This window comes from Pungitius pungitius, chromosome 16, assembly GCF_949316345.1.
Source record: "Pungitius pungitius chromosome 16, fPunPun2.1, whole genome shotgun sequence".
In the NCBI taxonomy this organism is placed as follows: Eukaryota; Metazoa; Chordata; class Actinopteri; order Perciformes; family Gasterosteidae; genus Pungitius; species Pungitius pungitius.
The window spans coordinates 7,838,081-7,959,976 of record NC_084915.1 but is presented as its reverse complement, the minus strand read 5'-3'; the positions used below and the strand labels follow the sequence as shown (position 1 = coordinate 7,959,976).

Here is a 121,896-nt window from a genome sequence, read left to right as displayed (position 1 = left end):
TCTTCATTGGCTCTCTGCAGCGTATAGGTTACACGTTTAAATTCTCACTCTCGCTTACAGAGCACCACCGGGTCAGACTCTTCCATATGCGGCTGAACTATTTCGCCCATATTTACAAGCCATCTCGTCAGGTCAAACATGTTAAATTCTCTGTCCATCCCACGAACCGGCCTGATGACCCGTGGTGACCGAGCGTCTGAGGCAGCAGCAGCAAAGCTGTAGATGGCTCTGCTTGACCGCTCAAGGTTTGCCCTGTGATTCGGTTTCACATTCAGGTCTAGAATCTTCCATGTGGAGACTGGCGTTAAACTCAAGGCTCCAAGACTGTTTAAATCTAGGTTTTCTTTGTGGCGTTAGAAATATACTAAATTTGCCCACATGGTCATATTGTGTTATTTATTTTTTCTCTGTTTCTCTTGTTAAGCACCATGTGAATTTGTTATTTTAATGAATTCTGACAACAGTCTGTCATCCATCCATATTTATTATGCAATAAAATACAGCATTTTTACCTATAGTATATGCATATAGACAAATATAAAAAAGCATTATTTACTGATGGATACTGATGGACCCTGACAGGCAAAAAAACAATTAACAAGTACAAATTAACATTTCATGAATCCAATTTGAATCACTGTAGGCGTGTGCAGATTAAGGTGCTCCAGGAATAAAATCATATTATTCATAGAATCATTATTCTTTATTTTGATCCCCTTTGATGGATGAAAAAAAACAAAGAAAACAAAAACATAATCTGTGCTTCATATAGTTTGCAAAACAAGCTCTCATTCCAAAGCTACAGGCCATACAAGCTGTAGACCACACTTGTTTCATCATATATGAATGCAGGAGCATTGTCCATGTCTGCTGTACACACTCTGCCCTGCAGACCTCCACCTATAGCATCTCAAGATATGTTGTGTCTGAACTACTATTAAACATTTCTTCACTTAACCTTTGTAAGATGCCTAATCCTTAAGATATTATTACATAAATCAGGCAGAGTAATACGCACTTAACTGAGATAAAAAGCTCAGAACCCTTAGACAAAGACACACAGTCTTTGATTAAATGTTTTAATCTGCATTTTAGAATAAGTAATAAATCAGAGAAGTTACAAATGCAGCACAAAACTGCCTGCGAAGTTGTACTGAAATGATTGGATGAATATTGTTTAATTAGTGATGCCGTTTTGAAAGTATGCCGCGGTTTCATTATGGCTTCATGTACTGGACTGACATCACAGACGGCGCTTTGGACCAAAGCAGCAATGACAGGGTGTATTTTGATATCAAAATACACCCTGTCATTGCTGCTTTGGTCCATATATACAGTATATATATATATATATATTTTACATTAGCTATGTAAACAGTGGCAGCAGTGTGTTTTCAAAAAGTATGTACAACTCACTCTTACAATCAGATTGATCCTTCAAGCCTAATGAAAAACAAAACCACTAAATGTTACCAGCAGATGGCAAAACGATCAAAATTAACGACACAGACAATTGCACTTGCACTTTTAGAGCTCCTAAAAACACTGTTTCTGACCGACAGGCAGAGGCGGCGCTCTGAATCTGGCCCACCGAGACCACGAGCTGCAGCTGAAGCGGTCACAACCCTTTTTGGAATCCAACGCTCCGAGATTTGGCCGAGGTACAGGCTTTATCAATAACGGGAGAATCTCAAACCCTTGTGCAGAAGATTCACTGAGAAAGAAGCCAAAAAGCTAAGCAGCAGCAAATGAGCAGATAAAAAGGATTTGGCTTTCTGTGGTGGGCAGTTATAGTGGCTGTTCTATGCTACACTACATTTAAATCTTACATTTATATTACTATTTGTAACTCTGTTATATATTTAATATATTACAGATCTCAAAAAATATCCCTTACACCCCTTTTTTTTTACACAAATTGCACCCTGAGATATGATAAAATAAAATGTCCTTCGAAGGGTTTAAGTTGCTCATATCTTACATTGCCTCGTAAATACAATAATCAAGCGACTGTTGAACTGACCTATATGTACGGAGCACACACACATCTAGACGAAAACGAGCGTACAGCACACCGTCCGATCGCCCTCTGAAGCTAGCGGTGCAGAAGATTTTCCCTCCAGCAGCAGCAGCAGCAGCAGCACTGTGGCGTTCTAATGGTTTCGCCTTACTGGCCGTAGCTTCCAGTGCGACATGCTTGAAGTCATGCTGCGGTACTATCGGAGCGTGTGCTGTGGTTAAAGGAAGCAGACAGTTGACTGTGGCGGTGCAGCGTCCTCTCTTGTGCATTATTGCAACGGTATACTCCCATGATTGAATGTACTGAATCAAATGCATCAGACATCCTCAAGGAGACGGTGTCGGGGACGTACAGGGACAACGCTGCTGGTCCTTACTCAGTGTACTGGCTTTTATTCTGTCCCTCTTTGACACGAACGCCGTCGTTTCTCACAATAGGTTGACGTTTACACAAGATTAACAACAGCAGACACTTAAGTCACACGGCACACTAGTTTCTTTTAGCAGAGACCAGGTGTCTTTAAGAGAATATCTATTAAACTATATCAAGATATCCACAGGATGAATCGTTAGACATGGATTCGAACTTTAGCTTCATGACATCAGAGAGTGGGCAGGACCACATGCTGTCATGTTTCTTAATACAAGGAACAGGACCAAATGCCCCTTTAACAAAATACACAACTATACTGTGGATGCTCCATGATGCATAGAGGGAAAACTATAGTCTGAGGCTACATGAGAGGATGACCTTCATCACAGAGCTTGAGAATGCATAATCAGATTTGAGGAGAGAGCCTACAATATGCGACGGGGTCTAACATGGAAATGCACTGACGGTGTTGGTCAGTGGACTGTAACAGCAGTGGCTATACGGTTTTGTGACTTAATTAGTTTCATAAGCTGTGATTGCTCAAAGCCAAACACAGATTTTTTTCCTCTTCATTTATGACACCACAGTCTTCCACCCAAAAACAAAAAACAACAGCAGCCCGCTGTCCTTTCCAGGCGGAGAAGGGAAATTCATAGTGACTTGAATGAGAAGCAAAGCGTCAATTCCCTTATGTACCCTTTCACTTATTGGCCTTCAGCTTCAGCTGGGCGACCCTCGCTTGTCCCAGTTTAGTGTGAACATCAACAGGCCTTTCGAAGAAGCGGACTATGGTCGGCTCGTTGAGCAGAGAGGCCAGGACCTGCTCGAACGAAAAGGACCACTGCATCTCTGTGAGGTCGGCCCCAGCATCCTGACTGTTGCGGGAGCCGGAGCTCTCCGGGGTGGTAGAAGCTTCTCCCGCCGAAGGCTCCTCCTCCTCCTCCTCCGCAGCGCCGGCAGTGTCGGCGGATTTCGTGGACTCTGACGGGCTGCTGGGCTCCTGCAGCCTGCGTCCCACCTCCTCCATCCTCAGGAGGAGACTGGTCACATGAGCCACGGCTCGGTATAGAGACTCCTCCTCTGGATCGCCGTGAAAGATGTTGTACAGAGTCTTGGAGAACTGGATGAACTGAGTCTGGGACACAAAAAGATATACACATATACATATGTATGATTTGTGCTTCACAGGCAGGTAATTGGCCATATCACGGAAGAAAGTGGTGCCCTCACTTAATAAAACCACATGGAAAAGTTACCTGATTGATGCGGGGTAGGTCTTTAATTGTTTCCTCTTTCCTAAGTATTTCGTTCTGCCATTGTTTCAGGTAGGCCTGTAGGTCCACTTTTCCTCTACCTGTCAATTGCACATACAAACCATAAACCATCCTACACAACCAAAAAGATATGCACAGCTTTTTTTTTTTGCTACAGCCAGTAACAATGTTCTGAGGGATCGGATTTGTTTAAATAGTACCTCTTTCAGGGCTTTTCTTAATCACGCCATCTTCTGGTAGATCAAACGCTGAGAAATAGAAGCAGCATATGACCAAATGGCATCGCAGAATGCTACTGCAACAATCAATATATTTGTGGAAATTAGGCAAGCATTAAGGCAAAATTATAACAGACGTAAGGAGGAAAGGGTAAGGGTGAAATTTTAGTTTTATTAGAAAGAGTAAAGAGGCTGACCAGAGAGTCTACTCAAGTGAGAAGAGTCTTCAGCCACGGGAATAATTCTTTGTTCCTTTAAGTGCAAAGGACTCCCTGTAAAAGCTAAAAGATACCGAATGTGAGAGCAGAGAGGAAAGATGAAGCACATCAGCAAAGTGGATCCAATTTGATCAAGAAAACAAAAATATTTATACACACCGAGTTACCGCTGGATTACACACAGTGTAATGCAACCAGATGTGACACTCCTGAAGTAGGTTGCGTCTTTGAAAATCTGCCTACAAAGTCTGAGGTCAGGCTGAATGAGATGTGCTATACTTTTCGGCTCCAACCCCCACCAATGTCTGTGTGTGCATGCATGTCAGTTTGCATTGCTGAATTAAACAATTACCCACACAAGCCAGCAGTGTTATATTTGGCAGATAGCTTGGTGCTGCGTCAGCGGCACAGCCAGATGATCCTCTTGTTGGTCGCTCTGTGTGTCTGACGGGACATTTGTTTCTGATATGCAGGATCTAAACTGAATCATTGACGTGACTTTTTTCCTCTTTGGGGAGCCTGAAATCTTTGGAATCTTAAAACCACCAGGTCAACAACCTATAAAATCCCCACTGTCGTACACAGATAACTAATGATACATTAACACCATGTTTCCATTCACTCACAGCATACGGCTTAATATTTGCTCACGCTGCAAAATTGTACATCTCTTAACAGCAAGTGCACTCCTGACATTTTGTCATCCTCACAACCAATCCTGACACAGATGTGTAGTCCACCGCTCTGTGATTGAAGCTGTCAAGTGAACACAGCTGCGGTACTTTGTGTTTGGACTAAAATAAAAACAGCAGAAAACTCATCATTTTATTTCTTTGATTAATGATGTGTTTGGCCCAGGGACCACGGCTGTCTCACTGTGAAACTCACAACGCATAGCATTTAGTCCTCAAAAGCGTTGACGATTACGCTTTTCTGCATCATAAAAAAACCCCAAAACACTGAACGTGGGTAATTCTTTGTCTTACATTGCTCGATTGCTTCTATGCAAGGACCAAACAACAGATCGTCGGCTTTCTTTCTGGAATACAAGCCTCACACCACTGTACATAGAAACACACTGTGTATGTAAAATGAGATCTCAGAAATGCTGTTCCACTTATCAGACAGCGTTTGAAGCACTCAGGCTGATTAAAATCTGGAAGAGTTCAGTACTGGGGACCTGTCCTTGGTGCTGAACGAATGAGCGCTCCACAGGAGATAAAACGTCACGGACGGTGACTCAGTGCTTGTCTGCTGTTAAGCTGTCAGTTGTTATTTGAGCACTTCTTCCTCATCGTAAACCATAGACCACTGCAAAATGCCCTTACAGCTCCTCGCACCCATCGTTGCCATGGCAAAGTTCTTTCACCCAATATAGGCTATTTTTACTTGTGCCGTCAGGCCCACACTAACACGTTACGCAGTCAAGAGTCACGCGTTCAAGGACATTTCATAGCCCCAGGCCATATGCTCGCTCATCAAGTGCTGAGTTATGGACAAACCCCACATTTTTAAGCCTTTGAGCAAAAAGACTGATGTCCATCTGACCTTGTGTTTTACTGCGGGCTTCTCCTGTCGGCAGCAGTTATGTTATTGCTGTTATGTTATGCAGAGTCCAGGGAATGATATGGACTCTGTGTTTGAACTTTGAACGCTGAATGTATGTGTAATCACTGTAGACATTTTGTGAGTGAAATGGGTCAGAGGTTGAAGCTGAGGGTGCACTAATAGGAATCTATCTTGCAGTTTGCCATAGACAGGGTTAGGCACCACAGTTGTCACATGAGACTTTATCTTTTTGTCATCAAGATTCAATGCTACAAATGATCAACACTCACCTGGTGGCAGGTGCAGCTTGAAGAGGAATTTCAGCTTATTTGTGAACGAGCCACTGTACAAGGTATCTGCGGGAGGAGCATCGGGAAATTATAGCAGCGGAGATACTAAGAATAATGGCTCCGTTAGTGGAGAGCAGAGAGCGAGCGAGCTCACCGAGGGCAAAGCAGAACTCTTTAAAGTTGACGAGGCCGTCTTGGTTTTCGTCGATCAGGCGGAAGACCCAGAGGGAGAGGGGGCTCTTGGAGTTGCAGAAAGCCCAGGGCTCCAGCAGAGAGAAGAGGGTGCTGAACTGCTGGAAACCCAACTGGTACTGCTCCAAATAGGCCAGGCTGGGGTCATGATGGAGCAGCGCTGGACTCTTCATTGTCCAATAGCAGCACAGGAAATGCTGCCTCTGAAAAGTAGAAAACAAAGTAAAACGTCAATTAATGACCGTTGACATATTTCGTATGATGACACTCAAGATCCTGTGTCGTGTAATTGACTCACTTTGAACAAGTTATAAAGGCTGTCGAGATGTGAGGCACTGAATTGGACTTCTTGGGTCACCACACGAATCTGAAAAGAAATAATGAAATTCATGCTTAATGCCACAGAAACAATGCAGGTACACCAACTACTGTAAACTCAACAGCCACTCACCACATTTTGTTTGGTTGTGTCCTCCAGTGTCTGGATCACGTGCAGTTTGTTTCTTTTGCGTGAACTCTCGACTTCCTCCGTACGGATATTTCCATATTTCTAAAAACCAAGCACGATTGGTTTACTCAATCCCAAAACTGACATCACTGAATAAAACCGACACAGAGGAACACGGTACCTCGTAGGCCTCTCGGATCAGTTCACTGATATCCACCTTCAGGTGCGAGGCTCTATCGTTATTACCCACTGAAGCTTGCTGCACCGTTGATGGAAGGGGGCTGTCTTTGTTTGTCACGCTGTCAAAGAATCTGGAATAACATCGTTGAGAGAAAGTAGGACAGTGGTTTACACAGTGATCACGCTTAAAAAGCCCAGCTGGCCAGCTTGCTCTGTAGTCCCACTAACTTGTTGAGGATGGTGACGGCCTCTGCATCGTCCTGGCAGCTGATCAGAGCCCCCAAGTTGTAGTCCAGCACTGCCAGGCCCAGCTGCAAGATGGCTTTTATGCCGTCGTAGAAAAAACAGTCCACCACGTTCACAGCACTCTCTATCGGGAGGACACTGATGAAAAGCGTGAGGAACCAGGACAAGGACACGGACGAGAAGAAACTCAGGTCTGTCATGTGCTCCACCAGCTGGGGGAGGTTTTCTCTGATCAGATCCTCGAACACCGCTTGGTCGACCAAAGCACCTGAAGAAAAGGGATATCGGCGCGTGTCAGAGAGCGTCTTCCCTTGAGTCTGAACATCAGCAGCAGAAGCATGAGGGGAATTAATTGTACTCTTACCAATTATTCGGCGGTTGAAGTAATCTGGCAACATCCTCTCGCAGACGGCTACCAAGAGCCAGAAAGCCTCCTCTTCTTTGGCGTAGAGCAGAAGAACTGAGGTGAGAATGTTCATGGCCTGAACAAGCAGAAAAAAGTAGGTTAGGTAAGAAGGTAACTGGGGCGAGATGCCAAGGTACTGAATCTCCAGAAATTAAGGTTTATCAAAGCTTCTGTGCCTTTAAAATAAATGTATTCAAAGTTTTTTTGGCATTCTGAGCTCTACAGGCTTTTCCTAAGGCACTTGGCCTTTTAAAATCCCCTCTGCTTTTCAGAGTACCTACACAAAAAAGACACAGATTTAAAGCCAAAAGAGTCTCCTGGTCTTTGCCGTCACTAAAATCTCACGCTGTTAAAGATAACTATGGAAGCCCATTTCCGCCACAAAAAAAAAAAAAGAAAGTCGAAATTATGACTTAAAAAGTAGAAATTATGACTTAAGAAAGTCGAAATTATGACTTAAGAAAGTCGAAATTATTAAGTCGATTATTAAGTCCGAACAACCTGACGACCAGGTGGTGGTGGGTGGGACCCTTCTGCGTCCAACGATCCTTCATCGTGGCAAGACTGTCTTGCCACGATGAAGGATCATCACATATTTTGTGATAAATTAACGCGTGCAGACAAGAAGCCTGCACCGCAACGCCGCGTTAGCGTGCAAAGACCAGTACACGTCACTCGTTCAGACACCAGAATGAACGAGTTCACAGTAACGTTCATCGGGCATTAATACAGTACGTTCAGTTCACGTTCGCCCAAAATATGAACGAGTTCATGAACTATCGTTCAATGACACAACACTGCACGTACATATATATATATATATATGTATATGTTTCCCCTACCATTATATAGAGCTTGTGACAGTTACAATCAGGGCTTTTCTGCCTGTTAAAGAAAATAAATCAAAGCACCTGGCAGTAGCCAATTTTGGGGTTCCTGTATGCGTAGGCGGTAAGGACTCTGCGTAGAGCTGAGATTCCTGTGTCGCTCTGAAAGGCCGGGTGCTCTGGCAGAGAGCGGTGCAGGTCTCTCTCAATCTCATCTGTAGCCAAAGTGCTTGTGCCCAAGGACTGTTCTACCAGATCGGAGTAATAGCCGGGATGAGTGGCCATGTCGTTGACAGCCCCTGCAGAGGAAGAACCGAGTGAGTCCAGAAAACAGATGCTGCACAGATCCCACACCAACCATGTTTTATTTAATGATTCATGTTGAGTAAGCACTCAGGAAATAACACTCTCGATCACGCACGACTTCGCTAACTAATCACTGAGCCGGCATGTTCCTTAGTATAAATGACGCGGCCAGAGTGAAGTCTGCCGTATAAATACCTGAAAAAAGCATCCACAACTCTCCTCTCAAGGCCTCGGGCACACCACGAACAATCAAGTCCCGCGTCTTCCTGGTGAAGAACATACTTGTGCCTCGTCCGTATTCAGAGAAATGGATGTTCCACGACTGTTCCTTCATCTTCTCTTTAAGCTGCCGAATGCACACACTGGGTTATTTAACAAGCCCCCGCCACACTTTTAAAGGTGGTTGTATTTCTAAACGGAGGCATTTTTATTTATTTCCACCCCTGAATTAATTTCACACCCACTAAAACAACCCCGTACTGTGGATTATGACAAGATCCTAGTGAATTAGAAGGACCTGCAGGGTAATTCAGTCACATTTTGGAGGCATTCAAAACAAAAACTCATATTTACCATTTTGGGTTCAAGGTTTTCGACATCCTGCGGGTGGAAAACGGTCATGAGAGCCTCGGTGCTTACAGCCTTGCTGCTGTCTTTCTGTCCCACCATCAGTGTTACGTCCTCTGGGTTGTCCTCAAAGTGGTTGATGAGCGACTGGCACTCGCCCCGTATGGCCTTGGTCATAAATACATATCATTGTCATGTCGGAGAGCACTTCGAGCTGCTGAAAGGGTAAAAATAAAGCAATAAACATGTTACCTCTGATGATGCCGAGTGCTGAGGGCTCGCACTAATCCCGCACCTGCTCCGGATCGTGTTGGCGAGCAGCTGGTAGCCTCGCACCTCGGAGAAACGCAGCGCCCTCTTGCCACGCATGCACACTGTTAGAGCCCTGCTGCTGGCGTCGGACTTCTCAACATTGATTACCTGGAGGAGGGCAATGTTCACTTTTAGGTTGTCTGCCCTTCATCCAGGATTTTGTTTTGAGTCGTTATTGTTTACGTCCCTCCCATTTCACTCTACCTCTCTCATTGGGATGATGACATGACATTGGCTTCCATCTTGGCTGGCGAAACACAGGTAGTTCTCAGACAGACAGATTTTGCCAAGTGTGTTAAAATGGCTGAAGGGCACCCACAGGAAGCTTTCATGCACCTCCAACAGGTTTTCCTCTTTGGGGAGCCTGAAAAATGTCCGGAACTGCTCACTCTTTGCATGGGCTTCTAGACCTCTGGCAGAGGGGTGGGGGGTGGGAGTAAAGCAGAAAATAATGCCATCAGCGCAATATCACATTTCTATCACATTATTTCAGATTTAAAAAAAGATGGTTCTAGCAGATCGTCACCCAATGAAATGCTTGAATAGGTTCTCAAAATCGTGTATCAAACCACAGTATGTTGATTTTAGTATGTATGGCCTACATGCCACTGCAGCCAGGCTAACAGCATGCGTTTTGACTTAAATCAGACTTTATGTTTCCTTCCTTCTTAAAACAGGCAGCCAGCACAAACAGGATCGCGTGGCGCCGTGCACCGCAGCGGGCGGACAGTTACCTCTTGGTAATTTGCAAGGGGTCGGAGAGCGCTGGCTCTCTCTGGAAGGACTCTTTATCAAAAAGCCGCTTGACGGAGTAGTCTGCCAGCTGTTCCATGATAACAAATGTTTCGTTTAGGTGCATCAGCATGGAGAAGTAATGATCCTCCCCATGGGCCAAGACGTGGATGCTCTCCGTCAGGATAACGTTGGAGGTTTTCTCCAGCCTCCAGATCTCATCCCAGGAGATGATGAGTTTCACTGCAGTCATCACAATGAGTGAAAATTAGACCAGTGACTAACGCACACAGCTGCAAGGATAAGGATTTTCAAGTACTGGGTAAATTATAATCAAGCAATTGACAGAAATGAAGTACAGAAATTGTCTAAACTTCATTAATTAAAATATAAGGAATGCATGCACTAACATGATGCATACTAGTGCCTTTGTAAAGAATTGCTGATGCCAAACAATGAACATTTCAAAGCATTTTTGTGATTATTCTTAAAATGTCACTTGGCTTCATTAATATTCAGTGTGATCCATCATCCAGATTGCTTTTATAGGCTACCTGCACTATGAGGTCTGCCACCGTATAATGGCCTTCATAATAATGGAAGCTAGAATTACGTGGAGAAAAAAATATTGTTGCTTTCAGACCATGAAAGCCAGCTAAAGTTAGCATTAGTAGCTGCCACGTTCTTTGTTTCCACCCATCAAAATTGGCAGGAGAAATGGCAGCTGTTAATAAATGAAACAGAAATGGGCTTACCCTCAGCTCCCAGCAGGTAGGAGTAGAAGCAAAGGAAGTTTGTGCTGAGGTAGAGCCAGCCCTGGCAGGGCACTTTGCCTCTCCAATAGCTGCATGAGTAATATGTGACCAGCTTTTCCTTCGGTGGCAGCTCAAACCACTTCTCAAACCTCAAAAGGGCTTCCCGAAACTTCTCAGGGTCTTCCTCCAGCACCAGGGATGTCTTCCCTTCCTCAGCAATAAGACCCTGACACATCCAACATCAAAATGGTTAGGGGGCAGTTTGAGGGGGACAATAATATAATGCACCATCTTCCTTTATGCTGCTCAAATAAAAATATTTACATCGATAATGAAAGAAAATAACTGTGTGAAGCTGTTTGTGTTAAACCCACACCTTCAGAATGGTCGAAATAATCAAGGATGAGAACAGTATTACAAGAATCAAGAGCCCTTTATACAGTATTGTATAGTATTACAATTCCATCACTGCTGAGGGATTAATATGTAGACATATTAGCCATGTGGGATAAGAGGTTCTTACTCTAATCTTGCCCTGTACAAAGCTGGTGATGTCCTCGCTGGAGTCAAACACAGAGAGCGTCCTCATGATGTTCTGCTGCAGCCACTCCCAGTGCTGAACAATTTCCTCCTTGGTGACACCTGATCCCAAGTCAAGAGCAAAGTTAAAGGGGTATTGGCTTCATTGTGACTCAAATAGAACTTGGTTGGACTTTGATACCTGTACAGCTGTCCACATGTGACTTAATATGCAATCAATGAAACATTTTGTCACTAGAAATGTTGAAAACAAAATGTTTGGACAGCCAGAATAAAATTGAAATACAGGGACATACCACATGCTATGGACCAATACACCTGAGAGTCAGGTGTGTGGTGCAGAATGCGGTAGGGAGCGACTTTGGATGTGGAGTCCAACACGGTATCCAGAGTTCCCACAAGGAGGCCTGTAACATACAGTACTGATATTTTAACCACCTGTGTGACCTTCAAACATGCAATGCCTTTGAAACATATTGGACATATATGAATAAAAAAAATTATAAATGATGAATCACTGTTAATTGATCACAGTGTTAAATTGTATTTGGTGATACATGACCATTTGACAGTAACCTGTGCATTGATGAAAATAGAAATGAGAGATCCCTCACTCCCCCGTCAGAACCCCAAGTGAAATGAGCTAAATCTGTTCCCTCTAATAACACCTCTCTCACACGCGCTCCATGAATTATTAACAAGGCAGCAGTGAAACCACACTCATGCACTGAATCAGCATTATACCTCCCTGCCTGCCGAGCATCGACCAGCTCTCCACATGCTCTGCTTTAAAGGATTTAAAGGATCAAACATGATTCATATAATCTATGTTCTCATCAGTGTGGAACAACTTCACACAGTAGAGCAGGGACTTAAACACATGAAAGATCGATAGATAATTTGGACACAAAAGGTCTCGTGCTGCAGAGTGAAATCAAGTGCATCAGGCCTGGTACCATCAGGTAGTATTTAACCTCCGCAGCCGTTAAAAATCCCTCAAAGGACACCTTTTGTCTTGAGTCAGAACAACATTAATTATCACTATTAATTACTTTGCGTCTGTCACACATAATGCATGTGATTAGAAGCTGTGGGTTACAACCACTGGCGGTATTCCAGGCACCACGTTTATACCGGCCTGTGACAATGGTTTACTTGGTTTACTGGTTACTTGGGAAAATGCTCCATTTTTCCCTAAAACTATTTTTAGGGGACTTGTGTGGTTTTGTCAGGTATTTATGCCACAAGTTCATCGCAAAAAACAGGGAAAGCTCGACAAAAGATCCATAGGAGGGATGAAATGATTAGTTAGAAAATGAGGAAATTCATCAACAACGTCTTTAATAATTATGATAAGGAGAAATACAAAAACATCCACTTGTTGTTTTAGAATTCCTGCCTGGGTTCATGTCATTGTAAATATAATAGTTTTAGCATTTTAAATGTTGTAGTTATTGACTGTAATCAATATGCCTAATGAAAACACCAGTAGTTGTCAAAGCGCTGACGTAAACTACATTAAACAACTCAACTAAGCATCAATGTCTCAACAAAGTTGCTGACACATGTATTGTCCAGGAAGTGGCAGCTGGCTCCTGACATCCAAAAAAAGAAGAAGGTATAATTCCCTCATATGTCTAACCTCATGGAGAAAGTGGTGCACATCTGCACAAACTGACTAAACTTGGGTGAAACAACTGAATGAAACAGCTCAAATATCCCTTCAGAGGGGACTGGTCAAACATCTGTACATTCTCATGACGTACTTTAGCTACTCCAGAATCCACGATTGAGTTTTCGTCACCCTGGAATATGCCTCGAGTCCCAATCTCACAACAACAGCACAAAGTTCATCCCGACCTCACCTCTTTTTACGATGTTACCACCTTGTCATCGCTGTAACAAACCCAAATATGCCAAAGCGCCGGCACGTACACTCCACAACCACAACAAAAAAGGGTTTAAAAAAAAAAAAGAAAGAAAGAGAGAAGTCACGCATGGCTGCCATGACAACACGGGAAAGCAGCTGTCTCGTTTGGCTCGTACCTGTTGCCATGAGGACCTTATTCCGCACGCAGCAGCATCCGCCCCGCGCGGTGCGGGCGGCACGTGAGCTATGCCAACGTATGGCGAGGTTAACCCGTTCACACCTTGTTTTGTTGAGACGTTTGTCCGCGACGAATGTGTACCTACGCACGCGAGGAGGTCGAGGACATAACCGCTGACGTTACCTGTCAAACCGCCTCCGCCGTCTCCGTAACCTCGTCTCCTTTGCAGTACGAAGTACTCGTTGTCGTCTTCCGTGACCCACAGTTTGAACGCATTCTTCAGCAGAATCTCATCGGGTTTGAGCCACATGTTTCAACTGTCATGGAGTTACGAATCCACCTGGCATGCCCCAGTTGTCTGTAACGTTGCCCCACATCAAACCCCTGGACATTTGTTTGTGTCCGAATCCCTCCCTTCCCACGTCGACAAGAAATGCTGCCAGAGCTGCAATGCATTCTGGGATTGTAGTTTCTGAGGAGAAGGCGGTTCTCCAGGAAGCGAAAAAAACCCTATTATTGATTAGTTTATTAATGCAGTTATTATATTATTATTATATTATAATAATAATATATTATTAAAATATATTACTTATTATATGTATATATATAATAACATGATTATTTTAGGTAATTATATATTTATCTCATGATTAATTACCTAAAATAATGAACATTATTGAATTGAAAAAAAATTATCCGATTTACACAGATCACTTTATAGTCGGTTGCAGGAGACAACATAATGCAATCATAATTGCATCACTTTTTTGTAAGCAACAATCAGAGGGCGAGACAATGGTTAGTTTTATTTATAGTATCATCTGAAAAATGTCATATTTGTCAATTTGGACTCAGTGAAAAACAAATCAACATTTTTAATCCAATTTAAACCCATTCACATTAACATTAACATACATATACAAACCATTACCATGCATTTGCCCTACACCTACACAAATTCATCTTTGTATAAAAACCATTTTATTCAATTATCTCAGGCATTTTGAATGAAATATATTTAAGGTAAACCCTTATTGCGTTGCCATGTGTTTTACACAAATTATGTATTTACCGTATTCTTTCTCTCTTCTCCAAAACATACGGCACCATAAAACGTGCTGTATGTAAAATGCACGGTAGAGGGCAGCAGTAGTACGTTGTGGCCGTTTTTAATCTGTAAAAATTCGAGAAGAAGAATTGGACTCGCGACACTAACCAAAGACCCTTCAATAAAAGATGTGTCATATCTGAGACTCATCGTAACAGCCTTTAATACAGAGTTTGACGTTTTTTAAACATACAAGGTAACTAACTAGCTGTTGAAAATAGTATCAGTATCATAATATGAGACATAATAACACAAAAATAACAGCTAAAACATGTTACGGTCCACACCGTCACTCATATCATCGGCGACGCCATCTTTCCTCCAGTGCTGTTATGCTACTTGGTTTTCTGGGGAGTGACTAATCATACACGCCCAAAGAGTCTCTACGATTACCCATGACCCTCTAGAAACGTATGACCTGTCTCCCGTGTCTGGCCTTGGCTCGTAACGCGGTGCTGCTGTTTGTCAGTGACTGCCGCCTTTAGGACTTAGGACTCAACGTTAAGCTACTTTTCGTGACGGACCGGTCGGCTAGTGAACTGGGAGCCGTTGCAGCGGAGCTGAGCCACAATGCTGAAATGTAGAACAGTGTGGAGAAAGCTTGCACCACTAGCTAGAACCTCCTCAACTGTGTGCCGGCAGAATGCGAGGAGAGCAGGTGAGTTAAGTAACTTCACGGTACGCCGAGTGACTCCCTTGCTAGCTTGCCTCAATAGACTCATTGCTTGTAGCGTAATGTCGCACGATGTCTGCAATTTGTTAAATTACACTACGCACCTTTTTAATGGCCCAGTCTCGATATTTTGACCTTCGAATGGCTCTATCAAAGCTAACGTTAACTGAGCAAATCAGCAAATGGCAACTATCAGAAGTCGATGGCATTTAACACGTCCACGTTTAACACGTTCGCAGTGACCCTGAGAGTAACGTAAACGCTAGATGCACAGCATGAGCAAGTCTGTCCCTCTGCAGTGTCCCTTTCCATCGGTTCAATGCACAACACCGAATTAAGGAAGAGGAGGGGAGGTAGGACAGACATGTAGTTCACGAGAGACGTGGATCGCAGTCAGGATTCACCTCTCACAGCTCAACTAAGTTCTTAAATCAAGCCAATTTACAAGCACCAAGATTCATGAGCAAACGACATGTGACATTCATCACATCCAGTTTGTAAAGTGTTTGGAGAGCTTGCAACCGGGGCTTCACATTAACATGTTTGCTCACCAGCTACTGTGGCTTTTCCACATTTACTTGAAGAATTCGATTTACAATCCATTCAAATATAAATGACCATTGTACACCCAAATCATGACTACATCAAATGTATATGCACAGTCAACAAATCTTCAGCTTTCATTTTGTATTGAAACGTCTGCAACTGCATGCAACTGGTGTGAAGCTCTGCTGACTGAGGAGCAGGGACCTCAACTTAACGCTTTGTTGTCTTCGTCCGTTTAGTCACAAGGCTTTGGACATGGCCAATGGAGGTGTCACGGTGCCTTATTGTTTCCACTGTGAAATTGGTTTCACTGCCGTCCTACTACGTCCTACAATGAGTGCAATACATTGTTTTCATGGCTGGATCATAAACCAGTCGTTCTCGACTGGACCTCCACTTTTTGTTGAACAGTTTTTTCTATTTGTTTTGTCTTTGTCTCATCCAGCCGAAACACTAAACATGAGACAGTCCGTTACACTACAATAAAAACCATGTGTTTGACTGAATCAAATGCCAACGTGACTCATGAAACGTCCTTTTTTTCCACAGGGTTAAACAATGGCAGACTACCAGCATGTGTACCTGCAGGTCACATGTCCACAGCGCCTGCAGGGGGAGGTAGAGAAAACCAGCTGTACGTTCTTCTGGTCGGAGCAACCTGCGTTGGCGGTGCAATATATGTGAGTTTTTTTGGTCAGAACATACAGGGCACGTATTGGAAAGTCACAAGTAAAGTAAAGTACTAATGGCTGAAAACTGTTCTGTTGTCACAGGCATACCAAACTGTCAAGGGAGACAGCCAAAGATATCAGGACCGCATTGATGAAATTTCATCCAGACCACTAAAATCATTCACAGAAGAACCAGCCACACCCATCCAGTCAGAGCCTCCTGGTGAGCAGGTTAATCGACTGATTTTAGTGATAATGAAACTTTAACAAACTAACCTTACAATATTTCTACCAGAACCACAGCATCTAACACGTTTGAACTCGTGATCCATTCAGAGTTTTGCTTTTGTGATTAGTATTTAGTATTGTTTTACCTGAGGAAGCCACTGAGGCAGAGCGGGATCGATTCACATCAGATTGTACTAGATATTCATAGATCAAACTCCAACTATGTTAATAAGTTAATAGGTAAGAACACTTTACCATAATATATTCACCGCAATGAAGAAGCCAGTTGTTATATCATTCTTAAAGCCTTTGTGCATCATTCAAGAACAATCCATATGAACAGATTCACCTATTTCCTTGTTCCAGACCTGTTGTATAAGTGTGTGTGTATATGTGTAATTAGTCACTTAATCATTTCAATAATGCATTGTATATTCCATTAACTTTAAGGCTTTTTTTAAGTGAAATAGTTTAGCTGCACTGTTATTTTCCCCCCATTCCTTAATTACGCTGCTGACTCTGTTCAAATGATAGACTTTCCTTTATGGATCTCTGCCAACGGGACTTCAGCATAGGATATACAGGGCATGGTATCAATGTGTGTCTGCTGATAATCTACACACTTCAGTGACGCTGGGTGTGACGCATTCGTTTTCGCAGAATCTATTGTGACGCAACAGTACAAGCCCACCACACAAGAGAGTATGAGAATGGAAAGATACGACTATAGAAATGGTGTTTCGTCAGGTCAAATGCCTGCAGTTTACTGTGACAATCTATTGATCGAAAGGGATTTTTAAGAAAATCATAGTTATTTGCAAGAGTAGGTTTGGGATTGTCAGACAGTTCAGCTGCTTCTTCACTGCAATGTAAAAACAAAATGAATTAGAATCCGTGGTGGACTGGTTTGAATCACTTTCTTCTAATCCGGTTCTCTTTACTATCGATAAAGCAGCCGTCCCTGAAGCAGCACCGTCACCAGAAGAGCCAAGTCCTCCGGCCCCCGGTGCTGAAGTACTGGCCCCCATTAAAACAGCTGATCCTGCCCCAGGTTCTGTGTATACCTTTGTTTACCCCTACATATATGCATGCATGCTTAACATGTGGCTCCTGTATAAACAGTGTGTTTGAACCAAAAAGTGATACATTTCATCATCTGGAATTATGTGCACTACTAATACTAGTACCTGACAGAGTGGACTTAGTGTAAGAAAGTAGGCTACAACATATACTGGGATCAGATTTTGTTATGTATGTGTGATTGAAGACCAAATAATAACTCGAGTAAAATATTTGGACTAAAGTTTAAGAAGTGCATCATCTTTTCCCTCTTGAATGTTTTGGCATTTCTCCACTATTGTGTGGTAAAATCATTTTTAGAGCATCGAGGGGTCAGCACCCTCAGACATTGAACTCCTAGAATTATATAGGAATAGAAATTGGTAGAAGCTTAGCCAACACGTTACACAGCGAATCCAAATTGAAATGGTAAAGATGCACTTTTATGGTGACAGCATCGTTTATCCAGGGGACCCTCTGTAAACTCAACTTGTATATGACTTTTCCCTCTTGTTGCATGCGTTTATTTTTCATGCACCTTGGATTTGGTGTCGCATGCGTCATGTTAAATGTGGCCAGAGGGCTTTCTTTTTCTCTGCTGTACCACGTACGGTTTCAGTTTAACGTTCCCCTCCTAATACACAACATGCTTCTCTTGTAGTGGGACACAGGCGTTGGAGTTGTCAGTATTTTCTACAAATATCTTGGTTCCCGTTGTGCTTGTAATATTTGGGATGTAACATGGTTTGACATTTTCCTTCGTCAAACTTTGTGAAGGTTTATCCTTGCGTAGCACTCACAATGTTCTTTGTCTACTAATATGATATCATTCTTCATAACTGGAAGCTGCCCTTTGGAGTAAATTATATTTATTACCTCAGAACTGTGCTGTGTCTAAAATACAAAAACCCTTTGAGGCTGTTTTTTTACAAGTCTTCCAAACAGAAAGATCCAAATTTAACTTGAGTGTGGTAAGACAGGCTTGAGTAAAAATTAATTTACAACCCTCTATTTACAACAGCCCCTGAATGGCAAACACAGTACGTACGTCTCTGCAAAAATGACACACACTTTGGGCAACTTCCACAAGTTCTTTTGTTTTTAGTTTTGCCTGCGGAAAGTTCCCCGAGTAAAGCAGGAATCAATGCATGGATCCTGATCGTCCTCCATTCCCATAATCCCTTAAAGAATTCAATCCACACCTATAGTGTGGATTGACTCCACAGCAGATGAGCCAGTGGTAGAAGCTAGTTGAGGAGGGTAAGATTTGAGAAGAAAGGATCCTCTGATCTAATTAATTCACTTATTCACATAAATACATTAAGGAGACGTTTACTCCTTTACTTTTTTATCTGAGCCTGTGTCTCTTCGATACATACTTTAGTAAAGTACCTGCAGTGTTCATCAGAGGTTTAATATTGCCACTATACTACCAAACCCCTCCACCCCCCCCCTCAGAGCTTCCCCCTGCAGTTGCTAAGTCCTCTGTCCGACTGGTACAGGGAGACTGTGTTGTACATGTACCACGTCGCAGGGTTTGTTTGGTCCTCACGTGTCAATGCCAATGTTGTACTAACAGAACCTCCAGCAGCAGAGCCGGCTGAACCTCAACCGGACGTTGTGGCAGAGGGTAAGACCCCAGTCCAGCCTCGGCTGAAGAGGGGCAGCGGGCAGACACGGATACCTCATTTCAAATACCTTTTCTCCTCTTTATACTTTTAGCATGTTTAACCATAACCCCTTTCCTCCTGATCGGTTCATGTCTTTTTCACAGTTAATCTCACTCCACCCACCTCCATTCTGAGCTGTTAACATTTCTTGTTTAGTGGTACAGAGTCATTGGAGATGTCCTTATAATATCCAGGCTCATGTGATATAGAATGGAAGTCTTCTGGTCTGACGTTTTCCTGTGAATGTGTCATTCTTTGCCCCGGGGCAGTACTCAAACTTGAACTATAATGTGACATTTTTGTTCATAGCTGGAAGCTGCCCTTCAATTTGGATTTTATTTATTGTCTACAAACGTCCTAACCTAAGATAGTAAAAGTCTTTCCGGCAGAGTTAACCGGAAAGGTCTCTGGTGCTTTAACATCAGTGTTCACCTCTTCAATGGTTTACAGTATAACATCTTTGTAGAATTAAATCCCAAATTGGGCAGCTTCCAGGTGTTATGTTTAGTTTGCATGCTCTGCAGAATGTTCCCAGGGTAAAGCCGAGGAAATGCATGGATCCTGATGCTCTTCCCTTTTGATAATCTTTCAAATAATTTTACATTAACCCTCCCTGTGGGTTGCCTTGACAGCAGATGAGCCAGTCATAGACGCATCCCCAGAGGAGGCAGCAGAACCACCTGTAGTTGAGCCGGGTAAGATTTAAGAGGAAAGGATATTTGTTACTCGTTCAGTTGTAGGGCACATCCAAGGTTAACTTAACTTTGCCACTATACGACCAGAACCATCGCCCTCCTCTGAGCCGACCACGGCTGAGCTCACAGAGCCTCTTGCAGAGAGCGGTAAGCACATGTGCATGGCGATGTACATTCACAGCATCCAAGGGGTTAACGCGTCGTAACGGCTTAATGCTCCGGTGTTACTAACAGAACCTCCAGCAGCAGAAAGCGCCGCCGCGGAGCCCACCGAACCTCAACTGGAAGTTGTGGCAGAGAGTGGTAAGACCATAGTCCGGCTGCAGAGGGGCAGCGGGCAGACACTGATACCTTTTCCCATTTAGCTCATCTTGATTTCACCTTTTTTCCCTTTTACTGGTTTTAACATTATTTTTACTCATTGCAGCTTTCCTTTTGCCTTTTATGTGTTTTCCCACATGGTTTGGTGTCGTTTAACGATAATGGTTAATGTCACTCACATGAATTTCTTTTTTTAATTTTCTCTTTTCAGGTGTGTTTGTGTAAGATCATGCACTGACTTTGTCTCTTTCTTCCTGCTTTTGCTTTTTGCACTCTCTTTGTCTCTCTTTTACTCCCTCTCCCTCTGGCTTGCTTTGGCTCTCTCGTGCGCGCTGCAGGAGATGAATCCCCCGCCTCTCACAAGGTCTCCTCACACACGCCCTACCTCCTCATCGGTGGAGGCACCGCCTCTTTCGCTGCTGCCCGGTCCATTCGAGCCAGGGACCCCGGTGCCAGGGTCAGCTTTCTTCTTGGCGTATCTGTCTTTGTCAGTAACATTTGTGAGATGTCGCCATGTGCTGTATATGACTTTTTAAAATTGTTCTCACCAGGTATTGATAGTGACCGATGAGCAAGTCCCGCCATACATGAGGCCCCCACTTTCTAAGGAACTGTGGTTCTCAGATGATCCCAGTGTGACAGAAACTCTGCGTTTCAAACAGTGGAACGGAAAGGAAAGAAGGTGTGTTCAGTACAGTCTATGTCCAAATGTTATTGCATGTTCGGTCAGTATCAAGTTCCCTTCCTAGGATAGATCTCAACAGTTGTCTCTCTGCCAGAATAAGTGGTTATTGAGTTAAACAGTTGCCCCGTGACTAGGGCTGTCCGGTTCGGCCAAAAATTCAAACATTCATTCAACGGCAGGACGGGCTGGTCAGTTTCAACCTGAACAGGTTGAAACTGACCAGCCAGCGGTGAACAGCAAGTCTTAAGTTCCCCCATGTTCAGCTTCTCATCGCCGCTGTACCAAGGTACATTTATAACGAATCCCACAATCGTAATCGCACACCCTCGTTCGTACTCCAACGCATGCTTTCTGCTGAGGTGATGGAGTAAATTGTTAGTTTTGCCATCAGAGGTAATAACAGCGGCTCAACAAACTTTGCAATAAATTGCTTTCTAACTCGCGTTGTATTTTTCAAAACCAGAAACCCTCCAAACAGCACACAGCTCCTACACAAGTTGTGTAGTGGTGTTTTATCCCATTGAAGAGCGTTAGTTGTGGGTTATTAATTGTTGTATAAAGTTATAACCACGACTCCATCTCAATACACGTGAGACAAATAGCTCCGACCACTGCGCCCTCAGTAGTGAGCGGTGATCAATGTATTTATCTGCCTCCCGAAGAGCGACAACAGTAATTCTGGCTTCTGAGCGGTATGACTGTTTGTGAAAAATCCATACCATATGGAAAATTGAAACCGGGTGATGCAGTACACGACCCAGCCCTACCTGTGACATCTCTTGAGTTTATTTGACTGTTTAAATTATAATTTCTGTTGGTTGCACTTTTTTCTATACAGGCGAACCTCACGTCTCATTTGAACCATAATCACTTCAGTTTCACAGTATTCACAAGAAACCACTGTTGTGTAACCAGACTTTCACAATTTTCTGTGCTGCGATTGATTTATGTTCTTAAAGGAAAGATCTGTGAAGTGTTTTTGCAACCTAGTATTATAATAATACCTTCAACAGGCTGCTTTTCTGCCTGATTGTTGGTAAACAATATGTTTAAAGATTTTCATTATTTTGTTTATTTGTCAGTATCTACTTCCAGCCACCATCATTCTACATAAATGCAGAGGAATTGCAAAGTGCAGAAAATGGTGGAGTGGCAGTTCTCACTGGCAAAAAGGTTGGTTTCTATTTGTTTTTCTTTAAGAGACACTGAATGTGCTGATGTCCTGTCCAATAAACAATAGTAGTATTGATAGTATTCATTTACCAGAAGAGGTTAATTTCATTGGCTGATAATGATGATTTAACCCATTTCAGGTGGTTCACATGGATGTGAGAGGAAACAAAATAAAACTCGACGATGACACTGAGATTTCATATGACAAGTGTTTGATTGCTACAGGTAAGCGTCATTCAAATGAAAGCTTTACCACGTGCGGTTCAAACTTGGTGGAAGCTGATTTTCAGTGTTTACTTTGAGGTGGTGTGCCGAGAAATCTTCAGGTCATTGAAAGAGCAGGAGAGGAGGTGATGAAGAGGACGACGTTGTTCCGCAAGGTCAGTGTTGGGCCACAAGAGGGCGCCAGCCTTTCTTCACTTTCTAGCTGATGAAACAATGCCCTAAAAAAGTTACATATTTTGACTGTAGGAATGAGAGTGGATTTATTTTTCTGGGATTCTGTAGATGACAATATGGCGGGGTTAAACAAAAACAAACATTCCACCACTCTGGAGTAAGTTAGTATTAAATAGCGTTTGTCTCAAAAACAATGTAAAGTTTAGCTTTTATGCTGAAGTCATGAAAACAATATGAAATGCAGATATTTTACCCAGTAGCTCCAAAGGTAATACGTGTGTGCAATGTTTATATTTCCTGGTCCCCTGTTTTATTTTACTGCCATTATAATCCCTTCATTGTTGCACTGACAAGTTGCCACGCATGTGTTGCATCTCTACGAAAAACAATGTCCAATTTCATATTAATTCTCTTCCACAGGTCGAGGACTTCAAATCATTGGATAAGGTCTCCAGAAACGTCAAGTCCATCACGATCATTGGTGGCGGCTTCTTGGGCAGCGAGCTGGCCTGTGCCCTCGGCAGGAGATGTAAGACCGGACAAGATGGAGAAAAATGCTTGGAGAGACGTAATGTGTTCCCCTGTTGTACCACTCGCCCTCTTTCTCCTCTATTCCAGCAACTGAGAGTGACCTTGAGGTGATACAGATGTACCCTGAGAAGGGCAACATGGGAAAAGTGTTGCCTGAGTACTTAAGCAACTGGACAACAGAAAAAGTCAAGAAAGGTTAATGACCATTTTGATCCCTACAGACCTTTTTTTTTATCTCCTCTTTTCTCTTTATTACGTACTTTCACAATAAGTGCCAGCCACATGATCGTCATGGATGTTAAACAGTTTAGCCACTTTATTCAGATATGCATGTGTCTCTCCATCATTGATCATCTACAAACAATAAAACAATGACTAATTTTATTAATTATTCAAACATTTCAAATCCTTACTAGGAAGTTTCACACATTCCTTACGATCCTTTTGTCTTCTAGAGGGTGTGAAAATCATCTCCGAAGCTTTGGTCAAATCTGTGGTCAGCAAAGATGATAAATTAGAAATCCAACTGAAGGACGGTCGATTGGTAGGTTCAGATTTATTTTTTTCATTGTAATTCAGGAAATGACAACAGTTACTTATTATCTTGTGCGTCACCTTGCAGGTGAAAACTGACCACATCGTTGCAGCTGTTGGCCTAGAGCCCAATGTTGACCTTGCTAAGTCAGCAGGTCTGGAGGTGGACTCTGACTTTGGGGGCTTTCGAGTCAATGCAGAGCTGCAAGCTAGATCCAATATCTGGGTGGTAAGTCAATGTTTATAAAGTAGTGGAGGTGTTCCGATAAGAAGAGTCAACAGGGTTTCTGTTTTTTTTTTTTTAAAGTTAAAGAACCTATAAACTATATATTTATAGTGTGAAGATTGTTACTAGCTGTGTCAGCAATTGTGTGCCAATTTTTAATGCACCATATGTCTTCTGTGCTGAGGCAAAAGGAAGCTATTTTTCATTGAGTCAATGGTTGTTGGCGAAATGACTCTCGTTCTTTGAATTAGACAAACATTGTAAACATGGCAACACCCTCTTAAGCCCCAAAGCCACCAAAGTGGTATAATGTTGACTGCTCTAGAGCCACATAAATGCATGCATTTCACTTCTTTCAGCCATATCTTTCATTATAGTGCCCCCTTATGTAAAGATGTGTCACGGCGCCTCTGTAGACGTGTAACGCAACCGTAATAAAGCCTAAAGTACTTTGTCATTTTAATCCATCCCACGTATCCTCCATCCCTTCCGTCTGGTGTCAGGCAGGAGATGCTGCGTGTTTCTATGACATCAGACTGGGCCGCAGGCGAGTGGAGCACCACGACCACGCCGTTGTGAGTGGGCGACTGGCAGGAGAGAACATGACCGGAGCCAACAAACCCTACTGGCATCAGTCCATGTTCTGGTGGGTACCGGGGGGGGGGGGGGGGGGTACTTCCTGTTTCCTGCTCAGGACGCTGACCCGTTGTTCCATCTTAAATGACAGCTGTAGCTGCAAGTCGTTAAACCAGCTTGAAATTACATTACATGTAATTTAACTGACTTACATTGCATTATAACCCATGCGTTACATTTTGCCTGGGGAGCAATTGGGGGTTGGGTGTCTTGCTCAGGGACACTTCAAAACGGCACATGGGGCAGCCGGGGTTCAAACCACCAACCTTGCGGTTCTCAGCACACCACACTACTCCATGCACCACCATCGCAAGAGAAACACTTGTTCATTGTATAGGTCCACATGCATTGACTACATGAATATACTGTAAGTGGACACATTTGATAACCCTTTTTAAAGAAAATATCCTGCCAGTTATTTGGGGCTTTGCTAAAGATTGAACTAGCGGGCAGCATGCGCCCCACATTACACAGATGAACGCCGTGTCTGCTTGTTTTTAGCAGCTGGTGAAATATGGCACACTGCTGTCAACATGGGTACGTTGCAGTCCAAAAAAACCCAAACTGTTGTGACTCAGACGCTAGCAGATGTTGTCAGATGATCTGTCGCTGTTCCCACGAATGCCTGCAGCATCGGGCTGTGATGCTCCTCAGCACATCACATCATAATTATGTGGCACTGGTCAGTTAGTTTGTTTCCTATTTAAAGGGTAGCTTCTGCGTCCTGTTTGTTTTTTCCGTTTTTCCGTTTGATAACTGGCTGCTTTATAATCATATTGGGCATTCATTCATTTTGAGAAGAAAGGAATACTTTATTAATCCCTGTGGAGAAATGATTATCTGCATTTAACCCATCCCACACAGTGGGAGCAGTCGCGGTTTGGTGTCTTGTGAGAGACATTTTGACAGAACATGAAGCAGCACGGGTTCGAACCACCAAAACTGCGGTTACCAGCGCACCATCTCTTCTCCACGCGACGCTGTCACCCTGAATAAATTAAAATTGATTTAATTTAAATTTACGTGAACTAAAAGTCCATGTTCTATTTCATTTTCTTTGACCTTTGGTTTCTTCATAACTGGCTGAGCCAGGAGAATCCTGTGAGCTTGATTGTGTGCACCGTTGTGTTTCTCCTGGTTGGCCTGTTAGGGCCACAGAGTGAACACTGCCGAGCGCCTCGCCGCGTCTCTGGGAAACAACCGTGTGTTTTGGCTGTCAGACAACAGCTAATGGAAAGACACGCACACACAAAGCCGACTGACTCTCAATTTTATGGCTGAATATTCAGCAGATGTTGACATGATGTCGATGCAATGTGAGACATTTCTGAGTCCTGACACCAAACAAACCCTTTTAGGGGCTGGGTGGTAAAAAACGCTTTGCTCTTCTGTCCTTTCCATCGACTCGTCAGACACTTACAATGCAATCATTTAGTGAAAATAAATTGATGGTGACATTTTGAAGTTTCCCAGTCAAACCCCATAGTGCAGAAGCTCTCTGGGCAAAATTGGCACAGCATGTAGTTTTGTTGAGGTTATTTCACTGCGACCTCATGTCAGCTTGCATCAGGTGGGTGGGGGGGGGAGGGGTCAACCAACGAGTGCCCTCTCAGCATCGCTTGGTTTGTGTTCATGAGTGTGCGTTCTAGAATAGGAGCTGTGTACCGTTTTGAGGGTAAAGAAGAAGTTGTTCATATGGGAGGATAAACTTCAGCAAACTATTTCCAACAGAACGTAGCAGAATTGGCGGTTTGTCCAGCTGCAGAGTCGACCTGTATCGCCTCAATATCTGAACCCATCTGCACAGATTTAGGCTCAGGGGGGGCACAGACAAACATTTTGGGTGTTCTGGGGTCTCATCTCCATATGAATGCATATAAATAAACAATAAAAGCTAAATGGTCTCCTGCTGATAGTTGATGGGTTCTTGGATTGTTTTTTTGGCCAATGCATTCCACCTCTTTTAACTGCGCCAACGTGATGAGGTGTTTATTAGCTTATTCTTTTCATTTTTTCAATAGAACCTGTAAAGAGCACAAAACTAAATAATTTAAAATGTCTTGCTTGGCATCCAATGACTCCGTCGGCGTGCTGTCCTACCCGTTGGTGTTCCACAGGAGCGACCTGGGTCCGGATGTGGGCTACGAGGCCATCGGGATCGTCGACAGCAGCCTGCCGACGGTCGGCGTGTTCGCCAAAGCCACAGCCAAGGATACGCCCAAAGCTGCAACGGAGGAGTCCGGTATTCATGACGTCATCTTGTTCCTACGAAGCAGGCACATTTGAGGACCAAACCCTGGCTGTAGTCTCACCTGGTAGGTTTTGATTCACAGGAACTGGGATCCGGTCAGAAAGTGAAACCGAGCACACCGCCTCCAGCCCGGTGGCCTCTTCAACGCCATCTCCCACCGGCGTGCAGCACAAAGACGAGTACGGAAAGGGAGTCATCTTCTACCTGAGGGACAAGGTGGTGGTGGGCATCATCCTGTGGAACGTGTTCAACAGGATGCCCATCGCAAGGAAGGTATGAGACTGCGCGAGAAGAATGGTTAGTTTTTGGGGATTTAGAAAACGTTGATTTTGGTTAATGTGACTTGTTTTGTTGTTTTGTAGATTATCAAGGACGGAGAGGAACATGCAGATCTGAACGAAGTGGCTAAACTCTTCAACATCCATGACGATTAGGAGTCTGGTGGCAGGCACTGAGTGAGGGGGAGCTTCATGTGGAGACTGAACTTTGGTTGAGTCTTTAAGACAACTGATCATACAAAGAAAACAGGAGGATTCATGTAAATGTCTGAGATATTTTCATATTTGGATTACGTATCTGCTGCACCTGTTTGTTTTTGTTTTTTTTCTGTTTAGGAAAAAATGGTCTGATTTTTGCTCACGTTTTAGAAAATCATGCTCGGGATGTGATTGTCGTTCTGCTTTTCCACACCAGGCAAAAAAATGCTCAGCATGGATTTTTGTTTTCCTCTGTTGATCAGTGCAGCTCGTCGAGAGAAGCTGCAATAAAGGCTATTTTTAAATTGGAGGGATCCAATTAGTTTCATTTGGCTCCCAGATATTATCACTGTTGATGATGACATATTTGTTGAACTGCATTCTGAGCTGTGATGGTTGTTAAAGTCCGTGGGGTTAAGCACATCTGTCCTGAAGCATTTTAACGGTTGAGTACTGCTTGGCAGACGTACTTTGGCCGCTGGACCTTTTTTTTTTTTTTTTCTTCAAATTGTGTAACGTATGTTACAGGTCTAAGCTCAGCTAAAAGCATTGGATACAAGCTGGGCTTGTATAAAGGGCATCTGGCAAGTACATTGTACAAGTACGATGTAATTAAGCAAAGTCAATGTGCACTCTAACAAGAAACCACATTAAAATGGAGCTTGGCCTACTTAATCCTGTCCGGAGGTAAAAATGTTCAAGCATGCAGAAACAATGGGCTTCTTTTTCTGCTGGAGGCTTCTTGTTATTAGGATTGCGTTCATGGTCTGTATTCTCACACATTTCTTATCCTATTTGACACTGTGGGCTCCAGAGCCAAGTGTGGAGTGGCCTTTCGAGTGAGGCGAAACACGTGCAGCCATAACGTCCCATCGCTTTTCTTTGACATCAATTTTGCATGAGTAGATGGCTGAACTGCCTCCCCCTCTGTATGGAGGAATAAACACGAGTTTCCACATTCATATTTGATTTTGCTTGGCGATTTGGAAATGAAATAATTAGACCAGAAACGATGGACTGCTCGGCTATAGATAAATAACCTCTGGATGCGTACTGACACTTGGAGAAACACGTTACACTGAGTTAATTGGACAGTTCTGCCCTCGTGCTAGCTTCCTTTCGGAACGCAACAACATTTCCTTCTGCTTCCTTCCCTTGTCTCCAGTCTTTTAGGATGCTCAGAATTTTGGGCAATTCAGTTTGGATTTAAACGGACTCCTAAATATCAGACGTTTGCTCCATTGGACATGATGTACTGGCGGAACTGGTTCGCAACGATTTATCACCATAATATAAAAACAGGCCAAGGTGGAAGGTATCGGTCTTGTTTTTCTTTTAAAATAAACATTTTTTGAATGAATAGTTTTGTTTGCAGCAGAAATAGCTGCTAATCCGAAACCTCGGGGGGAAAGCCGCGTGGGCCGCTCTTCTTTGGAAAGGGTCGTGTCTCTTTAAATATGCTCCCAGGAATACTTTGAACATGCATATGGCTATAAAAAAGAGATGAAGCTTCAAGTCGTCCACACAAACAGGCATTTTGAATTATACAGCAGCAGCTTCCTGTATTTTACACTTGCAGAGGGAGGGAAGCTCAGCTGAGTCCAGACGACGGATGGAGGAGCAACAACAAGTTTCCAGCATCTCGGCTTTAATTTGATTTTTTTTTTCACTTCTTCCCTCCGGTGTTGCATCTATTGTTTCTCCTAAGTAAGAATGCTATTTTACATTGCGTGTATGCTGTGGACGTCTTCTGTCATATTTCTGCAGTGCAGGTAAGAGACTATTTTAAGTTGTACTTTCTGCTGTTTGGCCATTTTGATACATTATAAATGCATGACTGTTTTGAAATTATTTTCAAGGTTAGAAATACACGAGAATGTATTACGACATTCCCGGTCGTTATTTGACCAAAGCTCACATCAACATTTTTGTTCCCTTGGTATTGTACGCATTGAATATGATTTAACTTTAAATTGAATGGCAACAATTAACTGACATTTTGGGTTAACGTAAGATGCGGGATTGACAGAATGGAAAAAACAAGCTCGATTTTGAGGTTTTCAAATGTCTGTAGACTCATGTTAACTGCTTACATGGTAAATACTTCTCATCTGAAGTACACTGAGTATTTCACATTTTAAAATGACAAAATGCACGTCTCGTAAAACCGCTTTTCAGCTGAAATGATAGTTGGGACAAACAGCTTAAAGAAATGCTTTCCTGAAGAATTGGTGGTATTTAGATGTTAAATTAAGAAAATAGCATCTCCAGTGAAGACTAAGATCATGATTGTTGTTGGTGGTCTGTACCACCTTGATGCAATGCACTTATTGCAAGTAGCTTTGGGTAAAAGCATCAGCTTAATGGGAATGTGGCTTGTCCCTTGTTGTGGCAGGTCTGTGATCTGTAAGGAGATGAAGCTCCCCAGCCGGGCAGCCAAGCCCCCCTCTCCATCCGACTTCCTGGACAAACTGATGGGACGCACATCTGGCTACGACGCTCGCATCCGACCCAACTTCAAAGGTAACGTGCGCTGCGGTGTGCAGAGGGAGGAGCTCCTCGGGAGGGGCAGGTGGGAGTGGGGGTGGGGGGGAGGGGGGGGAGGAGTGCAATTTGCATAGCGATTTGGGCAGTGAAGAAGCACAAATCCCTCACAGATGGGTCAGAAGGAAGAGGTTCCCGCAGGCCAACAGGTTTTCACGCAGGAGCCTTTTTGTTGTTGTTGTTGTTGTGCGTTGCTGCTGTTGTTATGCTGACCTGTAGCCGTAGACCTCTCTTTCATATTTGTCAGAAAACAAGCACTTACCCCACAGGCCCACCTCAGTCCAACCTTGATCCGAGCAAAGCCAGCAGACTCTCCGACGTTCTCCTGCCTCGGCCTCTCCGGCGTCGTGTTTCATATATTTTTCATTCTTGCTCCACATCTTTGTCAGTTCATACAAGGTAAATCACGGTGCCTTATCTATAAATACAGTAATGTAACTGAAGAAGAATTAATAAATGATCGCCTCTCAGGAAACAAGTGCCTGAAATATTTAAAGTTCCGGTGGTCGACAGACGGACTATCGCAGCGAGAACGTGCCGGAAATGTCACCGCGATTTCAAGGAGATCTCTGATGAGTCTATTCATCAGGACAGAGCATGGCACGTTATGAAGAGAACAAGCACACGTCATTTTGTTCTGCTGTTTTGTGACCCCCCCCCCCCCCTCCCAGAACATCGGTGGTATTTAAGAATCCAGTGTGACTATAATATGTGCCGACAATCTGCCTCTAACAGGTCCTCCAGTCAATGTCACCTGTAACATCTTCATCAACAGCTTCGGGTCCATCACTGAAACTACTATGGTAAGGATGTTCATACAGCAGATTAACAAGTGAACATCTGTCGTGTGTGAAAGGTTTTGACTCAAATTACAGTGTGAGGAAAATGAAATGAGTATCTAATCTAAAAGTGTTGCATGTTGACTGGTTTTAAACAATGTGGTTATAGTTGAACTGAGCTGTTCTTTCACAGAACTGCTTGCAGCATCAGTGATCACCGCACTGTGGCAGTGGCAAGGTTTTAAAATAGTACCTTGTGACGACTTGAATACTTTTTGAGGCATTAGTTTTAGGTGTCTTTAGTATTCAGTTTCCTAATGATATTATTGTTGTTTTGTCACAGTTATCATGTGGTATTATTTCTTTTTACAGAAGTTGAGTATATAACTAAATCATTTTGAGCTGCCAATATGGAATGGTGCAGCTTGAAAAGATATAGTTTGTAATTTAAACTACTTTACATACTGCTGGCTGGGTAGCGTTATCGATTGTATTATTACAACATTTTTACACCACATATACTCAACAATATCAACAATAATATAACAATAGGGCTTTCGCTCGACTTTCAGTCGGCTTAGGCCCTAATTATGCAGGGTAACTAATAACTAAAGCCTTCCAATACATACAGTGATTAAGAAACTAAAGTAAAAGAAAGCAGTTTTATCGGATGCACTGGAGCGCTTGATGCTTCTCCTTCTGTTTGGAAGCACTACTAATGATCCCCAGGCAAACTGTTGTTAGATTATGACTAATTGATGACCATTTTGTAAATTTATTACATAATGTCATCATTTTATCATCCCTCTGTCTCAGTCGAATAATGGATTTCCTTTATTTATGCGGTCTCTGATAAGTGTTAAGGGATGGACATGTTTTTTTTTAGACAGACTCTTTTTCTAAATTACCTCTGGGGCGAGCGATCAAATATTAAATGATGAAATTATAATCATCGTTATCTGTCACACTGGTTTTTCTTTTTTTCTGCTCCTTGCCTGCTGAGATATGCCGCAGTTTCATTTGTGAAAGATCACATCTTTACCAACACAATCATATTGTGTAATTGGTGAAGATGTTTTCCTAATATACAAATGTTTCATCTACTTACTTATGGTTGGTTAATTTGCAGAGCGCTGAGCCCTCAGGGACACCGTACTTCTAAAATCTCATGATTCCTACTGTGGCACAACTGCTACCTGTGGCCGTATATTTTGTTTAAGCCATTCATAACAATTCCAAATGAACTCCAAACTTCAGGACTACCGGCTCAATGTGTTCCTGAGGCAGCAGTGGAATGACCCTCGACTGGCATATAAAGAGTATCCGGATGACTCTCTGGACCTGGACCCGTCCATGCTGGACTCCATCTGGAAACCGGACCTGTTCTTCGCAAATGAAAAGGGAGCAAACTTTCACGAGGTCACAACAGACAACAAACTGCTTCGCATATTCCAAAATGGAAATGTCCTCTACAGCATCAGGTGATTTCCTCTTTTTAAATTACTGGGTTTCTTTCTGAATGAAGCACCAAAATGTACCTCTGTCAGACATTGCAAATCCACTTCCACGGTTTGTCCATTGAACATGAACGTCCAGTTCTATTAGTTGTAGTGTTAACCTCTAAGTATGGACTCTTGCAACGTGTTTGTTTCACTCCAGTTCAGTTCAGTTGCCCTTGTATTGTACAACACCCAATGGAAATAATAACTGCAGGCTATGCAGAATAAGGTCAGAAATGTGGCACTAAAGCTGCAGTGAATTGTAGCGTAATGGTTTAGAATATAAGAAAGATGAGGCAAAGCCCTATTAGCAAATATGTATATAATGAACTAATCGGTTGCTTCTCCTGTCATGAAACCTCACAAGTAACCCTGAATCCAGTGTAACTAATAACTAACTATTCCAGTTATTTAATAACTAGCTCGCCACTGTATTTCTCATTTCTGTGGGATTCTCCACTTTGTTCTTTCTGGAATAAAAAGGAGCAAACTAGCAAAAAAAAAAAAAAAAAAAAAAGCAGTGTCAGTCAGCGACAGATGTGAGTGATGCAGGGATGGCATCCTGTATTTGTGAGCATCTCGCTGGTTACTGAAATACCATTGGATCTTCCCATGAGTCTTTAGTGAGAGGTAGAGTCGCTTGATGTGACCCCTGATGTAGGGTCACATGAGTGAGTGTGCAGGACGGGGTTTAGTACCGGCGGGCTGGCCGGGTCTCCACTCATGAGTTGGTGTTGGAGGGCTTCATTTTATTTACATTCAATACCTCATTCCAGCAGCATTATGGTGTTGCGGTCACTTTTTTTCCAGGCTGACACTCACCCTTTCCTGTCCGATGGATCTGAAAAACTTCCCCATGGACAGCCAGAAGTGTACGATGCAGCTCGAAAGCTGTGAGTGAATCTTTGAAGGCATGTTTGAAAACCCCAGATTCTGTTATGATTCCTTACAGTACGCCTCCTCCGTGTCTTTCCTCTAGTTGGCTACACCATGAATGATCTCATTTTTGAATGGCTGGATGTGGGAGCGGTGCAGGTGGCTGATGATCTGACGCTTCCTCAGTTCGTGCTGAAAGAGGAGAAAGGCCTTGGCTACTGCACCAAGCACTACAACACAGGTGCATTACGCCCTGCCAAGCCACAGCTTTGATAGATGTACGGTCAATAAACTTCTAATAAGACGGTCAGTTTGCACCTGTATCTCATCCTGTGGTTAGGTAAATTCACCTGCATTGAGGTCAAATTCTACCTGGAGCGTCAAATGGGCTACTACCTGATCCAGATGTACATACCGAGCCTGCTCACCGTCATCCTGTCCTGGGTGTCGTTCTGGATCAACATGGATGCGGCTCCGGCCCGAGTGGGACTGGGGATCACCACGGTGCTCACCATGACGACACAGAGCTCCGGCTCCAGGGCCTCCCTGCCCAAGGTAGTTCCCGCTCTGTGACACCTGACAGCAACACATACAAGTCTTTGCATTAAATCATTCTGGGTTGTTTCCTTGATTTGATAGCCCTTCCTAGAACATTTTCCACCAGTCACCACTGACCATGACTACTTCCTGATGTACTAAAATATTTAGGACATACTATATCATATTTTCTAAAACGCTGTCTTCACCTACTATACTTTGAGTAACATTTATATGACATTCTATACGATGATTGCTTGTAAAATGTATTTGCTAGTATTTTTAGGACATAGAGTGCTACAGGGTGCTTTCATTGAATTGAGTAAAGTAGAATGTGACTGTGATATGCTTCTCAACACGGAGTTGGTGATTCCATGTCTCTCATGTCACGGCCTAACGTTGAGTGAGTGGTTTCCTTGATTTGTGTGGCAGGTGTCCTACGTGAAAGCCATAGACATCTGGATGGCCGTGTGTCTCCTCTTCGTGTTTGCGGCACTGCTGGAGTATGCCGCCGTTAATTTTGTCTCCCGGCAGCACAAGGAGTTCTTCAGACTGAGGAAGAAGCTCAAAGAGCAACAGCGGCAGAGAACTGTGAGTGCATCCAACCCACTCAGCTCCCCGAGGCTGCTGTCACCTGCTATTCCCCGAGCCCGGCCATGCACCAGAACCACAACTCTGCTGCTTTTTGCACCCCAGCCGGGAAAGGCGCACAGCGGTGACCTGTAACAAATTCAAGCCATCGTCTAATTCAACTATTGTCAACGTCTCGCTTGCCCACATGTGGGGAGGAGAATGAGGGAGAAAAAGCGAACCGAACCAGCTTTGAATATAAAGTATTTCTTAAATAAAGCGTAGTGACAGTAGATTTTTTTAATAGCTTAAATAAAAAAAACTGCTTTAATCCTTTATAGCTATTTATTCATTCATCAGAAATGATGATGGTGATGGCTTGCGGATAAAGATTTGAAACCCACACACATTCCACACAAGTTTTGCCAGTGTTTCGGTGCAGTCGGCCTGACGGTTAAATTTGGGTGTTGTGTTTTCCTCACCAGCAGGCGGTTGCCGACACTAAGGCGAAAGGAAAAAACATGCCAGGAAACAACGCTCCTCATGGCAACGTAGCGCATCAGTGCACTGCGTGTGCCCGGGTACGTACGGTCTGTCGCCCCGTGCTGCCTGACACCTCGTCACTGCAGGCGGTGGGATTCTCTTTGAGAGCAGATGGTCATTCTGTGCTGTACTTTCCTTCCAGGAGGAGGAGCTGGTGCAGCAGGGTTTACTCTTCCAGAGTTTTGCACTGGCAGCCGAAATTGCACCGGAGATGGATGCAACACCGGTCTTTGCCGATTTACCTCCTGGTTTAGGCTACTATGACATTCGCAGGCGCTTTGTGGATCGGGCCAAAAGGATTGATACCATTGCCCGAGCGGTTTTCCCCATGAGTTTCCTCATGTTTAATGTCCTCTACTGGCTTACCTACAAAGTTCTACGACACGAAGACCTTCTAGCCAAGCTGTGACCGTACGACTGAGGACTTTAAAGACACTGGATACCTTTTTAATTGTTCCTTCTTCATTGAAACATTTAAAGGCTGAGAGTACTCGGCTGTGCTATGAGAGAGGCGCTGTGACTGCATGTCCGGTGCCATTGGGGCATTCCATGACATGGAAGAGTCCATCTGTTTCTTTAAATTTTTTAATACTTCCAAAGAAATACACTTCTTCTCAGTAAGGATGCGTCATGCACCTCACCTCATTGTACAGGACGTGTGCCGTCCGGATCCGCTCGCACTTTTTTGTATGTGCAGTTTCTGTAGTTTCAATCCTCACCACACCTAAAACTTTACATTTTTTTTTATTTTACCGAAGCATTATTGTTTTTAAACGATGCTTCGTAGAGAGCATTGGCTCAATCAGGATTTACACCTTGCAACAGTAGGAACATCCTCTTTCTCTCTGATTCTTAACAGTCAAAAACATTTTTTTTGTTTATCAGGTGGCTGCATAAATCAGAGCTTGAATGCAATTTAATTTTTTCACTTAACAATTCATATTGTTATATATTTCATATCTATAATGAATACTGAAAAAAAATGTTTTCAAATTTTTAGATGTTTCAATTTTATATTTACTACCTCAAGTAAGTCACCATAGATATTTAGATGTGATTATTGTTCTAATATATGTAATGTAATGACATGGAACACACGCTGAAGGTACTACACATTTCAACTAAATTTATCTAAAATATCTGTTGACATCTTTTAGTTTCAAACCGCGGTAACATTAGAACACTCTGGGGACTGCACCATGGGTGTGAAATTGATGTTTAACGAGTCCCAACTAAGTTATCTACAATATGTTGTCTCTGTATCTTTTTTATTTCCTAATTTACAAACAAGTGTGTATGCAAAATTAAAATTAAGTAATACTGTAATTTGAAATAAAGAATGCTGTCATTGTTTATTGTATATATGTAATAACAGCATGGGGTTTACAGCAAAGGATTATCAGCCTTATCTGGGTTCAACCCTCAAGGGACATGGTGGCTCTTCCTAAATCCTTTTTTAGTTTTGGGTAACTGACATAAAAAACATAATGGGATATTGCCCCAGAGACGGATTGGTACATCTTGGAGGATCAACCATGCTATTCATCCTTCCTGCATTGGTAAAGGCACAAGTGAGTTGAATTTGAATGTAACAGAGAATTGGAGGGTGGATGCACTGAAAAGGGTAAACAAATCTACACCCTGTGCCAGACTGTCAGTTTAAGGTTGTCCACAGGATGCCCTGAAGTAGACAAACATGTGATTGTCTTGAAAAATGCCCTCAGAGGCTGTAATAAGTTTCATGTCAGTGTGACCACTGAATGAAACACATCTGCTCATCTTTACTGACTCATCCGGCCTTCTCTCCCGTCAAAAAGGTGGAACCCTATAGGCTACGTAGCATGGCTAATAAGTGCTAAAAGGCTAAAGCAAAGCAATTAACGTCAAATTCAATTCATCATTCAAAAGATTCTTCATCATTCTTGACAATCCCATCATAACCAAGTGAACGCGCCTTGTGTTCCTGCATAACCCCCAGGGTACACTTCTCTGAAACAACCAGTGGGGACAATGCCCCCACTACTACCTCCGCGGTAGTGCGCTCAAGACTTGGCGGGTGGGATTTGAACCCACTGGCGGTGCGCACAGAGGCTTTTGGCACCCTGCACCTACCCCTACACTACCAGTCCTGGTCCCATTTTGGAAGCTTTGATTCTCCTATTTAACCTTGAGCATGTGAGTTAAACCTCAAAAGTCTTTATAAATGCTATTCCCACATCTGGGCTTGAACCCACAACATTCAAATGCAGTGCAGGGGATTATGTCAGCAGCTCTTCCACTGTGCTACTTCACCACACACTAACCAACCCTTTGTTTGTTGTATTTAACCTTGAGATTGCTACTCAAACCTGAAGTAAAGCCAAAGGCTCAAACCCAAGACTGGGCTTGAACCCACAACCTTCAAGTTCAGTGCAGGCTTGTGGCAGCAGCTCTTCCACTGTGCTACTTCACCACACACTAACCAACCCTTTGTTTGTTGTATTTAACCTTGAGATTGCTACTCAAACCTGAAGTAAAGCCAAAGGCTCAAACCCAAGACTGGGCTTGAACCCACAACCTTCAAGTTCAGTGCAGGCTTGTGGCAGCAGCTCTTCCACTGTGCTACTTCACCACACACTAACCAACCCTTTGTTTGTTGTATTTAACCTTGAGATTGCTACTCAAACCTGAAGTAAAGCCAAAGGCTCAAACCCAAGACTGGGCTTGAACCCACAACCTTCAAGTTCAGTGCAGGCTTGTGGCAGCAGCTCTTCCACTGTGCTACTTCACCACACACTAACCAACCCTTTGTTTGTTGTATTTAACCTTGAGATTGCTACTCAAACCTGAAGTAAAGCCAAAGGCTCAAACCCAAGACTGGGCTTGAACCCACAACCTACAGGGTAAGGACAGTAGCTCCTCTGCTCTTGTGCTGCACTACCTCACCATGCACAAATTCAATTATTGTTTCTCGTATTTAACCTTGAGACTGCTACTCAAACCTCAAAACTCTTTCAAAGCAGAAGTGATGCCTGCATTAACGGGCATGAACCCACAACCTCAGACAGCAGGTTGGAGCCTGCAGCCCTACAGTTGTTCCTTTGTGCTATTCAAGCACATGCCTCATTGTGTCCGTTTCTCATATTAGACCTTGGGATTGTTTACTAGACCGCAAAACTGTTTCTAAGTTTACCGTTTGAAGCCCTGACTGCAACCAAACCCTCCTTCTGAGAGAGCAGGTTTGAACTGAGGATCCTCCACACTTCAGCCTTCCTGCTATCTCCCTGCACTGTTCCACCACACACCTGTTGATGCTTTTGAATCCAACCTCAATTCTCATAGATTCTCAGGCTGGAATCCACAACACAACACACTTGTCTGCTGGAATTGGTTGAACAAAAATAAAAATCCATGTGAAAAAAATTACTTCTCACTGTTCTCAGGTCAAATATTTATGCAATTAAAATGTGATTAATTTCGATTTATTAATTACAAAGCCTCTAATTAATTAGATTAATATTTTTAATCGAGTCCCGGCCCTATTTATTTCACTCATTTATTGTGTTCCTTTTCATCGAACACTTTCTATCTCAAGCCACTAGATGCCATTGTTTGTTCTTTTGTCTTTTCGAGCAACATTGCTGACACAAGCCACATAATGTACAGTAGAGCAATAGATAGAGGCTTTGAAAAGCTACATTATCTGCAAAATGTCCGCCAGTGCAAGCGTATAGCTAGGACTCAGTGAGTCAGTTATTAAAGAAACCACTGTGTCTAAAATAGGCATATTAGAGTTTGTCAAAAGAAGTTCACTAAAAGCTTATAGTATGGTGTAATGAAAAAAGGAAATAAATGCAATAGTATTGTACAGTATGTTGAAAATAGCAATAGGGTATTATGTTTAAAAAGGCACAGTATTGTGTGGCAAACAGCCTGATAAGGGACACTATTTTATTTTATTCATAGACAAAGCATGTTAAAGATTATACTATCGAATGAATATAAAGTCCTAGTATAGCATGACAAAATAATTTATTAAGTATTTTTTTTAGTTTGTCAAAAAAGTAACAAATAAAGCTCACCACATCTCCAAATCATGTTTAAAGATTAGAGAACATTTACTGTAATCCTATTGGATTGATAGCAGCACCCAAGCGCCATCTACACACGTCGTTAGCGTGTGAAGAGCGTTAGGATTGTCAAATACTTGACAAATACCTCTAAACATGTAGCATTTCCAAATGACTACAAGGCCAACAAAAAAAACTGTTGCGAAATTGCTTGAATGTTGATGCAATGGTTTATCAATGAAATTGTAAGAGGAAGAATTGTTGGTCTGAATCCATCTTTATATTCCCTCTACTTTGCAAGAGCTGATAAAAGATGACACCCATGTCAAGCATTTGGACGTTTAAGGAGAGCGTGCTGAATGCCGGGAGATTAAATTTTCAACACCGGAAGTCAACGACTTCCAAGGCGGTCGAGCGTGACCAAGTCGCCGACTTCTTGTGTGCAGAAGTGACAGAGCGAATCAAAGGCAAAGACTCATCGTTGAATAATTTATCAAAACATTTTATTTTGTCCAACAACAATACAATATGTCACAGAATAAACACAGAGGGGTTTAAGACAGGTCTGGCTCAGGTTTTCTTCTATGTCTTTTTTTTTTTTAAACAATAAGTGCAGCATAAATCAAATAAGTCAAGAGGAAAAAGAGCATTATCACATCCTTCAAATAATACTAATAATGAGGACAAGACACAAAAAACGAAACCTCAACATTGTTTAAAGTCACATCCCTAAAAGTCTTTGTAAAAGTGTTAAGAATTACAACTACTACTAATGCTCATCATAAAACCACTACTGCCTCACAAGATTATGAATTTCATAAAATGGACAAAAAGCTTTAAAAGATTCTGTATTCATCTGTTAAACACAGTACAAAGACATCATTCTGTTGAAATGGTTTCAAGCACCAACCGGTCGGTTTGAGTTGTATCACAGACTTTTGTATGCTGTTTAATGAGGGGGCATTGAGTCAAGGAGGGGTTTAGCACCAGGAAAAATACACCGCCCCCTGATTGCACTTCCCCTATCCACATGTTATGACCATACTACATTTTTTAAATACCTTGTAGCCCCTTATCAAGTGAAGTAACCTTTGATTTGCAATAAATATGTAAGAAAACCACAATGTACAATATAAATAATGTCACAATTTACAATTTTCTCTTTAATCCAAAATACAGAAACTGACAACAAAAAGAGGTATAAAAGTGGGAAGAAATTCTCGTTGTAGTGGGATACAGGATATTTATAGGGTGTATTATAATGGAGAAACGGCCAAAACAGATGACAGACCGGGGTGGACATATTTGACCATATACAAATTACATTTTTGTTTGAGAATAAAACTACGTAAGTCTTCTAGTGTACCTGAAAACAGTTACTTTATGTACAGTATGTGTGTGCACAGATGAATTAAGGGCATGGCAGAAATGTCAAAATTGCCATATGTGGGGATTTCATTGTAATGTTGATAGTGAGGATCCTCTATTTAAATGTTATTAAATTGGTCGAACTTGGGGTTCAAATGTGTACGTGATACAGTCCAGAGGAAGCAAAGCTTTTCGTTGTACCTTAACCTTGCATTGTGACATATAACACCTAGACGCCAAAAGGTTAGACTATGTAGTCCCTGTTGGGAGAGAGTTGATTGATCTCATGCACGCTGAGTTTTCTCTGGCTCCGTGTGACCTCTCCCGTGACCTCTGTTCTGGTACTAATTCCCACCCCAGTCCCAACAGAATCGGACTTTCTTTTCATTAAAGCGCTGTCTAAATGCCTTTTTTTGTGATGTCTCGTTCATGTGCTCTTCAACAAGTTCAACTGGAAATGTAGCATATTAAACCCCTGGCAGTGCACGGAGCCTCATCACGACGGATGTTTGGGGCACAATCCAAAGTCTGCTTATCTATTTGGCCTTATTGGCTTTTGCATTATAAGATTATGATTGTTTGTCTCTTTGGACATATACAGTATATATAACCCGCTCCCCCCCTCCGAGTCCCTTTATTCTCCATCTATGCACATCACTGTGTAGCTCATAAATTCATTCACAATTTACAATTACGTATTTTCTCTGTCAACACATTTTCTGTGTTTTCAGAAACAAGAACATAGCAACAAAAAGAGGTATAAAACGGATTATTTTCCAATTTCAAAAATAAAAAACGGCACGGTCTGTTGTCTGGGTGTATCATAGAAACCACACTAATGACATTTTATCATTTTTTCAATATACATACTTGATTTCCAACTAAGAAGTAAACCATATTTGTCCTCTAATGAACCCGTATTGTAGAGAAACTGATAAAGGTTTTTGATTTGTTATTTTAAATATGTACAGAAATCATTATATGTGTGTTTAATCCTCTAATTACCTCTCCTATAAATACAGCTTGCAAGGCCAATGTGGTGTACTGATAGGCTGGTAAAACTTTGTAAGTATCTAACGGGAATAAATTAGATTGGAATAGCACCTCAAAGAGTATACAGACAGGAATTACAAATGTCAGAGTTTACCTGAATACCAAAGAAAAACCAAGAGGAACCAATACGATGCCAAATGTGACAATCAGCTACTTCTCCTGTGAAGCGATTCCCCTGCTGGTACAACAGAATCACAGCAAATTCATGGACATATAGAATAACTAGATTGGTATAAAAAAGTTCTACAGAATTTGCATAAAAGTACCTGAATTTAAACACAGAAACGGCTACTTGACGCTTTTGAATCACAGCAGTGTCCGTTGAACATTTAACCTGATTTTCATTGCTAACAGTGCTCACGTTGTTTGTTTTTTTAACATATCTGAAATGCTTTTCATGAAAAGTACCAGTCTAGTCATTCTATTTCAAAACACACGTCCAATCAGCAGCTGGTACGGGGAAGACAGTGAGCTATAGTTGGATTGGCTGAGTATCCATACCTCATTGTGTGATGTAAACAATACTGAGTGAAAGTGGCTGATTCAAAGAGTGTTTGCTGGAATAGACAACATCTGCGCTGCCATCAGAGTTTTGGTTATGGCTGAAAGACACCAGGAAGGAATCCTCACTTTGAAAACGGTGATGGAGCCTGAAGGGGGAAAAAAAATAAGAAAAGAGCTCAGCTGATCACTTCAAAAAGCTGTGTGAGTGTGTGTAAGTTAAGTTATGAATTAGAAACAAAGCTGCAAATATGCACAAAGAAGACACCATAACTTATCATTATTATTATTTCATCATTATAATTATTTTGCTAGATATTTTTTGGCATGTTTGTGTTAATTAGACCTTAAGCGAACTGCTTTGAGCAAACTGGGTCATTTATATATTATTGCCATAAACAAAAGGAAATCAATTTAGGATCTGATGGTCTACTTGGGAAAAGGGTCAACTGTAGTGTTAAGTCAATTAAAATCCTAGATAATGGGGTGAAGCGTTTCACTTTTTCCTTCAGCCTGTGGAAAACGTGTAGCCTCAAACGAGTGATTAGAAAAGTGAGACTGACCAGCGTGAAGTTGTCGTAGGTTCTCATCAGCTCCTCCATTCGGTACTGTTCCAGCACCACGACCCCCCCCAGCGACGGGCTCTTAGCTCGAGCACAGTCCTCACAGTGCACCACGTAGCTCTTCTTACTGCTGTTCTCACTGGTCACAAGCAGGAGATCAAACACCTCCACCTGCATTCACACGCGGTTATGAAACTTGTGAAACAGCTCATATCGCAATTTGAACGCACGCGACGCAACATGTTCCTGCACAGAGCGGACAGCGAGGACAGCGAGGACAGCGAGGACAGGGAGGGACGCAGGGACTCACGTCACACTCGTTGCAGTAGTAGGCCGGCTCGTCCTTCACGCGGCTCTGGTAAGAGATCTTCTTCCCTGCAGCCAACAACTGCTCTCTCAGAATCTGGATGTGCTTGATGGACTGCATCAGGCAGTGTCTGAGGGAGGGAGGGAGGGAGTAAAAGATGTAAACAAACACCCACCCACCAATGGGTAGCGGCGAAGACACGTCTTACTTGATCATCTTGTGGGTGTCCTGGTCGGCGACCTTGATGGTTCGAGCCACGTTCCAAGAAACATGGATCATGGGAACGATCGACTTGACCTTCTTCACGTCGTTCCACTCGTAGCGCTCCAGGGCGAGTTGGTATTGGTACGCTGGGAAGGCAACAAACAAAAATCTTTACGTTCTCATTTGACACAAAGAAAAGACACCTGCATGCCAGCCTTTGGAAGTCAACATCAAATGAGTAAAAAACGAAATAGGAATAGAAAAACAATAGAAAATGTTGCGGTTTTGGTTCCTGCGGCTTACAGTTGAGTGGTCCCACATTCCAGGCGATGTTGTTGCACCAGCCCACAGCCTGGACCCAGTGCACAGTCCCCGCATTGATCCACACCAGGTCTCCGGGCCTCTGAATGAAGCGGTACACCGGAATGTTGGAGCTGTAGAGGTCTTCAAGGACTGGCCACCAGGACCCTGTCAGGTAGTCTACACCATGCCTGAGGGTAACAATTTGCAACGATGCAATTTAGCATAGATACTATAGCTACTCGCTCTCTGTTGAGATGGTGCGTGTGCGCTGGAGTCAGCGTGGCCGTACAGCTTTGTGCTGTCACATGACTAATATTGCGTTCCGGTGCACCAAACGGAATAATAGTCTGGGTTGCTAAAAAGCTAAAAGAATGACTCACTCTTTTTCACCACACGTAATATTGCCTGTTTGACGCTGCCATGGACGGGCTGCTGACTCCACTCTCACTGCTCCTAACCGGCCACAAGTGATCACACAGCCGAGTCTGCTCCCTTTAATTGTTTCTGGCGGTCTGTTTATACGACTATTTGGTTTTTTGAAACGTTTTAAAAAGTAATGTGAGACAAAGCCGAGTCTGCGCGGAATAAAAAGAGAATCTATTGTGTTCCACCCGTCAGCGAAAAAAAATACATCTGATGAACTTTAAAGAGAGAGGGACGGAAGAGGTTGTTTTCCATTGGATCAAACCTTACAGCAGTTAAAGTTGCAGACATATGCCCTTAAACAGCCTCTTCACTCACTTCTCACAGAACTTGTTGATGGCGTCCCAGTAGTGCTCGTGAACAGCGAACCACTCACAGTCACCAGGCCCAATATTGATGTTGACCGAGCAGAAGTTGTTGTTCTCTTGATGACCTAAAGAAAAGCCAACGCTGAATGTGAAATATCAAATCAGCGGTTTACTAAGCTCCGGATTGTGTCGTCAGTCACACACACACACACACACACACACACACACAGACACGCACACACTGACCTGGCGTGCGGCTGCCTGGCACCTTCATGTAGAGCTGGACAGTGTTCATGCCCAGGATGGTATGCCCGACGTGGCTGAGCATGTTGTTGCTGGATTCCACGCGCATGAAAGCGGGCAGCTTAAACAACTCCTGCAGCTGAGGCTTCCACCTGATAAAAACACATGGTGTTAGTGTGAAACAGCAGGTACCCTCAGTGATGTGAACTGTATGACATAATCCCACCTTTTAGGGTCAGAGAGATCAATATTTGTGCCAAATTTAATGATCTTTCCGGCGGTTTTCTGCTCCGAGCTGAAGAAAAGAACAAAGTCTCAGTTTTCTATTAACGCAGTGAACATTGTGAACTCTTTGTTCAGCCTGTTTTGCGCTGACCTGGCGTTGGAAATAACCGGTTGGGCTTTGCTGAAGAAGGTAGAAGGACTGCCTTTGATGTTGACTAATGTCAGAGCAGCCTTTGTAGCGGCTTTTGTTTCTGAAGACTGGGTTTCCTCTCCTTCCTCTTCGTTCTCGCTCTCTTTCTCATCCTGTAACACATCTACATGAGCTTAGCTGACAGGTTGGCCGACAGCTAGAAGCTAGTTAGAACTTTTAGCACAGTTGTTATTCGTCGAAATAATCCAACAGTTTAGGAATCGTGCATTATTTTGTATTGTCGAGTGCTCTTCATGACGCACAACATTTTTGTAAACTATATGCAAGAACATTTGAGGTTTATGCTTATGAGCACTGCTCATTTATCATCACCACCGGTGTCTAGAATCCAGGGGAATATTCTTGGATCTAATCACAGCATCACGACCACCTTTAAAAATACTATGTCCCAATGCAATCTAATCACCAAATACCTTTTACCATTCATTTCATGTTTATGTTTAAACTACTCTCAAACACCCAAAGTCTCCCCCGATTTAAATGATTTTACCAAAGATTGAAAAGAAGACTCATAAGACAACGTATACAACACAAGATAAATAAGAAATCAATACAAGAGGTCTAACGGTGGTGATGTTTAACAGAGGTAGCTGTTGCAGTGACAAATTTTCAAATTTTCCAATTAAAATCATTAAATCAAGAATCTTTAAAAAAGTATTATGGCCCAGTGGCGCCTTTCTGGTTTTTAAATATTAAATTGGGTGAGAGTTCCAAAACAAGCCGGTTTAAATCAATTAACTACAAAATGTTAAACCGTCTGCGTGTGAGTTGGACAGGTGGGAATTGTTCTACCTGCAGGCTCTCTTGGAAGCTCGAGGCCTGGTACTGAGCATATTTATCAATGGTGGTGTGTGAGCGGCTGCTTTCGCAGGGCCACGTCTGCGTGGAACCACTCGAATCCCAGTTCTCGTCAGCGGGCTGCTGAACCTGGGTCCTCACTTCCACTGCATGCTCCGCATTGGCCTCCACCAAAGATTTGGTCGAGAACAGACCAAGGTCTAAAATAGGGAAAGGAAAGAAGAAAACAGGGACATTCGTCAGATAGATATTACTTTATAGCTTTTTTATGATTTAGAACTGTAATTTCTCGAGGCGTCTGTTGAATTCACGGTTATGTAGCATTGGGTGATTTACAAGGAGGTATGAGAGAGAGAGAGAGAGAGAGAGAGAGAGAGAAAAAGGTGTAGAAATGGAAATAAGATCAGCTACTGGATGATTGTAAAACACTAAATGAAATATGCAAACACATTCAAATGAAGATTCCTCTCTCAAAGTGCAGCCTACGAGCGGGCGAGCCATCACATCATGATGTTGAGCATACAAGGTCTGCATCCAAAGATAGATCATAAAGACACTATTGTGACTTAGAGAATATGTAAATGTATGTTGAATCAAAATTCTCACTTGTCTCGAATGTCATGTGTAAAATCCCTTCTTCTGCGTGTGACATAACGCCCAATTTTATGATATGCTGCATGTACATCAGGATGATCATCACCTTCTCTTTCCCTGCATTACAATCCTCATAAAATCATCAACAAGGGCCCTAATCTGTGTCAATGTGTTAAAAAAAAAAAAAAACGTGGCTGATATGAGTGTGGTGGATAAACTTACTCAGGCGGAGGGATCCGGCGAGGCCTCTGATGACAGTAACTGCGTTTTTGGGATCAGTGCAAAACTGAAGCAGAACTGGAGAGAAGGCGTCCCTCTTGCTCTCCAACTGAAGAAGAAACACAGAATAAGTATGAATATTTGGACACGGTGAAGGAAGTAATCAATTTGTTTTGAAGACAAATGAAAAATACTGACAGTAGGTTGGTAACGTGTAGATGTCTTGAAACAAGGTATGATAAGGCAGCTCTCTCTGCTGCTATCGAGAAAACAATCCAAGACATAATTCAAAGATTTATGGTGACGATTTACTCATTTTCTTAGTTCAAATGAGCACAAACCATTTTTGTTGAACCAAAGTTCAGTTGAGTAAACTATACTGTGGCCTGAAGTTTACATGTCTCATACATGCTCACTCATCGTTTCCTTACATTTTGTTGTTTGGGGCCCGTCAATCATAACATCAGCTGGTCTCATCTACCAAACGGCTCAGCAACACACCTGCATTGTTAGCCTGTCTTCTTGGCGCTTTCTCTTTTTAAATGATAGTCTCTTTGCCTTTAGTGCACTCATGTTCCCCCTCATCAGATTCATCCGCCTCTTAACACTCTAATAACTGTCTCTCGTGATTGAAGCAGGCTTACGTCCAATGGGACGCTTTTCACACCGCTGGGGCTTCGCAACGATCAAACAATGGGTGCAGTCGCCATATTGAGGCAGAGCGGTGCGTTGAGTTCAATGCTAACATCAGCAATGATAGGATGCTATATGCAGAGTTTAGAGCATCACAATGCTAACAATGACTATCTGGCACTAAAGGCAAAGTAATAATGATGGAGAATTGTAATAGTTTGGAGAATATTTAGTCATAAAGTGTTGCAAAAATACATTTTTGGCAGTAAATGAAAGACTTCCTCCTGAGGGGAACGTGTCTGCACAAAAGGGTATGCCAACCCATTGGATAGCTGTCAAGGTAAATCTGCAGACCGGCCGGCCAACCCGCAGACGCCGCTGACATTGCCATCCATAGAACCGTGCCTCTAGCACGGCTGAAACACGGCGTTCCCATTTCCCACACTTGACGATGCCACTTGATGAGCCGCTTCGCATCAGAGTGTCCTAATGTGCGGGGGACTCACGTAGATGCTTGGTGTAGGAGGGTTGAGCTTCGCTCGAGGAATGATGGCCATTGTGGCAATGTTAGGTTTGACAGAGAAGGCGGGAAGGAGGAAAGACTCCTTGAACTTCCCCTTCACCCTCGTCCCCCTGGAAAAAATATCACAGGGCAATACTAAATTCATCAAGAGTAACAGTATATGGATATATATATATATATATATATATATATAGGGAATGCCAAATTTAGGAGAATCGCTGTCACAGAACTCACTTGCAGGCTCGGACCACTTCAGCGCCCGTGTTCCCGATGCAGATCTTGGAGAGTGGGATTCTTTGCTCCTCCAACTCCGATATGTTGAATGTTTGTCTTCCAGCGCTTTCCACCTTAATCAAGAGGATCCGTAGCTCCTTAGTGAAGCCCATGGACAACGCTTTCAGCTTCATGGGGTCGACTGGACCTACTGAACAGGGAGGTTTACTCGCTGTTGTGGTCGGGCCTGCTTTGGAGGTATTGGTTGTTTCAGTCGAGCTGGGGCTCTTGTTATGTGTTTTTCCAGGAGCTGAGGAGATCTCATTTTCCAACTCTTCCTTCTTCTCAGTCACGATCTTTACATTTGCGTCCTTGTCCAATTTTTCTTCATGGATGTGTTCGCCCTCCAGGGTTGTTTTTTTCCGACCCTTCTTACTATTTTTGAACGGCTTGGGTGACTTTCTGGAGACGGACGATTCTCTTTCTCCCAAATTCCGGATCTCTTTCACTTTGTTTTTAGAACAGAGGTTGCTGCTCTCCTCCGTCTTGATCTTGATCTTGATCTCTCCTTCACTCCCCCCGTCGTTGACCTTTTGTTTTTTCTTTCGGTCCGCGTATTCGCTCTGTCTCTCTTCACCGCGTACCCTCTCCTCCTTGGTGGAGAGAGTGATGAGGCCGGTGAAAGAAGCTGTATGCGTTGTGGTCAGTCTCAGCTTTGCACTCAGCGATCCATCCAGAAGAGAGGACTCTTTTCGCTCCGGGACAATCTCCATGTCCTTCTCCTGTTTACTCTCTTTCCTGATGATCTTGATTTCTTCCTGCAGCTCCTGCACCGGGGCGTCCGCCACACGCTTCCTCCCACTGTGGTTTCTCAAAAATGTGGAGGTAGAGTGAGTCGGTGACTGCTGACTGGATGCGGACGATGCCGTTAGGTCGGACTGTGGGGAGAAATCCGGATGCTCGTGGATGATCTCTGGCCCCAGTTCAAGAGAAGAGGAGTACTTCACTCCTCCCGTGGAGCAGGGAGGAGATCCCCCAAATGGACCGCCTCGAGATGTGACCCTGTGCCCTCCGAGAAAGGTGGCCAGGCTCTTGAAGACATCATCCAAACCGGTTTCGTGGTGGCGAAGTTCACGCAGAAGAGAGCCAGAGGTTTCCCTGCAGCTGTCCGCCTCTTCTTCCTTTTCTTTGTCCGCAACCTGCTCCGATGCACAAGGCAGATGGCCGAGTTCAGACACGCCGCCGTGGGAATAATCAGCCTTATCCTTATTCACGTCGTCAGTGCTCTCGCTGTCAACGGGAGGGGGAGAGAAGCACTGGGTGGGGCTGGGCTGGAGGACGGGTCTGCTCAACACTCCCTTCCCCAGCTCCTCTTCATCTTCTCCCAGAGTGGATACTGGAGAGCCCTGCCAGCTGAGAACGGGAGGAGTGTTGGCGAGGTCGTCTCCCGCTTCCCTCGCGCTTCCCACAGGCTGTAGGTCCGGAGCGCCGAGAGCCCCTCCCTGGCCACCTTCTTTGCCATGAACGGGCTGCTGTACGGTGACGGCACACGCTGTGCTGAGAGGCGCTAATGCTTTAAGTAAAAGGGACGGCAGTGTGTCGGCGGGCTTTGCCTCTGCTCGCCCTTCTGATGGCGATGGGGCGGCAGCGGGCCTCTTGCCGGACTGGTTGGGGCATTTCTTCCTGGGAAGAGACCCAAGTTTTAGTTGTTCCTTGAAAGGGAGTTTTGGGGGACAGCTCTTCTTCTTGGGTATTTGGGGATTTTCACATTTTGACAGTGGCTGCTGTAAAGGAGAGTTTGTGGATGGCTCGTGTGTCCTCTCTGCGTGTTCCCTCCTCTGCCTGTGCTTGGGTGGTAACTCGCCTTGATATTCTGGGGAAAGCGTTGAAATCTCCATTTTATGTATTTTGGCTTCGCCTGAAGATCTGAAAGTAGAGCTGGAGGTAAACAATTCATTTTCTATGACCTTAGATTTCAAGCCGAGCTTTCTTTCCCTCCTTGCTGCTTTATCCCTCTTCCTTTTGCTCTCTGCCAACCTTTTTTCCTCTTTTTTCTTATGCCGCTTCCTCTCTTCACCCTTTTGGTTTGTCTTCCTCTGCTTTTTTACCAGCTTCTCTGTTTTTGTCAGTTCTTTGAACTCCCTTTCCGGCTCTATTGCTCTTGATTGGCTGTGCGGGGACTGTCGTGAGCAGGGGGGCTGCAGGGTCTTCCTATATTTGACCTCTGAAAACTTGGATTTTAGACCAGCGTGAGATGTGAGAGACGTTGTAGATGTCAGGCTAGGTCTCTGGTTGTAATTTGGGCTTCCCTGGAGGTCCTGCTGCCCACTGAGGCCAGGGATGAACTGATGACTGATCGGTGGGTCTTTTCTGCTACTGGCCACTGTGTATGAAGAGGAACTGGGAGAAGCGTGTGGACTGCTGGCAGAAGAACCTCCATCTTTAGGGCTAAAGAGGAGGGATGAATAGGAAGGAGAGTCTGCACCAGAAGACTTGCAGAGGGCTGGATCCCTCTGATGAGTGCGCTGAGGTTCCTGCAAAAAACCACATCTGTTTAGACATTTGTTCAAACGATAGAACACTCAATTACATAGATTCCATTAAAAGATGCCGTTTTCAATGCAGTAATATGCATTTTCTTTTTCTTATTAAAATATTACATACTGGGGTTGGAGTTTTGGAATTGCACAAATTGTGATTGTGATGTGTGACGATTCCAGTCCCAATAGCATCAATCACTTTGTTTTTAGACCATGTTTTAATACTAGACCTCATTTCTATGGCGCTTCCATGGTCTTAGTTTTTTAATGTAGCACGTTTTAATGATACTAAAGATCTTTGATCTCAGATTTTTGTAAAAAAAACGCATTGCTGTGCTGTGTCTCAAATGTATCGCCAGCTTCCCAGCCTTCTGATGTTGGACATTACTTGTATTTGACCTATATACTGTTGACCAGCTGTCTCACCCTAGAGATCACCTTTCTCTCCTAACAGACATAAATGGGACTATGGCAGGAATGTATGAAGTAGAAGAAGTTAATGATATCATTAAGAGAAACTTGACTGGTGACATACACACACACACTCTACATATCCACCCGTTGTGTGTTCCTACTATTTGAACATTTATTTCTTACTGTGCTTTGTTTGTGTGGATGGCTCCGTGAATCCTTTTCCCCAAAAGGGTGGGGCGGCATGTCGTGCGATGGGGCTCTGGGGTGGGCCGTGTGTCGTGGATAGTAGCGGTGATGGTTTGGGCTGTAAGGCACACGGGTGTGGTCTGCTGGTGATGATGCGATTCTCTGGTCGACCTTCCCCCTGCTTCCGTGTTGGGGTGGTCTGCTGCCACAGCCCTGTTTCGGAGCCGCTAGGTGACTGTTACTTAAGCCGTGTCCTCCAGCTCGCAGTTTAGAGGTTTCCTGCGAAAAACAAAAAAAACAATAACAGTGATGTTTGCTCGGATTGATCTTTTAGGAATCATTTGCGGACTCTGAAAGCTGACCTGTTGCTGTGTTGTTGAGGTCCTGTGGTCATAGTGGTGGCAATGACCCGACCTTTCGTTAGGGGGCTTCCAGTTGTCCGGGTTGGAGCGGTGGTGGCGCGGTGGTGATGAAGCGTGGACAGGTGGAGACAAATGTCTTGTTCCAGGATGAGATGGCTAAGAAGGGAAGACACAAAATAATACCCAAAGGAATCTGTTTCCAATGGGTGGTGCTATTGCACAGGATTAAAAGCGAGTCCATTTAACAAAAGAATCAATGCCAACAAACTCCACCTGATCGGGGCCAAGGTCCCTTCTCCTCTTGGAGGAACATTCGTCCCTCGGGGATACAGGGTGCTGTGCAGGGGAACTGTGGTGGTGCAGATGGTCTCGCCGCTGGTGGAGGGCGGGCCGTTTCCATGGTCCCGGTCTGTCGTTTACAATCCTGCCGGAAAAGTTCCTCCTGCAGTCTGAAGGGGCCCATCTCTCTGGCGGGGACTGGAGTTCTATGTTGGTGCGATGCAGGCGAGACCCCCCATGCTAAAAATGTATAAGAGAAACAGAACATAATATATGACGACAGGCGTAGAAGTAATATCGTCAACTCTTTAAAGGTAATGTTGTAGTGGAACTGCAGGTCTCACCAAAGAGTTGCCGGCAATGTTGTCCCAGTTTGCGTAGCGCTCTCCCGGCCCTGTAGGGTAGCCGCTGGGGGGGGCGCCTCTGTTGTGGAATGAGCGAGTGGAGTTCTGATGCCAGTTCTGAGCCTCAAATGACTCTTTTCCATCCCAGAGACGAAGAGGCTGCCTGTGCCCCGTTCTCTCCCCCCTGAGCAAAAGACCCAATGCACTAAGCAACACATGTCATGACACAGCTCCAAAATGACTACTACTAGCAGTAGTAGTAGTAGTAGTAGTACTAGTAGTAATAGTAGTAGCAGTAGTAGCGAAAGTTGAATTTCCAAATGGTTTCAGTGAAATGACAGAACTTGCTCTATCATGAGTTACTCACCTGTTATAAAGACGACTTGATGGTGGACTATGTGCTTGATTGCGCCCTCCATGGCACCTGTAGTGGCAAAAAAATCACTAAAAAATTGACACTCCCAAGAAAATAATTTAGGGTTAAAAATATTAATAAACGCATCATGGAATGAATGGGGAAATTAATTATCTAGAAAATAACTTCTAGTTAAAGGATCATGTTTGTGATATAGGATTTACAATCACATATATGTACCGGTATGTATATATATATATATATATATATAATATATATATATATATATATATATATATATATATATATATATATATATATATATATATATATATATATATATATATGGAAAAAAAATACAAAATACCAGTAAGTGTCTATAGTGCTGTATTTATGTCATGCGATTTTCAGAGTCACAATTGTTACAAATGCTGATTGTGAATTTGTTGCCAAACAGCAACAGACATAATCATATTCATTCAGTCACCTTCGACTGCTGCAGCTGAGAAGCTAGATTAAAGCTTCACACAGCTGCAGCTGAAGAAGTTATAGTTTCATTCACTAGAGTCGTGCTTATCTAAACCGCAGATGGGCTCCTGCTTCCAGCTTTTTTTCATGAATATGCCCATCCCAACTTCAGATAATCAGTCCGTCCCACAAAGTGGTGCTTATCTTGAAAACAAAAACTGGAGTCCCACCTGCTTATATGACCCTTGTGCCAAACTGCCACTATCCACTCCGAATGAGTTTACACGATCCTCAGGATGTTGTTTATCTTTTCCAAACTCACTCTGTGTCAATGGCCCTTACATTGTATCTGTAGTCTTAACGGTTCCAGCCACCAACCTTTCACTCCTGCGAAGCTTGCTGCAGTCTAATTTAGAGTCAAATAATCAATGAGGAATCTCTGTCCAGTACAGTAGTAGCACAATACTAAAGCGCCATATGATAGAGGTGCACTTGCGAATGGACTAGTACCATTTCTTTAAGAATCAAAAGGTGAAGTGCTGCGATGGTGCTGCTGACCTTTCCGTTTGGCTCCATGGAGCCCATTGTCCTCTGTTTGGTCCTCCAGCTGGATAGGAGTCCCATGTGTCACGGCCAGAGTACAGCTCTGCGGGGTGATACATGCAGCCTGAAACACAGATCATGTTTAATGCGTACAGTGTTCATATGTAAATAAACTAATGAAAACATCAATAAAAATATGATATCTCATTTGAAGAACGTCCGGCTAAATAAGCAACTTCAACAAATTAGATAGTAGCTTATGCAACAGCAATGCCCACCACTTTACACCGAAGCTTTAGTACCACGATGCTTATCCAGAAGACTGCTAGGCTCACCGATTCGTTAATTGAAAAGGCCCACAGGAAGGGCCCTGTAATCAGGTAATGTCAAATCCAATTACAGCAGCAGGTGAACACTCACAATACGCACTACACGCAGCGACTCACGCATGGATACATTCTGGGGTTTGATACCGTTTTGGCAGTGATTTTCAGCATCTTCCTCCTCTATTAACTGCCTTTCTCACGAACAATACAGTCAACAACAATCGATAGGTGCTTTAATCAACATTGGGTTTCCATCAAGTAATAAAGTGGTGCACAAAGCACATTTTTGCATGTAAAAAGCAACACACACACACACCAAACCCACAACCAAAGTACTGAGACAGAGACAAATGTTACCAGTCTTGGTCTGTGTTTGGGAGGCCCTCCACTTCAGACCAAAAGAGAGAGAAAGAAGAGAGAGAAACATGAATGTTGGCAAAAACATTACTTTTGTTCTGGCTCATCCTTGTGGGTCTGTGATTTACATCTAGACCATGTGCCATGGATCTCTGGTGCATGCGATATCATCAAGCTGCATTTCCTGCTGCACTGTACTGTATGTGTTCAGCAGTCATATCATCAGTCAGCCAGAGCTGCTTTGTGCATTCAGCTCTTTCTAATCAATGCTACCCAGCAGCCACACCAGCCAGTGGTTAACAGAAAAAAAAGACATGGCACTAAAAAAAAGGGCTGTGGCAACCTCACTTTAAGAGCAGACAACCAAAAACGGCTGGAGAATTTCTTATTTGACAGGACTGGTGGTGAATGTGTCTCCCATCTTCCATCCTGTCTCACAGTTCATCTTCAGCTGCTAGTTCATTGGGGTTATGCATCTTCCTGTCGTTGGCTTAAATTATAGAAACTCAACAAAGCACAGTCTTGGTGTATTAAAGCACCGGGTCAGGTGTTCGCCTGGTTGTGTCTCTGCAGAATTTCGAGTTGTTAACTAATTGTATTGTCACATTTTATTTTCCTTCCTTACCCTGCCTGATGTGCATTTTTTTCCTTTTTATTGTTACTTTCTCCCCATTTGTTGGAAATGAAATTGTTGAGTGAGGTCACTTATTTGACCATGTACAGGAATGATGTCCTACCGTTTCTCTTTGCTGCTGCCAAACATTCAGTAACCTATTTCCTCTTGAAATTAGCTGACCTTGTAAGGATCAACTTTGCATGCTGAAGAGAGCTTTACTGTATTGCTGATAGGTTGCACCTCTATATGCATTCATTTCCTAAATCTATTTATAAATACCATGATGATATATGTTGTTTAACAATTGAACCCTTCCGCTGTGGTACATTTGTTCTATAAATGTTTTCTTGATTTTTGCAGATGTAAAAAAAAAACCTTTTCCTACCAGTTGCTAGAGCAACTGAAGCCAGACGGTACTTTACACTGAGGCTTTAGGCATTTTAAAGTCAACTGCATTTACATTTATTCTTGGAGTGCAAAGGAGGATACACGGAAGGCAATTTCTCTACAGACAACGTCTAACGGCTGCATGCATTCATCCTCTGCGCTGTGAGCCATCGGTTGCTACACAAAGCTGTGCGCCGTGAATGTCCGGTAGCATCCACTCAAAAACCTCACATCCCCGCCTGTTCCAGAAAATTCAGCTTCACAGAGACCAGCTTTCCTGAGCTTCTGTGATTCTCTCGCTAACGCTAAAACAATCGAACACTAAGAAGCTTCTGATCTCGGGCTTGCACTTTATACTCAGACCTGCCCATTTGTGTCCCGGAATGTCAAGTTATGCCAATGTCACGTCGACTCTCATTGCATGCTTCCCTCATGCAAACATATTGTAGACTGATTCGCCATTACACTTTTTAGTTGCAACCAGCCTCCTGTTGGTAGTTGAGCAACAATACACATGCCGTAAAACATGTACTGTAGACCCTTCCTGTTGCACACAGGGACACCAAGGCGGTGGAGAGTTGTAGGGGGAGCTGTCAGTCGGCAGCAGCAGCTTGAATTTAATTCTGCACAACAATGCATCTGGGCCTCCAATATCAAACCCATCTGCGCAGGGTTAAATCCAGACATCTGGAATCCAGCTCTGCGGCCAAATTATGTCACGTGCAAAAGGGGTTAAGTTGCTGTTGGGTGAACCCGCTGCTTCGCAGTGAGATACGTTTAAGAAAAGAATGTGCAATGCAAACACTGCAGTATAAGAGGGGGTTGGGTTCCTGACTGGTATAATGAACTAAATGAGCACAAATGATGCTGTACCAATTCATTCTTACATTTGTCATGCCTGTGGGTGGTATTAGTTGCAACTATTAGGTTCGACTTGCTGTCTACACCCCTCAGTCTCACTCTCCTTTAGTCACCAAGGAAACCCTGGTCATCTGTCTAAAACCAAAGAGGGGTATCCATGCACCCTTTAATGTCTCTGCCAAAAGAAACATGTGACTGTATAACTACTGTATTTCTGACGTAATAGTGCATCTGTTTGTGTCCATGCAGCCCCGTAACCCATCTCACCTCACAAAGGGCACTGGGAGGAAAAGGGGGGAGACACACTTCGTTCCGGATCCGAGGATGCCGTCGGTCAAGATTAGCGAGGCAGCGGACCCCGTGCAGACCTGGACCCCTTTAGAGAGACACGCTCATCCTCCGCGACTTGGCTAACACACACAGACACACATCGTAGAGGGAGTGAGGAAATACCACAGTTAGTTGGTGCACAAGATGACATGATGCACAAGATAGAAAGGTTTTATTGTCTCAAATCAAGGGCAGTATCTCGCACTCCATCTCTCAAGTCCCACTGCCATTCCCTTCCATTCCCTCCTTGCCTCTCGTTTCCTCCAGCACTCGCTTTCACACACATTTGCCTGTTGTAAGCCATACCCACTCTAGACAAAGGAAGAGGATGAAATGAGATGGAAGTATGGGTGGGAGAGGATGGACGGGCCAGGAGCCTCTGACAGGCTTTCTTGGCTCCTGTCTTTCATGTTATGGCCCTTGCCCTTTGCTATCTTCACTGTGTGTTTCAACAAGGCACCTTTTCTTCCTTGATACCCAATATCCCTGCTGCCTCCTTTCTCTTTTAGGCTATGTGTACGGCTCTGCCTATGCCTCACCCTCCCTTTTCTCCGCACGCTGGGTCCCTGTATCCCTGGCAACCGATGATATCATTTAGTCCAGAGCTGGGAGCAAGGCCCCCGAAGCAAGGAGGGGAGTGTTTGTGTGCGAGTGTGATTTTGACATAGGGAGCGAGGGGTGGGGGGTACGGGAAGGAGGTGGAGTTGTTTATTGGATTCAATACTTCCACATTTCTCCTTTCTTTTCTACGTGAAGACGTCTGCGACCATTTCACAGCCGCTCTGTCAGCGGAAAGAGACACGTTCATTGTTTAGTGAAGAGCTGCCACGGCTCCCCGATTCGTCCACTCATTTGGACGAGCCGACAGTCAGAGCCATTCTAGCATACCCCACACTGCTCAGAGCGGCTTGCTAGTCGCAACGAACCACTGCAGATGTGCACCTCTCGCTGTGACTTCCCGTGTGCATGTGTGTAAGTGGTAAGGATACTGATCCTATACCATAAAAGGAAGGGATGGGGTGCAGCAGAGCGGGCCTGTCTCTGGTGGCTCCTTGGCTAGCTAACGCGAGAAGCAGTGATAAGGGGGGCGTGGGGGGGCAGATGGAGCCGAAGCAGACACATAGACTGGACAGACAACCCCCCCTGCGTGTGATTTTATTGGCCTCAGCACCGAAATAGCGTCACGATCACAGACACGGCGTACAGTATGAGAAGAATATCAATCACATTTCTAAAAATAACCTCCCCGCAGCCCCGATTCCCCTCGGCTCTATCCCCCTCTCCCCCCTCTGAAATAGCAGCTTCTCCCGGTGTATGCTCCATAAAGCACAGCCCTCTGAGGGGTACTGGAATGTACCAAGGCAAGGTCAAGAACTAGAAAGAGGGGTGTCTTCTGCAAACAATGCCAAATGAACAGCTTTTATTTTTGTGAACAAAGACTGTGAGGCAGGTTAACAGGTTTGCGGAAGGCACTGGATGCACGTGTGTGTGTGTGTATGTGTGTGTGTGTGTGTGTGGCAGCTGGCTTGTGTGGTGAATAGTAGAGTCACATGTCCAGGCTAGTTGGTTACCTAAACTGGTGCATCAGCTGGAGGCATAGTTAAAAGCTGCCACACACAATCCATTCCATTAGAAAACAGTTTAAAAAGTAAACAAGTGGAAGTCAATGGTGAACAGAGCCAAGCTAAATGCTGTCGGAGTGAGACGTGTTTATCAGACGGAGACCAACGCTCACTGGAGCCAAATACTTATGTGACACAGTTTAAACATGATTTCAGACAAAGCACTTGGTAGCTTCTTACTACTGTACGCCTCCCGCACACACACACACACACACACACACACACACACACACACACACACACACACACACACACACACACACACACACACACACACACACCGGCAGATATTCAACAGTTAAACGTTCCACGGAGCACAAACGTGACCGCATCGCAGGTGTAAACCGCGACAGTTCCCCCTCAAATTCATCATTTCACAATTCTGCTCCAGCTCCCCGTGTCTGCACGTGAGCACCATATGTGTGCGTGCGCGTGTGCGTGTGTCTCTGTGTGAGCTTCATGCATGAACGTGCAGCACTGTCTGTCGACACACACACACATACACACACACACACACACACACACACACACACACACACACACACACGCACACACACACACACACACTGCAATATGTTCTGCCAAGACAGATCGTTGAGGGAAAACGGCACACATTAGATAGAGAACTGTAGACACCCAGAGGAGGATATACACACAAATACACGCGCACGCCCCATCCGCACAGGTACATGTGGTACAAGCAGTGTATTTACATTCAGACAAATGCAAACAGCACATGAAGCTACTCCTCTGCAATGCCTCCTTTTACCTTTTGTGTGTGTGTGTGTGTGCGCGCCTTCGTTCTCTCTGGTCCACGAGCCCCTCTGCTCCCCTTTTACTCCCTTTCAACTCCTCTCGCCACCTTGTCTCACCCGATCCTCTCCTCTCGTCTTCTTTCTCCCCCCTCTCCTCTCCTCTCCTCTACACCTCTTCCTGTTTCCCCTGTACTCTCCGATGCTCGCAGTCTCCGTGCACACCGATCCATCTACGGAGACCGAGGGGGCGGGCCCACGAGCTGCCAATCACACGCTGCGAGCCAATGAGATGGGAGAGAATCTGTAATCTGACATTTTTGCAGCGAGCTGCTGGTGGAGGGGGCATCAGCAGACAGAGGCATGGAGGGGGTATTTATTTCTCTCTCTTCCGCTGTGTGTGTGTGTGTGTGAGAGAGAGAGAGTGAGAGAGAGATAGAGTTGGAACATGGCCAGTAGCCTACTGTAAAGGATACAGCACATTTTTATTTATTTTTTTCTGTTAAAAAATGTTCTTCTGAAGCTCTTATTTTTTTCACCTTCCTGAAAATCCCAACAGAAGAGCACACGTAATGTCTTAATCAAAGGGTCGAGTGCTCGTGGAATGAAATATGAAGCGCATTGTGTGTTGATAAAGGTCCCCCCCCCCCCCGGGCTCATGGTGGAGCCGTGCAACCAGGTTTCTTTTGTGGGGGAAGTGGGAAGAGAAGCGGAGTGAAAATGGGGACGGACGTGCGACGAGAGCAGGCTGAGCTCTAGTGTCAAATGAACTAACTAACCGTGGGGGGGAGATGAGGGGCGGAGCCACGGATCCGGCTTCACGGGTCTCTACACGGATACACGATGCTAATGCTAGCACCCGGCAGCTGTGCTCCGGTGAGAGACGGAGAACCGAGGAGGAGACACCCGAGTGGGAGAGTGAAATGGTGGAAGCAAGCAACACGCGAACAGCTCTTTTCTTTACCTCTCAAGTGCCCTAGCAACAGCGCCCGGTGAGCCCAAATTCTATTGGCCCATGCGCCAGCCCATGTGGGCATCTGGACCAATCGGAGGACTTTGGTGCAGAAGTAAGAGGGGAAAGCTTCATCTGCTGAGCTGAGCCCTCTGGTGACTGACTGAGGGTCTGTCTCAATCGTTCCTAACAAAAACCAAACACCCCTCATATAATACAATAAATGTTTTACAATGTCACCCATACCCTAAATAAATCATTATGCATGCCATAGCAATACTAATGAACGGTTTGTAATTAAACATTTCCACCAATTGAACTGTAAATAACAAATGTGTTCAGATGTTTTTCCAACAGTTTGATTAACTGACAATCCAATGGTAAACTGGATGACATGCAATAAAAACAAAGGGGAAAAAAGGCATTAGAAGGGACAAAGATGATAGCTTCGTCTAAATTCTAAAACTAATCATTAAATGATTCATGTACCACCAACAAGCATACTTGTATCATAGAATATCAAACGTGAAATACATTCATTGACATATCATCATAACCTTTTTAACACAATACTGTATAACCCCCAAATTACAACCTAATATCTGCCCGTCAACAAGCACAAAACCTTTCAATTGCCATTGTGGTGTTTGTTACACTTTTCAGACCTATAAAATGAAGCTGTGTTGATCGATTTAAAAAAAATAAGTTTTAATTCTAGTTTATATGCATAAATGCATTTGATCATGGAGCAAGCCTGCACCGCTTGTAAGTGGGCATAATATAGTATTGCATGATGATATACTGTTTCATGATTGCGTAGAACACAAAGTTGACCCGACAATAATGTTTAGATGGAGTGGGAAGGTGTTTAAAAGCAAAATAGGTGAACAAATTGAAAATAATATCATCACATTAAATGGTCACACTGCAGTATCAACATTCGTTTGAATTACTGTGTGACTCCCTGTATCAGAATGAATCAATAATAAAAGGAGTTGTCTCTCAACAGATCTGTACATTCATACGTCTCTAATATGCCTATTTCCGGTCAGCCTTTTAGCTGAAATGCATTATATTTGACTCCCACTGACCATTGATTACCCCGTATATCTGCCCCCATCTTAATGACCAACATAATTGACGGATTTCCTTTCCAAAAAACTGTTCACCTTTAACAACCCAGAAGCTAAACACTCTCCCACCTCAGCTGATGATGAGGCAGCAGAGGGCAGCCGAGCTCGGTCGGGACTCTGAATTTCTAATTTGAATGGGTTAAAATGCTAACAGCTGAGAAATGTCTGTTCACATAACTGCATCACCAGCCCCTGCTACATAAGTTATGATTGTCATAACTCGGGATTAGATCAGAGAGGCAAGCTGGTCCCCCGATGAATGACCACACACAGTCACTCAAATTGACTTATTAGGGCAGTGAAGGATTGTTGCTGCAGCTAATCCGACAAACACTCGTCATTTGCATAAAACCGGCTTGAGAAGAGGCCAGTAGCTTTAGTCGAGCACCAGATACTCCAGCCATCGATGTGCATCACATTGTATTCTCTTTTTGCTTGTTATTACTTGTACTACTTCCGTGTTGGCTACTCCACACTCCTTTCACTGAATGAAAGAAGATGATCCTCCTTAGGGCCACTGACAGGACACGGGGGTTAATGAGTGGGTCAATTCGGCGACCCTCCTTTTATGGGATGGTGGACGCAAACACTACATGGCATAGCCTTTAATGGAGTGATTAAAAACATGCACGTGTCCCTTGCAATGCCGCAGTTAAATAACGAACATAATGTGTCCAAGCAGGAAGATGATTTCAGATGGATCACTTGCTCTGAACACAGTAAGCTGCCAGAATAACTCAAGCAAATGTTTTAGCAGAACATTGAACCATTTGCAATTAAATGCTGGTTCTTCCTCATGGCAGATCGAGTTTCTTCTGCTTCTACGGAGTTCTGGGTTATCTAAAAAAAGAATTATTGCTTTTGAACTGGTACGCTCTTGGTCGCTGTTAAACTTCCATGCTTTATCTCCATCTCTTACGCTCAGTTGCATAGTAGCTCTAAAACAAACCGGTCACTGAAGGCCTTTTGTTCATCACTGAGACAGATTAGAGACTTTTGCATTTTACCATGCCGTTGATTGCACGTCCATGAATGGCCTTTTTCAATGTCATCACCTAGCTCTTTGAGAGTGAATTGTACTTGCACGGCCAAAATGTTTTTTACAATGCAAAGTCATTTTGGCTGGTAGTTTTGGAAATGACGTGTTTGTTTCAAATCCGGCCTTCACAATGTGTTCACAACAGGTGTGCTGGCTTTGAATTTCTAGATGTACTATAAATGTGAAATAATGACAAACTGTAAAACTGTGACATTTAATACACCCCAATCAATTATCCAGTAACCTGGCGGCTCAACATTTGATCGCACCTGAATAAAATGTAATGGCTATCTCAAAGGTGAGAGCAAAACCTCATTAAGGACTTATAGAGACAATCCTTTCATTGAGTTTAAATGCCCATGGAGAGGATGGACTTAACCTGAATGGATCCATGGGTCTGTTACAGTAGCTTTACTTTCAAAAAGAGCAGGCAGAATAATATTGAAATTGTTGGTCAGAGCGAGGAACTGCACACCCACACCCACTTTCTCTACTAGCTTTGCATATCTGATTGGCCATAACCATAACTCCATATGCTCTGGGTCATTCCTTTCCAGATGCCCCAGCAGGTGCGACTGAGGAGACGTTTTTCGCCATGAACATGTTACCGCCATCAGCTTTTGTTCCCTTGCTGGCTTGTCTTTTGCCTCTGATGTCGGCAACCGTTGTTCAAGATTTTAATCACATCGAGCGGTGCAAGGACTCCCTGTATATGGGGACACCGCCGCGGGGGTTCACTGACACCAAGCTGAAGAGGATCTGTCAGAGGTACATGGACCGACCTCGCTTTGTGACCCTGTACGACCCCCAGAAGAGGATTCCAGTTTACTCCGCTTATACCTTCAAGAAGACAGAAGGAGACAGACGGGTGGACTACCCTTGGATGTTCGAGCCCCAGGTCAGATACTTGTCTTTGAATGATAGTTCAAGTTTGCGTTTGAAAACCCTCTCCAAAATAAATCACTATCTTACTGTTTATCCCAAGAGCCCAAAGAGAACTCCATGTGTTGTAGCGCGTCATTAAAGTGTGTCTAGGTCCAAGTCTGTGCTCTGTGTCTTTCAAGCTGGCAGAGGTCGATGGTAACGGAAACATGCAGCCCTTCCCCACCGGCTACCTGCACATGAAGTTTGAGGACAGCCAGGCGGTGCTGGATGACTACTCGGACGTGGTCCTGTATGAGAGAGGTCACCTGAACCCGGACCAGCACCAGTCCACCCCACACGACCGCGCCGCCACCTACACCCTCACCAACGTGGTCCCGGAGATCCGCGAGTTCAACATCGGGCCTTGGCGCGAGTACGAGGAGCGGATCCGCGTCCGCCTCAACAACTTCTGCCGCGGCACGGCCTACATCGTGACCGGCGTGACCACCAGAGGCAACATGATCCGCAGAAACAACCAGGACCGCGTGGCCATCCCCGAAGACGTGTGGTCCGCCTACTGCTGCACCGAATATGACCGCAACGCACCACACAACGTGCGCATCCGCTTCCCGACCTACGCAGTCTTGGCCAAAAACGCCAAAGAGGGAAACAGCGTGAACGAGATGCCGGTCCAGGAACTCGAGATGTTCCTGAGGAGTCATTTAGATGTTGACCAGAACCTTCAGCTATTCTATGATAACTGCATTTCTCCATCACCCCTCCCTCTATATCTCCAACACACCATCTGAAAGCTTCAAGCGTACGTGATGGTTTGGCTAATACACCTTTGAGTGAATGGGGATAATGGTAATTTGTACTAAGGAGGATTGGAAAAACATAAAATAGGCTATAGTCATAACTCTCTGTTATTTTAATTTATCTCGCAGTTCAGTTATTATTTGGGAAAACAGAGTTAGTTTTTCTTTAAAAGCTTTCTGTTCTGTTTATATCTCCTTTTTTTAAAAAGGAGAACTGCTTTGTTGGAAGAAGGTTATTTAATTTACGGATGAGTTAAAGGTTATGTAAATTGGCTCAATAAATCATATATCTTTATTTACTGGTCTGTGACTTGTGATTTGTTATTTTTCATCTATTAAAAATTATTGATTAAATAAAGTAAAGCTGTAAATAGCTTTTCTTCATCATACTCTTATGCATATACGTTTGAATGTTTGATCATCTATACAAATTTATTTGGATTTCATTTTTTTTGCCGCAGACTTTAGGTTTTAAACGACCAACATGACCAACAAACTTCAAATAGTCTTTGGGTATCCTATATAAAAAAAAGTTGCCTCAGTAGATATCGCATCATCACGTTTTTTTCCTTGGTTTAATTTGATGCTTCAGATATCTTCTTAACTTTTTTTGAGCAATAGAGAAAGATGCTTTTTAAGCTACTTTATTCTGCTTCCTTCGGGATGGAGGCAGTCATTTTCTGATGCAGCAGGCCTTTTCTGCACACATAGTCGCACACTGCCACCTAGTGGCAGAGGGAAAGTGTTTCCTGTGATCACTGCTTACAGGAGTGTTAGTAAATCATCTGGGTGGAGCAAAAGAAAAACGCTGTGCCATTACCTTTAACATCGGTCATCCAAACTTTGGTGCAATCTATTCGTGATGAATCTGTTATAAGAGAGAGCATTTGGATTTATACAGTACACATCAACTATAATCAAATTAGACAATGCAGGGTCTAACGACGCGTCTTATTGCAGTCATAATTCAAGGCTGATTATTCAGACAATTTGAAAAACTATGGGGAATAAAAATGTAATGGATGGATTGTAAACTTATAGATGATCCATTTTGGGCATTTTCCCTTCCTCCTGTAAGTTAATTGTTGTACATGAATCCCCCACCGCTGATTGGAGCAGAAACTGTGACCTTGGAAATGTTCAATGGGCTGCAATGTGGTCTACATGTGTAAATAACTCGGAAGTAAATGTATCTGTTGCGATAAAGAGCTATTTCCACATCATAGCTTGAATGGATGGAAAGCGGTACATTAGCACACATCCAGCAGCACCAGTGCGTCAGTCAGTATATTTGCCATTGTAGTGAGTTTTGTATAGAACAGCTGAATAAACACAGATTAGACACAGTTCCCTTTATAAAACGGGTGATGTTATTTTAGGCTTGGAATTCAAATCCCTGGATGACTTGAAGTACTCATGGAATGAAAGTCAGAACTCGGTTTGTGTGGATTCAGAAAATGAAATCACGAGTTGCTGAGCTGAGGTGGATACAGTAGCTAAACATTGAACGCTGGCTAATATGACCTTTACTCAGACTACCACTACCAGGGCCCTCTCCCTGGACAGCCACATGGCTTTTATCCTTTAAAAGAAATGCTAAACAAAAAATATATATATAAAATATATATATATTAATAAAAATCTTAAATGTTTTGAACATTTTTAATCAATGTAATGTAAATGTGAATTACTCACAGTGACAGACTCAAGGCAAATTCATTGCATAGACATTTACTGCACGATTCGGGAGTTCAACCGAAGGCTTTATCGCAAATGCCAGCTGGTGTGAGACAGTTCCAAATAGCAGCGAGCCCAACGAAAGAACAATGTCATTTTTCTCTCTGAGTCGTCTGTTTGCACTCTAAAGTTTTTTGCGTATCTCCTTGCTCAAACAAGCTAACAGGTTAGTTATGTAAGAACATGAACAGGTGCTCCGGATTGTGCAGTAGTGGATTTCTTCTGCTCCCACGTGGCTAAAAAGCGTATTGCAGCTTTAATGTTGCACCCCTGACAAAAATGATTGCAAAGCATTTGTTTAAGAATGTATTTTAATGTTGTCCAGTTCAGATACACAACATACAGTGTGTAATAGCCTCTATTTGAAATAGAAATATTAACTTTAATTCTTTCAACTCCTTCTGGTCATTATGCTCCCTCGCAGTATCTTGAGCTTCAAGCAGGTTACTGAATCAGACTAAAGGAAACAGACAAACAGGTGCAAGCCTCCCACTTTACCATTCCGGCACAAAATGATGTAATAAGAACATACCTGAATCCTTGAAATGCCTTTTTATTCTTTTTTTTTCATATTTTCTTCCTTACCTTATGCCAACATCTTAACTGTAGTGTAAACACGTAAACTTGGTGAGTGTGCTTCGGGTATCGGTTGGCTGTCGAAGGGCTTATTTTAAGAACAAAACAAAAGAAAACACAACAACAAATGTCTTTGTAATGCTGTTTTTTGAAGAGTGGGCAACTCGAACTCACATCAAACAGCTGGGTCAATAATCACGTGAACACCATGTGCAGACAAAAAGACCACCATGATCGGACTCTGAAAAAAGACAAAAAGAGTACAAAGCGTTTCACAACTTCCCAATTACATGTTATACTGCATTCACAATGCTCAAAACAATGTGAGACACTAGCGATTAAATCCAACAGTATCAAAAGTAAAATTCCTTGATTGGTGGTCTGTTTAGAGGACATCCGCCCTATCAATTTTTTTTCCCCTTCCGCATCCTTCATGGAGTTATTTGCAGCGGTTTTGGGCTTTTTAACCAACGAAACGACACATTTCACTCCAAAGCTGCCTTCATGATTGATGGAATAGTGCCAAGTGAGTATGTTATATATGCAGTAAGAACATTTTTATCACCACTATATCTAGGCCAACCTGAGCCGTAAGCATTCCTTTTCGTGTTCATGTTGACCTCAACCATGCTAGGAGTTAAAAAAAAAAAACGGATGTATTCACGTGCCCACGACCATTTGGCATTTGGCCCCCCGAGAGCTCGGAAATAAAGGAGAATCAAACGTAGACGTGAGGGCTAAAATCATGGAAGTCACCAAAACTTGCACCTGTTGCCACAAAGAAAATATTCTGCCAATCATTCAAACCAAACGACAAACATAATATTTACAAATTCCAGTTGGTTCTCTTACACTTATAAAATGTACAGTTTGTTTCAGGTGTTGGTTTATGTTCTCTTGTCCTCGTGTGAGAGGGGATGGCAGTCTGGCTCCAAAGTGTTGTTATCCTATGCAGACAGGATACAGAACCTAACAAGGAGGGAGGAATTGATCCCACTCGCCTTGCTTTGGTGATATATGGTGCATGAGTACAGTCTGTCATTAGAGATTTATCTTTTTTTTTTTTAAATCAGGTTTTTTCGAATGCATCCTCTGTGCATTGACACCGTTTCCTCGTCGCCATTGAACCACTGTCGCCATTTGTCCAGTGATGTCCTAATGTCACTGTTTTTTTTTCTTTCTTTCTTTTTCTTCAGAATTGTCCAGAGTGCAACCCGTCCTTTGTGTTCAGTTGTGCGAAAAGATGTGGAACGCGCGTACGAGGCTTTCTCACCTTTGGACCGTCATAAATATATCTTATCCTCTCTCCCGACTTGCAGAAGGGAGAGTCGTGAAACAACGTAAGAGCAGACGAAAAAAAAAAAAGTTATCAAGCAGTCTTTGAAGCATGTGGTCAATGTCAGTCGCAGACAAAAACCTTATAGAGACTATTCATGTAACGTAGTTGTATCTTTTTTTTTGTTGCCGTAAAGTAAAAGAGTGCTATCTTCAGGGGAGATCGTAGAGACAGGGACTTCAAACTTGAAAGTTCAAAGAGCAAAACAGAGCAAAAGAGGGAGGAAAGAAGAACGGCTTTCATCAGTCTTTCTGATAGTTTTAGGACAGCCTCAGTGTTAGGAAATGAAACAAATCAAATATAGGAAATATTTACTCCCTTGTTATAATCATAGTTTTACACAATATTCATCTCTTAATACTTTAATACTTTTCTGAAGTACCACAAAGTGCAGCTGATATTAAAATAGAAAATGAAAAGGTTTTTCAAAATAAAATGAAAAATGATGAAGAACAAGGCAAATCATCAAAATGACAAACAAACTTGTCCGTCCACACTCTTTATGAAAAAGAAAACATCATGCAAGTATCCTAGACAGCAAAGTAGTTAATAAAACTTTATATTCTTTTTTTTTCCAAAAATATTGAATCTGATTTCCCTTTAAAGAAGAAACCAGCCACAGTGCAACATTGAGTGTAATACAAAAAAAGAAGAAGTGTGTGGATCCAAAAGAAAGATGAAGGGGGTTGGCACTTTTTATGATGGTAATTCTTTTTGTAAGATACAGTCAGTTTGGACCTCTCCAGGTGGTCCACTGGACGCCAGTGAAAGAGGAACTTTATCACAGTACTTGGCACCAAGAATGCTGGTAAAAACGAGATATCAGAATATCTTTTTTTTCATTCATATCCTTACAATTTATTAACAATACAACATTTACATTTGTGTTTTTGTATAAAAGACTCCAAAAGGAAAAAAGAGTCTAGAATTGATTGCGAGACAGAGGAGAGAAGTGGAGATGGAAACGGATTATGCCAGTGGTTTAATAAAAAGAGCTACAAGGGCAGATGCAGAGAGAGAGAAAAAGAACGTGGCAGCGAAAAGAGCAGAGCCGTTAAATGGGCTGAGATGGGGATACAGACAGAGAGGCAATGAGTGAGAAACAAATAAAGTAATGGACATGATTAGAGCCTGTGTGGCGGAGATGCAGCGAGTTCTAATGGGCGGCCTGGATTCCAGGTCGCGTCCCACAGACTGAGTAGGATCCGGTAATTTCCTGTACCGCCCTACAGTCGAAGGCCCAATCTGGAAACGTTCGAAAGCAGCATTGGTGAGTTTGCAGATTTTAAGTAATGGCGGCATTCGGGGTCTTGTAAGAGCCTGAAAACAGGCGCATCAATTTGTAAACACGAGATATAAAGTTTTCGATGACAAATTCTTATTTGAACGTCGAACAGCACTGTCTTGTAGTTCCAGTGCTGTCAATACATTTCACGCGCCTCGAAAGTCTCCAAAATTCAGAACACAGAGACAGCTGTTGGGACATGGTGTGTGACGCAGGGTGCCAAATTCCAGTTCCAGATTGGGCCTTTAAAGCTGCAATTTGTAAGTTTCAAGAAATCACTCATGTCAGGCAGCTTGTTGGGACGTATGTCGCTTCACTCAGAGCTGCTCACTTCTGTATCATCGCTAGACTTAATAGATGGAAGTGAATACATGTTTCCTGTGTCAAACATGGTTTTACACTGACACAACAACACGTGTGCAAAACAACTGAGCCACACATACGATGTCTGACTGATTGTGATCAGCTGGATACCTCTTTTAGAGACAGCTACAAGCTTAAAGCTGCGTGTGATGGCTCACCTAGGCGCGAGATATTGAAAGAGCGTTGACAAGGGGGGGAGGGGGGGGGGGGGGGCGGAGCAAAGCAGTATGCACTAACGATGACAAGCTTTTGGCAAAGGAGCTCTTTAAACAACTCCCCCTAGAAATATAATTACATTTTAGAGGTATTTCACTGCTTAAAATCTTACAAACTGCAGCTTTATTTGAGGGCTTAATGAGAAAAGACAACGATATAGTAAAGAAGAATATAGGTGGGTGAGAGCGGGGTTCGTTCGTGTGGTGCGTCTCTGTATGCTCAGAGTGGCGGGGCGGAGGTTGTGCCTGGTCCTATACACGGGTGGTGGAGTGTTGGTGTGGCAGGGCATTGTTGCTGTGGCTGGGGACAGGTGTGGTGGAGGGGGCCGGCACGGGGGGATACGTGTTGAAGGGGTGCAGGGGCTGCATGCTGCTGATGGTGCTGGGGATCATGGTGATGGTGTTGGCTGTCATCAGCGGCACGTCCTCGGGCGCACGTCGCAGGGCCAGCGTGTAGTCGGGAGGGCACACCGGAGGCCGCAGGGGCTCCAGGTCGCCGTGGACGCCGCGGGACGGGAGGGGGGTGCCGTGTTCCAGCTCCACTCTCTGCTGCTTCATCTGCAGCGACATCAGCTCCTCCTCCTGACTCAGCGCCAGGTCGTTGTGCGGCGGGGACCCCACCACGCCCATGCCGACGCCCATGCCCATCGTCGTGACGCGCTGCGGGGACAGCCGGCGGTGGCGCCTCTGCATGAGTTCGTGGCGCTTGTCCCGCTTGTAGTAAAGCGCGGCGAAGGCCAGCATGTTCAGGAAAAGCAGCGAGGCGCCCACAGCCACCGTCACGCTCAGCTCGGTGGAGTAGTCCCTCTTCTCGTCGGGGAAGGGAGAGAAGCGCGGCCTCTCTGAACCGTAGGGCTCAGGATCGGGCGCGTAGGTGGAGATCACGGGATGGCGCGTGGAGCGGGTGCCGGGGCTGGGGGGGCCCTTCCAGCGGTTGGTGCCTCCGGGCGGCAGGCGCGTCGTGATGGAGCTAATGATTTCCTTGTGGAGGCTGTGAAGATGTGGGACCAGCTCCAGCCAGAAGGCCACCTTGTTGGCTCGGTAGTTGTCTCTCACACGAGGCTTCAGGCCGATATGCAGGTACTGCTTGTCTTTGGAGCTGAACTTGGTCCAGATGACCTCCTCAAAGCGGTTGGGCTTGGTGTGGATGAAGGTGGTGTCCTGAGGAACTGGCAGGTTAGGATCCCTGGAGGAGCGATATAGAAGAATAAAACAAAACAAAAAACACTTCATTGAGAATTATTACCCATGACAAAGTTTTACGCCGCTCAGTCCCAACCCATATGTTGACTTTGCAAACATCCAGAAGAGAATAACTCCAAATCAAAACTAAACTCGAATAATTCTCTAGTCACTCACAAGTGGGACTCCACTGGTATCAATCAGTTTCAAACTTCAACCATTGTGTTACATATTAGCTTGTGCGTGTACTGTGCAAACTGTGTACTGCCCAAACCCTTAATTTGATAAATGCACTTGATAGCAGAGAGTAATTAACATACTAACCCTGTCTTGGCAAAATTGGTCCAGTATGTCATGACGACAGCACTCAGCATTACATCGTTCTTTGAGAAGTTACAGGGAAACAGGTCAGTGGCTCCCACCATGGGAATCCCAAACACATAGGGGATCTCGTCTCCATGGGCTGCGTCTGCCCACTCTGGCCTCGCCTCCGTCTGACAGTGGTGGTGGAAGGTGTAGAAATAGACGGGCGACTGGAACTCAGCGTGCAGTTTGGCAGTAGCGACAGCCGGGGCCACCCACTGATGGTCCGTGAACAGAGCCAAGAGGGTCTTCCTGCGCATGTCACTGTTGTCTCTGTCGGCCCAGTCCGTGTACATGAACTTTATGGTTTCCCTCAGGATGTCTTTACCTTGAAAGAAATAAAAATGAGTATGAGTATACAGCGTTAAAGGACCCTGGACCTGTAACCGATATTTGCGAATTAGTACATTTCTATTTGAACCGGTACAGCTTTTCTAGCCTTTAGGTCTGGGAAATACACCGACCAATCACACGTGTTGTAAATCGTATCACCTGATGGTACTCCACCAGTCAAATATCTGTACACCGATTGGCACAGTGGATTCAAACGGGGAAGTGCCTGACCGAAAGGCTGAACATATATATATATATATATTTCTTTTTTTGGTAAAATAGGACGGTCTGACCATCAGGGTATCCATATAGATTGTCCACAAAGTTGGAGATGGTGTAGTCGAAGGAGGCTGCTGATATTCCGTCTTCTCCTTCACTGTCATCCACAAACTTCAGGCCCTCTCCCTGGTTGACACCCAGCAATATGTCGTAGTTCAGGAACTCGCCCTGTTGTCACAACAAAGCACACACAGCATGACGCGACAGCAAAGAACGCAGCGGGAACACCGAACGGCAGGAAACGATCAGATCAGCTCTGACCTGCTGCATGAGGATCTCAGGGTCATCAGGCACCACGTCCCCGTCAACCACAGGCCCGAAGGCGATGTGGTAGCGTGCAGGCTGGATGTCTTGATCCACCAGCTCCCGGAAACTCTTCCTCCTCAGGCATTCCACCAAGTCAGCCATGTCCCCTAGAGTGCAGCCGACCTTCTTTGCCAGGATCTTGGTGTACATAGTCGGCCGGTAGTTGACCGCCCAGCTGGAGATGGCTGATCCACTCTGAGCGATGGCCCTCTGGAACAGGCCTGCAGAGAGAAGGACCATATGAAGGAGATATGGCTTCAACAGAAAACCTTATTCTCTCAGCGTTCTTTCTCTCTGACACACTTTTGCTAGCAACTGATGGCGCCTTCAAGGCCTTCCAGTGGGTGTGCTCAATAATGCATATGTAGGAGGAGGAGACATTGTAGAGTAATACATAGGCAACAACATGAAGTAGAAATACCACTGCTTTTCACAGTGGCACAAAAAATACGTTTCTCCTGCGGAGTGACGGTGGTAATTTAAGACACAGCAATAAGAAAACGGCTCGCACTGTTGCACCGCTGCGCTGTTATGTAAAGCGGCTTGCTGTCCCTCAGTTTTATCTGCAGATTCTGTCATTAATAATTAAGCCCCCCCATATTCTGCATGTGCCCCACCCCCGCTCCTCTCCCTGTGAAATCAATTAAGAAGCCTCTCAGCTGCAGCCCAAGCTCTACCCCTCATCTCATCTCTGCTCTACATGCACGAACACACGCACACGCACACACACACACACACACACTACTTACCCACCAACTTTACTTTTCTGTGGCGTTACTGCCACACTTAGAAAGGGATTGGAAGACACTTTTTGCCGCAAACAACGCATAGTTATAAAATGGATATTCAACGTTCATCATTTGTCACACAACCAAAAGCTCACAAAAGCAGAAACGTACCATGGTGATTATGCAAATTATTACAACATTAACCACGGAACAGAGAAAGATATATCTGATTCTTAAGGGGATTTTGTAGTAGGGAAACAAATGGGCCAATGAAGGTGCCATAAATGTTAATGACACTAGATATGTTTTAAATCCACCTTCTGCCAGCACCCACCATCCAATCTGAACACGAGTGCACGTGAACTATCAATCTTTGTATATGGACAGCACGCACTACGGCCAACATTAGCTGGCCAATTGAAAACATTTAACAACTTGGCCGATACTACCCAATAATTGAAATGCTTTTGCACGTCCGCCTGAATTATATCTGACAAAAAGAATGGTCTTTTTCCAGGCACACGCACAGGATTGCAATAATCTCATCAATGTGTACAGTTAAGTATTTTTTTTATTTCGTCTGTTCAAGGTCAGTTATTTAAGGTTAACATTTCAGTAATAACATAATTTGAATTCTTGGTAAAATATAAAGTGGCATTCACCTCCTGAAACCTACTCACATTAGAGAAAAAATGATCAAACATCTGCTGGGTATTTTAAACATCTGCCATTCAAAAGCAAAGGAAGTGCAGTACAGTCCTTATAAGTAGCATACTTCAGTGGTGTACCAGGGGTTGCCTTGTGGACAGGTCATGGTTTATTAGACTTAAGACTTATTTGTATTCATTTTAAAATGTGAAACCGAATAAGTTGATCAGAGTTTGCAATATAAAAAACGTTGTTAGCCAGAAGAGATTGTGAACGCTCAAAGGAATAAGACATCTAAATGAAAAGACATGTGTGTTTTCCCCTTGAGAACCGACAATGTGAAAAAATATGACTTGTGTACAGTGTGAGAAAGGCATTTTACAAACTAACATAATCTCTATTCATTGTTTACTTGTGACTATGTATAAACAATATCGTCTTGACTTTTATGCTTTTGTCTGTTTTTCCTTCACCATGCGGCTGTGACGTTCTGTAAATAGAAATACTACCCAGATATGCTGTTATTTTAAAAACGTGAGTCCCTTGCTTTTGTGTTCATATACAGTATATGAATGAAATAGAAAATCCTAAATCTTAAATTCAAATCAGATTTTGCGCCAGCGGCTTCTGTCCACAGTCAAGTTAATAAGTTTATAGTTATATGCTGTAAATATATTGTATCTTTTCATGTTGCCCTATCTAGAAAAGATTAGTTTTTTTGGAGAAGATAAAAAAAAGAAAGAATATTGCCTCCCCTCACTTGGGTAAATACTATTTAATAAACACTAAAAAAAATGTAGGTTTAGGCTGTTCATTGAAATTGCTATCATGCTCTGTGAAGAAATACACTACCCACACTGTCCTGAAATGTTAATCCCCTTTCAGCGGGGTATACGACTACTGATGGGACAATGACAAGAAAAGAACCTTACCCTCGGAGTGGTGGGAGAGGATGAGAAGGTTCACACAAGCGGCACCGGCTCCCGAGCCAAAGATGGTGATTCTTTCTGGGTCTCCTCCAAAGTGGCCAATGTTTTCATTGAGCCAGCGCAGGGCCTGGATCTGGTCCAACAAGCCATAGTTCCCCTTAGCAGACTGGTCCCCTGTGCTCAGAAACCCTGCAGGGTAAATTAGATCAAACAAAGGGCAGGAAAAGAGAAAGGAAACTACTGATTATGTGCAGTAAGAGAAACAGGGCAGGTATACAGGAAAAAAAAGAATGCTTTGCATTTATTCAATATTAAGAGATAAATGATTCCACATAAACAAAAGATGGCCTCCTGTCATTTCAGGAACTTCTCAGCCTCCAACTCATTTCAAGTCTGAGGAGATTTCACACAGAGAGCTTGCCAAATTACTCATTTTTAATACCCACGCTTGAAGTACAACGCGGTTAAGAGAACGTGTCAGCAGAGAGAGGAGGCGAGCAACAGAAGCCATGTTTCACCTACTTCCAGGACTTGTATTTACACAGTAGGTGCACACCCACAACAAGACCAAATAAAATGAACAAAATAGCTCACACGCACAAAGGCCCAGACACACAAATGGGAATTTGCCCCAAACAAAACGGAGCTTTTAACAATTTTGACGGTTTGGATGACTACAGAATTCAGAAAACATCTAAAAGGATTTCACTAAAACTGTGTAATTGTCAGATTAGAGGTTGTTGGCGTTGGACACAGTGAAAAAGGAAAATAAAAACTATCTACCTACTCATCTCAGTATCTCAAAACATTATAGTAACATTCTTTTGTGCCGGTTCAAATACATGAGCAGAGCTTGAATGGCGTTCAAATGGCATCAGTCATTCACTAGACTAGTTCACACATTAACCGCTATGTGAAGTTAGACAGTATGTGGCAGGATCAATTCGTTATTTTAAACCAAGAGGGCAGACAATATTATTTCCATCAAGTTCTACGCAGTACAACCACATGTCGCCTGAATGAGCACGTTGATGAGCAAATCATTTGTTATGCAGGGATATTTATATCATCTAGTTTACACAGAAAAGGTCCTAGCTTCATGGTCAGTGTGTCCTCATACACTCTGTTAGTTATGATCTATCTATAGGGATAAGGCCACATTGTAGTGTTTTGGTTAATACTGCTATAATAAGTCTTTATAATTCAGTTTACTTGTATTTAAATAAAAAAAAACTGCCATAGAGTCCAGTTCAGGGAGCACACAATGAAAGATGGCATAAGTGTGTTGAAGAACACACTTATTGTAAGTGACTATAATTTAAGGGATGATGATGGTAATGATAACTTACCAAACTGACCTTTCTTCATCAATTAGTGAGACACAAATGTGTCATTCCACACTCTTCACTGTACTTACACTACTGTGGATTTACCTGGGTTATTTATGATGTGAGTGTCATCCAAATGATTTGTTATTTGGTATTCACTGTTAAATTTGGATAGTTTTCTTATGAATACCAGCCTGTGAAAGACAGAGACATGATTAAGGTTCATCCTTGTCACCTGTTTGGGCCAAGGACATTTTATAAAACGATTTGAGCCTAAAAATAAATCTGCAGGTAATATTACTGTTCTGTGCTTTTCTACTGGGCCAGCGTCCTGTACCTTTGTATAGTGGTACTATGCTTGGACACCTGATGTGTCTCTGATGTGGTACCTATGCCACATATCAAAACCATAGGCACGCGCAAGTGTTGCTCCATGGCTGCCCTGCCGAGTGCTGAGCGGCCTGCCATAGTTGCCTGGCAACTGTCCAGAGAGCTTTAGGCAAAATGACATGGACAGACATTTGCAGAACCGCACACACACACACACATTCAAGAACTTAAATATTAACTGCATACATCCCACATGAACACAAAATCAAAGTTTATGCACAAACAGTTGAGTGTATAAATTAGCATGCTAGCTTGGGCTAGCGCCTCCTGTCGCTTTCTTCACAAACAAAAGGGAATTTGGTAAAGAGTTTGCCACTGAGGAGAAGTCAAACACGTTCCCTCTTCTTCCCTTTCTCTTACAGTAAGTTTTCTCTCCGATCCCCACTCTCCGCCTCCATCTGCTGAGCTGGGCTTCCTACGGACTTTAGCGCTGATAGCAGCAGTTTATGAGGCTGAACTCATGCATATTCAACACTTGCTTTAGGTAACAGCCAAGGAGCTGAGGGGAGAGTCATCAACCTCTAAGTAAAGAAATGAATGGATGAAAGAAAACGGAGTCAGTGGTGAGTAAAAGAAGCAGGTAAATTTAAAACAGTACGGTATCACCCAGTGTCCTACAAAAAGTCAAGATCTATGTGATAATAACTGCTGCCTTGGCTCATATATCTTTCCTGTCATATTTAGAAAAATCTTTCAAAAAAGCGCATCTAATGAAATCATGAGAGCATAATGCACAATACCACTGAATACAAAATACATGGTAGGAGCACTTAGTGTTCCTCTAATGTACGCTGATGAGATGAGTCATGGTAAAAGCCATTATGCCTTATTGATATTGTATTGCATCTTCAACAGGAAGATGTATTACTATAAAGACACGGGTCAGAAAGATTTTCTTTCAAAAAGGAAGGTGTGTCACGCAAAAAAAGGGTCAGCAGCACAACTTCAAGAGGATATTTTCAGTCTTTTGCGCATTTCATGTCCTACATTGAAAAGCTTGTTTCAGTGAGTCCTCTGTTGTCCATCTCAGCACTGAGAACGAAGATCTGCATCGATCACAAAAAAAAAGTCCACAGCTGAAGAGCTGTCATCCTTTGGACTGTTTGACGGGTGCATTCTGTAGAAAAGTTTTCAGGTCTGAACAGAATGATCGCAGTCACTGAAAAAAATGTGATGAAAAAAAAGAATAGACGAAAGCGAGGCGTTGGGATGGTCAAATCAGGTATTGAACTGAATGTTGGCCAAAGCTACTGTCAGATTGTAAATGAGAGAAAGATGAAAGAAATATATTAAAGGACACATTATGTATTTTGTCTGTGACGTCACACAGTCGACGATTAGAGGTGTAAAAAGTGAGAGGAATGAGGGTTTTTTATATGGAATCTGCATTTTTATACACAGAAAATATGATTAAAGAGAGAAAACAAATATGCTTTTCATGTTCCTGTCTCACTCGTTACTCAAACATGTGAGTCACAACATGAATCAAGCAAAAGTTGAGGCACTAATACAAAAAAGGGAATAAAAACCTGAGCAGATGGGGGCTGTCTCCTGCAAACTACAGAGTAAAGAATCTGCAACAATGATTGAAATGAAGTGGATTTGATTATTCAGTGTCAGTTGGCAACCTTGGGGACTATCTACCGTGTCTGCGAAAGTAAGCATGCATGAAGTTATCTGCACCGTCTGTACTTTACTCTGATAACTTTACGTCATGTTTTGAAAGCTTTTCAAAGGTTCTTCTGTCAATCAAAGGATGGAGTCTGATACAAGTTGGTAAATCCTGTAAAGGGCATTGACACAACATGAGCAGAAAAATGAGCAGAAGAGATTATGGGAAAAACATAGTGTGAGTTATAATAGACAGTGTGTATATCCTTCCAAAAACATGGCGATTATCACTAACATTTTTGTGTCGTGCTGGACTAAAAGGCTGAGACATTGCTAGCAAACCCTTCTTTGATGGAATTATCTGCTGCTCTACTTCCCCTTCTGCACCTGGATCAACAATACTTATACACAACTATGTTAAATCTCGTTGTTGGCGCTGAAAGCTCAAGAACAGCTGGCAGGTCCATTTTAATTACGTATCACTCTGTACATCAACCAAAACCAAAAATGAAGTTATGCTGTAATTAAGCTTTCTCCTGCTGGACCAATGTCAGTTCACCACACTGCCCATAGGCTTCCAATGTCATTGCCTTACTTATCTCACTACATGTTATTCTCAAAGGTCCATTCAAATGGTGGCAAGCTGTGTAGTAAAACCAAGCCGTCATGCAAATTTGAAAAGCAATGCTTCTAACTTCAGGCTTAAAAAATGCATTTTTGAAGCTTTTCAAAGAAAGTTTAGTTTCAGAGATAACTTATTACTGATAAAAATCATTCAGCGTGAATCAAAACCTTTTGTAAACAGAGCCTTGTTTTAACCAACCAAACTTTTAAAGACAAAGCTAATGATACAGACATATAGCTATTTTCTTATGGATATATATATATACAGTATATATATATATATATATATATATATATTATGCAATAGCTTTTATTTTTATATGGATATCTGCTAAACAAGATGTTGATGAGTCATGTTAAGGCTTTTCCAGAGAGCAGTGTATTGACCATTTCTATTTCCTGAATTTGTTTCAAATGTTGGCCAATTGGCATCATCAAAGGTATGTCAAATAATCACTGACCAGCAATCTCTCTCAGAAAAGTGTCCATTTTTCTATATCCCTAGGTATAGTCGATGTTTTAGGTACTACCGTTTGAGTTTGATTCTGTTACTTTGGCACCGTGTCACATGCGTGTGTAACATGTCAAGCATCGTGTGTGACTACAGTAACTGCATTAATGATTTTTCGTGTACTTTATTGGTCCAGCTGTGCAGCTGGCTGCCGGCCTGGGAGGCAGATTGGTGTCAGTTTCACTTAAGGTACATATGAGTCATTACTGCTCAATGTGAACTTTTCCTGCATTGGGGAAGCAACGGCTCTGTTCTGAAGCTTTGAACACACACAATGTTACCATCACATTCATCACACTCTCCCATTGCACTCTACACAATCCCAATCACACGAGGACCAGATTGTAAAGCAAAAGTATAATGCGCTCCCAATCATGCACCTGAACCTATAGTCACAATCAGATTGACACGGATGCTGTCATCCTAGTTGTGAACTGTAGGCAAATTGTGGAGAAACTTAACCATTGCTTACAGTGTGGGAAGATTGAGGCTCTGTGCAGGGAGTGGGAGGAGTGTTTCATTTGTATTTAGTGACAGCAGAGTCGTGGGAAGGCAGGAGGCTGAAATGTATTAACAGCAAAATGTGTGTCTGCTAAAAATAATGTTCACTTCTTATTTAAAGGCATGTTTTTGAGAACAACGGGCAACACAATTTGAAATCCTACCCAAGGATCACAAGTAGCACTTGTGGATACTGTTTGATGTTACTTGTGCCAACAACTTGGTTCATGTGCATTAGCGTATAAAATATACCTAAATCAAATTGATTAACAGATTAAATTGTGTTTAATGGTGTTTTTGTGGATCATCATTTTCAATTCATTGATCCATTGAAACCATCTCGACAGAGTACAACTACCAAAATACACTACATCTTTAGCTCTTTTCTGTTATGTTCAGAATGCTACAGACAACTCCTTGCTACATGAAGATGCAGAGCAGATAATAACTCCTCTGGGTGCTGTAATCCGAGCATCTCCTCTGTTGACACAGCCGGCCGGTTGCACTTGCTTTTAGTGCATGTTGGTGCATCTCAAAGTGGCCACTTGGTTAGCTCGTAGCTTCCGTTCTTCGCCGCCCTCCCACATTTACAGCTAGACACTCAGCTCTATCAGCGTGTTTGCTGTAGATTGTACTTGTTAGCCACGAGTCGCCGGCTCAGGCGTTGCCATGTTGAGAGCCGTTGATGGCCAACAGATATGCTCCCAATTTTATGCCCACGTAAAGTGCTCAGAATTATAGAGAACATTCACTCTGGATAACAACTGAGGGGTAATATTATTAGGCACATTAGGAATTAACATGACACTTAACACACTCAAATGTACACCCATTTTATATAAATATAATTCTAGATTGCTTTCTGCTGCTCTAATCAATATGTTTATAACAACACTGGATGTGATGTGAACGAGGATTCCACAGAGTCATCACCAGAATCCTCCCAACGCTCTGTAGTTCTGCCTAGTTTTATGGATCCATTCACTATCTTTCAGCTGATTGTTTTGGTTTCCAGCCAGTATCTGGTCCCACTGTTCTTGTCCAAGCAGCTGCTGAGCTCAGTGGAGCATTTTTATCAGATATTTCCTTTAGAAGTCAGAGGAGACCAAATCAGAGGTAAAAAGAGATTAAGTACATTTTCATTTTTTAAGTGAACAAATGCCTCTCAAATGAATATCACTTTTGGTCAGTGTTTGATGGATGAATGCATTCACTCATTTTAGGTGATAGGTGATAATATTAAAGTGTTTATAGCTTGTTGTAAACAAGTGGTCACAAAATCCAATCAATAGGCACTAATTAAATAAACCACCAGTATTATTCTATTTAAGTGTTACCATGGAAAAAACATGAAAACTTTTTAGAAAAATGACAGGACAATTATTTTGTTTTGATTATATATAACATTCTTTTTACTCAGTGAAAAAGCTATCGCTATTTAATATGGTGGTATTTACAAATAAATGGTAAAAAGCTGGAAATGGGTAGAGAAACGTTTCATTTCTCTTCCTGAGGTGAAAAATGCCCTCGCACTCAAAGGCCCACGACGGTGGGCCTTTCCCCAGAGTTCATTAATTAGTTAATTAGTTAATTAGTCTGAACAGATGGCTGTGCAACACTAATCAGACGGCTCTCTGGGCCTGGAGCAGGAGGAAGGCAGGAGAAGGTGAGCCGAGGTGCAATCTGGAATATTCAACTGTCACCAAACCTCTGAACCAAGCTGTGTGCAGCAGACATTTTCTTCTCATTCTGCCATTTCACTCAACGACAGGGCGTATCACTAATTAATGAGAAAAGTATATTTACTGGAAAGTTACATGTGTATGTGTCGTACCGGGGTGAAAGCAAATGGCAATAAACCCTATGGAAGGGTGCTGGGGTCACACTGCACTAGCGTTCATTTCAATGAATACTTTGCATCACTGCAGATTTTAAAAAGCATTTCTGACGGTTTATTTTTAGACTGTTCCCATCTCCCCCTTCTGTTTCCTTTTCCCTCACTGTCTCTCTAGGATTCTCTCTCGCTCATCTGTCTTTATTCCCTGCTCTCACTTCTTCCCTTATTCCTGACTCCCTATCGCTCTCTTAAAGGCGTAGGCATTGTATGAAATGAGGTTGGCATATGTAAGCTCCTGTGTGTGTAAGTACAGGATAATACTAAAGATTAGGACATAAAACTATTAAAAATACGGCATGCTTGTGTTTCTCACTTTGACTCAAACTCAGTGTCTCCTTCAGAGAGGAGGGCTATTAAAAATGTAGAGGCACGGTGCATTATTCATACATATATTTTACGCACGGCACGCAACCAAGTAGCACACACACACACACACACACACACACACGCACGCACGCAGAGACACACTTACACACTGTTACATGTACATGAAGATATGTGTTTATGCTACAAACACACACGCTATGATAATCGCCTTAGTGCAGTACGCCATTTAAAGCATTTCTGAAAGTGAGATTGGGAGAGCACACATTTTCCCACATTCCAAAATGATAAACAATGTTAAGGAATCAAGGACACTGCGTCCTCCCTCATTATCATTCGGCAGGAGCGCTCTGCACATTTACATGTATGTGATTTGTATGTTTGCATTGTAATGATAGTGTGTGGAAGTTTAGGGCAATAGACACAATGTTCAATGCGTGAGCATGAACTTCAAACATCTCCAACATGAATCACTGACACAACGTCGATCTAAATAGACGATGAATAGAGTTGTGTTATCTGTACACAACGCTACACCAGAAAGGAGTCATTCAGAGTGTAATTTAAATACAATATTCAACAAACCTGCTTTGCAAATGAAAAAATAAATCTCATGCCCAATTTGTTAGCAGTAAGGATTTGTATAAAAACCCTCATAACAAGCTGAAATGGAGCTGGATAACACTGCAGGTCCTCTTGTCCCTAACTCTCAGTTTGTCCTCGTCCCCTCTCAAATAGCCCTCTCAATAACGCTCACGATCATGTTACCCTTTGTCAAATCTCTCTGCTGCTCTTGGACGGCATCCTGAACTACTCCCATTTCTCTGTTTATCATTATTCTTGTATGTTGAAACAGGCGTGATGCAATAAACAATATCTGATTACCCAACCTGGCAATCGAAATGCCAGCGTCAGATAGTCTGTGTGCAAACACCTCCACAAGTTGACGGTAAATACTTGACTCCACTGATATCGTGCACCACAAGGGTTGGGTGCACACTGTCGCACACACACACACACACACACACACACACACACACACACACACACACACACACACACACACACACACACACACAGCTCAGTCCATAGTCACAGGCCATGCAAGCACTGCAAAGCTCCAACAGAATGGACACAAAGAATACACTGAAAGCAACAAACACACTTTTTTGTTTTTAGGGACACCGAAGGCATAAAGTGGGTGGGGTGGTCTCTGAAGTACGCTGTATAGTGGGTCTGAACATGGCAGGTTTTCCTGCTGTTGCACACTAAAACAATTCATTTATTGGTTAAAAAAAGGCACAGAAAAAAACATTGTGAAAAGACCAAGGAGCTGCAGGAACAAAAACTGTTTTTGTCCATAAAGAGGTTTCTAAGTCCCAGCATGCATGTAGGCTGTAACATCTGGTGTGTATTCAACTTCAGCTATACTTCACCAGAACCCTTAAAGCTCGTCAGGATAATTCACATGAAACAATGGATTAAATAAATACTTCATTTAGAGGTTGCAGTTGGGTCAAATGTTGAAGATGCCAGTGTGTCATGTCACAAAGGCATCATGCTCATTCCCGAAAATAAGTAACCAAATTACATTTTTAGTTAAACTATCACACACATGGAGCATAAAACATTTGATTTTTGCAAGTGATCTGCACATTTTTTGCTGCCAACCTCCTTCTCCTCTTCTTCTCTGTGCAGAATATATTAATTCATTTTGGTGATGATGACAGAAAAACGCTATAGATGACGTGCATATTCATGAAACTAATAGGAAATATCACTGCTTGTATTTACATTTAATTTGTGCTCAGGACTAACATATGCATCCAGACTCCGGTAAATCTATCACAGCGTACTTTCTAGCTTACTTACTTTGACCATGAAGTGCAGCAACCTATCAGCTACACACTGTCAAATACACACACAGCCTTTCATGCTGAACAATTTCAAGTGTTAATCATTTCTATTATGCAATAATATCCAACATTTACACTACAACCCATTTATAAAGTACGGTAATTTTAGACATTCTTGTATCACAAGAGTTTTATAGTATATGATTGACACATCATTTGTCATATGGAGGAAGGGAAAAAACATAGCATTTATCATTCAAATTTGAAATAAATATTTTTGCTTGTGCACCCATAAAAATATTTGTAAAAAAAGATAATACCCGTAAAACATTGGCATCTGCTTTAGCAAATTCTATTGTTTTCATTTGATGGGACATTATCTTATACATTAACTCCCTCGGGATACTTACCATTTATATGTCTTTTGTACATAATGTCTGCTTTTTCCATACATGTTACATGTTCTTTTTGCTGTGTGTCAACTCTGCTAAAAACATTCAATATGATTGGCATTCTTTATGTAAAGAAATCAAATAGCAATACAGTAAACGCCATTACAAATGTAAACTGACATTCATATATTGTGATATAGTTTAGAGTAAGACAATATAACACCTACAGTATTTGGACTACAAGCACTTGCAAATGAATGGTATTAATGGGATTCTCAAGTACATATTTTGTATGGGCGTCAGCTCTCGGACACACGGGTGAGATGACACACGTCAAACAGTTGCATCAGAAGCTGACCCCGATAGGGCCTGAAGGTTGTGTGGCACACCAGACTTACCGAGCACGCCGAGCCGATAGTTCATGGTGACCACAATGACATTTCCATAGGCAGCAAGGACGCTGCCATCAAACAAGTTCCCTGAGCCCTCCATGTAGGAGCCTCCGTGGATGAACAGCATCACTGGCTTCTTACGACGGTCCCGAATATCTGCACAATACATACAAATGGTGTTCATTATTTTCATTCATTCTTTGGTAGAAACCCCCCCCCCCCCACCCACAAACACGTTTGAACAGATTTTCCACAGGCAACTTTAGAATTACTGCAGATTCAACTCATTCGATTCATATGCAGCTTTTTCTAACCTGCTACAATGATTCACTTGAACCAAACAAATAGCAAGATGGAAACATTTTCAATGTACTGCCTTTAGGTTTACAAAAACTATTTTATGCCAGCCCAAGGGAGCTTATCCTTCATACTTCATCCTGCGATGTCGGTTTTCCACAGTCCTGTGTTGTAATGGTACATTCCAGAACCCCTGTTCCCCTCTGTGTGTGGAGCAAATGGTGCAGCCAGTTCTGATGCCGTCTCTGTTATTGGTGTCTTTGCGGCCATCAGTGTGTTGCTATGGTTCATTCCGTTAGCCTGTATGCCCATCTCCTCCTCCATCCCCCTCACATCTCCTTAACCCCCCCCCCCCCTCCACTTTGCAGCGTCCGTGGTACGGTCTGAGTGTTTGAGCGTGGATAAGGCTGCGAGTTGCTAGTGCAGCCCAGTTAGGCTGAGCGTCTGTACTGTCCAAGGCCTGTGGATAATTTGTATGAAAGCCAGACCAAGTGGAAACATAAATAACAGCCACAGCATCTGTTTACCCCTGATGAGCTTCGGTACTCAGAGACGGTGGGGAGAGAGGGAGAGAGAGAGAGAGAGAGAGAGAGAGAGAGAGAGAGAGAGATAAAGGGGAGTAAGACGGCGACAGTAGAGAGATGAAAATAGGGCAGTGTGAGAGAACTGATGGGGGTAGAGAAATGGATGGGAGGTTCACACCAAAAAAACACAAGGATAAACATTTTTGAAATATTATAAAGTTAAAATTCAAATATAGTGAGGTACGCTAATTAACACTGAAATTCACGCAGGATTCATACACACAGACACACACACACACACACACACACACACACACACACACAAACTCTTACATAGGCAGCTGCGATGTTGAGTCGCTATGGAAACTGCTTCTCACTAATAGAACTGCACCAGCCATTCCATTGCACCGACTCACTGAATGCCTGTTGCCGTGGTAACAAATTCTACTCACGTATTTTCACACCCGCCCGCATCACCACCTGAATCTCAGGTTGCACATGCACTTGGGTGCGTCACTCACAGTCACATGCATGCTCGAACACGCACATGCACGCACACGCACGCATGCACGCACACACACACACACAAAACATGGAAAAATGGCACATATGGCTTCACACACGCAGAGATCTTTTATGGATCAAACCTATGACACTAGCGAACTGGCTAAAAATAAAGATTTTCAGTCATACACTCTGACGCGCTGCTCTTTTCCTGCTCTCCTCTGGTGTATTCTGTAGCTCGGCTGATTTCCCAAAGGATATGTAAACAAGTTCAATTATCCCGGCATTACCAGGGCTGTATAGAGGAGTGATATAACAGCAGTAACACTCACACCATAGATTAAATCCAGAGAGAAAACAAACTTTGGCTATGACATAGAAGCCATTTTAAAGGCTCAATCAGTATTTTGTTGAATTATTAAAATACAATTTCACGGCTACGTTAAACACAGATTACTGATGTATTTAAGAAAAGATAACATATGATTTATTGTACCAAAGGGAGATATTTGTCTTGGACTCAAAGCTGGTGCATAGATCACACAATCAATCATGCTTAAATACACATGTGTACAATAGTTAATAATATTAAAATAATAAAACCAGCTGTGATCAACATAGAGAATAATATATATCCCAATATATTCCTTGGTACAATGATATACTATAATCCGACTGGTTGCTATTCAACAGTTTGTGGGAGGATGAAAGAAAATACATTTCTGTAACAATAGAACTTGCTGATTAACATATTATTTGATGCACACACCTGCCAAACATCAAAAACAAAGTATTCTGCACGGATTTAGCATTGCACAGCACAAAATAACTAGTCGTTTTATCCTTGCTGAACGCTTATATTCCCCAAAACAGCTTGGTTGGAGATCCAGGTGATTTAAGCTAATAGAGAATACAGTTTTGCTTTGCTCTTTTCTTTCTAACTCGGCACAACCAAATTGTCTGAAGCCACAATCTTTAGTAGTGGTTAAATATTTGGCAGTCTGTCAACCATTTTATTTTCTCTGCATGCTCTAAAGCACTTTATAAACACATGAACTTTATTTTGTGATGGGTACCACCTAAATAAAGTTGAGTTAAGTACTGAAAGTACTTAGTACTGAGAGTTTCTAGTAGCATTTTCTATTGATAAAAAATATAAAATTATGAATTAATTGCAAATTTTTAAATGTTATTGGGAGTTATCACTTTAGAAAGCGTGTATTTTAGACACTGTTACCGCATAAGGTAACGTTGTTCGATGTTGAGATGAAGGTAGCGTAGCAGCTAGCTTAGCTTAGCTTAAAATGGAAAGTTGAATGTGGGTTGGAGGGGGCTCAGCACAAAGACGGGTTATTAGGGTTTCAAGGTCGCAGGGTGATGTGTTTCAGTCAGCCCCAACCCAAGGTCAACAAGGAGCCCCCTGTCCTTTCTGCCGGCCTCCAAAACACTGGCAAATAATCCACTCTTTTACTCAACTTAATACTATCCTCTCAATATTCCTCCCATCTCGCTTCTTTTTTCAATGTTATATTTTACCTCTAAAAAAAGGTAAATTATTCATTATTCTGGAGCTCTCTCAATCATTCTCTGATGGCAATCTCAATTGATTTGGGCATAAAAGTTTCAGTCTGACTCAGCACTTGAATGATTTTTCTATGAAAATCCACGCCCTAGCTATGCAGTCTCTTAAAAATAACTTTCAAAACAAGACGCTAATAATAGTATTTTCCAACAATGCTTGGGAACCTGTGTCAAATCCATACCTGAGCAATTATCAGAGAGGAATCCAGCCCTCCTGATCCTGTCAGGACCCATCATTTGTTGGCATAAATGTCAAGCTCAACCGGTTTCCTACTCATCCACCCTCTCAATCTCTGTTTCTCTACATCTCTCACTTTCAAAGCTCTGTAAATGTCATTTCATCATGCACTTGTCTTCATTATGACCATTTTTTCCTTTCTATATCTTGGCCTTCCACTGTGCTCTCGCAGTGCTCAGCTTTTCCTTTTCTTTCATCTCTATTCTATCATTCTGCTCCTTTCCTTGGCAATCCTGCATGAATCCTTCCTTCTGTTTTCATCGTTAAGAAACCACACAATTGGATTAGCTACATCTGTCTTTTTTTAAACCATTGCAATTAGAGATGCAAGAGAGAGAGAGAATTCAATACCCAAATAGCACAGAGCTCAAAATACAAAAAGAGAAGGAAAACCACACACATTGGATCAAATTTGAGCACATGCACTCAGGCGTATATTTGCACATTTACTGCGCTTGAGTAGACACACAGCGCACAGATGGAAATGCAATGCACTCTATGTATGCATAATGCTATGCAATATACAGTATGTCTGGCGCCTTGTACAGAAACAGTCGCACATGCTGTTCGCATAGATTTTGGCTGCACCAGTAAAGAGTAGTGAGAGCATCTCCATTTGACTGCAGTGAACTTAAACATGTACAGCAATAGCATAGATATGCAGAAACCTATTTTTTTCTTTTGACAATTAAGAATTGGAGCAAGCCCAATAGCATCATAAAGCACAATAAATCAGTAGACCATTTCATAAGGAAAATAGTTCAAACATGAAAGTGCTGGTAAAAAAAGGACAGTATTTTCAGTGATGCAACCACAAAGCACCAGAGAAAGGAAAGTACATTTTCTCCCTGTGCAGGTATCCAAAAAGTAACAAACTACGTCTGCTGTGTCTTCATGTATTTTAGCTTAACGTGTGCCGGTGAGAAAAAAAAGGAGATTTGTGTGCTGATAAAAGCGCTTAACAATGGGAAATGAAATGTGCACATAGGCTGATGAATCTACGTGATTATTAATGCAGATACAAACACAGAATTCCCGACAGAGCTTGAAAAATGGGGCACAAGGAAGGAGAAAAAACATGCAATTAAATTACCTTCATCTCTTGGTCTGTTCATCGTAGACTCATCTTGTTTTTTTGTTAGCGGACCTGAGGTGTAGAAAAGAGGGAGGGGGAGGGACAAAAGGATAAATAAAAAAGATTACATTTGCAGAAAAACAAAACAGAAGAGGAGATGCTTTGTTGTGTTTCAGTGGCTACGTACAAAGAGAGACAAATGCTGAGAAGGAGTACACACCGTTCCCTTAAAAGACGTACGTTTTAACTGCTTGGGATCTAGTCACGCACTGCCTTGAAATGACCCTAGAGACGACTTCTCCTGAAACCCTCTCCCTATCAATCCTGACACACCACTTCTCTGTAAAGAAAAATCAATGAGCAGAATCAAGCCATCACTCTTTCAGTCAGAACAGGCAACGGAATGTGAAGATTCAGCTGAGGACAGTGTTAGGACGGCGTTGCAGTCCCAAAGCAAAAAGCGGCGTCAGTTTGAAAGACTTGAATCTCAAGATACAACACCGAAGAGACATTTACACAAGGGCAGGCGCAGATCCTGAACTCATGTGACAACGTATGCTCAAAGTGCACAGAAATCTTCTGGCATTTAGCCTGAAATGTGAGCCTTCGTTCCAAATTAGCAAAGAGGGACCCGTTTTGAATATTTCCTGCCGCCTGCAAAACCCCAGTGACAGAATTCTCCTGACCAAAGTCAGAGAGGAGTCCCACATTAAGCCGCTTTAATGGTAACGCCAGTTAAACGCTCCACGGGGCACGGCCAGCAGCAAGCATTTATCACATTGACCAAACCGACGCCCAGACGCGTCAACCTCTGTAAGTCTTAACTGATAGGACCTGTTAGTTTGTTTGTTCTTCAGCCCGACAATTACAGATGCGTTTGGCGTCATTCTCAGTCACCGTCTGCATAAGCACGTCCAAGCGGAAAGCAATTAAAATCAACACACATCCTCACGCGTGCACACACACACACACACACACACACACGCACACACACACACAAAGGTCCACACTTGCATGCTAACAGTGTCATCATCATCTGTTGCTGTCCTCCCCATATCACATTCCCTGCTCCCGGGCGGGGAGGCGTTCGCCGCCTCTCATATTAAAGAACATCTACGTCAGTTTGCCAAGGTGTTTATCACTCTGCCGGAGCTCTGCTGACATGTCTATTTCTAACCATTTTGCTAAAACCTCACAATGCTTGGCTTTGGTTGACAAAGAGCATCACTACATTTGCGCATTTCCACCCATCCGTCTGTATGAATATGCTTTCCTGAAATAAAATGTTTATCTTCCGTCCAAATGGAAAAGGATCAATACTGAATAGATTTGCTGAGTACTGGCACACGGAGGGAGATGGTACAGTAGGTCCTCGGCTGGGGAGCAGACGGGTAGGCAGACCGGTAATGGGTTGTGAGGCCCAGAAATCCTCAGTCTCGTCAGCACTTCCCCACTACTTAGCAGCACTCTGAAACCACACCTCACAGCTTAATGGAGACTTTTCTGATTTTATTTGTTCTCTAATGCCTAATAAAGAGCTAACCTCTCCGTGAGGATGAGCTCGGCTCAAACAGAAAGTCACACTTTTGTAACGGACCGTCCAACTTCATCTTAACACTGCACCAGAGCACATTGCCTCGACCTATGTTCAAAACCAAAGAAATGACAAAAAGAGGAGAAATTTCTGTTGACTTTACTATAACATCTTGATCGGTTCAACAAGGTTCCGCTTGTCTTTCCGTTATCCGACTAATGTTAAGATCTTTTAAGAGACCACCCGTATTGGGTTCAGATCTCAGTGGACCCCATGTCTGCACCATCCAGATGATTTATCAAACAAAGGACTCCTCCTCTTTTTACCAAACAGAAGTTTAGGTTGATGAGAATGCCTTTGGTTTAGCAGGTATGCTTAAAAACCAAAATATAGACAAAATGAACTTGTCCTTAACAGCATCCTCACCATCAATTGCCATGGTGATTTGTCCAATAGCTGTTGGGATATGTGCTGCCCAAAGTTGTAGACTAACACAAGGACGTTGCAACCCCAAGAGCTGCTTCTAGCGTGACTAAAAAGTCAAACTGCTGCATTAATCATTTCGGTGCTGATTGACAGTATATTTTTACTGCTGTCATTCCTCTACGCAAACAGATAGCATTACTAAGAGCGTGATTTGTTTTGAAAGAGATGCTCACGGCTGACAACAAACTTCTGACTTTTGAGAGATTACTAGAATGGATTAGACAAGACAAAAAGTAGGTTGTAGCCGAAGGGAAAGAGACACACTTTAGAAGAAAACATCTTTCCCTTCCGCCTCAGTAGAGAAAGCTGCCGGTAGGTTGACTGTCTCATAATGTAATGGGCCACTGGTCACAGAAATGCATTGGCTTACGCGGGAGCATTTGGCTTTGGTTGTCCCAGTACTGTTTGACCTAATGCAGCTCCATCTCTCAGTCAACAGCATTTTTGCTTCGGTTCAGTAAGCCAGTGGCCAGAGCGCAAGCTGCCGCCCGTCCCTCTCTGTTTCCTCAGTGCGGTAAACGGGATGATGAAGCTGCAGTATGTCATGTCTATGGTGGCCTGTCTGCTTGACAAGGTGTCAGACACGGCTTTGGTTCAAACCCCCCCCCCCCCCCCCCCGCCCTCCCCACCCCCCACCCTGCCTGCATCCAGGCAGCAGCTCCCAGCACATGCAGTCGTGTCCTTCTGCTCTCCATCTCTAACCAGTGTGCCCCCCAGCATCCGCCTTCATCCCTGCCTGCGCTCTCCCCCCCCTCCTGAAATATGGCTTTTAATAAAGAGCACAGTAAATGGCTGCTCTAGCGGCAATAAAGAATGAAGAATCTTAGTCCCACACAGTCAAAGAGGGTCTAATAGAAACAGGGATGCAGTGAGCCAGTTCTCGTGCCTTGCAGCCTCACCACGTAGGACAGTTAGGGAGGAACACTGTGAAGGGAGGAGCAGCAGGGAGATAAAGGGAGAGAGAAACTCACTATTCGGTCCACATGAACTTTTGTGTTGTATACATTATTCTAAGGAGTTATTTGGACTTCATTTGAATTGAAGAAGTAGCAGGCTACACGGTGGCCTGTTTGGGAAGGGCACAACGCTCATTTGCATTCAGAACAGTGACCCCTTCTACCGCCATCTGCATAAAAATGGAGGAGAGGGGAGAAAACAGAAAAGAAGCAGGGAGGATTTAAGGGAGGAGAGAGCAGGAGGGGTGAACAGATGCAGAAAGACAAGGGAGCTGTGCATTTTGTCTTGTCTATAACTTTGTCTGAGAATGTGAAGATAATACACAATTGTTGTACTATAGAGATAAAAGATGTGTCAAAATTGAGTAAAGCCGCCCAGATTTGGCACAAATGCATTTTGATCCAGGCAGTATGATTCTGTGCTGCCAATTCATTTTGGCCCACCTACACCCGCCTTCTGAGGCAATGCAACTGCTCACTGCCAAACACAGCACAGCCATGGCATCCTCCGTTGGAAGATGCTAGACCATCACTACGACCAAGTGAGCAAGCTAACCTTCAAGCCAGATACGCAGATACGCTTAGTCCAGCTGAAACACACCCAAGGGTCTGCGTCCACACTAGCAGCTCTGTTAGGCTGTACTTAAGCATGGTAGGGGGTTGAACTATAATGCGGATGTTTAGATAGTATAATGGTCACAGTGTTCACTAAACACTTAGTGAACACTAAACTTTGTTAACACTAAACACTAAAGTGATTCAAAATGGACCCGGAAGCAGCAAAGGTTATGCCCCATTCTCAGTACCATTCTGCAACTAAGACTCTCAGATTAGCTGAGTTTTAGAACATAAAACTCTAAATAAACAATGACTAAAGATATATTTAATTAAGGCATTATCGCAAACCTAACTAACACCAAGCAAACTATCTGTGAGATGTGTAAAATGCGGTGTGTTCGATTTCAGGGGTATTTTAGTCTCCTTCGGTCTATATTTCTCTCTCGCACGCAGGGCCAAACATATATCCTTGGGGACAGCATCAGCCTTGCGGAAGAAGTGACCCCTGACAATAAGTGACAGATTGTGACAAGCAGACATGGCTGCATGTTAAATCAGACTCACTCATTTGCACACCTTGTCCCTTGGGAATAGCACAGAAGATTCTATATCGGCCTCTCGGAGAGTGTGTGACGTAAGTAGCGTGTAGCATACACACACACGCATGACCGCAGGACTTAGGAGGAGGTATATCGGTCCGAGGTTGCTTCTCTTTCCAATCCCTTTTACTCATTTCTTCTTCACATCTCTGGTGCTCAGGTTTCAGTTAATACTGCAGTGATATTTCCTTTTTTCCACTCGCAATTAACAAAAAAAAGGAATAATCTGCAACAACCAATCTAAGGTTATGGATTTGGGCTTTAGTGTTAAACTACAAAAAAGATGTGCACCACTTTAGACTGACCCCGGAGTTTGTTTTTGTAGAGTATAAAAGCGGGACTACGTAAATATTTTCTTGCATACTCTCACGTAACTCTCAGGTGAGCCCATTAATCACAGACTTTTTAACATTTCATCATTAGCCTTGCTTACTATCATACGTAGCATATGCTTTGCCTCCAAAGATACACTTTGATCCTGTGTTCTTTTACCTGCCCATCTGCTTTCTCAAACACTCTCCACTGGATCATTAATGCAAGGAGTACACCCAGATAGCCCATGCAAAGGTTGGCGTTTTGCATTGTAGTGATCTTCAGTTTTTGTATAATTTTACCCCAGGAGACCTAAACAATATTATCTTCGGCAATACAATCCCTCAACCAGCTGCTACAACAGTACTAAATGCAATATAAACTTGAATAGTTTGTAAAGAATTCCTCATTAACCACTCATTCCATTAAAATAATGAAACTTGCATGTACAAAAAAAGGTAAATATATGTTTATATCAAAATATAAAAATGTGGAGGTTATTTCAGCATACATATGCACAATTAATAATAAACTATCCCTTATGCGCTCTCCAATGCTGTCCCTGTCAAACAACTACTGGGGAGAAGATTATCCAGGGGCATTTATTTAACATCAAAACCTGCAACACACATTTGAGTCACACGAGGAAGCCTGAAAGTTTGTAATGCTCTGTTAATTATAGACATAATTTATAACATTAACATCTAATAAGAAAGGCTACATTCTGATTATGAAAAGGAATTGAAACAAACACCGACATTGGTTTTCCGAGCCCAAAAGCAGTAGCGGTCTGTAATGTTAGCTATTTGCTGCAAGAATCTATGTATCGACTATGACTGTATTAAAAACAAAGTAGAGTGATGCAAAAGGTTAATGTTAGCGAGGTTAAACAATTAATAATGTGATGATATAGTGTTCTTTTTAAGCAAATAAGTTAATCCAGCTTAAGTATAGTATAGTATAGTAGTTACAATATGGAAAATGGGTACAAATATCTGATAAAATGTTTGAATAAACTAAATGTGACAAATAACAGTAAAGTGTTAGCACAAGAAAGATTGCATGTGTGATGATGCTGCAGTATATGTGCATCTAGAAAACATTTAGACGAATGGTAATTCAGAAACCAATACTAATTGATACTGACATTGATAAAACAAAACATGAGTTTATCAGGGAATATATTTGGTAATCTCCTCTTCGGTGTCTTTCAGCTCACACTAAGAGCTCTTTTTACACTACCTGTAATCCCGGCTAAGTGATCAGATATCTGTGATTTTTAAATGATTGGAAAATTACGAGCTGCACTGCAACAGTTGTGACACAAGCTAATCTTTTCAGGATTTCACTTGAGCTCTCACCTTCTTCTGAAGGCCAACATAACACCTTACTACTTCTTGTATGAGGGTTTTGTCTCACTCACCATCTTCAGTTGGTACATAGATGTTGAGGTAGAGGCAGTCCTCACTCTGGTTCTGAACATAGGTCGCTGCAGCGTCCAGGTTGTCTGTGAACCACACGGGGAGCATGATCTCCGGTAGAACCCCGTGGACGTTCTGGGGACACACGGGGGCAAACTGCGTGGCATTGCGAATTTCTTGCCAGGAACCTGGAGCTTCGGGGGGCTGGAAGCGGCGCTCGCCGACGGGCGCCGTGGCGTACGGCACGCCTAGGTACTGTTCCACGGGGCCCAAGATCTCGTTGTTGAGGTCCCTCTTGATGCCGCGTATCTTTCCATAGCCGGTGGACACTATGGGGTGTTTCAGGTCAACTCGTTGACACGAGGAGAGGGTGAGGTGTAGCACTAGTCCCAAGAGCCACAGCAGACAGTGACTAGCAATCTGCTGAGAATTATAATGACGCTTCCCACCAGAGCCTTGGTGGCTGGCAGCATTGAGTGGAAAAAACAACATGTCCAAAATAAAGGCTTTTTTAGTCATATCACTCAGACTTCAGCGGGGTGCAGAGAGGGGTCACAGACCTAGTGGGTAATTGTAAATAACAAAGGAAAACAGAGGAGTTGTGGAAGGGGACAGCTTAACGCGTTTCCCTATGGTGACATGGTGAGCCGCAGGGACAGCTGGCATTCTCAGGTAGACTCTGTGGCCTTGTGTGTCTTCCTCTTTGGGACTCCGGATGGATCCAGGGCTGCAGGCAGGAAGCAAATTACACCTGAAAAACACAGACAGGTTGCAGGTTTCAGTCAGGGTGTGAATAAGGGTGCTTTCTAAAATGCACAAGAGGACAATATGGTTAAGTAGATTCTACCCAAGGTGAATTGTCTGCTAGATTAAAAGGAGAAATAATGTCACTTTACTACAGATGTAGTACATTTATATTACCCCAAGGGAAAAGTGTGTTATTCGTTCTACCATAACAAACAAAGCGGTGCTGAGGACAATTGAATTGATTACAAAATAGCAATGAGGTTTATTCTATTTACATCAATTTTATTAGCATGAAACGGTTTGAAAAGATACATGTTTCTCACATTTAACTTTTGTTTCACTGGAAAATCACATTGCAGAAGCTAAAGAAGCTTTATATTCCATTTAATTAAACATTAATTAAAAAAAAATGTAATTTGTAGTAAAAACCACCCTCATCTTGTAATCGACATGAATCCACCAAATAGATAAGCATAATTTTGGGTAGTGAAGGAAACAAACCCTACTGCCCCAGCACCTTTTTGAGCCACCCCCCACCGTGTCAGAGTTAGCGTTCCCCTCTCAGCTCAGTTCAGTTGGTGCTCGCTGCCACATCATTACAGATGAATGGGCAGTGCTTATCTCACTCTGGCTTTGGGAGACGGAGCCGTTTAGGTGTGATAAAGGCTTTATGTGGTGCTAACTGTTGGTTGAATGGCACCTTGCCCCCCCCTCCCCTCAACCGCCCCAACATCCACAATGTGCTGCCATTCACAGTATGACAGCTTTAAGATGGCGTGCAACGTTCCATGTTAGTGACGTGAGTGGTACTCTGCTTCATAAGGACAAAACAAGAACACGTTGAGTGGAAGGAATATTCAGTTCATTAAAGCCTTAGTGACTAAGTGAAGTTATGCCAACGCTACAGTACATCCTGAGCCAAGACTAAGTTGTGTAAGGACACCCTGCGTTCTCATCAAAGAGGTTAGTGTGCACACAGTCAAGCCGAAAATCCAACTTAGCCAAACATTAATGTGAATTATACACAGTGCATGACTCTCCACATTGTAGTACAGGATCCATTGTGAGAGGGTAAGACTGAGTGATTTACAGAAGCCAGGAGACTTATTAATAATAAGAGGCAAAGATTTAAAGATTTAAAAATGTTTTCATTTACCTTATTTACCCAACCAAGGACATTGAAAGTTTGACATTTGAATCTTACCACAGACGTTTGTGAGATAATATTGGATGGACCTCATGGGTAAAGATGGGAAGATGTTGTATGTAAGAAATATGAATGGTGTGGTCACAAAAGTAAGGTAAATGTGAAGCAGTGTTTCATTACGGGTGTGGTGGGCCCAGCTCGCCGCTCCTAGTCACGAACATTGCCACAGACTGCAAACCGAGGACAGTCGGCCCTGGTTAACAGTTTTGTCAGCTAACAGGGGGCTCTGTCAAAGAAATGGGACGTAGCCAGCCACCCCCTCAGGCTGAATGCAAATATTTTGAGTTCATTGAGAAAGTGTGGCGGGAAAAAATAGACTTTGGCGGGCTGCCAGTCCAGGTGATTAATGGGAAAAAGTGCCATGGGGTTGCCAGGTAACCAGCTGAGGGAAGTCACTGCTCCTGTCCACAGGAACGCTAACTGCTAACTACAAAAACACTCAATTGTATTCTTTACACTTTTGTTTTAGAACAAACAACAAAATTCAATGGATTGATAATACATTTATTGATCAACCAGCTACAATTTAGAATATGAGGGACTTTTCTAAATTCAGGGGGATTACTCACATTTTACATACTCTTTGCAACTATTTCCTAATTCTGTTGGATGAATGTGAATGAACACAAAGCTCAAACCCAAGGTCAGAACACCTTAAATATGCACAGTAGTAAGGCTGCACACAGACGTATGTCTTTACTTACTGAGGTAGGACGGACGAATGCTTGCCTCCCTGACGTAAAGACACAAATGCTTAAAAACCCGATGAGGCGGCAGATGTTGCATGTGAGACTTACGGTAAGCACAAATTGCTCTGTTCTCAACCGCTCACATGTGACTCGCAAATGGTAGTACCCAAACATCCCTAACATCTGTTTGTGTCAACCATCCGTGAGCTGAAATGGCATGGAGCATGAATCTACAAACATAAAAGGGGATAAATTGCCACACAAATCACCAGGCTGTTTTAAGCTGTTGTTATATAACAGGTAGCTCTGTAAAATGAAGCGGTTCGAGAAGGGTATTTTATGCTGAAAATGGAATGGTCAGAGTGGTTAAAGAAAACTTTAAAAACAGAAAATGTGCCTTGGGGATTTCTTATTGCTTTGTTTCCACTTTGTTAAAAAGACAGTGTGGCTGTCAAGCTGCTGTCCTCTGCCAGTCAACATCTGTGGTCGGCAAGCAGCTAAGCAAGCCAGAAACAGAGGGTTGAGTTTTTGACTGAAGTTGCTGTCTGTGGACAGAAAAAGGGACCATTTAATCTAAAAAACAAACAAAGTCTCTATGCATTGACACCTAATCGGAACAATAACTTCCTTTTGCAGGAGACATTAATAGTGTCATTTAGAGCCGATACGCTATGACTTGACATTCAAATGCACATTATTCCAAAGCCCATGATACCCTTTGTGTATAATGGACACGTCTTACGATTGTTCCTGTCACTGAACCGGCGTCTGCACGACTTTGCTTCAGGTGCCTTCCCTTTCCTTAGTGATCCTGTGGAAATAACTAATGTGGGAAGACAGCCTGTCAAATTGTCAAAATAATCAAATATTTGTTTAGCTACTTAGTTATTTTCTAAATGATTGGAAAAGAGACTTATTATTAGTTTGAAAAAAAAAAGTAGGCAGGTTTTATTGAAACATGTTTTTCTACTACTAAAAGGATTACAGCTGGCTAGTGATGGACAACAAAATATGCTGACATTAACAAGATCGTTCTCTACATTTGTACTAATGCGCTAATGTTTTAGCATTTACAATTACCACTAGTGGCCACAGTGGCTGCTATTCAGGTGAAAAATTCATAGATAATCTTTTAAAGAAGATGCTACATGGATCCCAAAGGGCTTTGCACTTTCCGTCTTTGGTACACAAACTTATCATTAACATTAACTTATTCTGTGTGATTATAAAAGCATAAACCCTCCCATACGCTCGTCTTTCGAATTTCTTGATTAAGTCTACGACACCTTGTTACGTTTTTGGATATCGTCTCAGCGTGATCCTTCACCCATTTATGTGTACCGAACCCTGCCTGTCCTTGACTTCCGTCGAAGAATAAAATCTTTGACACGCGTTTCCTGAGTCGTGCTCTTGAGTCCTCCGATTGCAATTCATAGTCCTCTCACACTTCCTCGTCTCTTTAATCACTAAAAACGATATGAAGCACCAATGACGCTCAGGCAACAGGGTGGACCTAAACGATTTGAAAGTCCCACAATATTCGGTAAATCAATTCGTTTTAATAATGACAAACAAGGAAGTTTCTGCCTATTCTTGTTAATTGAAATCATGTGTGATGCATTTGCTTGAAACTCCCCCAGCTCAGCCGTCAGTTAAGTTTAGGTCACGACTTAAAAGTAGTGTTACTAACTGCCCAATGTCTTTTAATTAAAGACAACAGTCAAGCCCCTAAAATGTTTTGAAACCATACGACACGCCTCATAATGGAGACGAAAGCCTCTAAAGACAAGGGCAGGGCTGCAGAGGGTAATAGGCAGAGATTTGACAGACTTTATGTCAATCGAGCTTTATTCCATATTAGGATTATTGTAATAGGATCACTGTTGAACCTTCTGGGAAGAAACAAATTCATTTTTGCAGTGTATTTGTTCAAGTTGTGCAGATAAAAAAATAATCACAGCTTACTTCAACAGCGTCATTAAAGCTGTATCATCATGTTGCTAATGAGAACGTCTGTAACATATAATAGAGGCAGGCTCTGTTTTTGGCCTTACCGAGCCGTAAACCTGGGAGGATAACCAGAACAGAAACAGACATGTATTTTTTGTTTAAGGTTTTGGGGCACGATGATGTATGTTTATTTGATTGACAATAAAGAATTAAAAAAAGCAAAAGCATTTTTAAAATGTATATATATTTGTATGGCTTAATGTGTAGTTGAGCAAGAATAGTACCTAGACCATCTGCAAGCCTGTCATGGTAATGCATATGCAACATTTATTTAATACATCTTTAGACTTGTCAGTGCCAGATGCTTCAACTTAACAGAGTACCAACATCTAGTCCGACAATCAGTCAGTTTCAGCACCAGAAAGTAAAAATGTGTGCACACTGACTCATCTGATCCTGCTGTTTGTAGGCTGGCTAATTTGGACAGCTGGCGAGCTAATGTTAGCCAGCCACTGGGTTAGAAGTGGATGAAAAAGCAAGCTAACCAATTAGAGTCAGTGCACTCCCATCAAACTGTTGGTTTTATGTCAGTTTACAGGATTGTCAAGACCATAGTAGCCAGCAATTTGTTAACTAAAAATATCCTTTATGTGAATACCGTAATACCTTAGTTGTCACCATGTGAACAGAAATTTCAGTTAATTCAATATATTACTTGGCCATATTGTAGTCAGCAGGATCTTTCCAGGAGTACTTGCCAGACTGTCATCAAATTTGAAAAAAATATTGCTTGTCACCAGAGAATCATTTCTACTCATCATTATGACCCTAAGGCAAACATGTCCCTTTTGATCGGGACTAAAGCATCATCACAATTCAGATACCAAAACAGATCTATCCACAAGGAAATAGCACTAAACACTTTATTATAACTCCAATTAAACATAGCTGCAAATGTGTAAACAGGAATAAAGGCCTCCTGACTGAGCAGCAGAGGCCTCGACAAGCACAGCAACTTAAAACCAATCAACTTTTGTTATATTCCTTCACTACACTCCTGCATGGACTCACCCCCAATGGTTAACAACATGAAAACACAAGTTAGGTTAAAAAATGTATTACACAAATGAACAAGTAGAAGCCAATAAAGCAGGCTTAGTGAAGCATCAATGTAGGTTATCAAAACGGCAGCAGGGATCATAAAGCAGTTGGCGGTCTGAGCAGATAGGAGACACTAGACAAAAGGCTCTCAGTCACTGCTGCACCAGAAAATCGATATGTTGCTGTAAGTCACCACTGTTCTCTCTGTTTAACGCCTGTAGATCACATGGAGCCCCCATTATCTTACAAGTCTCCTCACCAGAACACAAACAGAATGAGATCTCTTGACGGGGGACTGCCCAGACACTTAAAAATACGGTGAACATGTCTGCCTCTGGGGGACCGTTAATTTGGATTCATCCAAGTGTTTTTGGTAGTTGTGAGTGGGAGAATGTGTCATACTCAGGCCAAGTATTGTGCACAATCTGATGACACACTAATTAGCGACAATCGAGGTGAAATGCTAGCTGCGTTAGCGTGTGCATAGGTGTCTGTGGGCGATGCGCACAGTTTGAGGGAGCAGTCTGACAGCTGCTTTGCCTCAAGCTTAAAGCTAATTTAAGAATAGAATGGCTCACAAGTTAAAGAGAGAGGACACATTTGCCATGTTGACACGGTTGCCCGGTCTCAATGACACCCAAAAATGTGAACAATGATGCTCATGATACTCTTTTTTTTTTTTTTTTCTTAGTCTAGGAAAAATAAAATGAAGGAAACAGAAAAGGCTGTTGCAAGGATGAAAACCATACATAAAAGCATGTCTAGCGGGGCGTAATTTAAAAGGCGATTTACTGGATAACATTGAAATAACTAGCATGCGTTCCTCGGGCAGGTACGTTCGTGCTCACTCCCCCCAGCAGAACTGCAATCCGCTTTATTCTTGACTCAAGAGTGAACGGAGCCTGAGGATCTCCGAAAGTCTGGATGTGGCCAGGGGCCAGACGTTGCTTTAGCCTACTTTAAATGATCATTGAGAAGTGATGACAGCGAGCCAGCGCTCAACCATATCGCACAGGTTTACATCACGCTTTAGCCGCTAGCTTGAAGATACACTGGTGCATTGATTGACAATGCTCTTGCTTGGTGTTTTCAAGGGTATCACATTTGTCCGAGGGCTCCAAAGTAATACACTGTTAATGTGTGGCTCGTGTTCTTGATGTGGATGTGTTATGAACATTTGGCTGGCAATGCGCGAGTCTGACTAATTCATTACCGGCTGTGACAGCCACATCCGACTGACAAGCAAATTCTTCTCCCTTTATGGGGAGAATGTCTTGATAGGGCTTGTGGTGAGTTAGTGAAATAAAACGGCATAAAAGCCTTGGGGATAGGCTACTTTGCAAATCATCGCTATTATTATAATAACATAATGCCTTGGGAGAAATATTCCAGACTCACTAGAGAGAAAAGGCCTACACTGTAAATGCACATATGCTACTATGTGAGTGCAGACTTACACTTGACAACCATTTTAATTTACTGTCATAGAACAAATCCTGGGTTGCCAAATACATTTTAACTGAAAGTATTCTGGAAAATGGCTTTATTTCAGCATCATCAACTTTACTTCAACATGTTGTGTATATAATACGACACCTGAAGCTCTGGATTAATAGCGACAAATCAAACGTCTGCTTCTTTTTACTGTTACAGTTCATTGAATAACTGGCCGAAAGATAATCCTCATGCAACTCCGTGTTATAGCCACACAGCAGAAGAAGGTTTGAATCGAGTGAGAGGTCAAAACGAGAAAGGAGAAGAGCATGTCATAAAAGAGGTGACGGGGAGTATAGAGAGTGGAGACCAATGGCAGAAGAGATAGAGGGACAAGCTGTGGTGGCTGAAACGGAGGCAGGTGCAGGCAGCACTGGTGACATGGTTATGTGGTTTGGGGGGATGTCAAGTTAAAGCTCATCATCCTGTAATCCCCTTTCTCAAAGCCCCACCACACTGATAGTTTGTGATACAGACTTAAAGCATATGCAGAGGACTTTAAACACAGAGTCTCCATCAGTGACGTCATTCCTACTGCCCAGGAACAATGACACGAGAGCAAAGTATAATGCAAGAATATTAGATTATAAAGTGAAACCTTCACAGCAATGTTGACATCTAGCTTGTTTTGGGGCCCCAAAAGTATTTGGTTGTCATGTCAGGGTTAAGATCAATGCTAGGCTGCCTTCTTCTAAAATTGGGATGTTATGTACAAAGTCGGGTTGCGAGCCGATCCCTTCGTGAAGCTGAAAATCAACACTGACAAACATTGTTTTCTTTCAAATCAAATGTGCAGGTATGGAATCAAATCCAAGTCACCGTACTTTTTGTATTGCACAGTACACACACTTTCAAACAGCCATTCTGCCATGAAGTTTCCCTCGCAACTCATTTCAAAGCAATTTCATTTCAGTTATGTCAACAAAGCCGTCGCTTGGCTGTTAGCTGATGTTTTAGAAAACTGCAGTTGGGGAAGAAAATATTTTTTTGTGTGAAATATCTGAACAAGTACAGTATATTATTGGGAATTTTGTTATAGATGAAATATTCTCTAATATACTGCAAGGCTTTTTTGGATTCAATGCAATATTCTATTAAGCTTTGCGAAGGTGGTATGATCAATAAAACATTTTTTTAATGCAAACTGTAAAATTCAATCAAACATCTCCTCCCGGCTGTAATACGAAGCTTAATAATCAACATTGATTTTAGGTGTAAATGACCGCCTTACATGATAGTGGATGCATTTACAGTAGGTCTGCACTAATAGGTGAGTGGTTACAAAAGCCCAAACTTTGGGAGTGAATCAAATTGCCCTGCTGCCTGAAATAATTTGAATTGTTTCCATGCTTAACTGAATATTTATCACCATCTCTGTTGTCACAGAATCAAGCGGACTTGTGCATTGTTCGTATCATGCTATCAAAACATGTGTAATTTAGTCATGTTTTGAATTTTTACAGTTGAAGTGTTTCCATTCTTAGATGTTCTAAAGTCATTTGCATAATTAAATCACAGGTATCCACTTACATACATGTGTTTTTAAAATGTACATCAAAGGTAAGTATTTTATCACCTGTTGCCATCCAAGCCTCAGTAGACAGTGGGGTCGCTTAGAGAGCATCTTGAGAGCAAGTGGATACACGTGTAGCCACAACAATCTTACGTAATTTCATGTAAGCAAACATAAATACTAGGCTGTAAAAAAACACATGGCTGACAGTTGAATACTACACACAAGACATTTAGACAATAATACTCATTATACAGTCAGGGCTGACGGGTGGTGGGGACAGGTGCGGGCATTTGCAGTCTCTGTAACCATGTGGGCAGATAAGGACTGTGCTGGAGAAGTGGTGTGAGATTTAAGATGAAGTAGCACGAGTTACCACAGAAAGAACAATGACTTATATTAGTGACAAAAAGTGATATGTAGATGGGATGAGACAAAAATTCTGCAGTGCACCTACGGATGTATCTGTTAAGGTTCATGGACAGTGACAGGTGGGAATGAAGGGGAGATACCAGGACAAGTGAAACTAAGGAAATGATCATTTGAGGTGAGAAAAATGTGAGGCTGAGCAAACATACAGTCTTTATGAATCAGAACCATTGAAGTTTATTGTGGAGAGATCTGTTTAAGCTACTCGGTTTACCTGGTAATAGCTATTCAAAGCCACAGCCTCCTTTCCTTGACACAAGAAATTGAGTGAGACTTCGTTTGAAGTGGCCAAACATATTCAATTTAATTGGTGTTATTCATTATAGACGAAAATTTGCATAGAATTATTTGCTATATTTAGGGCTTTGAATTTTTATGGCCATGGCAGCAAATGTGAGCTCCACTATTACTCACAGATGTTGTTACACATACAAATGTATACTTCAAATACATTTCATGTTGCTTGAAATAATCATTTGGATAAAATGGATTCTTACAACATTTTCACTCAATATACAATTTCAGTAAAATGAATAATAAACAACTATTTGTAATCATTGTCCATCTCACCCAAACACTCTGTTTGCCATTTTAAAACCATCACCTTGGCAACAGTAATGTTCATTGCAGCAATCACCTTGGCTACTATCATTATTATGCTATTCAAAGAATTATCAACAAAGCTTTTCATAATAAACGGTACGTTTGTACCATAGAGCACTGTACATCAGACTACATGGAAAATGCTCTTTAACATCGGAGATGCAACTCCTTACGTTGCGTCAAACAGATGAACAACTTGGGAGAGGCCGCATATTTTATATTGAATAAAGTCATTTTAAAAGTTCTAAAAAATAAAATAAAATCATCTCTTTTTGCAAGGCCACTTGCCATTGTATTACATCCCCAAGTATCATCAGTCCATTGACTTCTTTGGTCAGAAATGGTGATTTGTGTGTTTGTCAGTCCTTTCTTAGAGAAAAAATATTCTCTTATTCTCCAGCCATTTGGTTACCCTTCTTGTGTTTGTTTAGCTTGTGTTTTTAAATGCTGCTAAAATAAGGCTCCCTGACTGCTATAGTAATACACTGTAATCCAGATGTTATCTGAGTATCGCAAAAAACATTTATATTTCAGAAATGCTGGGATAACATGCATTTGTCGACAGACAAACCCCAATTCAAAAGTGTTCATGTTCTCTGCAATAGCCATTCAACGTATCAATTGAATCTATAATCTTAAAGTGATCTTGGTGCCTGACCGTCACTATATTTTAACAGTTGCCTAAATCAAAAGAGTTTTTCTATCATTAACCAGGATCAACCAGCAAGTTGCCAACAAAAAACTCCCAGAAGGGACTTTGATCACAGACATTCCTGACAATGTCTGAAAATATGCAAGATGATGGCTAAATTTAGGGCATGGGGATTTACAACACTGTTGGAGATGCAACTAGTCATGTGTTATTACACTCAAAAAATCAATAAATACACAGGGAAAATCAATTATAATTTCATAGTATATCTACAGACATAATAAAGGCTGCTCTAACATCATGTACGTGGGGACATTGTACAGGACGGGATAAGGAATCTAGATGCACGCCATAGGGGAAACATTGCACATTTAGAAACAGAGGATCAATAACAAATGGAAGCAGACGTCCTGAAACATAAGCCTGCTTCAGCGTCTCAGACTGGGGGAATGTTGACTCAGGATCATCATTCCTTTGAGTAAATACATACAGTTTACTTTGGCACGCTATTCAAGCTGCCAACAAGGCTGGCTAAATTTAAACGTTGCCTTATGAGCACTGTCACGTTCAGTGTGCCTTTACTGTTGGGCTAGCTGTGTTGGATTAAGGCGCTGAGACTCGCTGTAGGTGGGATGTATTCTGCTAAAATAATTCTTAAACCCCAAATTCCTGTATTCCAAAGATACTGTGACCTTATAACTCGCTAAATTCTGACAACGTGAGACTTCTCCTATAGTCTTGGCATAATAAATGACCTTTAGACATTTTTTTTAAGTAGTAGTAATCCGTACATATTTTTATTTACAATGTGCTTGGTAAAATATTTCAACAAAAAGTAGATAACAACACATTATCACAAGAATTTGTTTCAATAAGCTGACACCAAAACCTCAAACTAAAATTGGACATCATGCCTCATTTAGCCTGACAGCCAAAAACAAAAAGCCAAACGTTAAATGAAGCCGTGCCCATTCATTGACAGAATGCTAGTCTTTAGAGGTCAGCGCTTTTTAAACATGGGCTCTCATTCTTATTTAGAGGAATGGAGCATCGAGTTGTTCACGGCAAGGCACCTGCATGCCATTGGCTGATCAGTATCAACTGACTCCTACGGTCACCTTTTAGCGGACAGCCAGGCAATTAGGTGGTCTCGATAATCCGTCAAGCCCTCTCGCTCTTGTGATTATTCATGTCGCTTCTTCCGGTACAGGGTCGTACGCCGCACCGACTCTCCGGTGCTGCTTGGTCATCTGTTAACCACCGTGAAATGCGGTGCATTGTCCATCAGGACATCTATTTGCAACAAATCGTCCTGAATCCTTTGATGCAAGTGTCTGACTGAACCCTTTTTGCAAAGGCGCTGAACAAAGCAGTGGTTTTAGCGATGTACAACAGCCTGCATAGTAGACTTCACTGAAGCTGATCTTCGTGTTCATCAAATATAAATTGTCCAATGGGGTGTTGGATAGTGGAAAAAACGCTACAAAAATATGCCACGGTGTTATATTTACGCTCAACATAGTTTATATGTATCTATAGCAGTGAAAAATAAAATCCAATAAATGTTTAACACTGTATTGAAACAAGCCAACACAAACAACAGCTATTATTCATGGGAAAACAGCCAAACACAGCAAACATAAATCCAAACTGAGAGATCCTTTTTAAAACAAATCACTTGTTCGTAATAAAGCCTGGGAAAATTTTTAATTGAGACATGACTAGAATGGATTTTGATTTGTGATTTGATTCATTCTTCCATTTGGAATGTGGTCCAACAAAACGGAAATAATATAATCATTTATAACCCATTCCATGCGTAATTACAATGTGTATATGTTGTCTGGGTATCCGTTTCCATCTGCATCAACGCTGCCGGGCGTTTTTGAGCCCCTTTGTGTTCTTCCACTTGCACCGGCCTCCTGATTCTGCTTTATTCTGGCTGACTTGCAGGTCAACCCTTTGCACTGCTGATGAGTATTAATGTTTACTTTATCTTCAAACTACAGGTCTTGGCCTTTTGAGAATTTGAGAGCAACCCTGGTATTTCCTGGTTCATTTGAACAGAAGAGACCCAAGGGCCGCCAATGAGGTCGCATAAAGATGACTTTCCGCAGTAATCTGGAATCACCTCCATTTTGGACTGTAACGTATGAAATACTAGGATTAATCGTCATTGACTACAACAGATTTTTTGAATTTCCAGTCGATGTATGTTAATCTTTACTCATATTTTGGATCTAGTTACACCTCCAGCGTTATAGTACAGTAGCTACAACGGTTTTCCAAAATGTGTGCATTATCATTCACAAGACAGGAAGGACATCTGTGTATCTGATTTTTTCACTGGGCCACACTTGATTCCTGCTCGGGAGGTAAAGAGTAGGTGGGGGCATGGTGATTAACATTTCCTGTTGCGCATCTCATTAGGCGTTAGAGTTTCTCACTGTTGCTTCATACGGCAAAATTAACTGACCATTATGTTCCCATCTGCAAATGTAGAAAGCATGACATTTAATTAATAATAAGTGGGCTACCTCACCAATGTGTCACCGAGGCCACATTTCAAATTGTATAGCTGTCCATTTCATGTCAACACTGCCCACATCTTTCTAAAGAGCAACAGCTGCTTAATGCGTGTGCTGTGTCGGTGATTTACCATCCGACAGTTCAATAACAAACTACCACTGCTTGAAAATTACCGATTTCGATTTCCTAAAGAGGACATCCCATGGCAAATTTTAATGCCAGCTCAGGCTTGTGTATCACTGCCCACAACATATAAGGGAACTAAGTGTTACAGCCGCTTAATGGATCATGTCTGATGAATTGAAGGGCCGAACTCTGCAATTCAGGAAAGGTCGCTTGTCTCGTTTTAATTGGCTTGCATCTCTGCTGCTAATAAAATACATTACATTAGCAGACATTTTAATGGTGTTTGGTGGGATATTCTTTGCACACTTTGCAAGACAGGACATCCCTTACGCCGGGTTATCTCATTGATGAGTGCTATGTTATATTGTTCAAAGAAGATGGTTACCATGGTATTTGACCGGGGGTTTTCTCTCTCTCAGGTTTACTTTGCTTACGGATGATGGGTCAGGTCAAGCTATTCTCCTGCTTTTCTCCCACTTGGTTGTGACGTGACTGAGAGCAAGGTCATTTTAACCTTGTGTGTGTCTGATTTTACATAGAATTGAAATCCTCAAGCTAATGAAAGCAGCTGCACCATTAATCCAGGACACAATGAAGGTTTTATGTAACGGTGATGTAGCTTAGTGTGAAACTAGTCAATCGTGGAGATCATGTATCATGTACGGACAATAACCGTTGTCACGCCTCCAAGCTGGTCAAACACTAGGCGATATGGGCTGGATTGTAATGCTGTTCGGGTCCTGGCTTTCTTGCATTAAGATAATTGTGCTTCAAACACAAAGAAACACAACATAGCAACTTTCCAGAATGAAGTCACATGATGTGTCTGTTTTTGGGCAATAAGTGCTGGACACAAACCAATGGGACATGTTGCCCATGGAGCAGTGAGTCTCCAAGTTTTGTCCAATGCCAATATGAGACACATCAGTCCGAGAGATTTTGAGGAATGTTCTTGACACATATCTGAGGGCTCAGGGTAGTCCTACACTAAAACATTGGAGAGCACAGCATAGGAGGGCTGTCCTGGGGACTTTTAGAGCACTTGAAACACTTTTTTGTAAGTGCAAAATCCTGCAGTCCCTCCTTAGGGGACTGTGCCACAGTTCATAGAGTAGTGAAACACAGGCACAACATGGGGAACTCCAGAAAAAGAGAAATCAACGTAAATACAAAAAAAAACAATGACAATTTCATGCAGCAGATTTGAAAAGTACAATCGTTTTTAAGTGTTGATTTATTTATGTGCTCTAACTTTAATGACTGCTGGTTTATGTGATGCCAAGCCTTTATCACTTAAATTCCATTTTAACGTTTCAGCTATAGAGTATTAATGTGTTTGGATCACTATTACACCAATTTATCGGCTGGTTTAAAATTCATGACTGAATAAAGGTTTCATCAACTACAGTATTCAGAATTTAAATACTATATATATAAATATTATACTATATATACACTGTGTGCACTTTGATCGACAACCATGCAGTGGTCAGTTAGCAACTACAAAATATAATTTATCCCAATTAAAACAACTCCTAAAGCTGGTGTAGGGAAATATCACGATAAAGTGACTCGACTGTTCCCTTGAAACGCTGGGCCTCGGAGCACTGGTATTTCACTGGTATATTCAGCAGATAAGCTACAAAAAGCTTGGCATAAACCCATGTGCTCCTCAAAGAAAGCTCGGATGTTTATCATACTTATGTAAGACTATGTTTATGCATGAATATCTCACTATACACCTTCAGAAACTTCACCTTGCTCATTCACATGTATTTTATTACACATCAAGACTAAGCTAACTTTATTATGGATTGTGTCCAGTCTTGTTGATGTTGTCATCCAATCCATTAAGCTGCCATTCTTTCTATTTTCATTAGGGACCATGCACTAACCAAACACCATATTAACATGCAAGTAATTCTTTTTTATGCAAAGTAATCACCTTTTTGAGGGGCTCGACTTACTTAAAACATATGGATATCCTGCACACACACATCACATGGTGTACCGTAAACCCAACAGGAAGTTGGTCATTTAATGTGCTCAGCCCTCTTTGGCCTTTACCATCCTTCATCTAACTTGTCCAACAAATGTCACCAGACTTATTTCTAAGTTGGTCAGTACAGTCTAGAACGTTAAAACTAAAACCTATCTAACATGTGCGCTTTCATACAATATTGTTGGTAATAGGAGGTAATAAGTTGCGGTAACCCAAGCTTACATTTGCCCCTAATCGTTTCCCTACAGTGGAATTCCTTTTTTATTTTCACTGTTTGCCCCCTACAGCTAATCTGGCCTTTTATTGCACTAAGCGAAAAGTTACCTTTCCATTCTTCTGGGTTAGCCCCGCCCCTTTTAAGAGGTATTAATGTTATTGTTGGGTGGCCTTATTGCAACCCCCCCCCCCCCCCCCCCTCGACATGCACAACAGTGCAAGGGCCAAATCACCACTGCTTGTCACTATGATTCCATTTATCTATTTGTCTCCTGGATACCGAGCAACATCGTGCTCACCAAAATATTGGTGTAAATAAATAAAATACTGGTTTCCAATGTGGTATCTTTCCAAGCAATACAAACAATGGTACAATAGTACACATATTAACTCTTGATCACAAGATTTGTGATGTCACTGCACTACATACTAGTAAAGCAAAGGATCACCCGACAATATAATGTTAACATATCTTACGGATCTTGTTGCTAGTGAATAAGACACAAAATGGATCCATTTCAGAAATAGTTAATCATTTTATTATCTTGGAAAGAATGAAAGTCTTAAATGTTCCCAAAGGACTTTCAATTTGGGGATTATGGGTACATCTTTGCCAAATCATTGCGTTTTTTTCTTCTCTATATATTGACAACATTAGGATTTGGCCCCTGCCTTTCTCATAAGTATATTCACTTATATCACTGTTCTTTTCTATTTGAGTAAGTGTCCAAATGCCATTTACCGAGTTGACCTGACGCTGGCTTAAGAAAGCAATCCCAGCTATTCCAACAGTACACCAACACGAGTAATGCCAAATTCTGCAAAAGTCTACAAAATCACTTTATTGGTTTTCTAATGGATTTTAAATGTCACTCATTCTTTGCTAGATGCTCCAAATAGGTGGAAGAAACACATTCACTTCCCCAAAATGAAAATAAACCATTTCTCATCCACAACCTGTCAGAACAGAGGTCCTGTTGTCTGCCATTAACGGAGCACTGCCCAACCACCACTGAATATTAATGGAGCCTGTCCCTGGATCATCAGAGTGTGTGCATTTAATTCACAATCCTATCTGCATCTTCTAGGACACAGGCTGTGTGTGTCTTTTTGTGCACACTCTGTGTATGTGTGTGTGTGTGTGTGCGCGCGCGCGCTCGTGTTCATAAGAGAGGACATCTTCTGAGCTCAAGGCCTGTCACACACTCTGGTTGACACTTGTTCCGTTGCAGCGCCAACGAAGCGACAATACAGCAGTCAATAGATGTAATAAAAGCATTTTGAAAACAATCCTTGCCATGGGAGACGGGACACCGTTGGAGCCCAGTAGAGAAGAGCAGCCCGGGCTGACTGACAGCCTACATGATGTGTTGATTCCAATTAAATCGTCTTGTTAGCGGCTTGGTTAAAACGTCAGAATACCAATTTTTGAAGGCACACGGTCGGCTGATCCTTCGCCGATGTGACATCTCACAAACAGGCCAATCGAAGGCTCCCGCTGAAAGGAGGATGAAAATGTGTGCAGTTCCTCCTCGCGTCTCATGTGTATTCAAGAACACGACAATGGCAACAAAGTGGCACAAGGATTAACACTGCACTCTCATTCCCCAATTGTGACAGTGCGTCAAGATGGATAACGTGCGCAATGTGCAAAGTCACCAAAGCGTACGGATTGCGTACACATGCAACCCATGATGGACAGAAAAATCTCCAGTCACGTTCAGGAGAGGTAGAGGTTGGACACACGGCTTACCTAAAAGACGCGATGCAGGCACTGGGAATTGTGATGGTAACGATGACGATGGCCCGTCCGTCCAAACACGAGTCTTCTTTTCTAAACCTCAGCCGGCGTGTTGATGGTGTTTTAACTAGGCCATTTTTTTCCCCTGATCGCAATTATTTCTCAGGAGGATAACGCGTCGCAGGCTTCCGCGCATCAGTACACCTTCTCGGTGTCCGTCTTTCTCCGGCTTTTCCAAAAAAAACACACCTCATACTGCCCCCTCCTCCTCTCATCCCTCTCCGACAACACCCCGCTATGTTCCTTATCCACGGAAATTTGACTTTTTTAATGTTGCGAGATGCAGCAGCAGCGAGTATGATTCAAACATAGGAAGGGGGGGGGGGGGAGGGGGGCGCTCACAGTGAAATAAATGCGTAACGCTATAGCGTCAAGACTCTGCGCGATGCCTCAAAAGTCAACGCAGTCATCTGTCCTCTTTTCCACGTTTTTCCATGCTGATAATAATCCACGGTTTGTCGCCCCCCCCACCCCCCCCCCCACTCCCTCCCCCCCCCTCTCTCTCTCTCCGAGAAGGCACAACGAGAGTCTTCAAAAAAATAAAAAATAAAGAGAGGATTGATGTGAAATAGCCCTGTAAGACACCCCAGCAAAAAAAAAGGCAGGTGTCCAATCTGTTCTCCGCGCGCCTGCGTGATGCTCTGTCTTGGTTTCACTTGGCGTCTGATGCTCTGGAAGAAAGAGGCTCGGGGAGAGAAAACGGCGCGGTGATCTTCAAATATTTGGATGCAGTGATATTATTTTGAAGCCCCGATGGCTGCACTGAAAAGGATCCCACGACTTGCGCGCGCTCTCTCTCTCTCTCTCTCTCCCTCTCTCCCCCTCTCCCTCTCTCTCTCTCTCTCTCTCTCTCAGTGCGGTTTCATCGCCTCTCTCGCTCATAGGATAGGACAGATAGTTCAATCCCACAGCTAGTTGTCATGACGAGGAGGTGCGACGCATAATTCAGTGAGCAGGCGCTTGCGCTGCTGAAAACGACGTGTGAAAGGAATAGAAAAAATAAATCTGCCGTTGGTTCGGGGTTTGCTTTGATTGCTTTTGGATTGAGGATCTGCACTCGGCTGACGTCACGTCTTTTTCATTTTAACGCCAGACATCTGCATCTCACACCGTTAAAATGTATGATAGGTTGAGGGGATTTATTTTTACTTCAATTTTAGCAGAGACCTGCTAATTTCAATGTTTTTAAGTTAACTCTCATTTCCATTGAAATGTTCTATTTTCGCCAAAGCTGGTTGAAAAACACTGCAATTGAATATTGCTGACACACTGAAAGCATGTGACTATATGGAGGCAGCTTCGTCTGACGTCAAAGAAAGCTGTAAACACAACTCTGGCTCTTTCACAGCTAAATACCACTAAAGCTAGAGGCTGATTCTGCCTGCTTGTAGGTGTCGTCAGGGAGAGTCAACCAGAGTTTAGGAAATGAATCCACTCTGTTCAGCCTAACAATTTACCAATTACTAAACATTACCTCACACAAAATGAGTGAACATTATCTTTATTCAGTCATTGACACCGGAAAGTGAAACACAACCTAACTAATGGTTCATGCTGCATTTGAGTGACTTTGGCATCTATGCTGGAAACAGGTGGATTGACCCCTTTGGATTTAGAGTTCAAGTATCCCGGGGTGTTGGTCCCTGGGAACAAATGAGACGTAGCACGAGATACACTGGCAGACCGGTGTCACGTCCGCAGTGATGCGGGTGAAGAGGGGGCTGAGTCTGAAGGTGACACTCTCAATTTACCAGTCATCGATCCATGCTCAAACACTGCATCCATGGTCATCATGAGTGAGATGATGAAACCCAGGACTCAAAAGGGACAAAGAGAAGAACTTATAACCAAGGTGGCTTTGTGCTGAACTGAGCCTGTGGAGGCGGTTTAACCATTTTATGAGGTTGCCTCTGGGACACTTGACAGGACATCCTCTGGGCATGTCCAACAGGGAGCTGATCTGGGGATGAAATATCCCATTTGCTCGGGAAGGCCTCGGGACGCCCCTCTTTATGATATGTGGCTGGAGGAAGATGTCTGTGTTACTTAGCTGTATACTATACTACTATACTCGTCTGTTTTTGCTTGGACAGACATTTAATTTGCCTTAATTTTACCTCTAACTGTATAGTGGGACTTTAGATCCATAAGAAGTTAAGGGCAAACATTTTTTTCTCTCTGATATTCGATAGGCAACATAATTTAAAAGACAACGTTTTTAAACCAGAAATTCTTACTTTGTAGAGAGAACTTCTTTATAAATTACCTTGTCTGTTACAAACTGATTCAGAGTGAGTGTTTTTTATTTATAGATTGTCTTCTCTGGATTGCATCACAGCATCAAGCCTTTCATCATCACCACACTCCAATGGGAGAATCGGAAAACTTTGCAGTGGCTTGCAGTCAGCTGCGGTGATATAAGCACACCATTGTGTAATGGGGTTGAAAGAGGGGGGGGGGGGGGGGATGCATAATTGGTAGAATGAACAAGGAGAATGCCTTTGACTTATGAATTCTGGTGCGCTAAGAATTACACTTAGTGGTCAATGTTGTCCAGAAAAGCCAACATCAAGAATAACGACACCTTTTGACTGAACCTTAAGCCAAGGGAGGTTCCACATGAAGAATGAGGAAGGAAATTAGATGGCGGCAAAGTTCATCCAGTCCAATCTGCAGGAGGGGACAGAGAGAAAATTTACAAGCGTGATTATCTTTCTACATTTGTGATGTGTTAGTTACCAAAAGGGAAGTGTCAGGAGAATTTAACGGAGAAGAAGGTTTACTGTAGTGAAATGTTATCATTCATTAGTATCAAAGTGTTAACAAAACTATAGCCAGTAAATTTGAACTGAAAAATAATGCAAAATGAATTTAAATGTATGAAGAACAGTGGTGAGGCAAACCTCAGGGTCCACGTGTTTCCACTCTTCAGATGTTGGAGAACAGCTCACTCTGCTGGATTCAAGCTGCTATTGCATCTGTGGGCACTTCTGCTGTTTGACATTGTTCATTTGTATGCATTTGTTTTTGTTAAAGGGGACACGATTCAAGCTGACATTTACTGTTACTAAAGGACTATAATGTCTTAAGTGTAAATTTCATATACATGGTGATTGTAATGATTTTCATGGTTGAGAAAGCAGTTCTGTAATACTCTGATTTGATGTTCAAGTTCACAGTCTGTTTGTCCCCCTGCCATCGGGGAAAGGGTACAGAACTAGACCAACAGCACAAACAGAGTGAGGAACAGCATATTCCCCACAGCTGTAGCCTCCATCACCTGACACACACACACACACACACACACACACACACACTAAATCTTATTTTTTACCTTACCTAACGTTTTTATTCCTTATGTTGATTTTTATCTTCAGTAATTTTTTCCCTTTTTTATTCCTTTTGTGTTTTGTTTATTGCAGTTGTTCGCGGCTACCAAACATTTCATTGAAAAAGAACAATGACAATAAAATCCTCTTCATCTTTATCTGATTTTGTTTGTCTATTTTACGCTGAATGAGAAGCTAATTTAATAGAGAAATATTATGTTGTTATGAAGACTTGAAATTAGCCACTTAATATTTATCCTAAGCGTATATTCATTTTTTGTAGAATAGTATTAGAAATACATCCTCAACCAGAGGAGTCGCCACCTTTTAGCTATCGAGAATGTTTTTTTAAGGCACTTCTTCACTTTTCAGACTTTAAGGGCAGAGTAACTGTGAAATGTCTTAAACAATTACACCCCCCCCCCCCGTCCCCCCTTAACGATTTTGTGCCATTATAACTCTCATCCAAAGCAATACAATATTCCAATATGTTGTCATCTACATACAAGCTAAGACTACTGTATACAAGGGGGTCTTTTCAACCTGGCTCCTTAGTATACAAGATATGGAGAAATCCACTACTAGTAACAAAATAAAAATGTCCATGTGAAGAATAAGGAGTATCCGAGGAAAGCACAAGAGAAGATAGGAGAGAACATTTAGAAACCCGATTGCAAATAGAAGTTGGACTCTTCTGTATATATTTAACACCCATTTAATTGCTCTCCCTCCGCACCTTCCCTTTCTCTCTTTCTCACTCAGCCCCCCTCCGTCCTGTTTGTAACACTTTACCGTCTCCCTATCCATAGCTATGCCTTTAATAGGATGAGGGAAATCATGTTAAGGGATTTAAAACCTCCGCAGTAAAATGCTGTGGCTTTGCCAAGCTCACTCTCTGTCGTTCAGTTTTCACGTTCTCAGTCTTCTCTCTCCTCTCACCGAATTATTGTTCACTCTCAAAGAACATGCACTAATAACAGAGGTCCAATGTTTGGCCATTTGTGTCAGTGCATTTCTGTACATGATGTACGGCAAGGTACATGAAAAGTTCAACAGCCGTGAGAGCTCTGGTTGGCTGGATCATTTATAGGATCTCGGAGAGCATTAAATATTGGAGATAAGATTAGGAGAAGTCTTAATCTTCGGATGGAAAGAACCCTGTGACTGTTCAGTTTTTCGAGGAGCTAAACTTGAAGCTTGCTTTTCAATCAGAGTGATGAGAGGGAACTGGATGTACTGGTGTGTCCCAGTTTCTTTATTGTATCCAAATTTTCCAAAGACCTTCTAAATCAGTCTTAATCCATTCTGACTGGATTAAACAGGCCCACTGAAAATTACAATATGATGATCTGTGAGGAGCGACGTGTTTTATTTAATAGCTTCATTAGAATAAGACAGATGGGACACGATGGGATGGGGCATGTGGGTCATCCATTGATGTAGTAAAGCAGATGACCACATTTTAATTTAGCCTAGTATTTTTCTTTCCTCCCCTCAGTTAATTCTGTAGTTCTACATTGAAGTTAATATTTGATGTTTTGCCACAGCCCCCACTTGTTCTTTATTTGTAATATAGAATAAACTAAAAAGGCCGGGAAAGATTATTTTAATTCTCAATAAGTATAGTTTTTGTCAGAAAACTGTTTAAAAAAAGTCCAGTTCACAGGGCTTAAAGAAACTTCAATTATGGAATGGAGAAAAATCCTCAGATGTAAGGATCTGGTTGAAGAAAAATCTTTGACATTTGTTCTTCAAAACTGACCCAAACATTATGTTAACGAACATAATGACCAATTATTGTTCAGTAAATCAACTAATTTTTTAATAGACTAATTGTTTCTTCAACTTCAACTTCTCACTCCTCACTTTGATCAAGAGATTTGAAATGTTACATTCTCGCCTGCATTTAAAAAGTGAATATACCAAAAACATTCTCATATGATATCAGCAGATAACTTTTGTCACCTTCAGCGTGCAACTCACCAATCAGATCCAAGCATTCCCCCCATGCAGAAATATATTGCGATCAGAATCACAATACAAAAGGAATGCAGTTTGTTATTCATGGTGAATCACTTTATACTTCCTTATCTTCTCACATTTTAATCCTTTTGTCTGAGTGCTGAATTATTTTGGGGGGGGAATGAAAGAAAATCCTAAAATCGAGAAATGCCCTTGCAGTGTGTTTCAAGGACGCAGCAGCAGAGTCAGTTGCGTGTCGTGTGCAGCAGGAGGTGCTGCTGCCTGTGCACCGCGTTCTTCTTCTTCCTCTAATCCTGTAGCACCGCTGTCAGTGGGCGATAGTCACGCTCCGTGGGTAAGACTATCGGGGGAGGAGAGGACCAAGGATCCAAAAGAAAGATGGCAGGATTCAAAGGGGCCGCCACGGCAAATGGTGCTTTAGTAAGGTGTGAAGAGGAAAAAGTGGGGAGCATGAGTGGGTCAAAGTGTTGTGTGCACGTGCACTTGTGTGTATGTTGGCTAAACCTGGATGGCTGACCCTTAAGGGCGTTGTTCGGTTTAGCAGAACTACTTTTTCTCCTCAGTGGCTGCCTCCTCTCTGCCCTCTTTCTCGGTCTTCCCTGACTGGCTTCGGACCAAGCCATCATTGTCTAGTGTTACCTTTGTCCACTACCCCCCTGCACACACACACACACCTGGCGTCTCTCTCTGTCTCCTTTTTATAACTGTGAAATACCCCCTTATCCTCATTCTCTCCTTGAGGCCTTTGTCTCTAGGAGTCGCAGGTGAAATTAGAGGATATCATTTCCTACAATCAGCAGAATCTGGTCCTCAGCACCCCCCCCCCCGCCCCCCCCTTCCCCTCTCGCCCTTCCGCCCACCCCCTGCTTCTCACACAAATCCCCACCTTGGCCAGGGGGCAGAGAGGAGCACCAGCAGTCCCAGTGAGAAATCCCCCCCCTCCCCCTCCGCCCTCTTCGTTCCGCCTTCCACATTGGGTCACTTTCATCTTCTGATCGCGGGGAAAGAACAAACCCGACGCAGAGGAAAAGAGGCACTAATGAGGACGGGAAGCAGATGAGTGGATCTCGATCCAGTGTGTGCGTGAAATGGAGAGAGTGTGTGGGGAAGGGCGCAGGAGGGAGGTGGGAGTCACACTGAAGACAAGAAAGAAAGTGAAGGACGAAGAAGAGGAGGCGATGTGAAGGGAGGACCGGCAAACCTCTCATGCACGGACATATCACACACACACACACACACACACACACACACACACATTCTGCACATCGCTCGTTGAACCAATCTGCCACGGATAAGAAGATTATGCCTCCGAGTTTCCTCGAATGTTTTCCGCTGTACCCCCTCAACCACCGCAACCCATCCCCCACCCTCACGACGCACTGTGTCTCTCCTCTCCAGGCTGCGGCGTGGATGCCCCGGTGTTACAAAGCTCAAGTTCCATAAACACAGCTGCGTGCTCTCACTCGTGACCCCAAAGACGCACCCTGAACACACCATCCTGGGCCTGGTTGCAGCGAGCCTCATAGAGGAAGGCGTCCTCACCAGCTCATTCAGTGACAATGTGTAATGAACACCTTTCGACTATGCCTTTCTTTAGATTTAAATAGGTTTCCGATGTGTTTTCATACCTTCATTTTATGTTTTTATATTTTTTATTTATTTGTAGTGTCCTGTCATGACTTGTAAGTGTGAACGGTTTTTGGAGGCAAACAAGTTTCTCTTTAATATTAATAGAGGTTTCCTCTAGTAATCTGATCATTTTATCCATTTGACACCGTCTTAGATGCTTCAACATGAACATGTGGGTTTTCAACGTCTAGTTCAGTGAACAATGGATATCCAAGATTTTAAGATGAAGACCCTGAATAACAAACAAACTGGATTAAGCACAAAATATATATTTTTTTGACTTTCCTTTCCCTCATGTCGTCAGACGGTTACAACACCAGCCTGTCAGACGCCAAAACAAGTACCAACGGCCCTTAAACCACGAATATTGGAATACCACAACATGTTTTACCTTTTTCTTCCTTACGTATAAAAACAAGAGACTTTCTGTTATCTTCTTGTACATTCCGTTACACTCGGGACAATAAGCAGTCATTATTTGGAGAACATCCTGCTCCCAGGGAGGAGGGGTTTTATTTTCAACACAGAACTTAGTGGTTCCTCTTCCCCAACTAATGAAATCTATCCATCTTTCACTCCATCTTTCACGTCCTTGTTACTACCCACCGCCCCTCCATTAGTCATGATGGTATGTCTTTTGCTCTACCACGTCTGTTTGTTGCCCGAAGACATTAATCTCAATTAACACAGTGAGAGTATTTATAGTTTCGTGGGAGAAAGATGAAAAGAGGGAGGAGCGGGGGGTTTCAGAGGCAGATTAGAGCGGACAGTGAATAGTCAATGAACGAATCGTTTCTGTCTTGTTCTTTGTACCAGTGTGTGTAATGGCTGACATGATACTGGTGCTAAACAAGTTTTTAGCATTAAGGGAAATGTTTTGTGCCAATAAGTGTCTTCGTTCATTCAATTTGTGGCTTTGGAAGCAGTGCTTATTTTGAACACTAAACAAAAATATGTATTGTTGAGCCACTTTTGAAAATGAAGACAGGACTTTAATCGCCCCCTAAATATATCTTTTGGTCAGAAGCTTAGCCAATCAATTAGGAGTCAATGGTGTGATAATTGATCATTTTTTTCCTTCTCTACTGTCTTGCTCTTCTCTGACTTCCACGCTTCCTCTACTCCTTCACCAATTTCTGCTCCCATACCTGTAGTATTCCCATTTGATCAGGTCCAGCCGATGACTATGAGTCTATGATGCAGAGACTCATCTCCCAACTGCATTGTTAAATATAGTGTATCACCAGAAAAATACCCTTTTTAGATCCCTCATCTGAAAAACGTCAAAAACTTCTGATTGAACACCTGTCCGAAAGACTTTTACTTCACAACAACACCGTCAACACCGAGAGGGAAGAGAATAAGACACACAGTTACAATGGATGATGCAAACAGAGGGAAAAAGAAAAAAAGAGATCGTAACGGGAGAAGAAATTAATTTCCAAATGATTTGTTGAGCCATTACGTACCAGATGAGCTGCACTACACAAACAAGGGCAATAATTAGACTAGGAAACCATCTCTCATTAGAAAGTTCCAAAACGATCCAATAAAAGCATTGTAGTAATAAATCTGAATGATGAAAACTGAAAAAAAATTGAAGCCATAATTGAGAGCAACTAAATGGTACGTTTTTTTCTTACTCATTTGTAATACGCAAACAAGGTTCAGGTTTTGATTCACTGTCAATGTAATGGAGCCTGAACTTTCCACTCTTGTCTTAAGGTCCATAATGTCTACTGCACAGTCTGGAGCGTAATGCATTTTATGGCTCGTCCTTCCAGCAATTTGTGACTGGGGATTCGTCTCAATTTATACTGCTTATTGCAAAAAGCTTATGAGTTCTACTTTAGAGGCAGATTCAGTGGACTATTAAACTCCATCTTACCAGGAGGAAAATGTTTAGTGTTCCATTTTAAATCATGAACCATAATATACTGTATGCCTTTTCTCAAATAAAAACTTCTATTCTGCACTTTCAAACAAAGAAAAAAGTTTTTTAAAAAGTCAGTTGTTCAAACCAGTGACTTAAACCGACACATGTTTACGGTAAAGTGTTACTGTGTCTTTTGAGAGTGAGACTAGAAGGGATGAAGGAGGGATGGGGGGGGGGGGGGGAACCAAAGCCCATTTCCTAAAAACTGCCTTATTCATGCTCTAAATATTCTATTAGGAACCATTAGCTAAGAAGTCATTCTAAGCACCCAGGATTATGTCCATTGTAACCAATCACACAACCAAATTCCTTTTTAGTGTAACATGATCTGATAAACTGACAGCTAAAACAATTCAGTTGGTCGGCATATGTGTGCGTGTATGTGTGACTACACGTTTGCACAAGAGCACATCTGCACTCTGTATGCCCTCTCCCCACATCCACTTGTACCAGTGTAAGCAGTAAGCATCTGTGGGGATATTTCTGTGCATCTAATGGTGAGGGTGAAAGGTATCACATTATTATTTTAATTGCTGGCGGTGTCTGGGCTTCTGTTGAGAGACAGGCTTAATATATGATGACAGATGAGGGTTCAGGGTAAACAAGGCTTTGGCTGTCCTCCACGGGAATTGAGAGGACAGAGATGGTGGATTAAACTGCAGTTTTGGCGGAAAGGCACCTAGCATGTGGCAGCAGGGATGCAAATCCAATCGCTGATTACTGGGGATATAAAGCAATAGCCACCGGCCACTGGTTCACTGCATGATGTCCAATTTCCACCAGACAAATATGTGCATAATGAGTTAGTGTCATGATGATGATTGGAGGAAAAAGCCTTATGAAACGTACGGTTGTATCTACAGAAGGACACGTCTTGGTTTGCAGCCGGCAGGATACACAGCCCAGGTGATAATTGGGTTGCGTATCAAACCATTCGGCCTGCAGTGTGTCAGTGACTTACACCGAGGCTCCACTGCATGAAGCTGCTGTTCCATCCGAGGTGACAATTTGACTTTGACAGTGTTAATCTGTGTAAGCCTTGTGATGGACTCCCGTGCTGCCCGATGCATACCTGGAATAAGCTTTTGAGGTAGAGCATGTCATGGTCTCGTTCTAACAGAGAGAGTCTCGTTTTCGGACGGCACAAGCGACTGAAATCTGTCTGAGTTGAAAAATATATCTCCAAACCATGCAGGCTTAAGACACACGAGAACAAAAAATCCCTTTGCATACAAGCAAAAAAGAATATTTTAATTTTTATATTAAGTGGTTTGCCACTTAATGTTTCACGGGGAATTTATTTTCCAGATCTGTAGAGGCAATTATTGGGTTTCATCATGCATGTCATCTAATTGGCCTTCACAGGTGGGACGGTGCTTGTTCAGTGGATCTGACGTAGCAAACAGGAAAACTATTTTCACCACTATCTCGGCCAGTGTGGGCTTGTGTGACAGTGCGTGTCAGCATGTCTTCGCATCACAGCAGGTAGCAAATTATCATAAGCCAGCCGACTTGTTTATGATCAATCACGCGTTCTTTTGTGTCTGTGTGGTTTACGCGCAACGTGCATTTGGGATTTTAACAAAGCAGAATGGCTAAATCAATGGACTCTACGTGGAGACAGTAAAGACAGATGGTATCTTTAATGACTACGATCTGATCCTGCAACGCAAAGGACATCATGTGGCAACAAACTGCTGTTTACTTACAATTTACAACTGCTGTGTATCCAAATGGACACTGGAGATACACAATGTCCCAGAGTCTGAAACATGGAAAACAATGTCTTCCTCAGGACAGTCGCCGCGAGCACAGTGTCGTCATAACAACCCTTTGTTTACAGACCAAAAGGAAACCGAAGCGCTCGCGGCTTTGCCTCTCACTGGGCCGTATGCAGGGCGTGACTCGATAAATAGTAAAATTGTTAATAACAAAGATCTGCTCATAATAGCACAAGCAAGCTCCCAGCAAGAGACTTGACTGCAATAGCCATTAATCCACTGCAGTTTCCCACTGGTTCAAAGGCTGTCTTGCAGCAGAGCTCAACAACATCAAAGAGTACTCTCGCAAGAAGGGGCGCAGTGAAATGTGGAACTCTCAGCTCAGCTATCTGCCGCGCTGCAGAGGAGTCTTTGGGATTCACCAAGAGATGCAATTAACACTGGTTTGATTAGAATGACCTCTGCCTTGATGACCTGCTAAAAGTCAAGAAACTGATACTAAGCTGCTTCTGGATATCGCTAGCCTTTTATATGACAGATAGTTGGCAGTTAAGTCATCTTCTGCTTAATATATGCAATTATATTTGACATGCATGGCATGCTAAAACTATACGTACATTTGCATTTTTGAAAACAAATACAAATACAAATTGGAAAAGCGTTCCCATTTGAAATCCATTCTGTAATTGAAAGGTGCAAGATACGAGATTTGGAGAATTTAGATGCCTCTCAGTGGTTCTCAATGGGGCGACACTAAATCTAACTTTTCCACGCATGCAGACAGAGCTGAAACAGTGTTTACCTGAGGGGGAACCGCTTCTGTTTATGGTGGCTTTTGCAACTACCAAAGACATTGGCATGCAGTGGTTTTTCAGCTGCAATTTATTTGCACGCCAATGTGGATTTTAGATATCTTACAACATATCATTTTGAGCATGTGTCGCGTTGTCTTGGTCTAATGCTCGGACACCTAATAATAAACAAGTCCCTGGACGTTCCTCTCCCACTGTACTAGACAACGTCCGTGTATTAT

General features: G+C 42.7%; 6 protein-coding genes across 16 annotated transcripts; 3 read left to right on the top strand and 3 right to left on the bottom strand.

Moving 5' to 3' along the window:
• Positions 1-1,355: 1,355 nt before the first annotated feature.
• On the bottom strand, positions 1,356-13,946 carry tbc1d8b (TBC1 domain family member 8B). Of its 2 annotated transcripts, XM_037467788.2 has the most exons (21): positions 13,683-13,946; positions 11,748-11,858; positions 11,435-11,553; positions 10,912-11,137; positions 10,159-10,399; positions 9,629-9,836; positions 9,365-9,532; positions 9,119-9,280; positions 8,741-8,891; positions 8,324-8,538; positions 7,371-7,488; positions 6,989-7,274; positions 6,762-6,891; positions 6,584-6,682; positions 6,431-6,499; positions 6,095-6,335; positions 5,941-6,006; positions 4,082-4,165; positions 3,867-3,914; positions 3,649-3,746; positions 1,356-3,527 (listed from the first exon to the last, which is right to left on the bottom strand). In XM_037467788.2, the coding sequence occupies exons 1-21, from the start codon at positions 13,807-13,809 to the stop codon at positions 3,093-3,095; spliced, it is 3,402 nt and encodes a 1,133-aa protein (XP_037323685.2). In that variant the 5' UTR covers positions 13,810-13,946; the 3' UTR covers positions 1,356-3,092. The 2 variants fall into 2 exon arrangements, with proteins under 2 accessions (XP_037323685.2, XP_037323686.2); XM_037467789.2 differs by lacking the exon at positions 4,082-4,165.
• A 1,000-nt stretch (positions 13,947-14,946) lies between these two features.
• On the top strand, positions 14,947-27,691 carry aifm1 (apoptosis inducing factor mitochondrion associated 1). Of its 9 annotated transcripts, none has more exons than XM_037467203.2 (21): positions 14,947-15,265; positions 16,376-16,506; positions 16,600-16,720; positions 17,681-17,776; positions 19,364-19,414; positions 20,087-20,149; positions 20,237-20,296; positions 20,384-20,452; positions 20,809-20,927; positions 21,022-21,152; positions 22,238-22,328; positions 22,469-22,553; positions 22,632-22,708; positions 23,148-23,256; positions 23,346-23,453; positions 23,714-23,802; positions 23,881-24,021; positions 24,522-24,664; positions 26,772-26,896; positions 26,988-27,178; positions 27,268-27,691. In XM_037467203.2, exons 1-21 carry the CDS (start codon positions 15,178-15,180, stop codon positions 27,337-27,339), a joined length of 2,160 nt encoding a protein of 719 aa, XP_037323100.2. In that variant the 5' UTR covers positions 14,947-15,177; the 3' UTR covers positions 27,340-27,691. The 9 variants fall into 9 exon arrangements, with proteins under 9 accessions (XP_037323100.2, XP_037323099.2, XP_037323098.2 ...); XM_037467202.2 differs by having other exon boundaries at positions 14,948-15,265; positions 17,678-17,776; positions 20,090-20,149; XM_037467201.2 differs by having other exon boundaries at positions 14,948-15,265; positions 17,678-17,776.
• Positions 27,692-27,841: 150 nt separating this feature from the next.
• glra4b (glycine receptor, alpha 4b) lies at positions 27,842-36,067 on the top strand. Its single transcript, XM_037467210.2, has 10 exons — positions 27,842-29,153; positions 29,777-29,904; positions 30,661-30,728; positions 31,962-32,185; positions 33,014-33,096; positions 33,183-33,320; positions 33,420-33,634; positions 34,049-34,207; positions 34,672-34,767; positions 34,872-36,067. Exons 1-10 carry the CDS (start codon positions 29,095-29,097, stop codon positions 35,136-35,138), a joined length of 1,437 nt encoding a protein of 478 aa, XP_037323107.2. The 5' UTR covers positions 27,842-29,094; the 3' UTR covers positions 35,139-36,067.
• Positions 36,068-39,264: 3,197 nt separating this feature from the next.
• LOC119215193 (uncharacterized) lies at positions 39,265-58,464 on the bottom strand. 2 transcript variants are annotated; one of them, XM_037467135.2, is made up of 22 exons: positions 58,227-58,464; positions 55,773-55,915; positions 53,642-53,672; positions 52,974-53,082; positions 51,960-52,016; positions 51,593-51,776; positions 51,243-51,488; positions 50,970-51,125; positions 50,605-50,886; positions 47,489-50,001; positions 47,238-47,364; positions 46,102-46,207; positions 45,280-45,485; positions 44,428-44,579; positions 44,278-44,346; positions 44,055-44,203; positions 43,819-43,933; positions 43,078-43,265; positions 42,779-42,920; positions 42,574-42,700; positions 42,264-42,434; positions 39,265-41,849 (listed from the first exon to the last, which is right to left on the bottom strand). In XM_037467135.2, the coding sequence occupies exons 4-22, from the start codon at positions 53,075-53,077 to the stop codon at positions 41,826-41,828; spliced, it is 5,118 nt and encodes a 1,705-aa protein (XP_037323032.2). In that variant the 5' UTR covers positions 53,078-53,082; positions 53,642-53,672; positions 55,773-55,915; positions 58,227-58,464; the 3' UTR covers positions 39,265-41,825. The 2 variants fall into 2 exon arrangements, with proteins under 2 accessions (XP_037323032.2, XP_037323033.2); XM_037467136.2 differs by lacking the exon at positions 53,642-53,672.
• Positions 58,465-61,902: 3,438 nt separating this feature from the next.
• On the top strand, positions 61,903-63,283 carry LOC119215580 (endonuclease domain-containing 1 protein). Its single transcript, XM_037467838.2, has 2 exons — positions 61,903-62,231; positions 62,398-63,283. Exons 1-2 carry the CDS (start codon positions 61,929-61,931, stop codon positions 63,004-63,006), a joined length of 912 nt encoding a protein of 303 aa, XP_037323735.1. The 5' UTR covers positions 61,903-61,928; the 3' UTR covers positions 63,007-63,283.
• Positions 63,284-65,045: 1,762 nt separating this feature from the next.
• Positions 65,046-110,586, bottom strand: nlgn2b (neuroligin 2b). Its single transcript, XM_037467060.2, has 9 exons — positions 110,218-110,586; positions 93,209-93,957; positions 87,359-87,412; positions 83,128-83,277; positions 73,299-73,484; positions 70,946-71,211; positions 70,699-70,852; positions 70,034-70,400; positions 65,046-69,713 (listed from the first exon to the last, which is right to left on the bottom strand). Exons 2-9 carry the CDS (start codon positions 93,723-93,725, stop codon positions 68,780-68,782), a joined length of 2,628 nt encoding a protein of 875 aa, XP_037322957.1. The 5' UTR covers positions 93,726-93,957; positions 110,218-110,586; the 3' UTR covers positions 65,046-68,779.
• Between the last annotated feature and the right edge of the window lie 11,310 nt (positions 110,587-121,896).

Coding starts and splice junctions, on each gene's coding strand:
- LOC119215193 (XM_037467135.2), bottom strand. CDS start 53,077: ATGTATCACCCCGCAGAGCTGTACTCTGGCCGTGACACATGGGACTCC. Junction 47,365..47,488: donor GAAGTGGTCCGAGCCTGCAA/GTGAGTTCTGTG, acceptor TATTTTTTCCAG/GGGGACGAGGGTGAAGGGGA. Junction 42,921..43,077: donor GAATGTGGGACCACTCAACT/GTAAGCCGCAGG, acceptor TTGCCTTCCCAG/CGTACCAATACCAACTCGCC.
- LOC119215580 (XM_037467838.2), top strand. CDS start 61,929: ATGAACATGTTACCGCCATCAGCTTTTGTTCCCTTGCTGGCTTGTCTT. Junction 62,232..62,397: donor CTTGGATGTTCGAGCCCCAG/GTCAGATACTTG, acceptor GTGTCTTTCAAG/CTGGCAGAGGTCGATGGTAA.
- nlgn2b (XM_037467060.2), bottom strand. CDS start 93,725: ATGACTAAAAAAGCCTTTATTTTGGACATGTTGTTTTTTCCACTCAAT. Junction 70,401..70,698: donor TCTATATGGATACCCTGATG/GTCAGACCGTCC, acceptor ATTTCTTTCAAG/GTAAAGACATCCTGAGGGAA. Junction 69,714..70,033: donor ACCAATTTTGCCAAGACAGG/GTTAGTATGTTA, acceptor TCGCTCCTCCAG/GGATCCTAACCTGCCAGTTC.
- aifm1 (XM_037467201.2), top strand. CDS start 15,178: ATGCTGAAATGTAGAACAGTGTGGAGAAAGCTTGCACCACTAGCTAGA. Junction 21,153..22,237: donor TGGAACGGAAAGGAAAGAAG/GTGTGTTCAGTA, acceptor TTTATTTGTCAG/TATCTACTTCCAGCCACCAT. Junction 24,022..24,521: donor CTAGATCCAATATCTGGGTG/GTAAGTCAATGT, acceptor GTCTGGTGTCAG/GCAGGAGATGCTGCGTGTTT.
- glra4b (XM_037467210.2), top strand. CDS start 29,095: ATGCTATTTTACATTGCGTGTATGCTGTGGACGTCTTCTGTCATATTT. Junction 32,186..33,013: donor AATGTCCTCTACAGCATCAG/GTGATTTCCTCT, acceptor CTTTTTTTCCAG/GCTGACACTCACCCTTTCCT. Junction 34,208..34,671: donor AGCAACAGCGGCAGAGAACT/GTGAGTGCATCC, acceptor TTTCCTCACCAG/CAGGCGGTTGCCGACACTAA.
- tbc1d8b (XM_037467788.2), bottom strand. CDS start 13,809: ATGTGGCTCAAACCCGATGAGATTCTGCTGAAGAATGCGTTCAAACTG. Junction 11,138..11,434: donor TTGTACAGGGCAAGATTAGA/GTAAGAACCTCT, acceptor TGGATGTGTCAG/GGTCTTATTGCTGAGGAAGG. Junction 3,747..3,866: donor TAAGAAAAGCCCTGAAAGAG/GTACTATTTAAA, acceptor TGCAATTGACAG/GTAGAGGAAAAGTGGACCTA.